The sequence below is a fragment of the Crinia signifera genome, chromosome 2 (genome assembly GCF_055691185.1).
Source record: "Crinia signifera chromosome 2, ASM5569118v1, whole genome shotgun sequence".
Classification (NCBI taxonomy): domain Eukaryota; kingdom Metazoa; phylum Chordata; class Amphibia; order Anura; family Myobatrachidae; genus Crinia; species Crinia signifera.
Window position 1 is genome coordinate 320,776,260 of NC_139218.1, and position 123,528 is coordinate 320,899,787.

The 123,528-nt window shown below is 44.6% G+C and overlaps 2 protein-coding genes across 3 annotated transcripts; one reads left to right on the forward strand and one right to left on the reverse strand.

The window, feature by feature from the left end:
- Positions 1-8,234: 8,234 nt before the first annotated feature.
- NABP2 (nucleic acid binding protein 2) lies at positions 8,235-25,056 on the reverse strand. 2 transcript variants are annotated; one of them, XM_083169157.1, is made up of 7 exons: positions 23,740-23,852; positions 20,426-20,538; positions 16,102-16,240; positions 12,367-12,438; positions 11,993-12,074; positions 11,824-11,911; positions 8,235-11,294 (listed from the first exon to the last, which is right to left on the reverse strand). In XM_083169157.1, exons 2-7 carry the CDS (start codon positions 20,502-20,504, stop codon positions 11,116-11,118), a joined length of 639 nt encoding a protein of 212 aa, XP_083025283.1. In that variant the 5' UTR covers positions 20,505-20,538; positions 23,740-23,852; the 3' UTR covers positions 8,235-11,115. The 2 variants fall into 2 exon arrangements, with proteins under 2 accessions (XP_083025283.1, XP_083025281.1); XM_083169155.1 differs by lacking the exon at positions 23,740-23,852 and adding an exon at positions 24,935-25,056 and having other exon boundaries at positions 8,238-11,294.
- Positions 25,057-39,742: 14,686 nt separating this feature from the next.
- RNF41 (ring finger protein 41) lies at positions 39,743-102,253 on the forward strand. The gene is made up of 6 exons (XM_083169158.1): positions 39,743-39,955; positions 83,147-83,257; positions 91,673-91,944; positions 93,508-93,643; positions 95,781-95,884; positions 97,412-102,253. The coding sequence occupies exons 2-6, from the start codon at positions 83,168-83,170 to the stop codon at positions 97,761-97,763; spliced, it is 954 nt and encodes a 317-aa protein (XP_083025284.1). The 5' UTR covers positions 39,743-39,955; positions 83,147-83,167; the 3' UTR covers positions 97,764-102,253.
- The last annotated feature ends 21,275 nt before the right edge of the window (positions 102,254-123,528 follow it).

Here is a 123,528-nt window from a genome sequence, read left to right on the forward strand (position 1 = left end):
AGGAGTCCTTCCATTCAATTTGGCACTTGATGTGCCATGTATCGCATTCGATTTATCACATAAAAAAGAACTCTCGGGGAGCTGCAGGGAAAGTCCAAATGAAATCAGATGCGATACATTGCTGGTGATAAAAAGCAGCCAAGATGTGCACTGACTGCTACACATCTGATTCTTCCTTTGTGCAGCATGTTCGACCTCCGACCCGATGCACATGGGACCATTCATCAGATGGCACGTCAAACACATGCGATTTTGTCCAATTTTCACCAATTTCTAAGCCCGTTCGGTCGGAATCGGATGAAAAGAGGGTAAATCGCACTAGTGTATGGGGGCCTTGTAATGCTCCACTTCTACTCAGCATTCTGACACACAGAATTCCACCAAAACATACACATATACATGGGTGTTGCCATGTTGGAATCAGTTACATAACTTTGTACAGCCAGTCAGAATGCTGCTCCCAGACCAGCTGATCACAGCTTTCAGTGAGCATATATTAAGTGCTATAAAGGGAAATTCCTGTCAAGCCCAGATCATCAGTACAATGTCACTTCTGCTCTAGTACATTCTTCAGGAGTGTTTGTGTGGGGCACAAACCTCTCCAATGGTGGCACATGCCTCTTGGTCTTGATGGTAGGGGCACATGCCTCTCAGCAGTGATGGGAGCACATGCCTCTTGGTGGTGATGGTAGGGGCACATGCCTCTCAGTCAGTGATGGGAGCACATGCCTCTTGGTGGGGACTCCTGGTTTGCACGGGGAGGTGCCTGTCTTGCTCTGGTGGTGTGGAACTGTAGCAGTCACCTAGAATAGTACTGGCTTACTGTCACATTGTGTGTAACCATAGCAGCATAACCTGCATAGCACTGGCTTACTGACACATCGGGGTCGGTCATATTAGCAGTGATTAATTTGTGGGTGCAAATCATCGCAGCAGTGACTGCACTTTACGGGGGCTGGAATTTACAGAAAAGTGCTCGCTGCCCACAGGGTAGTGAGTCATTTTTAGGGAGTACAGAGCCTGCGAATGGTGCAAGATCGGGTGCAGTTTTAAACACCACAGCAACGGCACCTCACACCCTCTGAAATTAATAGGATCGACCTATGTGTAACTATAGTAGCCTACTCACCAGTGGCGTATTTATAATGGGTGCACTGTATCCATTTCTTAATACGTACCATCCTGGAGGTCTTCACATGCGCAATAGTGTCTGAGCACTCTAGTGCGCAGATTTGATTGCGCTGGGTGGTCGGGAGAGAGGAGTGGGCCCACCGGAGGAGGCTGGACACGGGCCTCCTCCTCTCTTGAAGCGCCCCTAAATATTAACCCTAATATTTCTTCTCTGGCCCTTATACACTAACCTCTGACCCTAACCTAACTCAAACCTCTACCTAATCATAACCCCTAAGCCAAACTGATAAACCAATTATAATACCCTATTCCTAATACCCTAATCCCATCCCCCAAATGAATACCCTTACCCCTAACCCGAACTGCTAAACCCCTAATACTAGCCTCTAACCCTAGTACCTTAGCCAAACTGATAAACTAACCCCAATACCCTAACCCAGTGGTTCCCAAACTGTGTGCTGTGGCACCCTGAGGTACTTACAGGGGTGCGCTGTGTTGGTGGTTCAGGACCAATTCAAATTATTTATGGACAAAGTAACAAATACAACAAAATCAGTGCTGGTGGCTGCTACTCATAAACTATTCAGATGAATAGAAGCAAATCCTGTCCCTCCCTTCATATATGAACCTAATGAGGACATTTATTTAATTTTATATTTACTTCAGAATTTATCCAATTCTGATACTCTAGGATGCCGGGATTCAAAATAGTTTGCGAACCACTGCTCTAACCCCATCCTCCAAACCTACTGTAATACCCTCACCCAAACATACAAATCCTGTTTCTATGTAATATGGTACAGACTTGTACGGGAAGACGTGTTTATGCAATACACGCATGAAAGATTAAGTTAGACATGGTGTTGGGTTTGACTGCTAGGAAACTGCCTTAAATTATTAACTGCCACCTGGCTCAGTAGTAAGGATGCACTGTCCACCACCCTATGCTTTTACATATGTTTCTTTACAGAATGTCACATTGATTGATTGATATTGAACATAACAGATCCAAATATATATTGTTTGAAGTCATCATTTATTTTGTCACACAGTAATAAGCAATAGCTCCATATTATCACATAATCTGACCAGCTAAGATTAAGTATTTGTTGAATTCCCATTTTATTTTTTATATTCCAATACGAAGCGAACAAACATCCATTATAACCTGCAATCCATAAAAGAGTATGAACAAAAGTGAGCAGAAAAAGGGAAAATATAAAAGTAATTAAAGGTCAGCCTAAAGGTGAGATGGGTCAAATACTGTACAAAGGGCAGCACAAGCTCCCTCCAGTGCTAGATACAATCGCCCCTATGAATGACAGAACAAATTAGGGAAAGGAGACAGTACAGTAGAGGGAAGGTGTTACTTGGATCTCCCATAGGTGTGATCTTGCAGGTCGCAATTACCGGTACTTGTGTAATATCTGGGCGCCCGATTTTTTCATTGTATTGCATCGCATCGCACTACTTAAGGCATGCAATGCGCTCGCCACACTATATAAAATCAACTCCATGCGTAGTTGGATAGTGGGGGTATGAAATCACCCATGGCTGACTATACAATTAAAATTCGGGTCTTTACAATGAAAAAATCGCATTGCATGTCTTAAGTAGTGGCATGCAATGAAAAAATCGGGCGTCCAGATAATACACAAGTACCCAATTACAGTACCTATCACTTTCTTTTTTTTTTTTTTAAGAAATTTTATTGAGTTTTTCACGTCAAATATCCAGTACAGACAGAACCAATAAAACATTCAACTTGGTACATACACATTGAGTAAGTTTTGTTTTTGGAAGAAAGGTCCAGATATCAACACGAAAAAGCTATAGTGTAACTACAGCGAAATATAAATGGACTAGGACGGTACATAGTGGACAGATGGGAAGGAGTAGGAGTTAAGAGGGCCTGGGTGGGCAAAAGGTAGGAGCGAGAGGGCCTGGGGGGAAGGGATGGGGATAAAGATAGGCAAGGTGGATCTTCGAAAATGTGAAAAGGACATTTAGAAGGGGAGAGGGGAGGGAGGGGGTGGGGCGGGGCTGGGAGGGCAGGCAATTTTAAATGAGGGGTTGGGGTGAGCCAAAATCAAAAATTAGATATGTGTCAGGGGGGCTTCAGTTTGGAAATGGGAGGTCCACAGGGACCAAGTTTTTATGAAGGAGGGAGTGGACTCGTTTAGAAATGCAGTGATCTTCTCAATTTTGTAGGTGGACCAGATAGCATTAACCAAGATAGGTTTGGAAGGCGGGGGGAGGCTCTTCCAGTTTCTGGCTATTAGACATTTAGCTGTATTAAGGATATGGTTAATTAGTTTTTGTGAAGCAGGTTGGATGTACGGGACTGGTCTCATTAACAGGGAGTAAGATGGGGAGGAGGGCATCTGAATGTATAGGATCTCTTTGATTAGTTTTTGGGTTTCCAGCCAAAAGGGTTGAATAATTGGGCAGCTCCACCATATGTGGAGGTGAGTGCCTTCTTGAGCGCATGATCTCCAACACTGGGAGGAGGTAGAGGGATAAATAGAGTGAAGCTTGGTTGGTACCAAATACCAGCGGAAATAGATTTTATATGCGTTTTCTTTGATTCGTGTTGATATAGAGCTTTTTGCGATAGCTAATCTGATATTGGACCACGTTTTTACTCTGAGTTCCTCTCCCATATCGGATTCCCATGCGACTTCATGTTTCTCTTTCTGGGGATGGTTGAAAGTATTGAGGATCTGGTAGATGGTTGATATTAGTTTTTTCGTGTTTTGGGATTGTCTGCAAAGAGATTCGAGTGGCGATCTGTTAAGAGAAGGAGGGGCCTTGGGAATAGATTTGTAAAAGTGGCGGATTTGCTGATACTGATAGAAGATAGAATTTAGAAACTCATATCTAGATCTGAGAGATTTGAAGTCAGGGAAAAGAGACGTAGGGGCGATGTTAATGGGAAAAATAATGTTATGATTCGTCCAGGCTTTAAACGATTCCTTGTTAGTCCCAGGGGGGAAAGCAGGGTTATTCCATAATTGAGTGAGTGAAGGGTGGTGTGATCGCAATTTGTATAGTTTGTTAGAAAGGTCCCAGATCTTAAGTGAATGGCGGGTAGAGGGGAGAAGGGATGACATACTGGGGCGAGCTGAGGGCGGGATCCATAGAAGCGAGTAAAGGGAGTAGTGTGCGATGGAGGAGGCCTCAATGAGGGTCCAAATTCTTTGAGAAGGGGGGGCGTGCCAGAGGATTATGGGGGCAATGTGTACGGCTCGGTAATATTTAAGGAGGTCGGGGAGACCGAGGCCTCCTGTAGTGTGATGTTTTTGCAGGAGGTGAAGTTTAACTCTGGGTTTTTTGCCCACCCAGACGAAGGTGCTAATGTCTCTTTGGAGGTGTTTTAATATTGTAGTAGGGATATGAATGGGGAGAGTTTGCCAGAGGTACAGCAGGCGGGGTAGGATCATCATCTTACATCGCTGCCATCCGGCCCGTCCAGGAGATAAATTGTAGGCTCCAGGGGGCGAGGTCAGACCTAATAGCTGCCAACATTCTGGGAACGTTCGCCGCGTAAAGGTCTGAGTATGCTTTGGTTAGGTAGATTCCAAGATATTTGATTTTGTTTGATTGCCACCGGAGCTGAAATTTTGATTGGAGGGTGGCAAGGTCGGATGGAGCGATGTTGATGTCGAAGGCCTCAGATTTAGTTGTATTTATTTTATAGTTGGAGAATGTGCTGTACGATTGAATTTCCGAGAAGAGAGATGACAGTGAAAGAATTGGATTAATAAGGGTTAATATGACGTCATCGGCATACAGAGCAATTTTATGTTTCAAAGAGCCTACATTGATGCCACAAATATTCGGGTTGTTGCGTATATGAGATGCCAGGGGTTCCATGATTAGGGCAAAAAGTAAGGGGGAGAGTGGACAGCCCTGGCGTGTACCGTTTTTAATTTCAAACTGGGTTGATTTGAGGCCGTTAACCAGTATTGAGGCTGATGGATTGTTGTAAAGAGCTAAGATACCATTTAGGAAAGGGCCAGTGAATCCCATGTGCGCGAGGGTGCTACGGATAAATGGCCAAGCTACTCTGTCAAAGGCCTTTTCGGCGTCGAGGGCCACCACCAGGGCTGTCTCTGACCTCCTATTGGCCATTTGTATAAGATCAATTAGGCGTCTAGTATTATCAGAGGCTTGGCGGTTGGGGATAAAACCGACTTGATCTGGGTGGACTAGCGTAGAGAGGTGGGGAGCAAGACGATTAGCGAGAACGTTGGCGTAGAGCTTTAGGTCAGAATTGAGCAGGGATATGGGACGATAATTTCCCATCTCTGTGGGGTCTCTGTCGGGTTTGGGGATGACAATTATGTTAGCTCTGGTGGTGGCTGAATCTATGGAGTGGCCTTGCAGAAGAGAGTTGAATAGGAGAGTGAGCATTGGGACGAGGGGTTGGGCCATTTTTTTGTAGTAGAGATTTGTGAAACCATCGGGCCCAGGAGCCGCTGAGCGTCGTAGAGATTTAATGGCAGCGAGGATTTCCTCAGGGGTGATGGGGGTATTTAGAGATTCTATTTGAGACTGGGTCAATTTAGGGAGTTGACATGATGATAGGTAGTTGTCTAGTGCTTCTGAGTTGGTGGTGATAGTGGGGTCAGAGGGTGCGAGGTTATATAGATTTTCATAAAAGGCACGGAATTGAGCAGCCATGGTATTGGAATTATATGTGACAGTTCCATCAATACATTTTAGGGACAGAATCCTATTTTTGGTCCATTTGGCTCTGAGTTGGTTAGCTAATAAGGCGTCTGCTTTGTTGGATTTTTCGTAAAATTTCTGCTTTGCCCACAGTAATGATTGAGTGGCTTTGGATGATAGGTGTTGATTTAATTGGCCTTTTGTTGCTTGGATTTCCAGATATTTGTGATGAGTTGGCTGGATTTGGTGGTTTTGAGTTAGAGATGCGAGGGTGTTTTCTAGTTCTTGTATGTGTTTGCGTGTAGCTTTAATTACCTATCACTTTCTATGAATCTTTAGGGGTTATTCTGGTCGGTTTTCACACTGGGTGTATGCGGCCACGGCAAACAGACTGTTTGCCGGGTGCACGCAACCAAGGCTCCGGCCGGGGGGGCGTCGCGTGGTGGCAGATAGTTGCGCCCATGGGAACGCCCAGCGTTTCATGGGCATTCCCAATGTAAATGTGGGCGTTCCCATGGTAATCAGGCCATGACTTCAAGGATGTTTAACATAAACATCAATTTTGCAGACCATCGAATGATGTGGAACGTGCACGCTTATCTAAGTGACTTACTGTAGATATGCATGATAAAGGTGGCCATACATCAGAAAGACATTGCATCCAATCTCAATGGATCGTAAAATGGATTGTATGCAGATTGTGTGCACATCGTGTGCACACAATCATACAATGCCGGCCCCGGGAGATTGGAGGATGTTGGTAACTCTCGAGGACTGGGGTTGGCTACCCCAGCACTATATCGTTTGCTCAGGGAATCCCAGCCAGTTCAAGGGATCAATATCGGTTATGGATGATATCATCTAATGTGTACCCAGCTTTAGTAATTGGGAAGACCATACTTGCCTACCTGACCCTCTCCATGAGGGTGAACATGCTCTGTTTCTGGACTTCCCTGGTAATGTAGGATTGCCATCACCTGTGGTGAGCTAGATAATTGATAAGAAAGGTGTTTCATCACAGGTGATGGCAATCATACATTACCAGGGAAGGCCAGGAACAGAGCATTTTCTCCCCGAAGGAGAGGGTCAGGTAGGCAAGTATGGGGAAGACCTATTCAATAGCCGGTTTTGGGACATAAACTAGCAAATAAATGTACTTTTGATTTCTTATGTGTCAAATACTGACGAGTGTGTTGCCTTAATAACAGCTTGTGCTGCAGACCGCACAGCCAGACATTTCATCTGCAGGATAATTACACCAGGGGGCCGATTCTGGTTCATTCGCAATGAACTGAAAATCGGCCCCTGCCCCCGATGGTCGGGGTTTGCGCATTCGCATTTGCAAATCCCGACTGTGAACGGCCTCGACGATTTACAATGTCACCGGGACGTTCATGGCGGGAAGGGAGAGTGGCGGTACTGGGTCATGGGAACGTCCCCAGCACTTCATGGGCTTCACCAAGAAAACTCAGGGCATTTCCATGCAATGTGGATGGAGGGACGAAGTGTGGCGGGGCGGGCGGCTGACTCACATGAAGACAGATGCCCGCCCTGTCTTCGTCCCGGCACCTGCAAATATATGTCAGTCTCCACTGACATGTTTGCGAGCCCAGGAGAAATCATTCGATGTGGTCTTCATAACCCATCCCCTCGCATGGTTGCAAGGTAATATAGCGGCGGAGAGGGGGGCTTTTTGGTGGGGTGGGCACTCTGGGACTTGGCAAACTTTGAAGATAACTGAGTCAACCAGAATCAGGCCCCATATTTCGTTCTATTCTGTGGCCTAAGAAGTGAAAATAAGCTTGTCCCCTACCTCTCTCCCTCAACATACACTGTACTTCCTATTGGAAGCATATGGGATAATCTATAGATCTCTTCATTTATTTTTAATTGATATCCTAATATGACTTTCCTGCACTCCAACCGATAGAGAATAATAGGTGGTATCGTGGTGCAGGGGGCACTCAAGAGGACTTAATAACAAATGAATAAAGCGAAGACCACAACCAGCTAAGAAATAAATAATGTTTACCAGTTTAAAATGATACATCCCAAAAAATGAAACGTGCAAGGGATATGTGAAATACCACCAGAAACCAAGTGGTTAATATGCTGGAATTTTGAGGGACTAGTTGGACCTGTTTTCCTTGAGTTTCCCAGGAGGGCTTCTTCCAACTTGGTACTTAATGTGCCAATTTTTACATGAGATAAATCACATGTAAAAGAACTCCTGGGGAGCTGCCGAGCGAGTTCAAGGGGAATATTGTGGGAGATAAAAAGCACCTGCGACGTGCCGCTGATGATTCGATTCTGATAGATCATACATGCTGCACGTATGATCTACAGGATCTGATTCAATGTGTACAGGAACGCGCATTGGATCCGATCACCTCAAACACCTCAGATATGGGCCGAATTATTTTTTATTTCTTAACAGTTCTTTATTTACAGTAGCGCACACATATTCCGCATCGCTTTACAGAGAATATATGAACATTCACATCAGTCCCTGCCCCAGTGGAGCTTACAATCTATCTTCCCTATACACAGATCATTATAGGGTTCATTTTGTTGAAAGCCAATTAATCTACCAGTATATATTTTGATTGTGGGAGGAAACCGGAGTACCTGGAGTAAACCCACCCAAGCATGGGGAGAGTATACAAACTCCACACAGTTAGGGCCATGGTGGGAATCGAACCCATAACCTTGGTGCTGTGAGGCAGTAATGACACCCATTACACTGTCCGTGCAGCCATGATATTTCACCCGATATATCGGCCCAATCCGTTGGAATCAGGTGAACTCAGCCCATATCGGACCTGTGTACGGACACCTTAGGGGTGAAATTCCTGTGTGGTGATTGCATTTCTAATAACTAATAACTGAAATGCAATATAATAAAGGTGTTGTGTCGGAAGAAATAAGCTGCAAATATAAATCACATTTCACTTTACACAGCATATTAAAAACATTTTAACATTTTCAATTAGTACAGAAAGGGGAATGCTTCAATATAAAAGATTTGTACATATCATAGCTTGGTAAATAAAAAAACACAACAATATTTCAGCAAGGAAAAAATGCATTTGCCTATAGGACAAGAAATGGAGCAGTGGGTCAGACTAGGTTCATACCAGAGTAGCATTGCTTTGTATATGAATTGTCTGTGCGGGACACTCGCATTCACATCTATATAGCCGATTGATCATTGGTTTAGCAAAGGCATGATTGATCACTTCTATTACTTCCTAAAGCTTAAGAGATTTGCCGGGATAGAAGGAAAAGAGAATCTGGGTAAGGTTTGATAACATAAATTGTATTATCCTGTGTGCAACCCTCACTGACCACAGCAATCGCTGAGGACCTGCTGCTGAGTCGGACGCACTGCACAGGTGAGCCGTGTTTTTTCTCAGTCTAATGATGCCCATACACCAGCAGTGTATTGGGACAATCCCTCGGTCCCCTGACAGTCGTGCCGGGAGATGGAAGATAACAACCCTTTGAGTGCCAACATCTCTGTGAGAGACGTTCAAAATAGCCTCAAAAATGCCAGCGTCACTCACATTTGTTATATAAAATCAAATAAAAAACGTTGTGTAAAAAAAAAAGATTATACTCGACAATTTTGACAAATTCCCTTTGCACTCAAAGGGTTAAAAGTGTAAAGGTCCTTAATTTTGGTGTTGGTGGAATGGAGGATCGCCCCTGCAGGTGTATGGTCCCCTTAATTTACACTGCCTGGGCATCCATGAGCACAGAGTCAATTGAGTTGCATGATCTCAGAACTAGGAAGATATCAGATGCCCAGGAAGAGCTCATCTTATGGGTGTTATGGGAGCATCACTGAACTCAGGCTCATAATCATTCACATTGGTGGCATACTCTGATGGAGAATCAGCACTTAGCTTTGGGCTGGGACAAGTTTCGATGGTGCAGCCGACATCTGCACCTGAAGACTCACCAAGTGGTATTTGAGCACCTACAGATGATCAAAGTGGGCGCCTTAGTCCTTGCACTTTCAAGTGCATGGCTGTACATCAGGTAAATGATTGTAGTGACACTTGTGACCGGCAGGGACCCCTACATGCAAATCAGATGCAGCCCCTGCGTTACTTGGTATTTAATGAGCAGCAGCAGCACATGGTTAAAGTTGATAAAGTTGATAAAGTTAGGAGCATGTTATCTAGAAGACTGTCGGAGCCCTTACACAGCAGTACATCAATCTTATGTATACATTATCAAATCGGGCCTCAATTCAGACCCGATTGCTGTTCTGGAAATTTGCAGCCTGACCGAATTTGGAACGACTTCGCATGTACGAGGCCTCCCTGCGATAAAACCCAGCATCTTCTATATTCGCTGGCTGTTTACAAGGTGACTGACAGGCGGCCGGCGTTTGGGTGTTTCACCCAACCATTTAATGGTAGTGTCAGGAAAGACCACAGGTGTGGTCAGATGTTTTCAGGGAAGGCCTCTGATGTCTGTCCTGGCCCCAGATCTTCCTGTATTATCGCAGCCACTGAGTAGATCCGGGGCTAGTCAGACACTGCGCACATTAGGGAAATCATTCCAGGGCGAGTGTGCTGTGAATGGATATGCTTATTTTTGCTGAGCTGTGACATTATCGCAGCCCATTCTCAGGCTTGCACACGGGTGGGTTTTCACTCTTTTGGGGCGGTGACTATCTGATTGCAGGGTTCTGCTTTTTAGCAGCCTTGCACTCAGGTCTGAATCAGGCCTTTAGTGAAGATGGGAGAGAATAGCAATGCTGTGCTGCCAAGCGACCACACTGCTCGTACTCTGGAACTTACAGAAATACTCTCTTTGTTGTTAGAAGTGTATTGTACACTAGATGTTATACAAATGTCTACGGTGAACTGGCAGTTAGATCAAGCAATACACATTTCTACCCAGACTTCATGGAGTCCGAAGAACCGCCAATGAGGATCATAAAGCTCCATATAATACACTTACCTTTAACATTTGTGCTGTATTGCAGTAATAGACAAGAAACAAAAAATCATTTGCGACCGAAGATCCCAGGCATTTTTGACACTGGGGCAGACAGAATTTATAATACTAGATAAATGGAAAATAGGCTATTTTTCAAGTGCACTAGATGGAGATGCTGGCATTTGGTTCACATAAACATCTTCTATCTTTTAAATGGTGCAGAGGCCAAGATGATGTTCTGGCAAGACTTTAGTAAAATAGCCCAATCCTGCTCTTTCCAGATTCACAGTGTGTCCTGTGGTTAGCGATGGAGAGGAGAATATAGCACAGTTCTGGTCACAGAGCTTAAGGCTGCTATCTTTTCCCAGTCCGCCGTGTCTCTTTGCCATTACTGATGGAGTTGGGCGCCGCAGGAAGCGAGTGGTTGGGTTGGCTGCGTGTAATGCGTCCAGTTGATGGGTGAGAGGGTGCTGGGGGCTGGTGCACAGCGCTGCCTTGGTTGTTACTTCCATTGCCATTTGGTAGGTCAGAGGCTGAAAAGAAAATACCAAAATACATGGTTTCCTTAAATACTTTGCATTGGTCTGGCAAATGTATCGTGTGTGTGTGTGTGTGTGTGTACAGATACACATACACACACCCATATGCACATATATGTCTTGCCCATACAGCTTATATCAGGAACGAGACCCTTGTATCACATGGACTTTCAGTAACGCTTGGCAAATATAGGAGGATTGCATAGTTCTACTTACACCCACTAAAATGGCAGTATCATTGATAGAAACATAGAATTTGATGGCAGATAAAAACCACTTGGCCCATCTAGTCTGCCCCCTTTTTAAACATGTTACCTCAACCCATATTTGATACTTATTTCTTTGTAAGGATATTCATATGTCTATCCCAAGCATGTTTAATTTAATTGCTCTACTGTATTTGCCTCTACCACCTCTGATGAGAGGCTATTCCACTTGATACTGGCGCACTGCCAATTGATCAAACCTTTTTTAAATGCCAGCTTCCAAGTAAGGCATTCATGGTCATTAGTGGGGTTTTTACCTGCAGGAGGAGGAGGAGTAGTAGTAGGAGGAGTAGTGCTGCTTGAAGGGCTGTGATTGGCTGCTGCTGTCACATTCTCTGCCTGTGCCTAAAATTATAAAATAAACACATCTGTAAACTTAAGGCAACGAGTAGGCAAATTACCAGTGACAAAATAAAACGCACTGACCTGCTTGCTTTGGGATTGCTGTGCCGCATACTCAGGGTTTGGCTCACTAAAGTTTGGCGCTTCAGAATAAACCATACAAAATCTGAGGAAGTAAAAAGGTAAGAAAAAGTAAATTAAAGCAAAAGCAGATCCAGCAAACTGCTATGTACAGAAGGGGCATGGAAGGAGAGAAAAGTTGTATGCTACAGGCCCAAGCACCAATTGTAGAACATGTACAAGCTGTATCAGAACTTCCAGAGAGATAAAGCAACCAATCATCTTCTACCTATCATTTGTCTAACCGTGCAAAAAAATCGGATTGGTTGCTATGGGAAACGTCTCCACTATATCTCTCTATGACCACTTTTTAGTAATACATGAGTATTAGGTCTTACTCTCCAATCTTCTGCAGGTCACCACCCCGCCCTGTATACAGCGTCAGGCAGCCCTTGAAGACAGAAGCATACCTGCAAACATACAAAGAATGGGGTTAAGGGGTGAAAGAGCACCAGTGAGAGAGAGAGATAGAGGTAGGGGGTGAAAGTAACCTACAATTTATACCCCAAAATATTGTAACCCTATTTTAGAACAAGAATGTGGGGAAATCAGACCATGCATAAAGGTATGGTAAAGGAAGGGGGGGAAAACCAAAAGGTACAGTACTTGGCACACAGTGGAAATAAATGGGAGATGGGCTGATAATACACACAATTATATCATTGTTCAAAGGTTAGTTTAATCTGGATTAATTCACATAAACTAACAAATGAAGTACATAATAACAAATGCCATTACAACAGAGTTTATGGCTGAAATTATTGGCTGAAGAGTTAAAGCTTTTCAACCCGGTAATTTGCCGCAAAACCCGGGTTTTTTGGTGGTGTGATAGAGTCAATACGGGTCTTAAATCCCGGCACTCCAACCCTGGACAAGAACAGGGTCAGAGACCCGGGATTTAAGACCCGTGTTGACCCTTTCACACCACCAAAAAACATGGGTTTCCCGTCAAATTACCGGGTTGAAAAAGCTTTAACCCGGTAATTTGTTTTGTGGTGTGAATGGGGTATTATGCACTCCCAGAGCTGCTGGACAGCCCCTAGCTTCTCCTAAAGCCAGCAGAGTGTATGTGGATGATGGTTGCGTGTCGCTGATTCGCAATGCAGTAGTGTTGTCACCTCCCACCATTCCCTGAGGGACACAGCAGCCTGTGAGTCGGACAGCTGGACAGAACAAGAGAAAAACCCGACTGTCCCCCTGGAGTCAGGACAGTTGGGAGGTATGCTATTGGTTTAAAAACAATTTGTATTGTGCTCATTGTTTTCATGGAGCCATTACTCACTGGGCCCGATTCATAGTTGCACATTAATGCTGCTGCAGATATGATTTTCCAGGAACATACATTAATGTTGCATTATGCAGATACATTGTAAATAGGCATGCCACATATTATTTTAAGCAGCAGAAGCGGCTTGTTCCTCCTATTCGCTGTTTTGCCAATAAGATGCTGTTTAATGGTAAAAGATGCCCAGAGCTAGACACTGTGCTCACATGTTCTGTACAATTCAACTTGTATCGCATGGAGGATATATGTGGACACATCTGTACTTACTAATTACTGGTTTGACTGTCATTTAAAATTAGGGTACTCTTTACCTAGAAGGGCGCCCGTCGCGGGCATCGCGGGTACATTTATGTATGGCCGCGACGCGACCGACGCGATGCCCGCGATTTCCCATTGAAACCAATGTTAAACATGGAAATCGTGTCGGTCGCGTCGCGGCCGGCCATAAATGTACCCGCGATGCCCGCGACGCGATGCTCCCGATTTCCCATAGGAATCAATGTTAAAAGGCGCGATGGACCCGATTTTACTGTGAAATGGCTCAATCCACCCGATTTGGCCATAGGAATCAATGTTAAATGGGCCACAGAGCCCATTAACCCTTAAATGTCCCCCCAAATGTTTAACGCCACCCCACGATCCACGCCAACCCGAAGCGTGGCGAGCGCAGCGAGCCCGCGAGGGGTGGCGGTACGCGTCCTCCGACCTTTTCATGCCCTACTATCCACTAGGGCGTGGTGTGAGAATATAATAGTGTGGCGAGCGCAGCAAGCCACCGAGCCCGAAGCGTGGCGAGCGCAGCGAGCCCCGCGAGGGGACGCGGATACCTTCACAGTTATGCGCGTCCCCTCGCGGGCTTCACAGGTGTCCGTGGCGAGGCGGACACCTGTGAAGCCCGCGAGGGGACGCGTCTACCTGTGAAGGTATCCGCGTCCCCTCGCGGGGCTCGCTGCGCTCGCCACGCTTCGGGCTCGGTGGCTCGCTGCGCTCGCCACACTATTATATTCTCACACCACGCCCTAGTGGATAGTAGGGCATGAAAAGGTCGGAGGACGCGTACCGCCGCCCCTCGCGGGCTCGCTGCGCTCGCCACGCTTCGGGTTGGCGTGGATCGTGGGGTGGCGTTAAAAATTTGGGGGGACATTTAAGGGTTAATTTGGCCTATTTGGCCCCAAATCGGGTCCATTGAGGCATTTAACAGTAAAATCGCGGTCAATCTGCCGTTTTAACATTGTTCCCTATGGGAAAATCGCGGTGATCGCGGTCATCGCGGGCATCGCGGCCATCCCGATTTACCCGCGATGCCCGCGATTTTTACCCCCGACGACCGCGATTTCAATCGCTGGCGCCGTTCTAGGTAAAGAGTACCAAAATTAGCAGTCAAAGCAAATTGCTTTTAAATCTTCTATTCCGCAACAATCCCAAAAAGAAGCTGGAAAATCACCATTAATAAGTGAGGATTTCGTGCACTGCAGGCTTTGATGTTAAAAGAAATAAGGAATTATTAAAATAAATAAATAATAACCAGCCCCAAACCATGCTGGTATTTAAAATAATAGGAAAAATAAAACGGAAGCTGGGTCTCCACATTCCTGCTGGAGATTATGGCAATATGCTTCCCAGTCTGTGGCTAGTTGACATTATGGCAGAAGCAAGGGGTTTAGGTTGTGGAGATGAAAGACCAGAACAGGAGAGTTCCAGCAGGCAATGATAGTTAAGGAAAAAGAAAAAGGGGGGGGGGGGGGGGGTGTTTGGTTAAGAATGAAGAGTTTAATAGAATGAGGGAGAGCATTCCGTACGTTAGGGACAGTTCAGGAGAAGTCTCGGAGGCAGGACTGAGAAGTGATAATCAGAGGGGAGGATAGGTGATGGTCATTGACTGACCAGAGGGATAGGGTGTGAAAGTAAATATAGAGTATGTAGGAGTAAGAGAGTTAAAAAGGAGAGTAATAACCCAATGTTATGGGGATGCAGTTAGAATCCCGGCGGTCGGAATCCCCAAAATCTCGACGCCGGAATCCCGACCGCTGAAATTCCCGACACTTTCTTCCTCCAAGGGTGTCCACGACACCCATAGAGGGAGAATAAATTAGTGTGCCGAGCGTAGAGAGGCAATGGGCCCGCTGCTTGGCAAGCACAGTGAGCCCGCAAGGGGGGCGATCCACATCCCCCCTCTTGTCAGGATTTCGACCACCGGGATTTCGTACCAATCCCATGTTATGTATCCCATTGTATGTATCTTTACACAAAATACCTGTTGCCAATATTTATAAAAAAGAAAAGAATTAACATGTGTGGGAGTAACACACTTGCTGCTAGTAAAGTAAAACTGCCTGAACCTTCTAAGTACATCTTACAACTGGTCATAATAGACTTTGGGTAGATCCAGAGGTCAACGCAGGCATGATGTCTTTGCCTTAATATAAATGCCCCTATTAAGCCCTTCCCTGGTGTGCATCCATGCCTATGAATATGCAAGGACTAAGATGCCCACTTTGAGCCTCCTTAGATGCTGTAATGCCGCCGAGGTGGTCTTAATCTGCCACCATACGTCCCACCAATGAAGTCTTATGGCATGTTCTTGACACTCCCATAACATGGACCATATTCATTATTTTCTGAATAGCCACCACTCAGTCAATGCCCAGCACTTGTCTCAATCACAACTGCACCATTGTCTGTACGCAAGCCCTCCCAACTCTGTGAACTTCAGCATTGTGTTGGAATCAGGCCCCCTTATATTGATATTGAACTTGAGGTCCAATAAATAACACCAGAAACAAGTTACCCTTTTGTGAGTCTGATAATGTCCCCAGGTTGGATCAAGTTTCCTACATCATCCCAGACAGATATGTTGATGCTGCCGGTCTTGTCGGCTACTTTACAAGTTCTAACTTCATGTCCGTCCTTTGTCTTGGTAACTCTACCTAGAAGGGAAAGGTGAGGACAGTGATTATAGTGATAATATGCTATTGGAATATGTAATGTTTATTCCCTCACATTATTTATTTATGTAGAACACAAAAAAAGAGCAGTTACATGTTACGTCTGCACCACTTGCAGAGCGAGTTACATTTGGGTGAGTTATTTTGTTTCCGTGCAGGGTAAATACTGGCTGCTTTACATTTACACTGCAATATAGATATCAGTTTGAAGTACAAACCCCACCAAAATCTAACTCTCTCTGCACATGTTACATCAGCCCCACCTGCAGTGCACATGGTTTTGTCCATTAGAGAATTTGCTTTTGCAAGTGAACCAGAATCAGGCACTTAGTGTCTTGTCTCAGATAAGCAGTGGACTGTGGGCCTAATTCAGCATGGATTGCTAATTAGAGAAAAAGCGGTTGCTTGCAATCAAAAAGTTGCCACCCAGACAGATGGCAAAATTGCAATCCATTTGCATATCCATTCATAAAAACCGAAGCGTGATTATTACCAATGGGGAGAGAAATCAATCGATGGTCGGCGACTATCAATGATTTCTCTCCCCTTCAGCCGCATACGAGGGGATGTGTTCTCATACACATCCCTTTCCAGATGTGGGCAGCGCTAACCAGTTTGCTAGGCTGCAAGTGTATGCAGCCTAGCAAACTAGTCCGAATCAGGCCCTGTGTTTGAAAAATAAGAGGAGCTGGCTGTTTGGTAGTTTCTCTCTCTACACAATTTAGTACACAGGCCATTAAGTGTTATGTACAGCCATGGCCAAACGTTTTGAGAATGACACAACTACTGGTTGTCACAATGGCCCTTATTCTGATCGGTGCGGCCCGATCAGAATATGCGGCCGCAACCGTGCAGGCGAATCCCCGCCTTCCATACGGATCGCCACCTGCCGTCCGTATGCGGATATGTGGCGATCCGCATGAAATTGGACGGGGATACGCCTCCTCCATGGTGGGAGCAGCCCCTGCATTCGATGGTCGCCGAACATCGAATGCAGGGCCGCACGCTCCACCAGGTCCCGCAACACAAGACCACACGGACACTTGTCCGTGTGAAATCATGTATAGAGGCGGGCAGCTGACATCCGGCGATGTCAGATGCCCGCCCCGTACACACGCGTCACGGCCTCATTACCATGCATACGCCCCGCGTTTGCATGGGAACGCCCATGAAACGGGGGGCGTATACATAGGGTAATGAGGCTAAGTAGCCCCTCACGCCCTTCTACGCCCCCTGTGCGGCGTATAAAGAATCCGTGCGGCGAAATCGCCTGCACATGCGCAGAGTGACCTCTGCACATGCGCAGACGATCAACATCGGCGGTCCGTCCGCATGCGGGAATTTCCGCACCGATCAGAATAAGGGCCAATGTTTGCTGCTCCTGTGTTTTCAGACCTTTTTGTCAGATGTTACTATGCTATACTGAAGTAAAATGACACGCATTGCAGAAATGTCAACTGCTTTTATTGACAATTACATCAATATTTGCAGCACTGAACTTTCTTTTTCAAGACCTCTGCAATTCGCCCTGGCATGCTGTCAATCAACGTCGGGCCACATACTCACTGATGGCCGCCCATTATTGCCTAATCAATGCTTGGCATTTGTCAGACTTTGTGGGCTTTATTAACAGTGCAGCTAGTTCTGTTGCACTTTACAATTGGAAATAGTGATAAAACCAACTGGCTGGTTACAGACAGTCAAAATGGTAAGAGGGCCCTGCTCACAAGCTTACAATCTATAGGGAAATAGGCAATGATACACAAGAGTAGGTGTTATCTAGTGATAATGGTCCATCAGATGGCTTGGTGCGCTGAATCATACGGTGACCCAGCAATGTTGGCCTGGGGTCAGGAGGATGGAAAGGTGAGGGAGAAAATAAGTGAGAATGTTTGCGCAATACAGTGGGGATATGGTCTCAGGATGCTTTACTGTTGGTATGACACAGGGCAGATGGTAGCGCCCACCTTTCCTTCTCCGGACAAGTGTTTTTTTCAGATGCGCCAAACAATCTAACTAGGGGATACATCAGAGAAAATGACTTTACCCCAGTCCCCAGCAGTCCAATCCCTGAACATTTTGCAGAATATCATTCTGTCCCTGCTGCTTTTCCAGGAGAGAAGTTGCTTCTTTGCTGCCCTTCTGGAAACCAGGTCATCCTCCAAAAATCTTCGCCACACTGTGCGTGCAGATACACTCACACTTGACTGCTGCCACTCCTGAGCAAGCTCTGTACCGGTTATGCCCCAATCCCACATTAAATTTAGAAGATGGTCTTGGAGCTTGCTAGACATTCTTGGGTGCCCTGAAGTAACTATTGAACCTCTATCTTTGAAGTTATCAATGATCCAATAAATGGCTGACTAAGGTGCAATCTTACTAGCAGCAATATCCTTGCCTGTGAACCCTTTTTTGTGCAAAGCATTCATGACTGCACGTGTTTCTTTGCAAGTAACCATGGTATACAATGTTAGGGACTTGCCCGACTAATGAGGTCACCTGGACGCGGTGGGCAAGCCGTTACTTATGGCCATAACTAAGCGAAGAACCTCGCTAAAAATGCAAAATTTTATTGCAAAATTTTAAATTGGGAGTTTAATTTGTGCACCTGCACCTTTGACTTTGTATGCAGTTCTACTGAAAGGTCTCCGCAGGGTCGCACCTCTCAATTGGTGTGCACCCCAGGACCCCACCCCTGTATATACAGAGGAAGAACAATAATTTCAAGCACCACCCTTTTAAAGATTCCGGTCTGTTATTCTTACTCAATCAGCATGACAGTGATATCCAGCCTTGTCCTCATCAACACTCTCACCTGAGCATCACTGACATTATGTCAGCTGGTACTTTTATGGTAGGGCTGAAATGCAGTTGAAATGTTGTTTTGAATATTAAGGGGCCAATTCAGACCCATTCGGACACATCCAAATTTGGCCCCATTTTTGATGGTCGGGGTTCTGCGCATGCGCAGACCCCCTGTGTGAATGCCTTCATCGAGTATCACACTTGCTATGGCATTCGCACGGGCAGGGGCGGGAAGGGGCAGTCAGGCGGTGGCATCAGAGGAATGCCCAGCGTTTATGGGCGTCACCATGAAAATGCTGGGCGTTCCCCTGGGAATGCAGGCGTGGTGTTGCCTGCTCGGGCAGGTGGCTGACATCACATGACGTCAGTGTCTGCCCCATATTTAGAGATCAATGGTCGACGACCATCGAATGATTTTTCTCCCCTTCAGCAGCATGCTCATGTGTTCTCATACAAATCGCTTTGCAAGCTTGCGACGAGATGCGGGCGGCAAAGGGGGGCGGGCGTTCGGCGGGGAGGCGCTGACTTGTTAGATATGCTGCAAGTGTACACAGTCTAGCAAACAGGTCTGAATCAGGCCCTAAGTTCATTGTGCTTGCGTGGGTTTCCTCTGGGTACTCCGGTTTCCTCCCACAATCCAAAAATATACTGGTAGGTTAATTGTGTGCATGTACATGTGGTAGGGAATATAGATTGTAAGCTACAGTGGGGCAAGGACTGATGTGAATGTTCAAATATTCTCTGTACAGCGCTGCGGAATATGTGTGCGCTATATAAGAAACCGTTAATAAATAATAAATGTCATGGGACTTTGCAATGAATTGTAATTCATCTGATCTCTCTTAAAGACATTCTGAAGTATATGCAAATTTCCATCATACAAACTGAGGCAGAAGACTTTGTGAATATTAATATTAGTGCCATTCTCAAAACTTTTGCCCATGGCTGTAAACTGAAGTGTGACTGGTCATAGCTCCATGTCCGGATAATATTCTGCAACCACTACTGCACCCGGGGAATACAGGCATTTAATGGACAGATGCAGGGAAAAGAAACAAAAATTACAATTTTACATACTTTCCTATTCAATATCCAAAATAAGAGCACTCTTTTTAAAGTCACCTACTACAAAGTTAAGTAGGAATAAAAAAATGAAAGCAGAATAATCATAGAGAAATGTTACTAGAATCAGGGAGTACTTGCTTCAGCTATTTATACATGGATGATTCCAAAGATCCTGCCAGGAAACATAAGATGCCTGCATTCAGACAACAAGCTGATGATATCGCAGCACTGCTGGATTCATCTATTGCCCAACACAACAACACTCGACAAGGTTTATTTTTCTTGCAGGTCACATACCTGTTTCAAGGACAATAAAAATAACATTCAGGTTTTTGAGTCCAGGCTTCACATCTTTCACGAAGGTTTCAGTGGTCATAATGCTCTTCTATCCGGCAAATGATATGTAATCACTAAGGCAAAAGAAAGATGGTCATTGGTTTAACTATTGTAATACACAACAGAAGTGTTTATGATATATATATATATATATATATATATGGGTACACGTGGGGGTTTGACCCTGAATGCGCTTCCAATACTAGATAGCGGCCAACCTCTACAAAATCCCCCCTGTTAGTGGGAGATGAGGGACAAGACACGAGAAAAAGATGTAGAGGGCGCTGTAGGATTTCCCACCACCTTATTGTGTGCTCAAGTTTCAAGCAGATAGGTAGAGTAATAATTCAATCACATTTATTAAAAATACAAATGTATGACATTTACAAATTCATATTCTTGTAAACCGCAAGGAAACGACCCGACGCGTTTCGTCTCCGAAGAGACTTCCTCAGGGGTACACGGTAGAATGCGGTATGTTGTAAAAACAATCTTTTAAAATTCTTTGTAAGAATCAAACAGAGTTCGGAAAGGACTTTGTAAAATTCCAATGTAGACAGGCCTTCAATAAGGGCCCTTTTGGCAGAATAGGGCGCTGGAAAAAAGGGGGAGGAGTGTACCAGAATTTGGTGAGCACAACTGCACTCTCCTGCACCTTTTCCATATTATATATATGTATGTATGTATACACGTGTGAATTATTTTACCTGCATTAGTCGCATAAAGCAATTGTAAACATTACATAATGTACTAAAGGTTTTATTGTGTATTTTATGCATTCCAATGACAAAAGTAAGGATTGGTTATTCAAGTCATCACCATTATATTGTTAATGATACACTATAACTAATTTAATGCTATTCAACACTCCACAGAGACAGCACTGACTAAAGTAGTCAATGATCTGGCCACTGTTAAATCTAAAGGCCATTTCTCACTTCTTATTCTTCTAGATCTCTCAGCTGCCTTTGACACTGTCGACCACTCTCTTCTCATACAAACACTGCAATTCCTAGGTCTTCAGAACACAGCCCGGTACTTGTGTATTATCTGTGCGCCCAAGATTTCCATCGTAGAGCATTGTACAATAAAAAAAAATCGGTCGATGCGATTTTTAATTGTACAGGCACCCTGATGCCTGTTTCTTATGTTAAATGCACCCCCAGACCCAATTTTTAATTGTACACCCACCCTGATGGGTAAATTAGTATGTGAAATGCCCCCCATTGTTAACGCCACCCCAGTATCAACGCCAACCTGAAGCGTGATGAGCGCAGCAAGCCCGCGAGGGGCGGCGGTATGCGTCCTCCGACCTTTTCATACCTCCACTATCCACGTCAGCGTGGAGTTGATGTTAGATAGTGTGGCTAGCGCTGCGTGCCACCGAGCTCGAAGCGTGGCGAGAGCAGCGAGCCCTGCGAGGGGACGCTGATTACTTCACATTTATTACGCGTGCGCTTGCCACATTTCAGGCTTGGTGGCTCGCCATGCTATCTAAAATCAACTCCACGCCGACGTGGATAGTGGGGGTATGAAAAGGTCGGAGGACGCATATCGCTGCGCTCGCCACGCTTCGGGTTGCCGTTGATACTGGGTTGGCATTAACAATGGGGGGGGCATTTCACATATTCAGCACCCAGAGGGTCTGGGGGTGCATTTAACAAAGAAATCAGGCATCAGGGTGCCTGTACAATGTAAAATCGGGTATAATCGCGTCGCATCGCATGCCATTATAATGGCATGCGATGCGAGGCAATATTAAAATTGTATAGTCGGCCCTGGAAACCCTCAAAACAGGTCCCATCGCATGCCATCGCATACCTTAATTAGTGGTATGCGATGCGATGGGCGCCCGGATAATACACAAGTACCTACAGCCCTTTCTTCTTCCTACCTATCTGATCACTCTTTCAGTGTTCGCTTCTCTGATTCTACCTCCCCCTCACTACCTCTGTCTGTTGGAGTACCACAAGGCTCAGTCTTAGGTCCTCTGCTTTTCTCAATCTATACCTCCTCACTTGGGAAACTAATCAACTCTTTTGGATTTCAGTATCGTCTGTACGCTGATGATACTCAAATCTATCTTTCCTCCCCGGAATTGTCACCATCAGTATTGCTCCGTGTCTCTGAATGTCTTTCTGCCATTTCACCTTGGATGTCATCTCGCCACCTCCAATTCAACATTTCCAAAACAGAATTAATTATATTCCCACCAGCCAAGAGTAGTTACCAACTTGATATCTCTATCACTGTTGAGAACACAACAATTAATCCTACTCCACAAGCTCGCTGCCTAGGGGGTCATCCTCGACTCTGAACTGTCCTTCATTCCTCACATTCAATCTGTCTCTAAATCATGTTACATGCATCTAAATAACATATCCAAAATGTGTCCATACCTTACACAAGACACTGCAAAAACTCTAATCCATGCACTCATTATATCACGCATTGACTATTGCAATGGCCTCCTTACCGGTCTTCATGAGAAAAGACTCTCACCACTACAATCCATTTTGAATGCAGCTGCGAGGCTGATCTTCCTGGCTAGACGTTCATCTTCTGCTGATCTGCTCTGTCAGTCCCTCCACTGGTTGCCTGTATATTACCGCATTCAATATAAAATACTTCCACTTACATACAATGCCATTACTCTGGCTACACGACTTATATCTCTTTGCTTATCTCAAAATGTATCCCCGCCCGACCTCTCCGCTCTGCACAAGATCTGCGTCTTTCATCCACACTCATTACTTGCTCCCATTTACACTTGCAGAATTTTGTCGGGCAGCACCCATCCCATGGAATGCCCTTCCACGCACACTAAGACTCTCCTCTAGCCTCCAAACTTTCAAGCGTTCCCTGAAAACTCACCTCTTCAGGCAAGCTTATCATACCCACTCAACCTCCAGTAGCATTTATATCTAATTGCATCGAATTGCATGGAATTCTATCCTTATGTATCCCTCCTATTATCCCTATAGATTGTAAACTTGCGAGCAGGGCTCTACTACCTCCATTTCAGTTTGTATCTACCCAGTTTGTGTAATTACTGTTGTTATAGTGCAACGGAATATGTTGCGCTATATAAGAAACTGTAAAAAAAAATATTCACATGCAAAAACGTGACCAAAATAACCGAAATCGTGAAAAAAAGTGACAAAAGTAAGAGAGGTGACGAGAAAAAAATATAAAATAAGACCCTGCCAGAAGGCCAGGGTGGGAGTGTGAAAAATTGTTCTTCCCCAGCCAGGGCAAGGACGTGAAATGCATACTTAAAGGGAAGCGCACAGTTCAGATCAGAGTCCGACCAAGTGTTTCTCTGCTCCACCAGCAGGTCCTTTCCAGCCCCCGGCATGGGAATGGATACTCCACCGGGCTTTTCGATGAGTCTCTCCCGCAAAAGCCAAATAGACCAACTGAAGGAGAAGAAAACACCTACTCAGTCCCGAAGTTTCTCACCTCCCAGGGATTGAGTACTCGGCTGGGGTTTTTGCTGTTTCTCCATCCAGGGTCGTCCACTCCCCCGGAACAGAGAGCAATCTACTCGGCCCTAGCTTTTCCCGGATTCCTGGGATTGGATACTATACCGGGCTTTTTGAGTGACTCTATCTCAGAGACTATAGACCCCCGAACAAGAGCCCCAACTACTCAGCCTGATGTTTCTTCCCTCCCTACCATTAGGTTGGCGTTAAACCCCGGCAAGGCGAGGTACTCAACTGAACCTTTCTCTGCATCATAGAAATGCATGATCCAATTAGAAATGGTAATTTGCGATAGTCACAGGGAAGGTATGTAAATTATCAGTAAGAATGCGAACTGGGAAAAGTGCATGTAAAAGTGGGGATACATTTTTGGATGGAAAAAATCAAATAAAAAAGTTGATTTTGTGTTAATCTGAGGCCATTTATTTTATTCGAAAATGACATATTTGTATTGTCTTAACTAAGCAAATCTAAAATTTTGCCCCGTTCCGATGGTTGGGGGGACTGCGCATGGGAGTTCAAGGGAAATTACATAATTTTCATGTCGTCTAATGTGCACCCAGCTTATGGGTTCTCTATTATTTATTTGAAACTAAAACATATTTTGTGTTTGTGTGTGTGTGTTAACAAACCCCTAGAGCACAGAATGTAATTCTGCAAATTATGAAGACAAGGATACATATGCGGTGCAATGCATATTTAGTGATAACATTTTGCACAAGAGTCATTCTCATGAGAGGGCAATATATTGTTCTGTATAATGACAGAACTTTCTATGGGGTGTGTGTTGCTTGATTCAGTTACTTTGAATTAGGATAAGACTCCAGAGATACAGCCGCTTAGCGGTCATGAACGTCTCTGCATTGGACAAAAGTATCTCGCTCATTACCCTGCAGCACAGGGCTGGCATGCACAGGAGCAGTAGCAGTGGTGTCAGAACATCGCTGCATGCCAATAGGCTAAAGCCACGGATCGTATATAATACCTTTGGTTGAAGGGTCCGCTGCCCGTGTCACGACAGCTTTCCCCAATCACGATATATCGCATCCCTCTCCGCCCGATTCCACTCTCTCTTTGCTGCACTTGCAGGAAGTCACTGATTTCTCTCCACCAACCAAATCACAACAAGAATAGCTGGGAGCCAACCAGATAAGAGCGTCAATAGTATTGACCAATAGGAAAACTATGGACGCGCAGGACCCGAAGCCTTCCATTACGTCATTAATGGGGCGTGGTGATATGATGCAGGCGGGGCTCCTGTCATAGAGGTAGAAGAAGAACGCATGTGAAGTACAGTGTGATGTACTTTTCCCAGATTATAGATTGTTAGCATTTCACAGAACTAACCTAGTAGTCAGAAATGTAAGGGAGACAATTAAAACAATTATATTTTTAGTATATGCTTTTATAGATAATGGATACACTTTGCATCAAAAACATGCAAATACATACATTTGTTTATGCATTTTGAATAACTAAATCATATGTACATAAAAAAACTACATGCACTGTACACAAAAGCCCAGACCTATGCTTGGGGACTTTGCTCAGACAGGGGCTTGAGTTTTACATAGACTTATCACAGTATTGTTCTGTGCTAAATGCATTTTCTGTACTGAGCATACATTTAGGGCCTTATTCTAGTTCACTCTTTCTGACAAAATCCTTCTTAGGTGGAATTAGATTTGGGTGAGTTATTTTGTTTCTGTGCAGGGTAAATACTGGCTGCTTTATTTTTCCACTGCAATATAGATCTCACTTTGAAGAAAAACCCCACACAAATCTAATTCTCTCTGCACAAGTAACATCTGCACCACCTGCAGTGCACATGGTTTTGTCCATCTAAGAAGGATTTTGTCAGAAAGAGTGAACTAGAATAAGGCCCTTAGAGAGGTAGTAAAGTGGACAGAAGGATTAAAGGACATTGGAAAATGTAAGTTTTATTTGTGCCCACAGTCAATTGAAGCAATACAGATGTAACCCGGGGTGGGGGGTTGCGGTGGGTTGGGTTAGGCTATATATTTTGTTGCACAACTGGATACTGCGACCTCAGTAACTCCACTAGTGTGAGTATTAACCTTACCAACAGTTAATATACAATTTATAACACTAAACTAAATGGCATTCCCTTTCTTTTCTGTTAATTATTTTTTATTTTTTACTAGTTCAGTGTATGATACAATTAACACAACATACAGCTCACACATACAAAATTAAAATACATGACCAGTTACAGAATATAAACGTGTAAATTATCCAGTTTTAGTAACAATGGCTGAGGTAAGCTTCCTCACATACATCGTCAAGGCAATCCATTAAACAACAGAAAAAGAGACAGAAAAATATGGGAAAGAAAATAAACAGTAAGAAAAAGAACCCCTGATCTGGAATCTAAACCTGGGAACTAATGAAGGGACTGGCAATGCATTTCTTATGCGTCTGCTATGCTACCATTCTCTGCCAGCCACAATCCCGATTGCCTGTATCTTCAAAATATAACCTAAAATTCAGACACTTGCTTTCAGATTTGCATCCATCTCTTTCTCTCCATTATCATCACCTCTGGAATGCAATATTTTGTTCAAATATACTACTCCTTAACATTGAAGAGTGTGAGCTTAATATTAATATTTTCAGGGATACTTATAAAATGTAATCTAGAATTATATTTGATAGTTTAGAAAGTAGTGCCATCCAGGCTGCCACCAGAAATTGTGGGCCCTAGGACTGAAAAAAAAATAGTCAGCCCCCCCCCCCCCCCCTCCCACATGTGCATGATATAATGGAGACACATGACATTAAATGGAGGGGGGGGGGGGGTAGAGGAAATAAGAGTTAAAAAAAATGACTAAAAATTAAGACATATTAGCCAAGAAGATCGAAGGAAAGGAGTGGAGGTGGTGCTGATGAAGGTGGGCAGGATGGTGGCGCTGGAGAGATAAAGGGCATGATGGTGGTGCTTGGAGCAACACAGGGCAGGATGGTGGAGCTGGTGGGGGACATGGCAGGATGGTGGTGCTGGAGAGATACAGGGCAGGATGGTGGCACTGGAGTATGCAGGGTGGGGGAGACTAGAGAGTTGCAGGCAGGTATGGCATTGGAGTGATGCATGGAGATGGTGCTGGCAGGAGGTGACACAGGGTGGGGGGGAATCTCTAAAACATGATGATGATCATTTTCTACTTTTTGTCCATTGAAGAGTGTGACAGACTATAACAGTAGGCAGCTATATTTATTTATAAATTGCCTAACACTTGAGTCTCAGTTAGTGGCAGAAGTGCAGAAAATGAATCTAAACTTTATTTCACACTATCAAAATCCATAAAGTGTATGGGAGCTGCCCGACCGTCTACTTTAAAGTTACATATCAGCACTCAACTTACTAATGTCAGTAACTCAACTGCTCAAAATATAAGTTGGATGTTCATGTACTACAGCATTTGGCACAACTCTAAGGGGTTTATTTACTAAGATGGGATTTCTACTGAACATGGGATGTTGCTATGGGCAACCAATCAGATTCCATTATCTTCCAGAAAGTGCTAAATAAATAAGTAGTAGATACTGATTGGTTGATATGGGCCACATCCCATCTTCAATAGAACTACCATCTTAGAAAATGTACCCCTTTGTATTGACAGCAGATGTTTGGAGCTACACCCCCACTCCCCCACCTGGCCATACTCCACAAGCACACTCCCCCAATCACAGTGCCTCCTTGTAATTTTTTTTCCTGGAGCCACGACCTCCCCACACAGCCACGTCCCCCTTTTTAGGTTTGTGCAAAGGGGAACATAGCCTATTGGTTGCAACAGGCTACACATGGGCAGGATGGGTCCCCCTTTGTCAATGCTTCTAGTTCCAGCAGTCCTCCCTGATGATGGCCCTGGTGTGATCACCCATTTACTCTCCATAACTTATTATTTTTATAACAACAGTTAAAATAAACTCTGCTTCTCATATTATATCCTTCAGCAGTATCAGCTTTTCAGCGAGTCCTTAGCACCCACGATGTGCTGCTGATGATTATCTTATGTGCAGCAGTCCGACCCAGATGCGCACAGGGCTGCGCATCGTATCTGATCGGATGTCATACACTTGTGATTTGGAATGATGTCACCTGATTTCTCAGCCCGATCCACTGGAATCGGGTGAAACTGTCCCAAATCGTGTAGTGTATGGGGGGCCTTAAGATTTGTCAGACCCCACAGTCTTGTCCATTTCTTTTCTCAACCAACCAAATGCATCCAGCCTACTTGTCCTAGCATTTAACTAGTTACAGCAGAAGTACCCACATGGATTGGCTATCCAATCAAATTCAGTCCTGGTTATCAGCTGCATTGGAAATTGTCTCAAATGTATCCTACCTCACTGCACCACCACAGACTCTGACAGTTCCACCATTCCTTCACCTTACAGAAAGTTCTAGGGCATGTTTAATAAGCAAGAAGCAGAGGCTTTCCTTACATTTAGAGGCTAGGACTGCCCTACTGAACATATTCTAGAGAAAGCTCTTAACATAGGAAGGGGTTGTTTCTGTTTTCCAGAGACCCAGTCTATGTCAGTATACATATAGGATGGGGCTACATTCATGGTTTTACATCTGCTGCTGAAGGCAGGATTTTTCTTTTTTAAGAAAGAGATGGGGTTACAGCAATGTATTGACTATATCGGCTTAAAGGCCATCACAGTTAAGAATTGTTACACCCTGCCACTGTGTCACGGTTTTGGAATTCAGAACCCTTGGGCTTAACTAGAGGAAAAAGTAACTGATGAGAAGTTAATTAGTACTTGCTCATGGAGTACCCACAGGTAGTAAAGATACAGAACTAGAACCTACTGTATGTATGCCAACCTTGAACTATTTGTGAACTATACCTTGAACTCAGGACACTATAATACTGGAAAAGAGTTGGAACACAGAATTTAGGAAAGGGACAGGAGACTTATGTTTACAGGACTGTAACAGTTGGAACTGCACTGACCCATACCTGAAACCCATATTTGGAGCTTAGTAACTGCAAACCAGGAGCAGAGTATACCAGACTGCTGAACACCCCGTTGAACCATACTTGCCTACCTGATCCTCTCCATGAGGGAGAAAATGCTCTGCTCCTGGACTTCCCTGGTAATGTATGATTGCCATCACCTGTGGTGAGCTAGGTAATTGATAAGAAAGGTGTTTCACCACAGAGAAATCCAGGAACAGAGCATTTTCTCACTCATGGAGAGGGTCAGGTAGCCAAGTATACGTTGAACACCCCCGAACCCACACCCTGATTACTGTCCTTGAACCAGTACCACTTGCTCCAGACCAGCCCTAATCAATGATTCAATGCTTGAGAGTCTTGTTACAGGCTGGTGGTACACTCAAAAGAGTGTACCACCAGCCTGTATGAACACTTGATGAGCAGGCTGGTAGCGGAGGTCCAGGACCCAACTTAATACACTAGGCACCAGAGATCAGAGTTGCTGAGAGGTACAAGTGAAGCAGTGTCTGATGCGCTAACAGCTTCATTAGGTAATGCAGGCACCTGAGACCGGAGGTACCAGTTAGAATAGTGACTGGCAATGCTCAAAGCATCAGGTAGTAAGCAGGCTCGCAGGTGTACACAGGACACTGGAGGCAGATGAGTGTAATGGCATCTGAATACAGCAACTGGAGACCTTAAGCACAGATACAGAAATGCATGTAAGATACATACTGTAGATCCCTATGGAGACATGAGACTTTAAGGATACTGAGGCCTGCAGTCTAGAAGGTTCCCTGGAAGGCATGTGTTGTTCTAGCAATGTGCTAGCTTCAGGTACAGGTCTAAATGGAAAGTTGTTCTGGCTCATTGATGCAGATGTTCAGATGAGTGTGACTGGAATGCTCCTGTTAATCACCTATTGATGCTTTGAGAGTAGATATGTATGACTGCTGGACTTTGTAAATGAAGCCAAGACCTCGATGTGTGATATCTGCTTTGACAACTGACTAAGGACTAGCTAGGTTGAGCAGGGTTAGTTTCTTTTCTGATTTGTCGGAGTGCGCAGCATACCAGTATACAACCCTTCTGCCATCCATAGGAAAATGATTAATTAGCTAATAATTGGTAGCTTTGAACAATGGATTTAAAACAAGTCTGATTTAGCATTGATTCATGGTGCTGTTTTAATACTGTCAAAGTCAGTCAAAGCTGCCGATCAACAGTGGCTTTAACAACCCATGTGGTACATATCATCCCGACCTGTTCATACCCCCACTATCCACGTCGGCGTGGAGTTGATATTATAAAGTGTGGCGAGCGCCGCAAGCCACCAAGCCCGATGCGTGGCGATGCAGAAAACGAGCCTGAAGCGTGGCAAGAGCACGCAGAATACACATCCACGTCCGCTCGTCACACTTTTGGGCTCATTTTACGTGTCCCCACGCGGGGCTCGCTGAGCTCAACACGCTTCGGGCTCAGTGGCTCGCCACACTTTATAAAATCAACTCCGCGCCGACATGGATAGTGGGGGTATAAACAGGTTTGAAGGATGCTGACTGGGACACTGACTACACTGACTGCGGGTACACGATGCTGATGCTGGCTACGCTGGCTGCGATGCTGACAAGGAAACTATGCTGACTACATAAGTGCCGCCATGAAACTACACAAGTATAAATCTAGCTCACACAGCATACAGTTACTTCTCTTCATCTTACCACCAGGATATAGTGTCAGTTTATCACCACTCTGAGGAGATTCTCTACTGCAATATATAATTATTTGATTCATACAAACCTCCAAAAGCAATTCCTCCATCATGTAAAGATATATGCTCTGTATATATGCTGGGAACATGTAAAATATATATTTTCATGTTATTTTTAGATCCTTCAATGCAATGCTGTAACTGTTCTTGCTGTGCTCAGGGGCAAACGCAGGATTTTCAGAAGGGGGTTTCCAGAGGGGCGGAGCAAAGCACGAAGATGGACACTTAGGTGACCCAGTATATGCCTGGTCAGTTAAAGTATTATAGATAGACCAAATGTATAAATAATAATAATATTAATTATATATATATATATATATATATATATATATATATATATATCACTAGGTAGAAGTCTCCTCAAGGTATTGGTTACCTGATATCGGTTCTCTGCTAATAGTAGGAAAGACCTCTCCATCAGATTGTAGGATAATTTTCTCGGTACTCTTTACTTAGAAGGGCGCCCACGATTTTGATCGTGGGCATCGTTAGTAAAAAATCTCGGGCATTGAATGCACTAAAAAATCGGGTGCGATCAACCGACGAGATGCCCGAGATTTCCCATAGGGAACAATGTTAAATGTCTCAATTGACCCAATTTTCCTGTTCAATGCCTCAGTTGAACCGATTTTTCCATAGGAAACAATGTTAAATGGGCCACAGAGGCCAAATAGGCACCCTGAAGTGTATAATGGCCACCCGAATTGTTAACGCCACCCCACGATCAACGTCAACCCGATGCGTGGCGAGCGCAGCGAGCCCGCGAGGGGCGGCGGTACGCGTCCTACGACCTTTTCATACCCCCACTATCCACGTCGGCGTGGAGTTGAGAATAGAAAGTGTGGCGAGCGCAGCGAGCCACCGAGCCCGAAGCGTGGCGAGCGCAGCGAGCCCCGCGAGGGTACGCGGACAGCTGTGAAGCCCGCGAGGGGACGCGGATACCTGTGAAGGTATCCGCGTCCGCTCGCCACGCTTCGGGCTCGGTGGCTCGCTGCGCTCGCCACACTTTCTATTCTCAACTCCACACCGACGTGGATAGTGGGGGTATGAAAAGGTCGTAGGACGCGTACCGCCGCCCCTCGCGGGCTCGCTGCGCTCGCCACGCTTCGGGTTGACGTTGATCGTGGGGTGACGTTAACAATTTGGGTGGCCATTATTCACTTCAGGGTGCCTATTTGGCCTCTGTGGCCCATTTAACATTGTTTCCTATGGAAAAATTGGGTCAATTGAGGCATTGAACAGGAAAATCGGGTCAATTGAGACATTTAACATTGTTCCCTATGGGAAATCTCGGGCATCTCGTCTGTCGCATCGCACCTGATTTTTTAGTGCATTCAATGCCTGAGATGGCCGAGATGGGCGCCCTTCTAAGTAAAGAGTACCATTTTCTCTCTATGCTTGGCAATCAGCCTCTCCAAAGGCTGTGAAAAATCCTTACAAATAGTAGAAAAAGACCCATCTACTAGATTGTAGGATAGGTAGCTTTCCATTTGTGATAGGCTTCTCGCCATCCCAGATTTCTCTAAAAAGATTGTGAAAAACTAAAGAAATATTCCGGGCTTTTTGCCACTGGACCTCTTTTTACCACTATTGTGGGAAGTCTTACTAAAACCGACATTTCCATCAGTGATTGATTCTATACTGTTCTTTTTCGTGCACATGTATATAAAAAAAAACTGATGAAGCCTTTGTGAAAGGCGAAACGCGTTGGATTAGTTTATGGCATCTTGAAATAAATGAAAGAATGCGTCTATGGAATTTTAAAGAGAAAAACTTTTTAATAAAAGATTTTTTAATACCAAGTTGTATACATTGTTATATGCGGGGTAAAATCACACTCTAACCAGGTGGTGGAACATAACTTAGCGCTCTCTATATCTTGGTGTCTACATTTCTTTGTTTTGTCTCCCGCTAACAGGGGTGACTTATAGAGTAGCTGCTCACTTGTGGCGCACTTAGGGTCATCACCCACTTATATATATATATATATATACACACACACACATAAATATACATACATATATATACATACAGGGGCGTCAACAGCAGTGTAGACTCCTGGGCATAGCAATGTATTGGGGCCCCTACCGATCCTCCAGCAGTGGGGGTGGTTTTTGAGGTCCCGCGGGTGGTAGGGGGTATTATATCAACCGCTCAGCATGTAGGGCCTGGATTAGTAATTTCCACTAATTACCCCTTTACTGCACAGATGGTGGGAGATGGGGTGGGAGAAGGGGGCATTGGGCTGAATGAAGGGGCCCTGATACATACTGTAACTTCTAGGGTGGTAGAAGATGTTTAATACACAGAGGAGGGTTGTATAGTGGAGTGGGCTTATTATTCATAATTTTCTGGTGGGAGGACAGCTTGCTTGACTGCAGATATCTCCAGTTTCCGGATATAGATTTCTTAGATTTTAATGGAATTAAAAACTAGAGAATCCCGCCTACCAAATGGTACTGGGGACTAGGGGATCAAAGTTCACGAGGCAGAGCAATCTGCCAATGAGAATATAAAGCTACATACCAGGTGTGTGGAGCTGGAGCAGTAACCAGTAACAGCTGGAAGGCTGATATCTCTGGTTCTGGGAACATTAGAGACAAGCTACTAGTGTCCATCAAAGGGGGGGAGTCCCAGACTTTGGAATATATCCTCAGAAAAACTCTACGTCAGACAGAACCTGAAATATCTGACTGGGAAGAGCAATTAACAGGCTTGGATGGGGACCACTGCTTTGAAGTCAGATATCTCCGGTTCCCAAGGGCCGATTTTTAAAATTCTTGTACCCCTGGAAAGAGGGGACCCTCAGCTTTCAGCCTAGGACCCTTAGACTCCTGGGAGGGTTTCTGGGTACTCAGAACCCCCCCCCTGCGTGCGCTACTGGTGCTGAAACTGGTATGCTGTTCATCTGCTACAAAAATAAAGACCAACTTTATCTGATCCAGTGTATGTGCTTCCTTGTCACACTACATGCCACTTTTCAACACTTTATTAGCGTTTTTTTCAAGCCATGGCTTGACAAAAATGCTAATAAAGCATTAAAAGATAGTGGAATAGGCGGCACTCTCCCGATCTTGGAAATGTATCAAGTAGTTAACAGACAACAAGCACCAACTGATGTCAAAGTTTCAGTTTTATTTCAAAACTTTCATCAGGGCAAAGCATACAAAAAAGACAGCTACCTTTATAGAGGCTCCCTGGCACCATGCTATGAGACACCTGACAGCCATGTGGGTAGGATGACATTAGAGCCAGCGACATGCTACTCTCTGAGCTCCCCACTACCACTGCGTTACCTAGCAACACGTGAACAATAACAAAAAATATGTATATATAAATACCTATGACAGCCAACTGCAATGAATACCGTATAGTAGTAACATCTTAGTCATAGGGAATACAACACGGGGTACCTGTATATATGGTGACATCATCCTACCCAATCAGGTGGCAGGTGTCTCATATCATGGTGCCAACAAGCCTAAAGGTAACTGTCTTCTTTTGTATGCTTTGTTCTGCCGAATTTTTTTTTAAATAAAACTGAAACATCACCACTGTCTTGCATGTTGGCCAGGCAGCTGGTCTAAGAAAGGCACCAAAGCAATACTTTATGGATTGGGGATTGATACAGGTAAATATAAATCCCAATTATTTATTTGAATATTTGTATATTAAGGTGTGTTAGTTTATTATGGTGAGTCTTGAGCCCCCTGTACAGCCACGGAACTACTGGCGGTGTAGACGGTACAGTGCATCGGGGCCCAAGCCAGTACATGGGGCCCGGCCTTCTGCTGTCTGCACCGGTATCATTTATTTTTACTTAAAAGCCAGTGTCATGATGAGTACGGGCCTAAGGGGGCCCGCGGTGGGGAAGCGTGGATGGGGGTGGGAGGTCGTGACGGATCGGATCTCTGTTCTGGATCCGATCCGTGGCACTGCTCCTTCTAGTGGCAGCCGCTAGCAGTGCGGGCTGTGATGGTTGCCTTCTGAGCCATGTGTGATTGTGCACTGTGCAGCCTGCACTGGGGGGTGGGCTGCAGGAAAAAGACCAGACCAGAGCTAGCCGCCGCATCTAAACTCCTTATCCTGCCTGGCTCCCTGATGTGCTGGTGAGTCAGTGGGACCATGCCAGCATAACAAGGATAAAGGAGGTCACCACATAGGTGTGGTATGTGAGTGGGGTGTGTGGGGGGGGGAGGGGTAGGAGATAGGTGATGTGCATGTTGGGGGACAATGGAAGTAGGGTGTGTAATGGAAGGATTATGGAGCGTATCTGGGATGAACAGAGGGACTAGGGTGTATTTGGGAGTAGAGAATTATAGGGTGTATGTGGGTGGAAAATTATGTGTGTAGTGGTGATAGAGGGTTATGAAGTTTATGTGGGGGGCAGGAACTGAAGTGCAGGATGTGTTGGGGGATAGCAGTATATTGGGTGCTTGTAGGAGATTAGGAGAGATGGGTATGTTGGGTATGGACAGGGGGAGCAGGGTGTCTGGTCCGTATAGGGGTATTGAGAGATGTGTTAGAGGGTGTATGTGGGCCGTGCATCTGTGACAAGGGGGCAGAGAAGTGCAATGGTAACAGGGGTGGCGTGGATGGAGAGGTGGAAGGTGTGATAGATGAAGGGGTGATGGGGGCAGACAGGTTGAGGGAAGGAGAGATGCAGGGGTGATGGGGGCAGAGAGGTGAAGGGAGAGAGATGCAGGGGTGATGGTGACAGGAACAAGAAGGGAGGCAGAGGTTCAGTGGAGCAGAGGTGATGGGGGCGGAGAGGTAAAGGGAAGGAGGTAGTGAGAGGTGCATGGGTAACAGATGGAAGGAGATGTGCAGGGAAGGAGGGACTAATTTGACATCACATTACCTTAGGGTCCCCCTGTTTTAAGAACCTTGGCCCCTCCAGAGCCCTAATCCTGCTCTGCTGCATGTACTGTTAATAATATGACAGGGAGGGGGCCAAGGCCTAATCAGGCTGCAGCCTAGAGCGTTGGGTCCTGGGCCGGGGAAGGCAGCGCATGACCACTCCATGGCTCTGTGTACCATGCATTCAGCTCCTTGGTCACTTAGGGGCTCAAACCAGCACCAACGGACATTTGAAAGATTGCCCCGCCCACCAGCCTATCAGAACTCATGATGTATGAGCCGCTGAGTGCATACCCCACAGGGCCGTGGCGGTGAGCTCGCTCCTCCTCTCTTGTATGGCACTAATATGGGAATTCTGTAAGTTGCACTAATGTGGGCAATGATTAAGGGGCTCTACTGGGGGAATGATGTGCGAAGGACATTAGCAGGGGCCTAATATGTAATGGACATTACCTGTGTGGCATAGTGTGTAACGTGCATTACGGTGTGTGTTATAATGTGAAATGGGCAATATGGTGTGCATCAATGTGTAATGGGCATTATGGTGTGTGGCAATGTGTAATGGACATTACGGTGTGCGGTATAATGTGTAATGGGTACTGCAGTGGGTGAAAATGTGTAATGGGCATTACGGTGTGCGTAATCCTGGCGCATTGTGTCTAAGGGGCTCTTTCAGATCGCTATCCTGGTTCGGACTCAGTATTTTGATCCCAGGTCTGGCCTTTTCAAACTAAACCCATGTCGCCCATTATACACAGGGCAACCCAGGTTTAACCATATTGATCACCTAGGTTGGTTCACTGTGGGTTTTCAGTTTGGTACTTTCAAATCACACCTCGACTCTGCAATAACCCGGGTTATAAATGCGATCTAAATGGGGTACGAAGGGCTCTACCTGGTGCAATATGTACAAGTGGCACTACTATGTGGCGTAATGTGAATAACGGACACTACTGTCCACACCACTTTACCACAAAGCTATGTCCAACATTTTTGGTGCCCGCCTTCAGGGCAAACATTGTTCTTATTTTGAGTATATGGTCTCATATGGTAAAGCTGCCCATTCTTCTTGTCAAAAAGCCTCCAGTTCCTGTAAATTCTTGGGCTGTCTTGCATGAACTGCACGTTTGAGATCTCCACTGAGTGGCTCAATGATATTGAGGTCAGGAGACTGAGATGGCCACTCCAGAACCACCTTCACTTTATTCTGCTACAACCAATGACAGATCAACTTGGTCTTGTGTTTTGGATAATTGTCATGTGGGAACGTCCAAGTACGTCCCATGCTTCCAGACTGATGAGTGCAAATTTTCCTACAGTATTTTCTGATAACATGCTGCATTTATCTTGCCATCAGTTTTGACCAAATTTACAGTGCCTTTTGTAGCTCACACATCCCCAAAACATCAGCGATCCATCTCCGTGTTTCACAGTAGGAATGGGGAACCCTCAATCATAGGCCTTGTTGACTCCTATCCATATGTAACGTTTATGATTGTGGCCAAAAAGTTCAATTTTGGTTTCATCACTCCAAATGACTTTGTTCCAGAAGTTTTGAGGCTTATCTCTGTGCTGTTTGGAGTATTGTAAGTAGGATTCTTTGTGGCATTTGCTTAGTAATGTTTTTTTATCTGGTGACTCGACCATGCAGCCCATTTTTCTTCAAATGTTGTTCATCTTGGAACAACCACACCACTTTGTTGCAGATAGTCCTGCATTTCAGATGAAGTTATTTGTGGATTTTTCTTTACATCCCGAACATTTTTCCTGCCAGTTGTGGCTGAAATGTTGGTTACCTGAACGTGATTTGGTTTCCACAGAATCCCTCATTTTCCACTCAGTTTGAACACTGCTAATTGGCATTCTCAATTGCTTGGATATTATTTTATATCCCTTTCCTGTTTTATACAGTTCAATTACCTTTTCCTGCAGATCCTTTGACAAATCTTTTGCTTTCCCCGTAGGGTGGAATTTAACTGATGCAGAGGATTCACCTGGCTGAATCTGCAGTAACATAGTAATTAAGGCTGAAAAAAGACTTTAGTCCATCGAGTTCAACCTATCTAACTTGTAACTACTGACTTGAGTATAGTCTTATCCAGGGCTGGGCAACACCGGCCCTCCAGATGTTGATGAACTACACATCCCAGCATGCCTTGCATCAGTTTCAGCATGGCCACATAGAAAACTAATGCAAAGCATCCTGGGATGTGTAGTTCATTAACATCTGGAGGGCCGGTGTTGCCCAGCCCTGGTCTTATCTATAGCAGGCATGTCCAAACTACGGCCCTCCAGCTGTTGTGAAACTACAAGTCCCATCATGCCTTGCCACAGTTTTGCTATTAGGGAATGGTAAGACTCTGGCAAGGCATGCTGGGGTGTGTAGTTTCACAACATCTGGAGGGCCAAAGTTTGGACATGCCTGATCTATAGGATCCCTTAGTGGCCAAAAATGTATCCAGTTTTAATTTCAATTCATTAAAAGTAGTTGCTGTAACCACCCCCACTGGCAAGGAGTTGCAGAATGTTACTGCTCTAATGGTGAAGAATCCTCTTCTTAATTCAGTACTGAATTTATTTTCCTCGAGCCTCGGTACATGGCCGCGTGTCCTAAGTATAGGCCTGTTAGTGAACAAATCATCTCCCAGTTCCATATGATTGCCAATCCTGTATTTGAACATACTAATCATATCACTTCTCAACCTCAGTTTCTCCAGTGAAAACTTGGTGGATTCTCGCTCCAATCACTATCCCGAGCACTTTTAAGCGAATATAAGAGTGAATCGTTTGGGTGAAGGGTGCGAGTCGGGCTGCCATTTCCAGCATTTAAACACCACAACAGCAACATCTCATCAACAATGGAATTCCATCATAGTGTTTTTAAACAACTATATTGTAACATATAGCACATCGCTGCAGAGACTTGCTTCGCTCTGTCCGTGTTTTGCTTGTCCGTATGTTAAAAATAAACGTGGCATGTAATAGGGAAATAATATGTAAGGTAATAGTAGGAAACCAGTATGTTATAATAGGGTCAGGTGTAAATAATAATTTAAAAACAAAGTATGTAATAACAGTAAAGCATACGTATGAGAACTGCAATATGTTAAAAAAAAAAAAAAGGGTACTTGTTTCCTAGCACGGAGCCCACGATTTTAATCTTATGCCATAGTTTTGATTGCATGTGATCAAAACTATTTTTTTATTGTACAGGCACCCTGATGGGTGATTACTATGTTATATGCACCCCCATTGTTAACGCCACCCCCACTATGTATGCCAACCCGAAGCGTGACGAGCCCAGCGAGCCCGTCAGGGGCGGTGGTACGCATCCTCCGACCTTTTGATACCCCCACTATCCACGTCGGCGTGGAATTGATTTTATATAGTGTGGCGAGCGCAGGGGGTATAAATAGGTTGGAGGACGCGTACCGCCGCCGCTCGCCACGCTTCGGGTTGGCCTTGATAGTGGGGGTGGCGTTAACAATGGGGGTGCATTTAACATAGTAATCACCCATCGGTGCCTGTACAAATACAAATTGCATGCCATTGTAATGGCATGCGATGCGACGCAATATTAAAATTGTATAGTGCGGCTCTTAGGACCCGAAAATCGGGTCCAATCGCATACCTTAATTAGTGGTATGCGATGGCATAAGATGGGTGCCGTGCTAGGAAACAAGTACCAAGAAAAATAATAATAAATCTGAGTAATGACAGCTAATGTATGTAATGAAAATAGGGTTTTCTACTCCTGTAGTACGAGCTACCCACTCACACTCAGGGAATGTCGGCCTATAGCAGAACACTGTCATACTCTAGTTCCCTTATGTACGTCACAAGTTAAAGTGATTACTGAGTACGATGATGAGCTAATGCTTCCTCTGCATGACTGCCCGCTACACCCGGCTGAATGAATGGGAAGCGCCAAAATGGCGGCAGGATTTATAGAGCGTGCGCCTGTGCCGTAATGAGCGCTGTGTGGGAGTACCTGGGCAGTGACGTCAGGAAACAATTGACTAGCAACTACCGTCTGATTGGATGTCAGGATCTACTACGTCATAAGCTACGGAATGAGTTAAAGGTTCTCCCTATCCCCAGGACACATCAATGCCTCCGTCTCCCGCCCCTTTTCACTTTCCCCTTTATCCCTGATTCGTTAGCAGGTGACCAGGGCACGCCTCTTTCCCCACATTCCGTTTAGTGGTTGGACTGTAATTGCTGTCAGTCACAGATCGGGTGGGCGTGACTTGGCGGTGGGTTGCGTAGCAGCAGCAGCTCTGCGAGACCGGTGGTGGCGTCAGCTCCTGTCAGGGGCAAACGGAGAGACGGAGCGTCCGGGCACCGGAGACTCCCTGCCCCGGGAGAGGCGGCGTCCACTCCTCTGGGGTTGGGGCTAGTCACGGTGAGTGCTGGAGGGTGGCGGCTTCGTGGTTACTAGAGCCGAGAGGCCCCATGAAGGGAGTAAATGTGCAGCAGGCAGGTGTGAGGGGCTCTGTGTCCGAATTGTGCCAGGCGTTCCATGATGTGTTCTCCGGAACTTAGTGGCGAGTGGGCACGGTGTGCCGGAGACACAGGCGGAAGGGTGCACTGCTTGTGTGCAGTACTTTATTATCCCCTACACCGGGCAGTGCCCCTTATGCAGATGGCTGATGGGTACATTGCACAGGGGCTAAAAGTTAAAGGTTTCATGTAATACTCAGTCCCAATAACACTAATGTTACTTTGTGTATCCTCCAATCATAATAACCCGCTTTGTATATTCTGAAGGAATCCTGTTGTGTTCTATAATATGTACATTGTATATAAAGGAATTGTGACGTGACCCTCTGTGCATCCCCATCATTACTGTACTCTATTGATCTGTGAAGTATCAATATTCCATGGGTAGTGTGTGTAATAACTCATTTTTAATCATCAGTGAAGAAAACTGTGTAAATAACAACAATAATTCTCGTGCCTTCTGTCTTCTCACCCATGCAGTTAGGCTTGGGTCTCTGACATGCTTCTCATTGCATTTGTCTTAATAAATGTAATAATATTATTTATTATCTTTTGCTGTTTTGGTAAGCTGAGGCATGGCTTCACATGCTTTGAGTACAGCATTGGAATGAGGACCTGTATGAAATGCTTTTTTTAGTTGGTTGTTTTGAGATACAAGTCCAAAGTGGTGCGTACCTGGCTATTTTAAAAGCTGTGTGTGAAATGAATAAGAGTATTGCATGCGTAGGGAGTGGGACCATAGTAATTTGTATTTATAATCCCTGTATTTAGGTTTTTTGTTTGGTTTATATTTAAAAAAATAATAATCAAACCTTGTGCTTAATACTTGGATTTATTTTGGTCTGACTCGCTACAAATTTGTGTCTGAGTTGTTGTGGTTTTTTTTTTTTTTTTTTTTAATATAAAGTAATGCACCACATATTTTGAGCTATTGTATTAGCCATGGCTGAGATGCTTTTTATTATGGTGGACTTAATAAATGGTAATCATTGGCCTTTTTGTGCTGGATAGAGTTGGAAACCTAACATCATAGACTCTGTGTTCCCTGATCAAATGCTCCATTCAGGATTCATTGATCAGATTGGACTACATATTCTTCAGGGTAAATTAAATGGATGTCTGGTACAGTGAATATGCTTTGTCTGTTTATTTATTTAGCCTGATTTATTATGTCCTGAATATATGTACACCACTGACTTGGCTTTACCAATTTGCATAAAAACAGGTCTTCAACATTTTCATCACGTGTAATTGTAGTTGGTGTCCCAATGGTGGCTATGCCAACTGTCACAATCCTAGCATTGGAATCCTGATAGCACTCATAATATCTCCTATGGAATCCCAACTGTTCTACTGAAAGTAGGTACAAGGGTGAGGGTAATTGTAAAGGGGCATACACACAATCTGACTGGGCAAAGTTTTGGACAAATAGATTACTTGGACACTCCTCCCCCTTTTTTTTTTTTTTTAAATCCTTACACTATTAGGTTCTTTGGATCCATGAGGTCTTCTTGTAATCTTAAGCCCCCATACACACAGGCTGACACAGGAAAGATTGGTTCTGTCTTTTTTTTTTTTTATGTTAAATGTATAAAAGAAAAGAATGTGTGTAAACAAAGGAATTTTGCTAACTATTTAAAGTACTCCAAGGGCCTGATTATAAATTGCACACTTTTGCCGTTCATCCATGGGCAAGTTTTGTGCAAATGCTGCCATGAACTAGACCTTTATTTATTTATTTGTTTATTAACAGTTTCTTATATAACGCACACAGATTCTGCAGCGCTTTACAGAGCATAGTTATAATCAAAAACACATAACGAATTACAGCACAAGACAGTTTAGGACAAGTACATGGTAAATATGGATAGTTGCACCAGGGGACAGGACACTGAAGCAATTATCAGGGTGGCAGAGGTTTATATATTCTAAGAAAGGCACATGAGGAGAGAGGGCCCTACTCGTGAGAGCTTACATTCTAAAAGGGGAGGGTTAGACAGACAGGAGTGACACAGAAGGCGAAGAAGTGAGCTTAAACAGGTTAGGTTGAGAGATTGTCAGGTTTTATAGACCCTTCCATACATCCATGCTGCTGGATATGCAAAGACAGAAGTCCACAATTAGCGCCGGTGCACACTTTAATGCACATTTGAGGGGTCCTTCTGATTGACTCTGTAAGTGGCGAAGCTTACTGAGTCCCTGTGACGCCTCCCTGGCGATTACCTGCCACCTTATCCCATCGCATGTGCCCGCAGCAGGAGAAATCATTCAATGGTTGGCGGCTATCAAATGATTTTCCCTGCCTTCGCGAATATAAGTTAGTTGAGACTGGCTTTTATAATTGCAGCCGCCCGACCATGTACCCATGGAAACACCCAGGGTTTCCCATGGCCCAGCGCCGCCGCCCACATCCCTCCCTCCCCTCTGGGAACTGCCCAGCGAGTGAGCAACTCACCGCCGCCATTCGCAGTTGGGGTTTGTGCATGTGCAAACCTTGGCCATCGGGGCAGGAGATGGATTTGGGTCACTACATGTGAACCAAAATCAGCCCCTTGATGCGTCCTTATGCGCTACCATATGCACCAGGTACAACTTATCCATTTGAACATGGCCTCCTATGCCTTTCTGAAAACTTTCATTGCAATGTCTGCAAACCTCCCATAATATGCCTACTTAATGGCCCATTGCTGCGTGTACTAATAGTCACTGCTCAGGAATGCCCATCACTTTTCCACCCATTTGTGATACCCAAACACAGCAGCACTTTTCTGCGTGCACTGTGTAATGCATGAGGTGCAGCTGTAATTAAGCTCTTAATTACCTGAACATTGGAATTGCATGCAGATAGCGTAAGACTTGGAACTGGGGCCCTATTTTCCTTTATGGACTATAGCCATCCCTTTAGTATTGGTCTATGGCTGTCCAGATTTCCATGCAGCAGCTAGACTAACTTCCCTTCCTTTGTCAGTCTTTACATTGCTTGCCTTTTCTTAAAAACATTCAATTTGCAGTATGTCTACAAAGGCAGGAGGGACATATTTTAGGCATGACCTGCTTTCATGAGTTTATACTTATTAGTGATGGAATGAAGCAAATGATCAATATGATATGGTAGAATGTTTCCTACACATTCTTGCTAATGTAGTGGCATGGGTACATTATTAATTCCGTGTTTTTCAAATCACAGTTGGTCTCCTTCTCCACTGTTGGAAAAAGCAGACAGCAGTGCTACAAGCCTGGCAATTTAATGAAATTCACCTTTAAAAAAAAAAAAAAATAATAATAATCAGGGATTGGTAACCTTAGCTCTCCAGCCATTGAACTACACATCCCAGCATGCCTTGCAACAGTCTTAGCATGGCCAAATGGCAAACCTGTAGCAGGTCACGCTACATAAATAATAATAATCACGCTACATAAAAAATAAAATCTTGGATGTAATCACATTAACAAGCGCTATAGCTTGTTAATGTGATTACATCCAAGATTTTATTTTTCTGGGGTTTGCTGGTTTGTCTACATCCTTCAACTAGTGACCATGTACTCCTATGAATGTTTCTGTTGCTTACCATGCCAATTATCATTTTAGGTTGGTCTAATACCACTCATTTAAGGTAAGCTGTATGTTGTTCTTAAGTACTGTCTTTCCATGTTATTGTTCCTGCAGGAATTTGTACCTGTCATGCAGCGGTCTCTTGTAATATGGTAATTACTGTGAGTTGCCTATTTAAATCCACACTACTCATCTTAACAGGTGTGACAGCAGTTGAAAATAAATGTGATGTTCAACTCCTATTTCAAATACATTTTTATATTGGGGGAAAAAAGGACACCAGAGCATTACTCCAACAAGGACTGTAATTACATTGTATTCAAATACATAAACTTTAATATGGAGTTGCAAAAAAAAATTGTATTGAAGGAATAAAATTCTCGCGCGCTCCAAAAGAACACTGCCGCGGCTTTTTCCTTCAATAAAACAGTCTTAACCATAACTGTTCAAAAGTGTCATGTGCATAGAAAAATCTATAAAGGAAATCCACAGACCTGTGTTATATGCTATACTGCTTCAAGTTTCTCAAATACAATGTCTTTATCTGCAACAATGGTGACACTCGGGTATTTCAAGCTCCATGTAGAAGACAGTTGTATCTTGTCTTGCTCTCCTTAGCCCCCTTCGTCTTTAGAAAACACGTTTGATGTTGCTGTACCTCTCCTTCACGTTCCTGTTGTCCTGATGACAGGAGCTGACAGTGTTGACTGCATCCAAGGTCCTCCACCACATGACCTGCTTATGGGAAACAAGTCCTGTACATCTAGACACCCAGCAAGTATGGGTGACCCTGCACTTTGCTGGAGATGAACCCAAACCCTAAAAAAATGCTCCATACCATTATCATTCCTCCACCAAGCTTCACAGTTTGCATATTGCAGTCAGACGGTAATGTTATCCTGGCTTTGGCCAAACACTGACTCCCCTATCTGACTACCAACCATAGAAGTGTGGTTCGTCACGCCACAGAACACCTTTCCGCTGCTCCACAGTCCAGTGTCTATCTGCTTTACACCACTCCATCCGACGTTTGGCATTGCACTTAGTTACGTGAGGCTTGTATGCAGCTGCTCTGCCATGGTAATGCATTCTGTTAAGCTCCAGTTGCACGGTTTTTGTGCTTGCGTTAATGCCAATGGAATTTTGGAACTCTTCAGCTTTGGAATCAGTAGAGCACTGGCTAAATTTACGCACTATGCGCCATAGCATTGTTGACCACGCTCTGTTTTTTACATGGGTTTCCGATTTATGTGGCAAATTTGCTGTTTATCTTGAACACTTCCACTTCCTAATAACACCACTTATAGTTGGCAATGGAATATCCAGCAGGGATTAAAATTTCACAAACTGTTTTATGGCAAATCTGGCATCCTATTTTTATATCACAAATGATTGCAAATGGAGGCTGCATGGCTATGTGCTTTATTTTCATACACCTGAATTCAATAACCGGTGTAGCCAAATATCTTTGTCTTTACGTACCTTCTCATAATACCCTCCTCACGTCATATTTTTTTTAATTGTCAATTTATTTAGTTTAAGTAATTGCCCAAAATATGGGACTGCAATTAGCATTGCATGTGGGACTTCCCTTTTTATAAGGCATGTTTGGCGCACTGTTAATAAATTTGCCTATGCCTATCTTTTAAGTTACCTTCCACTATCGGCAGAATTAGGGATGCCAATCCCGGGGCATTTTTTCAATACTGGGATTGAAAAATGCTCAATCCCAGGATTGGCCTCCCTGATACCACCACCACCCCCCCCCCCCCCAAAAAAAAAAAACCTGCCCGGGCCGCACTTCACTGAAAGGCAGACCAACCGTACCATTTCTCCGTAACCCCCCCTGCCCTGCACTGCACTGTCACTTACGGGTGCCGGACGGGGTCCCGACAGTCATTAACCCGACGTCGGGATCCCGACTGTTAAAACACCGACGACCGACTTACACGGTGTTGACGGGCAGTAGCAGGACCATCATCTCCAGCGGTCGGTCGGCTTGGAGCAGCACAGCAGGCAGGCGAGCTGGGAGCTTCACTGCAGGCAGGCGAGCGGCCCACTAGGATTAAAATCCTGCCGTTTTTAGGCCAAAATCCCAGATTGGCCACTCCAGGCAGAATGGGCAATGATTAGTATGTTACCAAATGTCCAGTGATGTGGAAAACTATTATTGAGGGTTTTTGGGTGCGCATGCAGCAGGAGGTACACATATCCGCTTGCAGTCCAAGGAGGGGCGAGCTGGAATGTGCAAAAACTGTTGTTTGTCCACTCAAACAGGAGTTTGCGTGCCATAACCATGACTTTATATGGGTTGAGCAGAAATTTGCAAAAAGTCAGGTTTTTGGGCACCAAAACATAAGCCCGGTACTTTGCACAAGTTTAGCCGCTTTATGCATCTAATACTTGGTGCGTCATACATAATAGGCAATGGGCCAGTAATATCGCACCATAACTTTTAGATGGGAGCAAATCAACTAGACCCCCATTGCTATTATGTAAAGTTGTAGGTTTTTGTTTGTATTTTTTTAAATCTGGGTTTAGCAATCCCTGGTAATTACCTGTGATAATTTACAGGGTTCTTACTGATCCCTTGGTGCTAATCCATTAGCCTGAAGCCTGTACTTAACATGGACTTATTTTAGAGTCTGAGCAGACCTAAAAAACACAATTTTTGCTGGTTTTTGGTTGCCACAAACTAATAGTGCCAAGAGTTTATCCTGGATTCTATGGGTTAATTCCTGCAAACAGGTTAATTTAACTGGTGAGAAATAGTCTATAACTGTATAGCCCTGGGTGTTTAAAGCTTAAACTTTCCCCTTTTAAAAAAAAAATATACTCCAACAGGGGGGCGGCACTCAAAAACATAAGAAAAAAACACTATCAAAGATACATGAAAAATGGAAGAAATGTGTACCAGCGCTGGCTGAAAGGGGTTGAAACAAAAATTGTGGAACGGTATCCTGTACAAAATATGGTTTATTAAAAATAGAATTTAAAAAGCTGTATTATCGTATGGAAGTTATACTTCATAAAGGGGTGTTACAATAAATAACATAACAGGAGTGCTTGTACAATGAAATATCACATAGCATTGCATGCCAGCCAGCAAATGGCATGCAATGCGATTTTTAATTGTGGGTGCTTACAATGTTAAATGCACCCCCATTGTCAACGTCACCCCCACTATCAGCGCCAACCCGAAGCGTGGCGAGCGCAGCGGTACGCGTCCTCCAAACTTTTCATACCCCCTCTATCCACGTCGCCGTGGAGTTGATTTTATATAGTGTGGCGAGCGCAGCGAGCCACCGAGCCCGAAGCGTGGCGAGCGGACACGGGGAAACTTTACATGTATTCCGCGGGGCTCACCACGCTTTGGGCTCATATTCCACATCTCCTCGCGGGGCTCGCCACGGTATCTAAAGTCAACTCCACACCGACGTGGATAGTAGGGGTATGAAAAGGTTGGAGGACGCGTACGTACTGCTGCGCTCGCCACTCTTCGGGTTGGCGTTGATAGTGGGGGTGGCGTTGACAATGGGGGTGCATTTCACATTGTAAGCACCAATCAGGGTTCTTGTATAATTAAAAATCGCATTGCATGCCGCTATATTGCATGCGATGCAATTGTATAAGATGTACATGAACAAAATCGTGGGCGCCGTGCTAGGAAACAAGTACCCGTTATTCTTATTGGTTAGGCATGGGGTCCTCAAACTATTTTCTCTGGGACCCCATCAGACAATAAAAATAATTACGGGACCCCAGCAAGTGAATGCAGAAGGCCATCATGTCACATGTGTAGTCAGCAGACAGCACATACATGGCAGCATTGTGAAGGCACAAAATGATGGGAGGAGTCTAGACCATTCAACAGATTTTTCAGACTCCTTGAATCACTGACTGAGATTAGAAAAGTCGGCAACATGGAGTCGCGACCCCATGCTGAGAAGGTCAGGACCCACAGTTTCAGAACCGCTGTGTTAGACTAATCATTATTAATTTTACTATTGATTATTAATACTTAACGTATACTGTATGTGGTTTATGTATATTACTGGCATTGAGGCTGATTGAATTGTTTATTAATTCCTGATGATAAATTGTCCACTTTTTGCTTTAATCGAGGTAAGCTGCATAAAACGGATAATATTTAAGACCTTGATGTATCGCTGTAGCAAGTCTAGAATTTTAAATATGCCATCCTCACTGCCTTCTGCAAGGTTCTACAATAAACACTACTTGGTGTATATTGTACTCTGCTGTGGTGCTTTTCAAATCATACCGAATTAGGACTATTATATGTGTATATACTTTAAGTAACTAATTCGAATTTTTTTTTTTACATGTATAGAATAATTGTCAGTATTAAAAACAAAACAAAAACTCCTAATGACTCTTAATTGTTATAGAATAAATGTTAAAACCATGTACTCTCTTTATGTGTATTGCCACTTTCTGTTTGGTAACAGGTGCAGAGAAGTCAAATCTGATAGGCTGTTATTAGGGATTGTTATGGCAAATTGGCATGGACTTGCATAAATATTTTTGAGTGAGATATTTTTAGACCGCTTATTCATCCTACCCAAGTACCTTGGATAGGACATAGCTTAACTTGCACTATGCATAAAGTGACCTTTGAAAAGTTGCTCTTCAGAATGTTGTGTGTGTGTGTGTGTGTGTGTGTGTGTGTGTGTGTGTGTGTATGTATGATAGAGATAGATAGATATATATATATATATATATATATATATATATATATATATATATATATATATATATATATATATAATTATTATTATTATTTTATTTATTTTTCCCCTGCATGTGAGCAAATAGTGTCTGCAGTTATTAATACACGGTGGAAGTTTTTTTTTGGGGGGGGCTTTTGTTCAACATGTTTAGGTCTTCATAAAATAACTGTCCGCTTCTGAAACGTCGACACTACTAAGGACAAAGTATTTTGCATACAGGGTGCATACTTGAGATTCTGACATCCATATCCTTTTTGATGTCTTGTTTCCAGCACTGGTCTTGTGGCCGCAAGTCAAGTTCCCAATGTCTGTATTCTGACTGCTGGTATCCCATCCAACTCAATGTTAACCGTATCACATACATACTGGTTACCAGCTGGTCCAAATGACAGAATAACATTACAGTAAGGTCAGCGCAGATGCCTCTGGAGCAACACTTGAATTGCTCTGTCAGGCATCATCTATTGGCTGTAGACACACAACACTTTAATTCTTCCATAGAGGTGTAATGGTTAGCATTACTGCCTCACAGCGATGAGGTCATGGGTTCGATTTCCACCATGGCCCTAATTGTGCAGAGTTTTGTATATTCTCCCGGGGTTTACTCCGGGAACTCCGGTTTGCTCCCACAATCCAAAAATATACTGGTAGGTTAATTGGCTCCCCAAAAGATGAACCCTACAGTGTAAATGTGGTGTGTGTGTGGTAAGGTGCCCATACACGGTACAATTGTTATGTGCGATGAGATGCGCGCTTACGTCCCTCATCTCATTGCACAGCTCAGAAAGTATGTGCTGCACATCCATTTTGTACTAGATTTCATCTCTTCTCATTGCATTGCAAAACCTATGAGATATTGTATACAATAATTGTACCGTGTATGGGCAGCTTTAGGGAATATAGACTGATGTGAATGTTTAAATATGCTCTGTAAAGTTCTTGAAAATGTGCGTGCTATATAAAAAAAAAAAGTTAAATCCTAATCACAGTTAATTTTGGTTAAGTGTATGGAATGGGACACTTTTATGTAGAAAGGGGTTTTATTGAGAGGGAAGGAGGATCTGGACATTTCTTTCTTGGATGAGTCTTTATACTATATACATGTACATTTCAGAGTGAAAACCATAAATGCCCTCTGACAAATCGCGCGTGAAAATGGGAGTGACAGGTGAGATGTCTGACACGTCACTAGCAATAATGTGGTGCTGGCAAGTTTGTTGGTTTTCTACAAAGAAAACTGTGTTCCTCAGTAAGTAGTCGTTTAAAGGTTATTAGTCCGCAGTCAATTTATTGGCCAAAGTTTTATTATTATTAAACAGTGAAAAGTGAGGTCACCTGGTTTTAGCAATGAGAATAGTGTTTAAAGGTTTGTTTTAGCATGATTAACCTCCTGTTCTGTATTAGTGGCTCTATATGTCTGACCTAGACAAATTGATGTCTGTTATTACTTGTGCGTGATACAGGGATCATTGTACCATGTACACAGGCTGCCTCCATGATCTTTCCATTCACTGCTCTGAAAGGTTTGCCTACTGACAATATGGGCAAATCCGTGTACTTGTTTTGAGGCCTCAACTTGTTTGTAGCAAGTAAGTACATGCACAATTTCACCGTGACTTTATTCCTCTCCTGCTTTTTTTGTAATTTAAACATATTGTTCCCAGATTTAGATGTTTAAGACGCACATGCGCGCGCACACACACACACACACACACACACACACACACACACACACACACACACACACACACACACGCATTCAAGTTCTATTTCTGTGCTTTGCTTCATAGGTTACCTCTACTTGTTTACTGCCTTCATGTGTCTTTGTACACAGTTGCAAATTATTACATAAAAAAAAAAAAAAGATGGCTCACCACCTGTGGGATATCCAGAGACTTGCTGTTCTACTTGTTATGTCATGTTAATCTTTTATTAACCTTGATAAAGGGGTATGTTGGGCCCCCAAAACGTTGGTATGATTTGAACACAATAATAATAAAAACATGATTCATTAGACCGGCCCACCTTCTTCCATTGCTCCATGGTCCAGTTCTGATTCGCACTTGCCCTTTGTAGGCATTTTGGCAGTGACAGGTCAGCATGGACACTCTTGACCTGCCCATGGCTATGCAGCCCAATACACAGCAATCTGCAATGCTCTGTGTGCTGACCCTTTTTACATTAGCAGACATTCACTATTATCAGCAATTTATGCTACAGTAACTCCTCTGTGGACAGCACCAGTGAGCTGTGGGCAGCCATGACTGGCTTGCTGGCTGTCCACTTTTTTGTAGGTACTTATTGTATCACTACATAGCAAGAATACCCTGCTTATGGATAATCTCTGGGGCTGATTTCAAATGTTTTTATGGAGCCTTTCTAAAGTGATGGGAGAGTGCAGGGCGATATTCAAATGCCCTTTTTTATCAAGCATATCGCACCCGTTAAGGTCCGATTGGAGTGCCTAGTGCTGAAAATGACGGCGCCAGCAGCCATATGCGCACGAACAGAGCTACATTTGAATAGCTTTGTTGGGCACGCTGTCGGAGCGAAAAGATTTGTAACTGATAGTGCTATAGCCATCACAGTTTGGCTTTGGATGATGTTCACTTCCTGTCTTTCTGTCCTCGACCATGAGGTTTTTTTTTATTTTTTGTTGTCCATGTCGACCTATGCTGACATGGACCCTCAGTGTAGCGTGTACCCTCGCATGGCTTGCTTTGCCAGGGGCATATCCTATCATATTGTGATTTTTGTAGCCATTACAATCGGTGGCAGTATGTGCTCTGTATGGTTCTAGCAGTTCCGCTTTATCAACTTGCTTATTTTGTAAATGACTGCATGGCTTCTTATTAGGGGGAAAGGGGAGAGTAGAGGCGTCTTTTATATAATTCTTTACAAAGAAAGATAACTGTTATTATTTTTATCTTTATTGCCTATGTATCAAGGCCATGCATAGTTCCTTGCCGTCCAGTACACATTCATTGGGAACTTGGTGTACCGTTCAGCTATATCCATTCTATCTTTTGGGAAGAGACAGACTGGTTACTGTTCTACATATAACAATGTAGAGTTAGTGCTATATTTTGTTATACTGTAAAACAATGCACTCTTTTTGGTTCTGCTACTTTATTGGAAACAAAAGCACCTAAAATATATTAGTATATTGCCTATTACTGGGTATAAACTACAGAAGCGTCCACATACACAATCCTAAAATTGTGCCAAATGGCACCATTTGGCATGCCACGAACTGTGTGACTTAGATAAGCCATGTGACGTGAAATATGCATCTTATTGTGCTACTTTATACCACTTCCAAATTAAAATCTAATCCTAAATGATAAGTACACTGTTAGTACATTGTTAATGCAAATTCTGTAAAAGTAAGTGATCTGGGTAAAAAGGCAAGACAGAGGCTTTATACGCGTGTCTCATCCTCTTGCTTAATAAACTACTTTTCCCCAATTATTAGCAAAAAAAAAAAAACCCCCGAACTACACCAGTTGGTACACTATAGGTTTAAGATCCAAAAATCAGGAAAAAGTACACAAGCATGGAAGCATGGGTATCTATTAATATATATACCGATGGCGGAGCTTATAAGTCACACAATTTGAGTTAAAAAGCTCTATGAGGACACATCTGTATTTCTGACTGTTCGCTCAAGCTGTTTAAGACCTGTTATTACCTACATTTATGCACAACTGAGGGGGCATACACAGGGGCGATTTTAGCTCCTATTTCTAAGTGATCTGTTTAGATTGCTTATAAATTAAGCACAAATCACTCCGTGTGTATGCCCCTGTGCGACTGCGATGTACGTCGTCATCGCCTGACTAGATCTTGCCTACATGTCGTCAAGATCTAGTAAGATCCACCAGAGTGAGCACAGATGGCTCGGCACACATCGCTGTATAGCATGTGTGCTGAGCTATCTGTGCTAAACTACATCACTCAGTACGGGGTGGAAGTCATCCCATGTTTATCAGCCTTTAGGGTCTTATTTTGTGTTCTCTGTATAAAATAACAAGGATTAGCCTTCTACGTGTATCTTTTATCTATTCTGAATATACCTAACAAAAATATGTATGTTTGTTAATTTCCCACCAGTTACATTGTTAAAAATTCCACAAAATAACTTACAGCATGTGCTCCCTCTAGCTCACATTTATTCAAAATAATAATTATTTTTTAATTGCGCCAGTCAGGCAAGGTTTAGCATCATAAAAAGCCTAGAAATTATAAAAATGTATGTGCATATATCTATTTATACCTTCAGGTTTTTTTTTCTTGTGTAAGCAACACTATACAATGATATTACTTCACCTGAGTGTTGTGTTAACACTGTTCACCAGGCATGTGTAGCACATTTTTCATTGCAGAGGTATCAACAGTGGGTCTTCTACATCATACCAAGCTCACATATTTTTGAACGCAGTCACCTTTTGTTCAAATACAGGTTGAGTATCCCATATACGTCCAAAAATCGAAATATTCCAAAAACTGTGGTTTTGGTTGTTCCCCGCCCCTTTTTCATAATTCCCACTTTCCTCGGCAGAGTTTCAGGATCCTCTTCAGCAGCATCTCTGGTGCCTGCAAACTTGTGCAATGCACCAATGGGACTGCTGAAGTTCCTGAAGGCCGCCCATTGTACCAGGTAAGTATGTTCAAAAAAAAAATATTCAAAAACCCCGAAAAAAAATCCCTTTTCCGAAATGCTCATGGTCCCGAGCATTTCAGATAGGGGATACTCAACCTGTACTACTTTGATTGCAGTCATCTGTATGGAAACAAGAAAAAAGTTGTATTTGGTGGAAGGGGGTCATGTTACATACAGGCATATTGTACTCTATGATTGTGGCCTAATTGCTTGTATATCTGATGTAACTAAATTATGTTGCTGGGTCATAGATACTAATTTCTTTTTATAATTTTGTTCATCTGGAGCCAGCAAGTTTTGCTTCCCTTCAGAATAATTACAGAAGCATGAGCTGCTTATAAACAGACTAGATCTTAAGTAGCCTGCCCCCAGTAGAGCTTACAATGTAAATTAAATGTTTAGTTTCGCAAATGCAGAGAAGGTTAAGTGTTGATGGCTTTTGGCAATGAAATTCAATTTTTATTGACTTTTTTTTTTTTTTTTTTTTAGAATCTTCTACAATATATACTTTTACACAACTACATATGTTTTAGCAGTGGGAATCTATTTGCAGTGCAGTTAAGTGGAAACTATTCTGTTCCTGCAGAAGGCTGGCTGAAATAGGTGGTTTGTCATCCAATAGTCTAGCTATTATGTATAAAGGCCCATACACACTATAAGATTATCTTTTAAATCTGACTGGTTGCAATGAAAATCTGAATGGTTAGTGCCAAGGGAGGCAGAGAGAGAAAACAATGAAAATCTGGAAATTTCTGGGAACAAATTATAATCAACACTTTTCTCCCAAAAGCTGGAAAATGGACAAAAGCAGTCATCTGCGTAAATTGATTTAACCAATTTGTCTAAATGACCATTTGTGTCTGTTTCCATGTTTAGGAGCAAATGGACAATTGTCATTTGCTCCCAAATATCCAGATTTTCATTCTAACCAGCCAGGTTGGAAAGATAATCTTATAGTGTGTATGGGCCTTTAGCCTTTTATATGGCACCACAAGGGTTCCACCACGCCATTAAATTAAAACCACATAAACATTTACTTACAGGTCAAGACAATATAGGACAAGTGCTAGGTATATAAACTTATCTGTTTCAGCAAACAACATTGAAATATCAGGACAGCAGAAACTCATGGTATTTGATGCTGTCAAAGAGAGTTAGTTTAAATAAAAGTATAAAGCATGCATGAGGGAGGAGGGCCTGTCTGTGAGAGTTCACATTCTAAAGGGGAGGGGCTGACAGGTAACACAGATTGGGTAGGTTATGAGTGGATAAGGGTCTTTGTAACATCCTTTGTGAAAGAGGGTCTGATCCTGGAAATATTTTTTATATTAATATGTTTGTGTGAGGTACTTAATGAATGCGTGGTTTGAAGGAGAGGGAAAATTACTCCCAAGACCACCACTTGGGAGCTAGAGGAGATATGGTAGTTGTGCCATCAATTGATGATGAAATTGAAGTGAAGTTATGCAGAGGGTGGGAAGATGATCAGCTCAGTCTTGGACCTATTGAGTTTAGAAAATACTGGGACATCCAAGAAACAATAGAGGGACATTTGGAGATTGGAGTGAAGAGAGCATGCGAAAGGTTAGGGGAGGAAAGGTCTATTTGAGTTACATCATGATATAGATGATATTGCAATTCAGAAGAGCTAATCGGCTCACATATAGAGGATGTATAGAGACAAAAGATGAGGCGACCCAAAAAAAGAAACAGAAACTTGGGGGTTACCTCCTAGTTAGTGGAAGTGTGTGTGTGTGTGTGTGTGTGTGTGTGTGTGTGGGGGGAGGGGGGGTTGAGACACACAGAAGGGACAGTCAGAGGGGTAGATAACTGCCAGGAGAGGGCAGTATCATGTAGACAAAGGGAGTAAAGGATTTGCAGAAGGAGAGTGAGCCAGTGTAAAAAGCAGCAGAAAGGTCATTAAGCAAAGAGTAGTGGCCCTTTTAGATTAGCAGCAAGAAGGTCATTGCAGAATTTTAGAGGGCAAATTCAGTGGCATGGGAGAAAAAAGTAGTGAGGTGGTTGTAGACAATACACTCAAGGAGCATGGAGAGGAGGGAGGAGAGAGATAGGTTGGTACTTAAGTGTTTAGACCAAGGGTTTTTCTTTAAGAAAAAGGGAGATTTAGAGCATGCTTGAAGGCATAGGGGACAATGCCTGATGAGAGACAAAGATTGAGGAGGCGGGCAAAATGAGAATAGGCAGAAGAAGAGAGGTAGCGAAGGAGGTGGAAGGGCATAGGATCAAATTTGCGAAAAAGGAACGGATGGGCTCCATTACTACTTTACCAGATACATGGGAGAAAGATGTCCAAATTATTAAAAGGGATTGGGAAGGTTGGAAAGGGAAATTAAGTGGATGGCTGCTGAAGTCTGGATGTAATATCCTGATGTATGAGTAAATTTTAGATGTAAAGTAAGTGACAAAATCAAGAACAAATATGCGCTGCTGGGTTTGGGGGAAGGGAAGGAAGATTCTTGAAGTATGTCTGTTTAGTGTGAGTGAAGAAAGTCGAACAGGGAGGATAGGAAAATGGTGCCTCCAATGTTACGGTTAGTGATGGTAGCCTTTGGAGGTAGACATGGAGAAGAAGAAAGAGATAAGTTAACCCCTTCCTGACAGAGCCAGTTTTTGCGTTCCTGACAGAGCCCTTTTTTTCAAATCTGACAGGTATCACTTAAGTAGGGATAACTTTTTTTTGCTTTTACTTATCCCAGTGATTTTGAGAGTGTTTTTTCGTGACACATTGTACTTCAAATTAGTGGTAAATTTGGGTCGATACAGTCTGTGTTTTTTTGTGAAAAATACCAAAATGTCGTAAAAAATGGAAAATTTAGCAATTTGCTAAATGTTAAATTTTCTGCTTGTGAGACAAATAATCATACCACTCAAAATAGTTAATAACTAACATAGACCATATGTCTACTTTATGTTTCCATCATTATTTCAACTTCCTTTTCATTTTTTTGGACACTAGGAGGCTTACAATATGAATAGCAAATTCTCAAATTTTCAAGAAAATTTCAAACACTGATTTTTTTAGGGACCAGTTCAGTTCTGATGTGACTTTGAGGGACTTGTATGTGAGACACCCCCATAAATGATACCATTTCAAAAACTGCACCCCTCACAGTATTCAAAACAGCATTTTGGAAGTTTGTTAACCCTTTAGGTGTTTCACAGGAATTAAAACAAAGTGTAGGTGAAAATTCAAAATTTCATTTTTTTTGCAGATTTGCAATTTTAATACATTTTTCTAAGGAACACAGTACATTTTACTAGAGAAATGTGACTAAAAATTGATTCCCCCAATTCTTTTGTTTTCATAAATATCCTATATGTGGCCCTAGTGTGCACGTTGACCAAACCACAGGCTTCATAATAGAAGGAGCACCTACTTGATTTTGGAGCCTCCTTTTTATGAGATTATTTTTTAGGCACCATGTAGGTTTCTAGGCACCATAAGATGCTAAAATTTAGGAACCCCCCCCACAAGTGACCCCATTTTGCAAACTACACCCCTCAGGGAATTCATCTAGGGGTATAGTGTACATTTCAAACCCCCAGGGGTTTCACCAATTTTGATACAACTGGGCAGTGAAAATGAAAAATTACATTTTTTTACACAAAAATGCAGTTCTGGCTCAAAATTTTTCATTTTTAGAAGGTATGAAGGAGAAAAAGCACCCCAAAATCTGTGCCCCAATTTCTCCCGAGTATGGCAATGCCTCATATGTGACCAAAAAATACCAGTTGGGTGCATGGCAGGACTCAGAAGGGAAGGAGTGATATTTGGATTTTGCAGCACACATTCTGGTGGAATGAATGGTGGGTGCTATGTCGCATTAGCAAGACCCCCCCAAGCACCAATACAGTGGAACCCCCCCACAAGTGACCCCATTTTGCAAACTACACCCCTCAGGGAATTCATCTAGGGGTATAGTGTACATTTCAAACCCCCAGGGGTTTCACCAATTTTGATACAAGTGGGCAGTGAAAATGAAAAATTACATTTTTTACACAAAAATGCAGTTCTGGCTCAAAATTTTTCATTTTCAGAAGGTATGAAGGAGAAAAAGCACCCCAAAATCTGTGCCCCAATTTCTCCCGAGTACGGCAATGCCTCACATGTGACCAAAAAATACCAGTTGGGTGCATGGCAGGACTCAGAAGGGAAGGAGTGATTTTTGGATTTTGCAGCTCAGATTTTGGTGGAATGAATGGTGGGTGCTATGTTGCACCAATACAGTGGAACCCCCCCACAAGTCACCCCATTTTGCAAAGTACACCCCTCAGGGAATTCATCTAGGGGTATAGTGTACATTTCAAACCCCCAGGGGTTTCACCAATTTTGATACAAGTGGGCAGTGAAAATGAAAAATTACATTTTTTTACACAAAAATGCAGTTCTGGCTCAAAATTTTTCATTTTCAGAAGGTATGAAGGAGACAAAGCACCCCAAAATCTGTGCCCCAATTTCTCCCGAGTACGGCAATGCCTCATGTGTGACCAAAAAGTGTCAGGACTCAGAAGGGAAGGAGTGATATTTGGATTTTGCAGCACAAATTCTGGTGGAATGATGGTGGGTGCTATGTCGCATTAGCAAGACCCCCGAAGCACGGTGAAATTATGAACCTAATAATCCATAGATGTGTGGTATATTTTAAAACACTCCTTTATACATAGGCCGGGTTTGTCGGGGCAAGTGTCACACTGGAAAATAGTTTGCTTTCTTATTCCCTTTTTATAGCAAACTTTGCACCTTTTTTGTGTCCTGCCCTTTTTTCCAGTGGAGGGGATTTCATCAGGAAAATGCTGCCCTGGTACAATACGGGGGCCAGTACTAGAAGTACTGGGGCCCTCTGCCTGCTGGTTCCCAAATATTAGGCCCTTTATGACTTCCTCTTGAAAGTGCATAAATGTCCCCCTCTGGCCTGTAGAACGGAATAGCACGTAAGCGTTATACAGTGCCATCTGGATGATATACACGGCCAGCTTCTTGTACCAGATTTTTGTTTTCCGCAGGGCACTGTACGGCTTCAGTACCTGATCTGAAAGATCCACTCCGCCCATGTACCTATTGTAATCCAGGATACAATTAGGTTTTGAGGTGTGGGTACTGGTACCTCGTACAGGGACGGAGGTGGTACTGTCTCCGTGAATTGTTGTCAGTATAAGGACATCCCTCTTGTCCTTATATTTGACCAACAACATATTTTCGGTGCATATTCCCCTGCTTTCACCCCTTCTCATTACTTGGGCAATGTGCGTTTTTGGGAGGCCTCTTTGGTTCTTGAGCACAGTACCGCAAGCTGCTGTACCTCTTGAACCAAGGGCCTTAAACAGGGGGATGCTAGTGTAAAAGTTTTCCACATAGAGGTGATAACCTTTATCCAGGAAGGGGTGCACTAAATCCCAGACAATTTTTCCACTAACACCTACGAGGGAGGGGGGGCATTCTGGCGGTTCAATTCTTGAATCCTTCCCTTCATATACCCTAAACCTGTGAGTGTACCCTGAGGTGCTTTCACACAGCTTATACATTTTTATGCCATACCTTGCCCTCTTACTGGGAAGGTACTGGTGGAATTTAACCCTTCCTTTAAAATGTATAAGGGACTCGTCTATGCAAATGAATTTATCTGGGATGTACATGTCTTCAAATTTGGCACTGAAATGATCAATGACCGGCCTGACTTTGAATAGCCGGTCAAAGGTGGGATCATCTCTGGGTGGGCACTGTGCATTATCGTTGTAATGCAAAAATTTAAGGATCGTCTCAAATCGAGCCCGGGGCATGGCCATACGGTAAAATGGGGTGCTGTACAGAACATCTGTACTCCAATATTGCCTAATTTCTGGCTTTTTTACTATGCCCATATGAAACACCAGACCCCAAAACGTCATCATCTCTACTGCATCTACAGGGGTCCACCTAGCAAATGATGACGTGGGGTTTTGAGCAATAAACTGCTGGGCATATAAATTAGTTTGGTCCACCATTTAAATTTATAAAATCATCAGAGAAAAATAATTTGAAAAAGTCAATTTCTCTGAGACCTGTGGCATCAAATTGGATTCCTGGCATGGCCAAAAACTCAGGAACCTGGGGCTCAAAATTGTCTGGTGGTGGGGTCCATACGAGATCAATTATTGGGGGGGGTCTCAGCTGCTCTACGGGGGCGTCTTTGAGGGGGTCCCTCATCACCAGAGTAGGAAGAGGAGCTTAAGACGAATCCTTCAAATTCCCCGCTTGCCTCACTGGCTGTGTCAGAGTCAGAGGCAAGCATGGCATATGCCTCCTCCACTGAATACATTCTTCTGGATGACTGGGATGACATTTGGGATGCCATTTTTATTTTTGTGTTACTGGTAGTGAAATGTTTCAACACGTGTATAGTGTAGGGGGGGGTACAAACTTTATTTCAACCCGGGGGGTATGTAGTGTGTATGTAGTGCAGAAAAAAAAAATACTTTATATGCCGAAAAAGCTGATCAGTGATGTACGTCACTGATCAGCGCACAGTGGCCACAGGACACCCACAAAATCAGTGTGTGTAAAAAAAAAATTAAAAAAAGACCCCACAGCACCCACAAAAAAAAAAAGGTGATCAGTGATGCGACACTGATTACCAGTGAGGGGCAGCAGGTGCACAACCTTTGGTGCAACTGACAGTGCAACTGACAGGTATATATATATATATAAAAAAAAAACCTCTGCACCCCCAAAAAGTTGCTGATCACCTCAGATATAGTGATCAGCACAAAAGGCGGGGGCAGCAGACACAAAATTTAGCACTCACTATCACTATCTCTCTCTATCTCTCTATCTCTCACTATCTATCACTCTATGACACTGCAGCAGCAGCAGTGACAGGTATATATATATATATATATATATATATATATATATATATATATATATATATATATATATATATATATATATATATATATATATATATATATATATATATAAAAAACCTGCGCCCCCAAAAAGTTGCTGATCAGTTAATTTATACTGATCAGCACAAAAGGGGGGGCAGCAGTCAGTTATATAAAAAATATATAGCACAATCTGTCACTATCTCTATCTCTCTCTCTCTCTATCTCTCTCTATCTCTCTATCTATAACTATCACACTGCAGCAGCACAAAATATAGCACTCTCTGTCACTAGGCCTCTCTATCTCTCTCTCTCTCTCTCTCTATCTCTCTCTATCTAACGCTATTACACTGCAGCAGCACAAGTTCACAACACAGGAAGTCACAAGTAACAGGATCCAGGAAGCATTCAGCGCACTACAAGTGATGAAGCAGTGATCAGGCAAGGTATTTGCAAGGATCAGGTAAGTATTTGGCAAAGTTCTGGTCAGTAAATGGCGACAGCTGGGCACGGTGACCACACTGCACGCTATTCCAGACCGGAATGGCGTCTGCAGTGCAGTCACCGTTAGTTTAAATCCCCCTCCTTGGCTGTGATTGGTCCGTCGGCCCGACGAACCAATCACGGCCTTTGGGGGCGGGCGGGGTGAGGTGGGGTGACACCAGTGTCACCCTTACACCCTGCGGTGATTGGTGCTGTACTTTACAGCACCAATCACCTCCGATCCCGTGTCACCGGCGAACGTTATTCGCCGGTGACACAGGAAAACGCTGTGAATGGCTGTTCACACTGAACAGCCAATCACAGCGATCGCCGACGGGGGGGCGGCATCGCAGCCCCCCCTGGGCATGCACGGACATGTCTGCTGTCAGGGACAGCAGACATGTTGAAACTGTCACCGCGTCTATAGACGCGGTGACAGTTACAAGCCATGACGTACATTTACGCCATGTGTCGGGAAGTACTTCCCGACCATGACGTAAATGTACGTCAATTGTCGGGAAGGGGTTAAAAGAGCAGGTGGTGGTCAGAGAGGGCAAATGTGGATTTAGAGAAATCTAAAATATCACAACCAGTGGGTGTAGATCAAGTGAACTCCCATTCACATGGGATGGTGAGGAGGTCCGCTGGAAGAGACCAAGGAAAGATGTGAGGTTAAGGAGTTCAGAGGTAGGGCATTTTGTGCAGATATCGACTGGGATGTTGAAATCGCCTAAGATAATTATGGAATGTCAGAAGTGCAGAAAAGCCATGAAACAGTTGTTGAGTTTGGATGGAATGCTAGGGGGACTGTAAATGACAGCTACTAGAAGATGAACAGTTAGAAGAGGCTTATATCAAATGTTAATGTGAGGGGCGGTTCTGGGATTATGAATTGGTAGGAGCAGCTACAGGGTAAAAGGATCCAAACGCCATCCCCATGGCAACCCCCAGATTGGGATGTATGTAAGAACAAAGAAAGCAGTAGTAGATGTTGTGTCTAAAGAGATAACCAAATTGTCATTATTGGCTAGGAGTTGCTTGGAGTTGGAGATGAAAAGGTCATAGTTGGGAACCAGTTTGTTTCAAACAGATCTGGCATTCCAGAGGGCACATGATAGTGGGAATAATGGTGGCCATACACACACAGATTTATCTTCAGATCTGTCTGGTTGGAACAAAAACATGGTTATGGATGAAAGCAAATGACAGTTGACCATTTGCTTGGAAATGCTGGAAAACTGACAAACTGTCACTCATCCATAACCATGTTTTTGTTCTAACCAGCCAGATGTTAAGATAAATCTTTTAATATTTCTTTTTATTGTTTTTTAAAAAGGGAAATGACATTTGCAGCACATTTACATAATATCCATTACAGATCCAATTGCAATACATTTTATCAACAAACATCACTAGCGGATATTCTATTTCACGCGGGACTACACACTTAGCCCCACTATGCCACTGACATCGCTACATAATGCATATTACCCGGTGAACTGCTGCCCACGACATATCCCTTCATACAAATCGGCAACGAACAACATAAAAAAATAGCAAAGACAACAAAAAAAAATAAGACATTATCAAATCATAATAATAGAGCCACTACATGTTTAGCGGACAATGATGCACCCAATCAATAAACATTATCGTAACAATTCATATACCAGATTTATGATCCCTCCGGGGGCATGGACTTTCTGTTACCCTATGGGCAGATTAAACTGTCTGAGCATACATACAGTAGTCGCCAAATGCTCTCTTTTATACATTACCATCTGCAGATTATACCCACTACCTTTAATCCCTACCGCCCCAAGGCTTATCTTACTCATTACTGGATAGTAAGTAACATAGAACATCCTGATGGTTAATTAAACAGCATTTGACACGTATTTATCCACTCTGTAATCATATTTTATGTTAATATTAGTGAACAGTGCTAATAAACAAATTATTTGAAAATTCTTAAGTGGTGTATAATTTTTTTTATTTCTCTACCATCCAATGGGATACTGGGCTTCACTACTATGGGGATTGAGACCTCCGCAGGAGAGACAGGCACATAAAAGAACTTTCAGTGTGGGTGCACTGGCTCCTCCCCTCAATCTCCCTCCACTAGTCAGTTTTGAAAAATGTGCCTCAGGAGAGGCAGTGCTTCTGGATGCTCCAGAGTTTTTTCCACATTTATTTTCAAGTTTGTTATTTTGGGGCGCTGTAGTGACCACACAGCTGTCCTGCTTCGTGGGTGTCAGGGGAAGGGTCAGTCCCCGACCTCTTCAGGTGCAGAGCTGACGCTGCTACAGGACAATCCAGTCCTGCGTGGGACTTGTCACCGCACAGCATTGCGCTGTAGCGAGCAAGTCCCCTAGCCGCCGCACACCCCTGACAGGTCTGAAGACCTCGGTGGTGAGTACAGGCTGGGGGTCCCACAAGGGGTCCCCGCAGCCATTTCTGGTGCGGCAAGACGACGGCTAGTAATGGCGGCTCTCCAGCAGGGACCGCGTGAACACCGCGTCTGATAACAGGCATAGGGGTGCTGCCGCTGGACCACCAGGGACACCCCTCAGGGTATAATGTATGATATATATTTTACACCTTTAATAATGTCAGTATAATTATATGTAAGCGCCAGCTCCGTGTAAGGGGGCGGGGCTTCACTCAGAGCGGGACCAAGCTCTGCTGGGCGCGCGCTGTCACTTCCTGCTTCTTCACACGCTGCCAGACTCCATTACAGGGCTCCTCACTGGCGTGGTGGATCCGGGTACTTGCAGCACGGCAGAGACAGCAGGTTTTATAGCGATTTAGCGCTGCTGCGCTATCTAGCTTAGTCAGACACTGTGTTGTTTATATCACTGTGTTTAGCGTTACCAGCTCACCCAGATCTGTGAGTTCAGGTTAAGGGTGCACTTGGCTCCCCAATTGCTCTGTTTTTTCCCCACTGTTTAGTTACAGACACAGCATAAAGCAAGCACATAGTCTGTTTTCACTCAGAAGAAACACATCCAGCAGTGTGTGCACGTGTGTGACTGCGTGGGGGTTGTGTTTGTTACTACAGACATTGTAGTACTATCTCATCATGGTGAAAAAGTTCACTTGTATGGTGTGTAGCACCAAGTTTGTGCCCAAGTCACAGTCCCAGGTTACTTGTGAGGCTTGTATGTCACCACAGCCCAGTAGTGCTGACACCCAGATCAGTGGGGTTCCCCCACAGCTTGCGGGGCAATCGCAGGCAGATGAGCAGGAGCCTGCGTGGGCCTCCAACATAAAGACCTTGTTGGATTCTGTGGCTTCACAGCTTTCCACTAACACTCAGCAAACGCAGAGGGTTCAGAGGGAATTGTCCATGTTATCTGCCAGGGTGGATATTCTTCATACCCAAAATGTACCTCCCCCGCCCGCACAGCCTCAAAAGAGGCAGGCTACTGCTATGGATCCTGACACAGATGAGGACGATGAGGACATATTGGAGGAGGGTGAGGAGCAGGGTCTGCAGGAACCAGCTCCTGAGACGGCAGTACATGGTCCCGAGCCCCTTATCAGGGCCATTAGGGATGTTTTAGATCTCCCTGTAGAGGCATCCACAGAAGGAGATCCTTTCTTCATGACTCAGAAGAAACAGCCAGTGTACTTCCCTGAGCAGGCAGAGTTAGAAACTGCTTTCAGGGCTGCATGGCAAAACCCTGATAAGAGGTTTGCTCTTTCAAAAAGGTTCACTAATGCATATCCCTTTGAACCTTTGGGCAGAAAGAAATGGGAGGAGCCACCGGTAGTGGACTCCTCTGTTTCCCGCCTCTCTAAGAAGGTGTTGTTACCAGTCCCAGGGGTATCCACCCTTAAGGACGGGGCGGACAGAAGGCTGGAAGCTACCCTCAAGTCCATATATACGGCTAGTGGGGCATCCCAGCGTCCAGTTTTAGCCAGCTGCTGGATGGCCAAGGCTATTCATACCTGGTCAACCCAGATTCAGGAAGGCTTGTTGGGTGACATGACTGTGGCCCAGATAGGGGACAGCCTGCGTCACATTCAGGATACCGCAAAAATCCTGTGCGAGGCACAAAAGGAATTGGGCGCAATTAACGCGCGCAATTCAGCCATGGCGGTGTCAGCCAGACGGGCCTTGTGGCTGCGGCAGTGGTCTGCAGATGTAGACTCAAAGAAGAGTGTGGAGGGTATTCCCTTTACAGGAGAATGGCTGTTTGGCAGTGAATTAGACGGTTGGATTTCCAAAGCCACGGCAGGAAAATCTACCTTCCTTCCATCAGCCCCCACGGTTGCAAAGCGTACCTTCACAGGTGCTTCCCAGCAGTCCTTTCGTGGGAACAGGTTTCGCCCCAAGGCTAGGGGCGCCTCCAATGCCAGCAGGGGCACGAGAGGCAAGTTTAGGAAGCCTAACACCTCCAACACCCAGGACCGTCCAAATGCCGCGACTTCCTCTAAGCCTGCAGCATGACGGGGTTTTCCCGCCACGAGACTCTCTCGCGGTGGGAGCGCGATTGTTGCATTTCAGCCATGTGTGGGACGCCTCGGGTCTGGATACCTGGGCCAGAGGTCTCATTTCTCTAGGTTACAAGCTGGAATTCGACAAACCCCCTCCCAGACGATACTTCAGGTCGGCACTTCCAGCATCCCAGGAAGATCAGGTGCTCCTTCAGGGGGCCATTACCAGGCTGCTTCAGTCTCAGGTAATTGTACCGGTGCCAGTCACGGAGCAGGGCCAGGGATATTATTCCAACTTATTCCTGGTACCGAAGCCAGACGGCTCAGTAAGACCCATCCTGAATCTAAAGTCACTGAACCCCTTCCTGCGCGTGTTCAAGTTCAGGATGGAGTCCTTGCGCTCTGTGATCGCCAGCCTAGAAAGAGGGGAGTTCCTGGCCTCTATAGACGTCAAAGACGCCTATCTACACATTCCTATCTGGCCCCCACACCAAATCTATCTCAGGTTTGCCTTGGGGAACGACCATTACCAATTCCGGGCGTTACCTTTCGGCCTGTCGACAGCCCCGCGGGTTTTCACAAAGGTAATGGCGGAAATGATGTCACTACTCAGGCTCCGAAGGGTGAATGTAGTGCCATACCTGGACGACCTGCTAATAAAAGCAGGGTCGGCGGAGGCTTTAAGCAGTGCTCTCAATCTGTCCATACAGGTTCTAAGAGACCACGGGAGGATCCTAAACATGCCCAAATCATCGCTGGTTCCAACCCAGAGGATGGTTTTCTTGGGCATGATCCTGGATACATCAGAACAAAAAGTTTTTCTGCCGATGGAAAAGGTCACTGCAATACAACAGCTGGTCAGGGAGGTCCTACAGTCACCTCTGGTACAGATCCATCTTTGCCTCCGGCTTCTAGGCAAGATGGTGGTTTCATTCGAAGCAATACAATTTGGCCGCTTCCATTCCAGGACCTTTCAATTGGATATTCTGACAAAATGGTCCGGCTCCCCCCTGCAGATGCGCAGAAGGATTGGCCTTGCAACAAGAACCAGGATCTCGCTACAGTGGTGGCTAGATTCATCCAATTTGTTGGCAGGCAGACGGTTCCAGATCCAGGACTGGATTCTGGTAACCACGGACGCCAGCCTGAGGGGCTGGGGAGCTGTGACACAGGGAGTCCGCCTACAGGGTCAATGGTCTCCACTGGAGTCAGGCCTTCATATCAACAAGCTGGAGTTGAGGGCGGTCTACTATGCCCTGTTACAGGCAGCTCCATTGTTACAGGGAAAGGCGATCCAGGTCCAGTCGGACAATGCCACCACTGTGGCCTATATAAATCGGCAGGGTGGTACCAAGAGCATGCCTTGCATGAGAGAAGCGTCAAAAATTCTGTCCTGGGCGGAACAGAATGTCCAGGCCCTGTCTGCCATTTTTATCCTGGGGGTCGACAATTGGGAGGCGGACTTCCTAAGTCGTCACGATCTTCACCCGGGAGAGTGGGGCCTTCACACTCAAGTGTTCAATGCCATAGTGGATCTGTGGGGGCTCCCTCAGATCGACCTGATGGCTTCACGATTGAACCACAAGGTAGCAATGTACTGTGCACGGACCAGAGACCCAGGGGCGATAGCGGTGGACGCTCTCACCTGGACCTAGGATTTCCAATTGGTGTACCTCTTCCCACCTCTCCCATTATTGGCTCGGGTGCTAAAGCGGCTCCGGCATCAGGGGACGGAGGCCATACTGGTGGCACCAGACTGGCCAAGAAGGGCCTGGTACGGGGACATTCAGGCCATGCTAGTGGAAGACCCGTGGCGTCTGCCCCTAAGAAAAGACCTGCTCCTCCAGGGCCCGTTCGTCTTCCAGGACTTACAGCGGCTACGTTTAACGGCCTGGAGGTTGAGCGGCAGATCTTAGTCCACAAGGGTCTCCATCCCTCTGTCGTCACTACAATGATAAAAGCCAGGAAGCCGGTGACGGCTGCTCATTATCATGTAATATGGCGCAGATATATTGCCTGGTGTGAGAAGAATGACTTGCCTCCGGCCAGTTTTCGATTAAACAGTCTGCTACGTTTCCTTCAGGCTGGCCTGGATAAGGGACTCAGATTGGGTTCCTTAAAGGTCCAAATCTCTGCACTATCTGTGTTTTTTTCAGAAAAAGATTGCGGCCTTGCCGGAAGTGCAAACCTTCTTACAGGGGGTGCTGAGGATTCAGCCCCCCTTTGTGCCTCCCACTGCACCATGGGATTTGGAAGTAGTTCTTACTTTCTTGAAATCAGCCCGGTTTGTTCCGTTGGAAGAGTCTGAGCTGCGACACCTCACTTGGAAGACTGTTGTTTTGCTGGCTCTAGCTTCGGCCAGGAGGGTGTCCGAGCTCGGGGCCTTATCTTGTCGGAGCCCTTACCTTGTGTTCCACAACGATAGGGCGGAACTCAGGACTAGACCACAATTCCTTTCAAAGGTGGTGTCAGGGTTCCACCTAAACCAACCTATTGTGGTTCCTTCTAGCGCGACACACCCAGATATACCAGATACCTTGGATGTGGTCCTCACCCTTAAGGGGTATGTCAAGCGCACAGCTAGGATCCGTAAGACGGACAGCCTGTTTGTGCTTTATGATGCGCAGAAGAAGGGTTTACCTGCTTCAACGCGTACCATTGCCAGGTGGATAAGATGTACTATCCAGCAGGCTTATGCATCAGCTGGTTTGTCGCTTCCTTTTTCAGTAAAGGCTCATTCAACCAGGTCTGTAGGTACCTCTTGGGCGGCTGCTCGAGGGGTGTCGGCAATGCAGCTATGCAGGGCCGCAACTTGGTCAGGGCAACACACATTTGTGAAGTTCTACAAGTTTGACACCCTGGCCAGGGAGGATTCCCAGTTCGGGAATGCGGTTCTACAGCAGAATCCGCACGTTCCCACCCGTTCTGATAGCTTTGGGACCTCCCCATAGTAGTGAAGCCCAGTATCCCATTGGACGGTAGAGAAAATAGGATTTTGGGTACCTACCGTTAAATCCTTTTCTCGTAGTCCATATGGGATACTGGGAGCCCGCCTCAGTGCGGCTTTTTCTGCTGTCAGACCTACTTTATGGTTAGGCTTATTGCCTTGTTTTCTATAGGATAAATAGGACTATAGATTTGTTCTAGTTACAGGTGTCCTCTTAAGTTGTTAGGATTCACCTCTTTTTTATGTTTTTTGTTCGTTTGGGTGTGCTGGATGAATCTCACCACAATACATTATCACATACTCCTCACATGCTCTCCTTCGGCACAGTTTTTGCATTAACTGACTAGTGGAGGGAGATTGAGGGGAGGAGCCAGTGCACCCACACTGAAAGTTCTTTTATGTGCCTGTCTCTCCTGCGGAGGTCTCAATCCCCATAGTAGTGAAGCCCAGTATCCCATATGGACTACGAGAAAAGGATTTACCGGTAGGTACCCAAAATCCTATTTTTTTTCCCCTCGTATTATTTTTAATACATGTTATTTTTAATACTTTATTATTTATAATACAAACAGTGTTAACGTTGCTATATATTTTTATCATTTAAACCTGTTAACCTGGGTTAACATCTATATTTGTGTGACTAGACGTTAGCCATCTGTGCCAAATTTTAGTGTATTTACTTAATCGTTTCCTACATACATATATGTGTCTTTCGTGAGTTGCTGTGAAATTCACCAGTGATATCCAAGCTGCGATATCAGGCCCATCCTTAGATAGCCATGTCCTTGCTATCATTAGCTTTGCCAGTGCACACAGATTAAATACGTACATTTTATCGTGTATATTAATTCTATTACCTATGTGAATATTTAACACACAGCTTTTACAATCCAGTACGGATCCTGGAATACCCGTGCTTATCAAGATTTGTTGTACCTTTTCCCAAAATGCTCCAAGAACTCTACATCCCCATGCCAGATGCCAAAAGGAACCAGGTTCGCATTTGCATTTAGGACATATCGATGAGGTACGGGCACCCATTTTAACCAGCCTTGTGGTGGACATATATGACCTATGGAGAAAGTACAACTGCACTTGATGCACCCTTATTGAATTTGTCGTTAAATGGACAGAGGTCATGGCCATGCTCCATTCCTCATCATTCAAAGGCCCCACATCTGTCGACCATTTTTCTTTAAGCTCTACCAACCCATCATCACACTTCGCTGTTACCAGCAGATTATATAGCCTCGACACCCCTTTACTCTTACTACTCACTTGCAAAGCTTTTTTTATAGGCGATACTGAGAAGCATAACACATTATTCTTAAATTGAGATTCAAGCGCACTTCTAATTTGCAAAAACCTAAAAAAAATGTCTAGGAAGATTAAATTCTGACTCTAATTGCATGTATGATTTTAAAATGCCCTGTTCATACAACTGACTAATGGAATTTACCCCGTACTGCCCCCAATTCTTATCCGGTTGGAGTACCTTCAGCTCTTTTAGAAATGTATAGTCTGATAGGGGATGTTCTACCTCTATGTCGGTAAATTTAACTATTTTATTTGCTTCCCTCCAGATTTTTACTGCCTGCCTTACCAACGGTGGATCATTTTGGGTTATACTACCCGACAGTAGTCGTTGTAGAGGAGTAGAGCTTAAGTTTCCTTGTGCTACCAATAGCTTAACTAAACCACTGTCCCCTTCCACCGCTACCCAGTCGCACAACTGCATTAGCTGTCCGGCCAGATAGTAGTACCGGAAGTTGGGGAGAGCGGTGCCCCCCTGCTCCTTTTTTCTCATCAGTGTACTGATCTGGATCTTCGCCCGCTTGTTGCTCCATATAAAAGTGGTTATTAAACTATTAATCTTTGAAAAAAGAGAGATTGACAAAAATACTGGTGACTGTTGTAGGACATACAAAAATTTGGGCAATATAATCATCTTTATTAAATTATCACGCCCTATGACAGTAAGGGGCAACCCTTATGGCACATGCCAATGGTTCAATAGCCAAAGAGAATAGGCTTGGTGACAGCGGGCAACCTTGCCTTGTACCCCTAAAAAGGGGGAAGGCCTCAGATGTCCAGCCATTTACGGACATACGTGCCGTTGGATTTGCGTATAGCAGCTGAATCCATCTGATATACCTGGGACCAAATCCAAATGCACGCAGCACTGCCCACAAATATGCCCACTCTACTGCATCAAAGGCTTTATTAGCGTCTAACGACATTATTGCTGAGTTACTAGTCTTGTTTTCTTTTATCTGAAGGTGGCTAAAAACTTTTCTAATGTTGATGGAGGTTGATTTACCCGGGAGGAACCCCGTTTGATTAGGGTGAACAATTTTTTCTAAATAACCATTTAACCTTGTCGCCAGTATTTTTGCCAATATTTTGGCCTCTGCTGGCAATAATGAAATTGGCCTATAAGCCCCCAGATCCGCCGGGTCCTTTTCTGGTTTCAACAATAGAATAATCTTAGCCTCCATCATAGAGGGTGGGCACACGCCGGCCTCGAAGCATGACCGGAACAATTCGAGCAACAAGGGGGCAAAGTGATCTACATACTGCTTATTAAGATCAATAGGAATACCATCTAATCCTGGAGCCCTGCCACTTGGTAGGACTTTTATAGCTTTCTGAATCTCTTCTAATGTTATAGGGGCTTCTAACACACCGCAGTCTTCTATCGTAAGTGAGGGGAGTTTTATCCCGCTTATAAACTCCTGAATCTGTTGTTGATTACACTTTAATCTGGACACATAGAGTTCAGAAAAATACTCTCTAAACGCTAACCCTATATCTACAACATCAGTTACCAACTTCCCATTTTTATTGATAATCTTAGATATTGTATTTATAGGCTTTTCCGCTTGAGCCAAATAGGCCAAGCACCTACCGGGTCTATCTGAATTGGCATATATGTATTTTTAACTCTGCTTCATACCTTTTAATATTTATTGTTTTAATATATTCTAACCATTCCCCCTTGGCCTTGTCCCATGCTTCCTTTGCCTCAGTTGTTTTTACCTCCAGATAGGTGGCTTCACATATATTGGCTTTATTTTCCAACTCTACTATTATCTGCCTGCTGGCTCTTTTAATCTCTCCAACCCTTTTCTTGAGAGTACCTCGTACAAATGCTTTATACGCGTCCCAAGTGACTGCCCCTGATGCTGAACCCCTATTGATATCCCAAAATTCGGCCCATTGTTCTATCAGAGCTACCCCCGTCCCAATACTAGCTAGCCATGAGGCATTAAATTTCCAAAACATACATCCTTTCGCCACCAACTCATTAAGTTCTAGTACCAACGGGGAGTGATCCGAAATCCCCCTGGTTTTTTATAAGACACATCAGATACTTGAGACAATAACCCATTGGAAACTAGAGCCAGATCTATTCTGGAAAATGCCACATGAGATGCCGAAAAGCAAGAATATTGAATGAGGTCTGGGTTTCTATCCCTCCATGGGTCTATCAAACCCATATCTTTTATGAACTGACCAAACCCCTGATTACTCCTGCTTCTTCTATCTTCACAGACCGGGCTTTTATGCCATCTATCTAGTCGATGGTTAATTACATTATTAAAATCACCTATAATCACTACAGGGATATCTGGGGACTGTGAAATAAAGTCAGCAGCCCTAACCAAGGTGTCGAAGGAAAAAGGTGGGGGTATATACATGGCCAGTAGACATAAATGTAACATGTTCATAGTACACTCTAAAAAAACGAAACAACCTCCAGGATCTATCTTTATCCTTTTGCATTCAAAAGTGACTGTTTTGTTAATAAGAACTGACACGCCCCGAGCCGATGACGTGAAGGGAGCATGGTATGCTTGGCCTACCCAGGCCTTTTTAATTGCCTGGAGCCCACTGAGATGGGTTTCCATCAGGCATACTACATCCCCTCTATAATGCCTAATCTGCCGCATGACAAGTGAACGCTTTACCTTGTCATTCATGCCCCTAACATTCCAGGCTATAATGCGAACCATTCAAGGTACAAGTACAACAATGGAAAATGAGGAGAAAAAACAAAAACAAAAGGCATTTAGCCACATACCATGCTCCCGACAATGCCCACATCTGGCTCCAATTAGTTCTGGGTGCATCACTGTCCAACATACATAGTTACCGCAAAACACACATACAAAAAAAATACAATAATCACATGTGATACAAAAAAAAAATACATACACCCCCCACCCTGTATACCAAACCTCCCTAGGCATACCTATGAATCCCAAAAAAAAAATTTCAAGAGAAAAAAACCTCTCAGGAAAAAGACACAAAAACACTGAAGGCTTTACCCCAAGACCACGCTTTCTTGAAGTGGCAGTTTACCAGCCCCCCCCCCCCCCCCCCCGACATACTCCATTTTCTATCTTTATACTTAATGCTTCTAAGGAGCTAACTGGTTTTTATCTGGAGCCCTTTTATCCAACCATTCCCCGACTTCTCTGGGAGAATGAAAAAATACTGATACATCATCAACAATAATCTCCAGTTTTGCCGGAAACATCATATAATATTTTATATCAAGATCTCTCGGCCGCTTTTTTACTTCTGAGAATTTAACCCTACTTTTTTGAACGTCCAGAGAGAAATCCAGAAAGACCGACAGTTTGGACCCTTTATATTCCAAGGGACCTTTTGTACGAGATAGTCTCAGAATTATATCGCGGTCCTGGAAGTTGAGCATCTTAAATATCAGGGTTCGGGGTGGACCCCCGGGTGGATACGGTTTTGCTGGGACTCTATGGGCCCTTTCGACAGCAAATTGCCCTGAGAAGGGTGCAGAGGTGTAATTAGCAAGCAACAATTGCTCAATGAAGTTTGAAACTTCGTTCCCCTCCAATCTCTCTGGTAGCCCCACCATTCTCACATTATTCCGGCGTAATCTACCTTCCACCTCAGATAATTTGGACTTAATCTCCCGGACCTGTCCCGCCATATCCTCCATTGACCGTAACATTTTATTATTAGAGTCCTTAAGATTTGAGACACGACTTTCTGCCTCCTTCATCCTGTCTTTTACTGCTTTTACGTCTTGTTTACTCTGGCCAACATCCGCCTGAAGGTCATTGATTTTATCTGAAAGCCGTGTTTCACTATTGCTAATTGCATCCAGTATTTGCTGGAGGGTAGAGTCTGGAATAGCAGCGGGGTTTGTCCCTTTTGCTGGGGTGTTTTGGGGGGTTGTAAGGACAGTTTGAAACGTATTACCCGCTTGGGAACGAGCATACTTTTCCAGGCGTGTTGCTGCTGCCGACTTAGGCATGGTGCACTCTGGCTGTATGCCTCTTTGCAGATTATGACAATTTATAATTTTCAAAAATATATCACAAAGGGTATATGAGCTGTAGTCCCGATGTACACTGTCACCGCACCTGCCTGCTTACTCATCCACCTGACCCAGTGGGGAGAGCAGGACCTGTACTGCTGTACGATATTTTGTTTATTATTCCCTCCTGGGCACTGGTTTGCACTATATGTGCCTGCCCCTTTGTACACTCAAAGTTTTAGTAGGAGGAAAACAGTACATACCCCTGCTGCATATTCAGTACGGATCTGCTGGGTATACAATTGCGTCCTGCACCGCCTCTGTTCCACCAGCCGCAAGGTCCACACTTATATTTTTACAATTATAGCCCAGCACTCTGGTACTTTGGGCCTTCTAGGTGCTGTCGGTGCACTCACGCTGTCCTGGAACCACTGCCGACCTGCAGTCGCCACAAACTGCAGCCTTGGGTGCCTCACACTGCTGTCTTGCTGTCAGGACACAGCACGCTGCCGGGTTCTTGCTGCCGCTGCTGTTGAGTGACGTACGCGGCAGTATGATACGGTCCCTGACCGCCGCTGCCTCTATCCTCCGTCGGGACCCAGCCTCCACACCGCCAGGTACACACCACTGCTGCTGCCGGGTGACGCACACGCTGCCGCCGGGACACAGCACACCTCCAAATTCCCGCTACCTCTGTTGCACGCGGCGGGCTTGCAATGGCGCCTGGCCGCTGCTGTTACTGTCCTGCTATCGGGACTCCGCGCCGCCGGATAATTGCTGCAATTTGCGGGGGAATTTTCGCAGGTCAGTCGGCTCCTACATGGGAGATAGGAGATGCCGGGGGGGGAGCTGCTACCACACGCACCTTACGTCCTCCTAGCCGTGGCCCCGCCTCCTCAAGATAAATCTTACTAGTGAAGCAAATCGTTCGAAAGCTAGTCTAACTTTTGATTGCCTCTGTGTTTGTGCATGTGTGTGAGAGAAAGAGATGTAGTTTCACTCGCTGCCAACAGATGGCAGGGTTTCGGAGACACACAAACGGACTATTTAGATATAGAGATATACAGTATAGATAGAAAGATATATATTAGTACCATGTCCCTTCAAACTATAAGTTTAGATCAGGGGTGGCCAAACCTGTCCTCAAGATCTACTAACAGTTCATGTTTTTCAGACAACCTGTGGATCTTAAGTATGAATGAATGCAGCATGTTTTAAATGTGATAGCAATGACTGCAGTTGTTCCCCGGGTAGGTGATTTGGAAAATGTGGACCGTTGGTAGATCTTAAGGACTGGTTTGTCCAGCACTGGTTTGGATGGAAGCAGAAATTGTATTTCTCTTTCATCCAGCATAGTGGGAGCTGGGCACTTCTAAATTTAAGTGTGGGGCCACTCCCCCTCTACTACCCATCAGCCCCAGTTCAAAAAATGTTCCCTATGGAGCTGGTCATGCTGGACCTGGCTCCAGCTTTCCAGTAGCTTTTTTATTTGTACTCTCTTGATGGTGGTGAGGACTTACACCTAAAAGTCCTTGCCCTGACTCTTACGGTACCTGCGGAGAGGCCCCCAAGGGGGCTGTTTTACCGTCCTACTCGCATACACTTGACACTGCAAGTTTCTCTATGGTTGCCTCCTGCACTCCAATACAGAAGCCTCCTATCTGTGAGTACACCTACTTCTGCAGGGATTGATGCTGCGGCTTGTCACCCGCTTTCCCTCCCTCTCTCCCATTTCAATCTCCTCAGCGGCTGGTGGAGCTGCCACCAGCCACTGGCAGCTCCACACTCCCAGCGGCTGGTGCTCCCTGCCGGGCCATGCTATTCCACATCCTTCTTAACAGCTGGAAAGGCGGCAGCACTCTTCTGGTGGCCAGAGACGCAGAAACTCTCCCTGCCGGGTGCATCCCCTCCTGCCCTTCTCACTGTGCTGCGGCCTCAAGCTCAGAGAAACAGAGATCTTTCTGCAGCTTTCTTGTTCAATTTACTGTAAAGGGGGTGCCTGAGGGGTTATCCGTGGATGGAAGGGGGGAGGTGGAGGGTACAGAGGTTGAACTTCATAAGCCTGGGCTCTGGCTCATCTTTTTAAAGCCAGAATAGTCTAGTTTCTTACAGCAGCTTCATGGTTTCTCTTCTACACAGGCTGAGAACAGGCTGCAGTTTGGGACAGACCAGAGCTGCACTGCAGACACAGTGCTACCAGTGCCTGCTCCTAACCTGCATCCCATATTCCTGCTACAAGAACAGTGAGTGCTTAGGGATGTGAGTTGGTTGGTAGTAGGTTCCTTTACTGTTATCAGGGGCTTGTTGGCTTTTCTCCTCTGCTATTATAACACCCTCTGGTCTCTCTCTGTCACCTGTTTAAGTCTTTCCAATGTACTGTGTGTGTGGAACAATAACCGGCAAGTCCACTATGAAGTCTTCTCAGAAGCAGTTTACTTGTTTAGGCTGCGGTACTAAATGTACTCAACACCCTGACGGCAAGACCCACTTGGGACACTTGATCCAACCCTGATCTCACAGGGTCTGGGGAGCCATCCGCTACCCCACCTTTGGCTTCACTTTTGGTTGGGGCAATGTCAACTTTATTCTCAGAATTAGCCAGGGCCCACAGATCTGAACCTGCATGGGCATAGGGCCTGCCTAGGTCCGTAGAGAATTTGATTGTGTCTATGGGACTTCCTCCTAAGTCTACCTTAGAATCCTCGTAAAGAACCAACAGACTTTTGATGATGCTTTTACATTCTGTTGAATCAGATGTGGAAGACCTGCCTCCTTAGGACAAGAAGGAAGGAGGTTCCAGGAAGAAAATCCTCTAGACTCCGAACCAGGTTTCTTAGGGGTTAAAGACCTTATCCTTGCCGTTAGGCAGGTTTTGAATTTACCAGAGGACAAAGTTTCGGAACCGCAGGAATTTGATTTGTTTGAAAAGCAACCTAAACCAGCTGTGGTATTCCCTTTTCCAAATCCGGACCAGTTTGCGTCTGCTTGGAAGCATCAAGATAACCATTTTGTGGTTCATCGTCTGTTTGGGTCACAGTATTCATTTGACCTATCCATGGCATCTAAATGGGTAATGAAACTACCTGTGGACACTTCCATTTCATGTTTGTCTAAGAAAATGATGTAGCCAGTAGCAGGTGCTGACACAGAATCGAAAAGGTCTGTGGAAACGCTTCCATTTACCGGTGAAATCTTCGGCCCTGAGCTGGATAAATGGATAACTCCAACAATCTGCTTTCTTACTATTGACGGCCTCCTTAGCTAGAAGGCAGTATACTGGACCTTCTTTTCAATAATTTCAGCCTCAGCAGTCCTTTCAAGGCAGAAGAGGTTTCGTACACTCTAGAGGTGGCAGAGGCCGCGTCCACAGGCTGCAGCGCATTGCCAAGAGGCCAAGCCCCCTCAAAAACCTGTGGCATGACGGTCTCCTTTCACACACCTGGGAGCACAACAAATAAGTGCCCACTTGCTGGATTTTTCCTTTTAACAATACGCCATCTTTGGCATAGATCCATGGCATCTCCAGGTAGTGATATTGGGATACTGACTAGTATTTATGCAACGGTTACCAAATCAGTTTTTCACAACAGGATTTCCGATTTCACAACAAAAATCATTTTACGGCAGGCAATGCACTCTCTGCTGACTTCTCCAGTGGTGGTAGCGGTATTCCAAAGGGGAAGAAAGGGGGTTGTTCAACTATTTTTTTTTCGTGGTCTCAAAGCAGGATGCTTCTGCCAGACCTATACTGAACTTCGTTACTAAATATGTCCAATACCACCAGTTTAAGATGGAGTCAAATAATTCAGTCAAGCTTTTCTAGAGCCAGATGAATACATGGTGTCCTTGTATATCAAAGACTTGTATCTTCATGTTCCCATATGGGAACATCACCATATTTACCTACACTTTGCAAGGTAACCTTTTTCCAATTCAGAGCCCTGCCTTTTGGATTGTCCTCGACACCTGGAGCCTTCACCAAGGTACTATCGGTGGTGATTGGACTACCGAGATTGAGGGGGATCTCCACAGTACCTTACCTGGATGACCTTATAAAGGCTTCTTTCAGTACACTCCTCCTGGATCATTCCTTCGTATCGTACCATACGCTTATCATAAAATGCTGGATTGTGAACATTTACTCTGATCCCAACCTGAAGTATCCAGTTCCTGGGTCTCATTGTGGACACAGAATTGATGAGAGCCTTCCTTCCACAGGACCAGGTTGACTATATTCGACAGCTGGTCAAACAGGTTCTCATACCAACAAGGGTGTCCATCCATCTGTGCATCTATTTTGTTATGGAAGGTGGTATCGGCTATTCCGGCTCTAAAACTGGCAAAGTTTCACTCCAGACCATTTCAACTGGACCTATTTTCCCAATGGTCAGGTTCCCATCTCTTCCTCCATTGCTCTTTATGCATCTGTCCTCCTGGACCAGAGTTTCTCTCTTATGGTGGACCCAATCCAGATCTACTCCAGGTCAGACGGTTTGCGTTGTGGGATTGGATTCTCCTGACCACGGATGAGAGTCTGAGCTTGGGGCGCTGTAGTTGAGTACCTTCGACTTCAAAGCAGATGGAACTGGGGGCTATCCTAAACACTCTCCTAGCTGTACAGAACAGCCTGGGAGATCATCCAGTCAGGGTCCAATCTGACAATGTGACAGTGGTTGTGTATATACAGTACACCGGCCAGGAGGCACATGCAGCCGTCAAGACATGTCAGAGGTCTCGCGGTTTCTTCGGTGGACCTAACATCGCAATGTCATTCTGTACGCAGTGTTAATTCTCGGGGTGGACCGTTGAGAGGCCAACTTCCTAAGTCACCAGGATCTTCATACTGGAAGGTTTTCAAACCCTAAAAATTCACTTCTAAAGGTTCCTATACAGGGTACAATTATTGTATGCATTTTGGACTAGATCACATTGCATATGAGATGCAATCTAGTACAAAAAGTATATGCAACACATACTTTTTGAGCTGTTGATGTGCACGGGCGCGCGCATCATCACACCTGGCAAATGTACCATGTATGGGCACCTTAAGACAAACCCAATGATGGCACACTTGATACACTCATTCTCCATCTAAAAGAGCAACACCTTTTTTAACATAAAAAATTATTACAAATGCACCATTTTTGTGTCATTTGTATTCTCTAGTCCTCTCTGTACCATGGGGCTCTGAGTCCTAATATTGAACTAAATGTCTCCATAGTGCTGTTTTTTGCATATTATATTTACTAAGTCTATGTAAACTTCATCACAGCCCATTGTGTTGTTTCTGTAGATATACACTATATGCATTCATACACATACTGTACATTGCTGTTTGTAAATGTTCTTTTTTTGTATATTTAAGGCTAGTACAATTTGTATTTGCTGTCAGTTTGCACTACATGAATTATTAATTATATTAATATACTCTACTGAAAATTGTAGCAGGGCTTTTATTCGAAAACTCGACTTATTGTGTTGTTCTTTTAATAGAGCATCTTAAATTTTTCCCCCTAAATGTTGATTATGCCTTGACTGCATCAGCAACTCTGCTACGGCAAATAGAATTTTACATATGGCTTAGTCTGGATGTGTTTTTTAATGTAGAGACTGCTTCGGGGTTACATCCAGACTTTCCTGCATTCAATTTGCATGTTATTAACCTAGTTATACTGTAAATTAGAATGGCAGCTGAGAACCTACTGCTCAGTTACTAATTATACAATGTAAAACTCCTGTCTGTGGTGCTTATTTATTTTTCTATAGAGCTATCCGCTTGTTACACTTTACTACAAAATCAAATCCCCCTTTTACAACACACAAATAACCCAGGTCCTACATGGGTTGTCACTGCGCAGTGTGAAAGGGCCTTTTGAAAATCCCAGGTCCAGCAACCCGGAAATCCGACCTTGGTTAAAAGAAGGGTTTTACCCAGGTGCTGGGCAGTGTGAACGGATAAACTGGGCCCAGCGACCCGGATCCTGCTCACACTATAGGGAGGAGACAGTATCTGCTCCAAGCACATCAGTGACACGGCTTATTGCCAGATCACTATGGGGAGCTTCACATCGCAAATGTCGGGTCGCTCTCGGTACAGACCAGTGTCCAAATCCTGGGTGCGACCTAGTATTTGCAATTTGAATGGGGTATTTATGTTGTTCTGTTTCTTTAATATTTGTGGCTGTATGCGGATGTATAAGGTATGCAGTACCTTGATGGCTGTGCAACACTGAATGGGTATGCTCCAAATATATGCAAAGTGTTCATAACTAAACTGCAGAGAACCGCTGTATGTGACCACACACAAGTCATAGCAATCATTCTAAAGGTGCCATATGTGCTAGCTGCATTTTGTAACTAGATCCCATCACAACTAGTTCAAATCGCATACTATACACTACAATAGCGTGTGAACTGAACTAGATGCGATCTAGTACGAAAAGTGCTGTCTGCATAACTTTTTTTTGGCTTGCTATATGAACTATGCGGGAGCGTCACAAACCAAAATATACAACTTTAAAAACATTTTGAAATAAAAGGTTACAAAAAGCATCCGAGAATCGCAGAGTGTGTGGGCATCATTAATGATTTGTAATGCTGAATCTGGGATCTTTCCAACACACATCACCTCTAGAATGTGATTCATGTGTTGTCATTTGTTAGTAGATTTCTACTTCTGTTGCTATTGCAAACAAAAAATTCTTCAAAGAGCAATTAAAAAAATGTATAAAGACTTTCGGGGGGAATTAATTTAGAAGCAAAGTGACCGTAGCTCCCCAGATAAATGCCAGGAGCAATTCAATTGCTTGCAACTACCAGACTTCTGCTTGCACCCTGTTGAGGTGAGTGAAGAAATCTGCTTGAACTACTGTACTGCCAAGGGGCTAGTTGCAGTTAAGTTTAAGTAAGTGGTCCACACGCAAAGCTGTGAATTTCGCATTGCGTGCGGATGAAATGCCGCCTGCAGGAACGGCCGCCCCCCCCCCAAGCTCGCTCACATAAACATCCATTCGCAGCCTTGGGTGCCAATGGATGTCCTTTGCTGACCATCGAATGATTTGGAAAGTGAATGCAAATTTAAATGCTCTCTAGTGTCTTAGATATGCGTTCTCCCTGCATGGGAAGAGGGAGGGCAGCTGAAGTCAGGTGCCCGCCACCCGCGTCAAGGCTGCATTAGCATGGGACAGTGTTTTTATGGTTACACCCATGAAATGTTGGGCCTTTCCCCACAACCCCCGCCAGACTGCTAGGTGCGAACAGGATGGCAAACATGCAGTTCACGTGCCCGCTCGCAACAAGCGTATGCACATGCGCAGAGGCTAAACTTTGCTAACTTGTGTGAACACGCGGGGGAGCGATGTTATCAGAATCAGGCCCTTTGTGGCAGTTTTATTGCAGTCAGTTGAAGAGCTCCATGCACTTATTCTGGGAGCTGCATCACCTCACTTCTACTTGAGTTTTCCCCCATTGAAAAGCCAAGTGTCCTTATATACTATGGATGACTGTTGTCCATTTTAGGGCTTTTTCTGTGTAAATTGTTTCTGGTTTTAAATTAGTGCCACTGTGAATTATGTTCAACTTTTTTGCTGGTAGTTTCTTCCTGTTGCATTCTTGACCATGGAAAGCTGTAATCCTTGATTTGGCATAGAACCTGGTTTTTCTTGTTTTAATAACATCATGGAAAAGTAAATATAAGGTAGAGCAGCTGCAGACAGCGGATTTTTCTTTTGGCCTGAAAGGTGAGACTAGATAGGTCTGTTTTGTGCAAAGCAACTTGCGTGTCTCAAGGTAAAAATGTAGAACATATTTTGGTAAAATAGTAATGGGCCTACACACGGGGAGATTTTTCTGAGTGATGCTAGATCACTCAGCGCTGCACAGCGTTGTGTGCTGAGCAATCTGTCGGGGCCAATGGTCTCCAGCATTCTGGATCTTAATACCCAGGTGACATCGGCATGGATTCGGTATAGAATCCCGGCGGTCAAAATACAGACGCCGGAATCCCGACAAGAGGGGGACGTGGATCGCCCCCCCCCCCCACCCCTTGTGGGCTCGCCATGCAGCGGACCCGGTGGCTCGTATGCTCGGCGCGCTAATTTGTTCTCCCTCTATGGATGTCGTGGACACCCACGGAGGGAGAAAGTTTCGGGATTATGACCGACGGGAAATTGACCGCATCCCATCGGCACATGGGGCCCCCATTGCTATTGCACCTACACACAGCGCAATGTAGGGGCGTTTTCTAATTGATCTAGTCAATTAAATCAGATCTGTTAGAAAATGCCATGCTATCGCCTGTGTGTAGGCCCCATAACACCTCTTATATCGGTGTCTCGTGACACTCTTTGATCACCTATTTTTCTGGATCACTCATGGAGGACAATTAAATTTTTGTTTTGGGCATCTATATGAATGGGCACCCCACAGAGCAATTCAATTGATTTCTCCATTTGGGTATCCACTGGTGTTTACTGTGCTTAACACCTGTATAAATTAATTTTTGTTTGGGCTCCCAAACTGAACTTTTTTTATTTTTTATTTTTCTCCCCTCTGGAGGCTGCAGGAAAACAGGACTATCGTGGCTATTAGGGAACAAGAAAACAGACAAATGGTGGAGCGCTAACACAAAATTACATATAACCAATTGGGTATCACAAATATTTTATTTACTAATAATAGCTAAAAAGGTTGGTATGTTTTTTAAAAAAATAGCAATTGCAATTTACAAATAAAAAAGTGTACAGCCTATTGAGGGACAAAAATGTATAACAATTGTACAGTAGGGGGTATCTCACTTGTTCCTAGATATGCTCTCCAGAAATAAAGTAGGGCAATCTCCCACAAATGAATGGAAAACTGGGATGGCGGGTGTCCATAAACCTGCTGGAGTTTTCTTGGGACTTGATCCTGATTTTTGTTGGACCAAAACCTCAGAGTCCAAAGTCCACAATCATAACGTAGCAGTATGAACAGTGTATGGGGCAGATGTATTAAGCCTGGAGAAGGGGATAAAGCATACCTGTGGGAGATTGCCCTTCTTTATTTCTGGAGAGCATATCTAGGAACAAGTGAGATACCCCCTACTGTACAATTGTTATACATATTTGTCCCTCAATAGGCTGTACATTTTTTTATTTGTAAATTGCAATTGCTATTTAAAAAAAAAACGTACCAACCTTTTTAGCTAATATTAGTAAATAAAATATTTGTAATACCCAATTGGTTATATGTAATTTTGTGTTAGCGCTCCACCATTTGTCTGTTATCTTGTTCCCTATTTTTTTTTTGGGGGGGGGGGGGCTGACCTCCCCACGGTGTGAGCAGCTTGCCAAACAACTCACCTCAAAGCGCCTGTATATACCGTTCCACCCAGGTGGTACGGTGTATATATACTATCGTGGCTATTAGGCATGTGATCCAAGTAACAGTTGAATAGCTCCGATAGATGCCCATTTGTTTAGCCTCCCAGCAACATTTTAATTGCACCCATGGTTCTCTAGACAAGATGCTCACCTCCAATCATGAGGTATCACAAACCAGTTATAGCTTCAATATTTCTGTCTGGGGGGAAATTACTGATCCAGCTAAATAAATTACCTCATGCATATAGCTCTCCATTCTCTGCCTAAACGTAATAAAAGCTGTAACCATCATGTATGCTACATTATAGATAAAATGTCAGCAGCCAATAGCACATCAATGAGTGACCACAAATGGAAATTTGGCAGTTTCAAATATCTCCCTTCTGCCTGCCCTCTACTTTCCCTTAGTGAGTGTGTGTGTGTGTGTGTGTGTGTGTGTGTGTGTGTGTGTGTGTGTGTGTGTGTGTGTGTGTGTGGTAGTTTTGTTACCACTGGTATAAGTTAAGAATTATAGTATACAGAGCAGCTTAAAATAGCAATAACATTGCATCCTAATATTTTCAATACAAAATATAATTAAAATGACATGATATACAATTGTTTTGAGAGAGAAAAAAAAAGATACATTGGGATTATGTGTATTTATTTTACTAAGGTGAGATGTTTCATTCAATATATATATACTTTTCTTCTATTTGCAGTGTTTAGTGTTGTGATGAGCGATGGGGTATGATGTAACACGTTTCCAGGGTGATGTCGACGAAGATCTTATCTGCCCCATTTGTAGTGGGGTTTTGGAGGAGCCAGTTCAAGTATGTGATTTATTTGTTTATTTTTTTTCCTTGCTGTATTATTGGCTAAGTACTATGCATTTCCTTCCTCAGAGGTTATTCTTGTGGATACATGGCCAACATGAGCAGGGGTCTGGGAGAATATTGTCATTGCATGACCACTGCCTGTATTTCAGCTCTCTGTTGTCTGTCTAGAAATGGTTTAATATTTCATGTTATGATAATGCCAAGAATAAATGCAGTTATTTTAGCTTACGTTTTTATATTACACTATCTGTCAAATTTTTACGATTTTGTCGACCTAGGCTAAAAGTGTTCCTAATTACCATTTATGTTAATTGTGTTGATTTTAGTTGTTAAAACAATGTATCCTGGAAAAAAATCAGGAAAATATGAAAAGAAAGGGCCAATTAATTAAATGTCTGTATATATTGGGTGGATAATGACTTCTGGGTTTTATTTATGTATTCTTATACAGTGCATCCAGAAAGTATTCACAGCATTTCACTTTTTCCACATTGTGTTATGTTACAGCCTTATTCCAAAATGGAATAAATTTAATTTTTTCAATCAAAAGTCTACACGCAAAACCCCATAATGACAATGTGGAAAAAAAAGGGTTTGGGGATATTTTTGAAAATTTATTAAAAATAAAAAAGGAAAATCACATGGACATACTGAATACTTTGATGCACATTCGGCAGCAATTACAGCCTCAAGTCTTTTTGAATATGTTGCCACAAGCTTGGCACACCTGTCTTCGGCCAATTTCCCCAGTCCTCTCAAGCTCCATCAAGTTGGATGGGAAGCTACGGTGCACAACTATTTGCAGATCTCTCCAGAGATGTTCAATCGTATTCAAGTCTGGGCTCTTGCTGGGCCACTCAAGGACATTATTATAATAATAATAATAATAATGATATATTTTTATTGTCATCAAAAGTCCACATACAACTGAATACTTAATGAAATTCAGATGTGAACAGTACAGCATAGACCAGAACAAATAGAAGGGAGCGACAGCACAATACAGAACCATGCTTCATTACAACCAATATACCCACTAATTATTTAAAGTTTGAATCTCCTCTATAAAGAAACTCTCTCTAAACCATCTGGTTCTACACAAGATTGAACGATATCTCTTATTTGATGGTTACATCTATGGCAAGAGTTATATCTATGGCCAGTATTCCATGAAAATTTTCACTATTTGCAGCGAATCCTGTTTAGGATTCGCTGCACATTCGCCGGCATCCGGAACACTGGAGCATTTGCTGCCAGCCCTCCCTCTCTCCCTATTCAATGCGTCAGGGGCTCGTTGCCCCTGATGGCAAATTTTAACACAACAACCCCCGCCCCCTCCCGGTGAATGCCGCAGGGAGCCAGGGAGATAGAAGCCTTCCTGCCTGCGACGGATGCTGTGTGGGGTAGAAGGAGGGCTGGCGGGGCAACAGGCAGCAGAAGCTGCCGCCCCGGGAGACTGCGCAGGCGGGGAGCTGCAGGGAGCGTTGAGCTGGTCCCGCTCATGCATATGTAATGAGCGGGACCCAGTGCAGTGAGTATCTAATGAGCGGTTACCCCCCCTGTGACGTCATCTGTTTACATTTTTTTTATTTTTATTAAAGGTACTTGTGTAATATCTGGGCGCCCCATTTTTTTTTTTTTCTCATTGTATTGCATCGCATCACATCGCATGCAATATAGTGGCATACAATTCATGCAATGCGATTTTTCATTGTAAAGACCCAATTTTTAATTGTATAGTCACCCATGGGTGATTTCATACCCCCACTATCCAACTACACATGGAGTTGAATTTATATAGTGTGGCGAGCGCAGAATACATGTAAAGTAATCAGCGGCCGCTCGCCACACTATATAAATTCAACTCCATGCGTAGTTGGATAGTGGGGGTATGAAATCACCCATGGGTGACTATACAATTAAAAATTGGGTCTTTACAATGAAAAATCGCATCGCATGCCTTAAGTAGTGGCATGCGATGAAAAAATCGGGCGCCCAGATAATACACAAGTACCTTACTTTACACCCCAAAAAAAAACCCTTTACTTTAAAAGAACACATTCCAATTCACCTTTAAAAAGATGGCGAATGCAAAACGGTGAATCACGGCAAAAATCATGGTGAAAGCAGTTCTCCATTCTAGCATTGAATACGCTCTTGGCGAATCAGTGAAAACCCCATTGAAATACACCAGCGAATTGCAGCGAGCATGAAACGGAGAACTGGCCAGCATTCACTGTTCGCTTTCGGCAAACAGTGAACATTGAATAGGGTGAATCAGATTTTCAGTGAAAAGATTCACCGCAGAGAGTGAAAACAGCCAGATTAGCAGAAAAAAATGGTCAATCCAGAGCATTGAATACTGCCCTTTGTCTCATCAGACCACAGAATTTTGTTTCTCATGGTCTGAAAGTCCTTCAGGTGCATTTTGCCAAACTCCAGGTGGGCTGCCATGTGCTTTTTATTTATTTATTTTTTAAACGTAAGGTCCATACACATTGGGTGATTTTGCTCAGCGTGTATGGACAGCGATGATCGTTTTCATCGCTGGGGGGAAAAGCCATTCGGTGCATACACACTGAGCCGCTTTCCCCCTGCCTGGCGCCAACAGTGGTGGGCGGACGTCTTTGCATAGCGCAGAGCTATGCAAAGCTGCTCATCTGCTGGTATTACCAGCAGATGAATGGCTTTCTCTGTGATGATGCGGGAGCGCACAGCAGCGCTCATTGCTGGGGCATACACACTGGGCGAGTTTGAGCTGAAAGCCGCTCAAACATGCTGTTTTGAGCGACTTTCAGCTCCAAAGTCGCTCAGTGTGTATGGGCCTTAAGGGTTGGCTCCACTCTACATACAGGCTTGAGAGATGGTTGTCCTTCTAGAAGGTCTTTCTCTCCCAACAGAGCAATGCTGTAGCTCTGACAGAGTGTCCAAGAGGTTCTTGATCACCTCCCTGACTAGGGCCCTTCTCCTCAGTGCTCAGTTTAGATGGCCGGAAAGCTCTAGGAAGAGTCCTTCCAAGCCTCTTGATGATGGAGGCCGCAGATATTTTTCTTTACCCTTCCTCATATTTGTGCCTCGAGACAACCCTGTCTTGGAGGTCTACAGGCAATTCCTTTGGCTTCATGCTTTGTGCTGTCAAATGTGGGACCTTTTTTTTTTATATACATATGCACCGCCTGTCATTCAGGCAGGGGCTGGCGGTGGATTCGCCAGCCCCCGCCATCTGCTGGAAGGGGACGCGCGTACATCCCCTTACAACGGAGCGCCTCGCCGGTCAGGTGGAGCGCCGGAGCTGAGCGACAGATGCTCCATCTGTAGGCAGATGTGTACCTTTGCAAATCGTGTCAAATCAACTGAATTTACCGCAGGTGGACTCAAAGCTGTGGGAACATCTCCTCATAGATGATCAGTGGAAACTCAATTTTGAGCTTCATGGTAAAGACTGTGAATACTTGTTTCCATGTCATTTCTTAGGTTTTTTTTTTATCATCATCAATCGTTTTTATTGAACAATCAATTTTATTAGTTTTGTATTTTTAATAAATTAGCAAAAATTTGTTAACGTGAAAAAAAGTCATTATGGGGTATTTTGTGTGTAAAATTTTTTAGTGAATAAATGGATTTATTCCATTTTGGAATAAGGCTGTAACAACATAACAAAATGTGGAAACAGTGAAGCCCTGTGAATATTTTCCGGGTGCACTGTAACAAACCTTTCTGTTCTGCAGCCTAGTTGAAACACATTCCTTGTGTGATTTGGGATTTTCTGGGAACATGTTGGCTGTCTTTTGCTGTATATGCCAATTCCCCTTGGCTATTCCCTCTTCATATTGGCAGCTTGTAGTATAATAGAATATGGGAGTAATTAAGGGGAGAGGGACTGCAAATGTAGTACAAAATTATGAATAGATAGGTTGTACAGTGTTTTCTTAGTATACTTCTAGGCAAAAGTCTTGTGTGAGGTGCATTTTATATTAGTCTTATTAGTCTCTAGCTCAGGGCTGGGCAATTGCGGCCCTCCAGATGTTGATGAACTACACATCCCAGCATGCCTTGCATCAGTTTCAGCATGGCCACATAGCAAAACTATTGCAAGCATCCTGGGATATATAGTTCATACACATCTGGAGGGCAGCAATTGCCCAGCCCTGCTCTAGCTGGTAGGGTTGGAAATTCTTCTTTTTACAAAAAAGTAGTAGTATTCCCAATTCGGGGCACGCACTGGACTAATATATTGTTTTTTTTATCCTATAGAGCAGGCTTTCCCAACCACGGTCCTCAAGGCACACCAACAGTGCAGGTTTTGTAGATATCCAGGCTTGAGCACAGGTGACTTAATTAGTACCTGAGTGATTCTGATTAAACCATCTGTGCTGAAGCCTGAATATCACTAAAACCTGCACTGTTGGTGTGCCTTGAGGACCGTGGTTGGGAAAGCCTGCTATAGAGAGTATCCACCGTCAAATAATTTTCACTTAAAACGTAACTTTTATTGTCAATTTTTTTAAGATTGCTGAAAGCCAGCGAAATATGAGGCCCAAGATGAAGCTGACGCGAAATGCGCATTGGCAGACAGCACACTCCGCTATATAGGGAGTAATGCTGTCCCTTTTTCTTTCTTTGATTTTAACAATTAATGCACTGTATTGTATATGAGAACGTTTTGATAACATGAAATTTTGATATCACTTTGCCTCAGAACGTTACCAGTCAACACGACGCCCGAAGACAATTGATAGGGTACATTATTAACCCGTCTGAATGCCGCTTATACTGTGTCAAGCCGCAAAATTGTCAAATAATTACAGTAAAATGTAAGCGTCCTCTGTTATAAAACACATATATTTTGCTAAGGTACATAGGATCCTTTATAAAACACACGATATCCACAGAATATTTGACTGATTGGTGCAGTCGGAATTAATTCCATACTAAAAGCTGCTGTGAATAAAGTTACATCCATTTGATAGCGACTTTAACCTATGTAGTAAGAGACACATAACATAACCTGGCTGGATTCAGTATTGAATCCCGGCGGTCGGGATCCCGGCGTTCAGAATCCCGACGCCGGAATCCCGACAGCCGAAATGCCGACAAGGGGGGGACGTGGATCGGCCCCCCCCTTGCGGGCTCGCTGCGCTCGCCACGCAGCGGGCCCGGTGCCTCGATACGCTCGGCACACTAATTTTCTCCCTCCAGGGGTGTCGTGGACACCCCAGGAGGGAGAATGTGTCGGCATTTCGGCGGTCGGGATTCCGGCGTCGGGATTCTGAACGCCGGGATCCCGACCGCCGGGATTTTAACTGCATCCCAACCTGGCTGACACCTTATCAGCAATAGCATCAGCAATAATTATTTGTAACATATAGCCCAACTTGCAAGGGTGACTTGTAAGTGCAGCTGGTACCTGTAGCGCGTGTCACAGCACGCACTAAGGTACACTCTGTGCAATTGGATATCGTACTATTGGCTAATTGTGTATATAATATAAATGTGTTGTAGCACATACTAAAAGCCGCTGTGAATAAAGCAGCATTCAATAGCGTCCGTATGTGTGGCTGGTACCTGTAACACGTGTTACAGCGCGCACTAAGGTACACACTGTGCAATTTAGATAACGCACTAACGTTCAACAACAGCACCACAGTATACAACTACTTATTTGAAAGAGCCGGGCACAAGGGGTAACACCTAACCCACTTATTATATAACTATTACCAGCTATATACATTAATATCGGATATTGTGATATTCACAGGAGACAATACAATTGCTACTAATATTACAGATACTTATAATTGACAATTGTTTAAGGGCAAATATTTGCCTGTGTCTCCAGATATGTTAAAATAGTGGAAGGAGGATTAAATGTATCTATGTACCCAGATAGCAACAATGTATAGGAATATTTCAAGAAAGTATCAACTCTAAAAAAGATACCTATGCATTGACCAATCTATGCAACAGGACTGGTAATTAATATAAGGGGACCATAATAGAATTTATTAGTAATCCATGGTAACCTTTATTTAAATATATATTTTCCTTGATTAAATTTGATCTGAACTGAGGATAATAAAATAATAGAATATACATACAGTGCATCTCATTTTTAATCACCTTTATTTTTCTATTTTTGCACCACATTTGTTAACTCAAATTTCGCTGGCTTTCAGCAATCACATTTTTTTTTTACAATAAAAGTTACGTTTTAAATGCAAATTATTTGCCGGTGGATACTCTCTCTATAGGATAAAAAAACAATATATTAGTCCAGTGAGTGCCCCAAATTGGGAATACTACTTTTTGTACCAGTAACCATTATTCCTGGGAGCACCTCCAAAAATTAAAAAATAATTCATAAATTTTAATTGGAATGGATTAATAGGATATTCAAAAGCTAACAAATGTCTGTGCGGACATGTCCAACTTTTTTCACTTATTATTTTTTTTTTTTTTTTTTTTTAAAGACAAAGCAAAAAAAACAAATTTTCCCTAATTAAATATTTAAATTAAAGGAAAAAATGTAATCCCATAGTACTGTAAAATATTGCTATGTATTACAAAACTTGATCAACCATGGTTTAATGCTTTCTAACATTCAAATGGGAGTTCTATTGACAATGGGATGTTACCCAGAGCAACCACTCCGATTCAGCTGTATCTGATTAAAATATTGTTGGGTTTCTTTTGTTACCTGTATCCCACACACTCTGCTTCCTTCAGAGCAGTTTAAAGTGTGCTTTATATAACTTCAGCTTCATATAAATGCTAAGCTATTCTGCCAAGCGGGCACTTTAATAATGCTCCCATGAGATATGTAAGTACCCGGTCACATGAGCTAGGCCTTCGTTGATACATCCGTCCTTTATGCACTGTCCCAGGTGATGCACTCAAGTTCAATTCTTCAACATTTGGCCGTTTTTCCTGCTTCTTTCTACGGTAATACAGTAAATGCAATGCAGAATTATCTTACATTGTTCTTTTCATCTTTTTCTTTATGCAGTTTGAGAGATAATCACTTGTGTAGTTGCTAGTTGACCTACAGTATAGGTCATCTCTGCAGAACTGAATGCTGTTACTATTCTATTTGGTGCATTTGGCCCAAAAGGGATGTTAGGGACAGGAAGATGCATAGAAGCCTATCTCTGTCTTTGTGAGGGTATAGCAGATTTGCTTATTGCAGAAGCACTTTTTCTATGAAGAATGGTGTTGGCTTTATCATTATGGTAGTTTTTAATCTGTCTGCTAATGACAATGGTTTTTATTAAGCAAATGGGCCTGAGTGGGTGTTTGATGAAAATTTTCAAAACTCCAGTTTATTTAACAGCAATGCACCAAATGAAGGAATGAAACATAAGTTTTTAAATGTACAGGCACGGGTTAACGGATTTTTAAATCTGCATCTAAAGGGTTTTAGTGGTGTATATAACTTTGACTGTGTCCTAGTCACGGAGCTCTCAGATGCCAGGCAGTAATGTTACCTGTGTGCATTCTAAAATAAATACTGTATAGCAATTAGATCCTCATTAAGTTGCCAAATCTGGAAAGTAAGGGCTTTTCTGAGTCAGTTTATTTATAGAGAATCTCCTGTTATGTCCTGCAAGGAAAATTTTGGTTTTAAGTGTTTGCACTTCCAGACTGAGCTGGAAGTAGCTTCTATTTATTGAGGTGCTTTTCTCCCTCCCTTCTTGCTCGCTGAATTTGAAAGTGGTCTGTGGTGCGGTGTCAGATGCAAGAATTTCAGCATGGAGTTGTGACTGGCACACACACATACATCAAACAAGGGTATGTTTACAGGAGTGATACATATCTAGAGTAACAGTTCTGCCAAATTGTACAGTTTATATGCATCCACAGGAGCAGTCTAGTTACATCCCAGAACCTCAGATTACTGCTTCCTCCGCTGTTTTTTACATGTTAAATTCTATTTTGCCACTATCGAAAAGATATATCGGATGGTTTTCAGCTCTCTGCACTGGAGTGGGGAGGTAATACTTCTCTTACAACAGAGCTGCAGTGAATGACCTAACTTTTATTAACCATGTATGTTTTCTTCAAGTTATTTATCTGAAAAGGTTTAGTGATTTAGCAGTGACCATATCATTGAAAACCCCTAATAAGTAGAAGAACCTTTCTCTAAAGCCTTTCCTTGGACTGTTCTATATTGACCATACTTTGTTAACTTCTGCCAGTATAGCAAAAAAAAAATTCTTTGCTGTTAACCTCATTCTCCAGCTTAATGATGCGTTACGTTAGTATTTCAGTCTGTTTCTATGCCAGTGTAAGGCGCACTCACTATGGTCCCAATGTTATGTGTATGATATTATTGGCGTTCTAGGATATGCATTTGAAGGCAGAAATCCTGTTTGTTTTAATGTGATGTATTTCTTTTCTCTGACTTCACAGGCTCCTCATTGTGAACACGCCTTTTGCAATGCTTGCATAACACAGTGGTTCTCCCAGCAGCAGACCTGTCCAGTGGACCGCAGTGTTGTAACTGTAGCCCACCTACGCCCTGTACCCCGCATCATGCGGAATATGCTCTCCAAGCTGCAAATTACATGTGATAACGCAGTTTTTGGCTGTACCACCATTGTCCGACTTGACAACCTCATGTCTCACCTTAACGACTGTGAACACAATCCAAAGCGACCAGTGACATGTGAGCAGGGATGCGGGTAAGTCATTATTTTGTATGTGCATTTAAACAGGGTATATGGCTTTTGATGGCATGATTTTAATTTTTTTTTTTACATCATTGACTTAAATAACCCTTATTGGACCCACGTGACACTGGTAGATGTTTAACTGCAGAATAAAAGTTAGAAGCTCTTAAGTTTATCAAAGAAAAATATGCACCTTCAAATACCCTTCTACCAACATTCAAGTCCAGTTCCAAGCAAAAGCAACTCTGTGTAATGACCTCTTGTTTGACAACGATGTGTCAACAGTGGCGCCAATAGATTGGTGGAAAATGCACATTGGTTCTGAAACTGTAGCTGGGAATGACCATCTTGATAGCAGTAGACAACCAAGGAGAAACGATAACCATATACACCCGTTAGTGATGGTAAACAGATCGAATATCCTAAAACATTGTATGTTCATCTGTAATGTAGGATCGGTTCCTGGACTTCCCTTTTAATTTATGATTGCCATCACCTGTTTTAAATCGGGTAATGGATAAGAAAGGTGTTTCAGCACAGGTAATGGTAATTATAGATTAGAGGAAAGTCCAGAAATAGAGCTTTCTGGAGAGGGTCATGTTGGGAAGTATGGTGCAATACCTCTGGTCAGAAAAAGGAATTTTAATATCAATTGAACTTACAATTTTATGACTAAAACACAAGCATAAAACAGAGCAATGAGGCAACAGAGCGTCCACTGGATACCAACAACTAAACCACACTTAACACGTTTCGAACCTAAGTCCTTTTTCAGAAGACCCTCCTGAAGAAGGACTTAAGTCCGAAATGCATTGGGGGTGAGATTCATGTTGGTTTGCAAAAGTTACATTTGGGTAAGTTATTTTGTTTCTCTGCAGGGTAAATATTGGCTGCTTTGTGTTTACACTGCAATTTAGATTTCAGTTTAAATACACCCCACCCAAATCTAACTCTCTCTGCACATGTTACTTCTGCCCCACCTGCAGTGCACATGGTTTTGTCCATTAAAAAAGGAGTTTGCTTTTGCATCACCCCTTAAGTGGGTTTTACTTTCTGGTATTCAAAAATAATATTGAGAGAGAACTAGGAACCTAAGGAGCCATGAGGTCCCCCTTAGATTGGTGGTTGCTGGAAGATTATCCTAAATCAGGAGCCCAGTGGGCGTTTCTGACTGGTTGTATCAGATGTGACTATCCCCGGCCACCAATCAAACTGAAAAAATAACTAAGGTTCTTAAATATCTTCCTAAGTGAGTGTCTTCTTTTTAAATAGGTGAATAAAATAACTCTGAGATCAAAGATTTGTGATGGAGGAGTCCTAGCACCCCCCCCCCCCCCTGCTCCTCCCCCACCTTCATATGATAATGGTCTGTTTGAGTGTTCTGACTAGTGGTATTTAGCCTTTTAACGTGTGTACCCCACTAGGCCATACAGAGCTGTCTCAGGTCTTTTCTGTATATTGGAGATTTATGTATTGATTTCTAATTTCATACTGTTGTAAATGAGCAATTATTTGTTGATGTTCCTTAAAAAGTCGTCTGTTTACAAATTTTACATCTCTTGTCTCAACCCCCAGCCTGGAAATGCCCAAAGATGAACTGCCAAACCATAACTGCATAAAGCATCTTCGCTCCGTTGTGCAGCAGCAGCAAACTCGCATAGGGGAGCTAGAAAAAGCAGCAGCGGAAAACAAGCATCAGCTATCTGAGCAGGTAATATCTTCACTTTAATGCCTAACTTACTAACCGAATACAAAGCCTTACGTTCTTCAGGATTCAGTATTAAATCCTGGCGGTCGGGATCCCGGCGTTCAGAATCCCGACGCTGGAATCCCGACCGCCAAAATCCCGACAAGGGGGGGACGTGGATTGCCCCCCCCCCCCCTGCGGGCTCGCTGCGCTCGCCACGCAGCGGGCTCGGCACACTAATTTATTCTCCCTCCGGGGGTGTCGTGGACACCCCCGGATGGAGAAAGTGTCGGGATTTCAGCGGTCGGGATTCTGAACGCCGGGATTTACACTGCATCCCGTTCTTCATATGTTCCAGTCTTATTGTGGAGGGTATTTTGTGTATGTTTCTCTTTACCAGCTATGTTGATCTGCTGCGGAATGTGTGTGCTATATAAATAACTGATAATAAATTGGTGTTTGATGACTTTAACTCCATCTGAAGACCAGGGTAGGGTACCACTAACAGTTCATGTTTTCCAACCTACACCAACTGTCACATTTTAAAAATCCACAGGTGACTTTGAAAACGTGAACTGTTAAGGTTCAGCACTACTGTATATAAAACAATAAATGTAGCTGATGTCATAGTCACAATTCTAATATTAGGGGCACTGACAGAAATGATGTGTTCCACTAAATTCAATACCTTTATATTGGAAACACCAGTAATCGGGTAACTGTATTTTCAAGTCTCTTATCATGATCCCACTTTGGTACGTTTGGAGTGATCACCAGGACACCTCCCATTTATCTAATATTGAGCTGCATGCTCTGTACTATCCTTTCCACCATTCCAGATATGTCTGACATCCACTTAAATAGTTAACTAAACTAAATGCTCCACGCCCTCTATTCCCTTCCATGTTAGAGTATCCTTGGATGTTACAGCAAGCATGCCAGGTTAAGAACCGCTGGCTAAGCCACTGGAAAACCTCTAGACTCCGTTAATTAGGTTGACTGTAAATCCGGCCTGTTGTGTGCGAAAAGTGAAATTCCCTAATCCAGGGGTGGCCAAACCGGTCCTCGAGATCTACCAACGGTCCACGTTTTCCAAACCACCTAGCTGGTGCACAGCTATAGTCATTACTAACTGTCACATTTTAAAACATGCTGCATTCATTCCTACTATAGATCCACAGGTTGCCTGGAAAACATGCACCGTTGGTAGATCTTGAGGACAGGTTTGGCCACCCTTGCCCTAATCCATGCAACTCTTTCTATCGGCCTTTGTCAGTTTCCAAAAGCCATCATCTTGGCTTCCAACACCACGTACACATGCATGAAACTGGCTGCATTTGCACAAATGTAGGCTCATGAAGTTACAATTTGTGCTGCCGTTTCATATGTTTCCGGTTCATAGGTGACCATTACAGTTTCAAACGTATAGACCTTGCAGGGTAATCATATCCTACACATTCCAGCAAGCCCAGCTTTTAGTGGTAGCGAGTAAAATAAAGAGGTTCTTCGAAGGTTTTATAACCCGGACAATGACTAGGACAGCCCCAGAATTTTCCACTTTGTGCTGCTGGAGTAGAGCTTTCTATACTTCATAACGGCTGAACAAAGCAGCAACTGCACTCTGTAGGTCTTTGCATTGTTTTCGCCATTAGAACTCTAGTTTTGAGAAGTAAAAAGGAAAGCTTGCTTAAAAGGGAAATTGGACAGTGTGCTTATTGTGTAGTATCTGGCTAAACTATATAATGAAAGTGTGCAATAACCTTTTTCTTTCTTTAGGCCAGGGGTTCCCAATCTTTTTTTGATTCACAGCACCCTAGAGTATCAGAATTTTTTCATGGCACCCCTAGGCCAAAAAAAAAAGAGAGATTGGGTTTATATGCGATTCTTAGGGTCAGTTATGTGGTAAAGGACAGGATTTGCTTCTGTTTGTACACGTTTTGTGATTGGCAGCCACCAGCACTGGTTTTGCTCATAAATAATTAACCATTAATAATGAGTTGGTCCTAAACCACCAAGCCCGGGCACCCCTGCATGTGTTCCAAAGCACCCCAGGGAGCCACGACACACAGTTTGGGAACCACTGCTTTACGCTACTGTCTATATGGTTGTGTGTGTGTGTGTGTGTGTGTGTATATTTATTTTCGTCTTTCCAACTTTACAGAAACGGGACATCCAGCTGCTAAAGGCATACATGCGGGCTATCCGAAGTGCCAACCCAAATCTACAGAATTTAGAAGAGACAATAGAGTATAATGAAATTCTGGAGTAAGTAGCATTATGGATTGAGGTTGCTTACATTTACATGTTTAGAAGTAAACACACCTGTACAACAATACTTGGTCTAAAAGATGGCTGTGTACACGGAGTAGGACTGCTCTTCTATACCATAGAATGTGATGGCAGATAAAACCCATATGGCCCATCATATCTGCTATAATTGGGAATCATTATAATGCAAGATTTAAACAAAAATAAAAAAAAGTCATGAAGTGCAGATAAGTGGCAACAGAGCATAAATGAAAGGTTTGAGGCCAAAATAGCATGAACATTACAATTATGTGTCTTATGACATGAATGTTAATTTCTGGCTGTATAGAACATGAAATAAAATCTAAATACCGTATATACTCGAATATAAGCTGAGTTTTTCAGCACATTTTTTTGTGCTGAAAAAGCCCTCCTCGGCTTATATTCGAGTGAGGGTCACACTGTGGGGGAGACGGGAGGACGAAGCTGCCAGAGGTGGGACCCGGCATGTGCGCAGGCTGCCACTCAGCCTGACCAGTCCTTTGGCGCAGCCCAGCAGCCGCGTCCAGGAGCGCACGGTCCACCTCCGGGTCACACAGCAGCACAAGGAGGAAGTCGCGGTCCTGACCACCTGCAGCCGCCGGGAGAGAAGGAGAGCAGACCAGGGCGATTGCGGGAGGGACGGCGTCTTGCATGGCGCTGCAGCACCACAGGCCCCAGCACACTTCAGGTACTCCGCAGCAGCGCAGGTCCCACAGAATGGGGGATAAGGGGAGCCACAGATGCCAGCAATGTTCCATCAGCAGGGGAGGGTGAGGTGGGCAGACTGAGTGGCCTGGAAGCACACACATTGTAGTGTGCAGACATCAGATTGCAGCTGCTGGCTGCTCTCAGTCAGTGGGCTGTGTCGTGATGTCTCTTGTGGTAGGTTCTGCTGTGCTGCTAGACCTCCTGCTCCAACGCGGCCAGCCTCCGACCGTTACCTGTGCTGCTATCTATTTTGCTGTTGGTGTGTACTACTATTGGCTCTGGCATCTTTACCACTTTCCTTTGCTCCACCTAATCCTCTCCCCATCAATCCTCTCCCCCTCTCCTTTGGCTCCTAGGCTTATACTCGAGTCAATAAGTTCTCCCAGTTTTTTGGGGTTAAATTGGGTGCCTCGGCTTATACTCGGGTCGACTTATACTCGAGTATATACGGTAAGTATTCCAGTGGTTTGTGGAATATGGGTTCTAAGAGACTCACAAATGACGGAGAATAAAAACTAACTGCCTTACAAGAACACAATGAATGTGTTGCTGACTAAATAACCTGGTCTGTCATCAAAATGAATTCTTGACATACGCATGGAGAGTGCAAACTCATTGTGACCCAACAAATACAAGGCACAAGTTCATAAATCTAATTTGTCCCAGTTATCTCAGGTTAAACCTCCCTGTTTTTTGGAATTTGGAAAAATTAGATCGATTTTTTTGTAGCTTTAGACAGAGTTGATATTTTGAGGAATCTTGTATTCATATTTCTTCCTTTTTCCTATTATACAGATGGGTAAACTCCTTACAACCAGCACGTGTGACCCGCTGGGGTGGAATGATCTCAACACCAGATGCTGTGTTACAAGCGGTCATCAAGCGATCACTAGTGGAAAGCGGCTGCCCAGCATCCATAGTGAACGAGCTGATAGAGAATGCCCATGAACGCAACTGGCCACAGGGCCTGGCTACACTTGAGACAAGACAGATGAACAGACGATATTATGAGAACTATGTGGCGAAGCGGATTCCGGGAAAGCAGGCTGTAGTTGTAATGGCCTGTGAGAACCAACACATGGGAGAGGACATGGTACTGGAGCCAGGCCTGGTGATGATTTTTGCTCATGGGGTAGAAGAAATTTAAACTCAAATGGAAGAATATATCATTATTTGCTTCTCCATATGCTCCATCCTGTTTAGGCATGGTGTCCTCCTACCCTAGGCTTACAATCTAATGTCTCCAGGTCCCATTGCTGGCGCTGGTACCCACTAGTTGAGTACTGGGGTTTGAGTTGCCATTGTTGATTTTTGTAATGAAGACACTGCACTGCCCAGGCCAAGCTGTCTTTTTAATTGCTGGTGTCTTTCACAGTGCACTATGGCCAAGCCACCAACCAGAACCAATCACATCCAGGTCCATGTGCATTTCCTTCCCTCCGCTTATTGTTGGCTTAATGTGATTGTATTAGCCTATCAGGAGCAACACAAACTTCAACAACATGGCAAAATGCAGATTGGAGACAAAGCTACGCACTATGAAGAAGGGGCATTGTGAGAGAACTATGGGCATTTTTGGTGGGAGGTGCCGAGGCACTCTCTTACATCACTGGTATATGCTGCAGGTTATATGCTGAACGTGTGCAGACCACCTGGGACTTTGATGGTGCAGGAGACTTTTGGGCAAATAGGCTAGAAGAAAAAGTAGATATTTTTTTAATCCCTCTATCACTTTACAGTAGTGTTACAGTAGATCAGTTTGTTTTGTCTGATGTCACAAGATAATATTGGCAATATGCAGCAGATAATGCAGCCATTAGGCAACAAGCCAGACATTCATTCTGTTACATAGAAAATAAGAGTACCAAGCTGCAATTCTTCATTGCTGATACTCAAAACATACATTGAATGAATGTAGGAGCTGTGGCTACTTGTGGATGTGTATGAGAGCACATGCTATGTTGTAAATTCTGTGAAGATGTTTTATTTTTTTCCTTTTACACAATGCATGTACTATGTGCTGCACATATAGAAATGTCATTTGTTATCAGCCTTATGTATGAAGAAGGAAACCAGTTTTTTTTGTATATTACTGTCTGGCATTGGGCTTGTGTACAGCACTTCTCTGAATTGCAAAGCATTTTTTTTGTATTGTTTTCTTGATCCTTTTTTTTTTCTTTTTTTTTTTCTTGCAGGATTCTTGTGTATATTTTGGGGATTACCTTTTATCCCCTCTGTTAATTGTTAGTTTTTAAGTGAGGATGTGAAATGTGTGGGTTAATTCTGAGTTCTTTCACAAGTAAAGGGAAAGTGTGTATCTGTACTTTTCTTCTACTACATCATTTGCTCCACCACCTAATTCCTCAAAAAAAAAAAAAAATACTGACTGATGAAACCCATAAATCCATTTTGTGGAGACCATTTACATGTAAAACATGTTCCCCTATACGCGTTTGGGAAATAACAGTTACTTTAATAGGCACCCAGACATTTACAGAAAGTTTTTTTTTTTTTTTTTTACAATTACATAGACTAAAACTTGAAGTTAACACAGATGTACATCTGTGTCTCCTCCATGATCCAAAACCATTTGTCTGTCTGTTTGTTTATTTTGCACATTGATTTGTGCGAAAGCTTTATATGTTTTTGTTTCAATGTCATGTTTAGGATTTGTGCTACAGTATCTTTGTATATTTCTTTTTGATCTGTTTGTATGGTTTCTTTGTTTTTAATATGCATTAACTGTTTTTTTTTTTTTGTTTGTTTTTTTATATTTCTTTTTCTTGTGTTACCTCAGCTCACCTTTTTATATTTCACTTCCAAGTTAAAGCAATGCCTAGTGCACAATTAAAATGTATCAAAATGTCTCCTGTGATCTTTTCTATGTTTGCGGTGTGCTCTGTGACTTCTCTGTATGTAAGGCTTGCCTAGTATGTGTATTTCGTGCCAAAACCGCACACAGTGGCTACATGCTGGTATGTGTGATTTTTCTTTAGATTCACTAGTTGTAATTTCCATACATACATTAGGAATGGGATCATTCGTCAGACTACATTTAGGTCGACAGGGTCATTAGGTCGACATGTTTTTTTTTTTTTTTTCAAGCGTTGACAGTCAACATAGCAACACGTCCCCTCGCATGGCTCGCTGCGCTCGCCATGCTTCGGGGCATGGTGCCTCGCTATGCTTGGCACACTATTTTATTCTCCCACCACGCCCTAGTGGATGGTAGGGCATGAAATACCGCCTGTCGGCACATGTCGACTCATAAAACAGTCAAATGACCCCATGTCGACCTTTTGCCTAGCGACCTTCCCCATGTCGACCTAATGACCCTCTCAAACTTATAAAAGTCGACCTAATGACCCTGACGACCTTCAGTCATGTCGACCTAAATGCATGTCGACCTAAATGCAGGTCGACCTAATGCTTGTAGACCTAAATGCTGTAGACAATATGACCGTTTCCAATACATTAAAGGTCTTTTGGGCATTCTTGCTCTTTCAGTCCCCCTGGATATATTTTGTTTTGAAGTCCTGCTGAGCAATGGGGATTAGCAACAGTTATTTATTCAGCTATTGGGAAGCTTGTACGTTTTAACATTTAGTTAAAAGTAAAGTTTTTAGTTTTATGTAAAAATGAATTTGCACTTTTGTTCTGCTCCCACTTTTCTGATCATACAGTATGTTCAATTGTTTTGTGTATATTTCATTATATTAGTGTTAAATACATGGGGTTAGACCTTTTTGACCGTTTCAGGAACTTCAAAATCACATACTGTACTCCTTTTTATTTGTTGGGCAAAGAAGGAGGGGAGATAAAAGCCCTAAGAAAAAGCATTGCTGGCTGGCAAGCTCTCGTAGCGAGTCACAGCTCCTTTATAATAATATACATATAATATTATACATTAAATGCTTATTGGCTAGTGGGCTTGAAGATGTTGGGGGCCATTTCCTGCCTTTTTTTTTTCTTTGCTGAAACCCCCTATACTGTATAACCAACACCTACTACATCCTGGCTTTAGGCACAGTCTGTGCAAATGGAATCCTCTTGGCAAGCAAATGCAATATGAGTGTATTATATAAATCCATAAATAATAATGGCAAGAGACCTGGCTATGTGTATGTTATACACATGTACATCTGGAAATTTGCTGTATGACCGGGACTACAAAATGTATACTTTTTATTGTGATTACTTCTATTTATATATTTTAATTTTTCAGTGTTCGGTTTCACCTGCATGGGCAGCTTATGATGCATGGTGTAGGGTTCGGTATACATCTTGACAGTGGCACTCAATGGCCAATATACTTGCATTTGTAGTGTAAACAGAGCATTACAATTCTATGGACAAGATCCATCAACATTATTCCAGGAATGTTTCTGTCCAGCGTTCTTAACCAAAGTGGTTTATTGTTTTCATGTGATAAATTATACTTCAAATAATGCTGTGAATGGCCTATTGTAGAAGATGGTGATAAATGCAGTATATTCACGCTCAACGTGTATGTAAATGCTATGTTGCTTACAACTATTTGGACTATTGCCAATTCAGTCAATTAAATGTCTGCCCGGAAGTTATTCAATTGTTTTGTCAGGCCTGCCGGAAGCTTTTCAATTGTTTTGTGAGGCAATATCGTTTAGTTTGACAGAATGCAGGGGTTAGCTGCATTGTGCAGCACTTCCAGTGTTACTAACCAGGAGCACTACAGTTACTGGGTGCCTGGCACCAGCAACCAGTGCCTGACCCCTTTCAAAAAGTGAACCCTTGGGCTAGTTGTGTGAGCGACTGAATAGCTTCTTTGCAAATTAGATGGGAGCTACACACAACTGACTCAGAGTGATTATGGTTGAGCTCAGTGTGTATGCACAGGTGTTTGATACCCACTTGTATTTCAAACTGTCCTTATTCCTTTAGCACTTGCATTCATTACAAGGTTATTATGAGACTTGCTTTATGAAGCCTATTTCTTCATAATAAAAAATAGTATGAGGTAAAGTTTGCAATAAAGAATATAGAGAATTATTTTTTATTGTGTTTGAGCCTTAGTACAAAATTTAGTTTTATGAAAGCTGCATTTTGCACAGGACTCATTGTTTTCGGCTGCTACAGACGTGTTTTAATGCTTTTATTAGTAAATGGGGTTAACTTGGTCTTTCAGTGTGTGGTTGGTTGTTTTTCGTTTTGTTTTTTATGCATGCCTTCTCAGGATGTAAACCAAACGTATTTTTTTTTTTTTTTTTTTAAGTGGTAACATTTGTAAGGTGGTGTTTTTTTTTTTTTTTTTAAATCCCCACATATGCAAGTCTCCACTGTTCCTTATTTTATTTTTTATTCTTTTTATTTGGAATTTATCTGCATCTCCTTTTTAACCTTTTTTGGGATGCAGGACTTGTACACTACACAACTCTTCTACTGGAATTCACTATTAAGGAGCTGTGTAAATTGTGCCATAATGTATTGCAGTGTGGCAGTTTTAAATATGATTAATTTAAAAGATCTCAAAAGCTTTAGAAATGTTTGTTTAGGCAATTTGTTTCCAGTTCTCATACATATGACATATTGTTAGAGTTCACTTTAAAAAATAAAATGTGCATATTTTTCCAGGCAAACGGATGAAAAACAATAAACTTTGTAAGAAAAATTGCAGTGGTTTGAATACTGAGATTGTTTGTGAATAGACATTTCCAATTTAGCTTTTTTTTTTTTTTTTTTTTAAATACAGAAAACCATAGTGTCCCCCACTCTGTCTTGTACTACCTACTACAATGCATGTGGCATTATCTACAGTATGTAAGCTGCAGCATTATCTACTGTATGTTGTTGGGGCTTTGATGTGAGCTAAGAGCTTGATCATTCTAGCCGCAGTTCGCCTTTCCCGTTACCTGACACACATGGATAAAAGTAAGTAATAAGCTCTGCTGAAAGTTAATCTAGGTTTTGAGAGATTTCCTCAACTTCTGCTGATTGGGTGACTGGACAAAATGGCCAAATTTCTGTCCAATGCAGCCATTTCTCTTTCAACAGAATTTAGTGAAGATTGACGACTTGTAGTGTTAATTCTAGCACCCTGCATCTTTTAAAACCTGTGCAATTCCTTTTCCCTGCCCGGGGTGTCGTTCTCTGCTGTGGTGCTTCTGTTACAGTGTGGTCTGTATTTCAGTACCATAGCAGAGAGTGACACACCAGGCAGAGAAGAGGAGCTACACAGGTTTTTAAAGATCTAGACCAGGGGTCCTCAAACTATTTTGCTCTGGGACCCCATCAGACAATAAAAATATTTACGGGACCTCAGCAAGTTGATGCAGAAGGTTATCACATCACATGTGTAGGCAGCAGACAGCACATACATGGCAGCATTGTGGAGGCACAACATGATGGGAGGAGTCTAACATAACAGACAATTCAAAAGACTGTTCTCCTAGAATCACTGACTGAGATTAGAAAAATCAGCAGTCTGATGGTCACCAACATGGAGTCGCGACCCCATGCTAAGCAGCCGCAAAACTCCCTGAAAAAAAGTCTGGAAAGACGAAAGGCCCTTGGCTGAGAAGATCTTCCTGCAGGGGCCAGGGTTTGTCTATCAGCAGAGACGTGAGACTGGTGTACCATGACCTGCGTGGCCAATTCGGAGCTATCAGGAGGACAGTAACCTCCTCCCTCCGAATTCTCTGCAGCACCTAAGGTATTAGTGGAATCGGAGGGAAAATGTACACAATGTGGAATGGCCAAGGGGCCACCAGTGCATCCACTCCCACCGCCTGAGGATCCCTCGTGCGAGTGAAGAACCGGGGTAGCTGATAGCCATGAGATCTGCCTGGGGACATCCCCACCTGTGGACCAGGTGTTGACTTCAGCCACCACAGGAAAGAGTGCCGTGCCTGCACTGACAACCATATCCTGTGGTGAAGGTGTAGGTGAGAGCCTGACCATTGACGTAGAAGGCAACTCTGGAAGGGTCTCCATCGGAATCGACCATATTGGAGAGCCTCGAAGGAGGCAACCATCCTCCCCAGGAGCCTGGTGCATGTGAGGACCGTCAACTGTCTGGTCAGCAGAACCATGTGGATTAAGGCCTGGAGAGAGTGTATCTTGTCCTCTGGAAGAAACACCCTCAGAAGAGTGGTATCCAGGATCATTCCCAGGAATTGTAACTGTTTTGACGGCTGGAGCTGGGACTTCTGGAAATTAAGTATCCATCCGTGACTAATGAGAGTACTCTGTCAGGGCTATGTTGCCCAACAGGGCCTCCCTGGATGGGGCCTTCAGCAGAAGGTCGTCCAGGTACGGTATTACAGTCACCCCCTGGTTCTGCAGAATCTCCATCATCACCGCCATGACCTTGGTGAAGACCCGGGGGGGCGGAGGAGAGGCCAGATGGAAGGGCCTGAAATTGCCAATGTTGGCTGCGGAATGCGAACCGAAGGAAGAATTGATGTAAGGCCAAATCGGTATATGGAGGTAGGCGTCCTTGATGTCGAGTGACACCAAGAACTCGCCCTCCTCCAACCCAGTGATCACAGATTGCGGAGCCAGAGTGATCGGCGTGCTGATATGGAAAGAGCGGATATGCGAGCATCTATGATGCAAACATCATTAGAGGCCTCCACCATATAGGACGATGCCTCCCAACTATGTTCTGGTAATTGCATCAACCTCATCTCCCTGCTTTAGTTGCTGAACCAACTGGGAGGCCCAAACCCCGATAGCCTTATTGACCCAGCATCCGACCTGAGCCGGATGCTAAACTACCCCTGCCGCAGTGTAAATAGACTTAAGCGTAAGCTCAAGCTTACAATCTGAGGCGTCTCTAAGAGTGGTGGCCCCCGGTACCGGGAGAACCGTCTTCTTGGAAAGACGCGTGACCGAAGGGTCAACTACAGGAGGAGTTTCTACCAGCTTTCTGCCTGCAGCAGACAAAGGGTATGAAGACAGCAGTCTCCGGGAAATTTGAAATTTCCTGTCAGGGTTTTTTCAGGCCTGTAGTACGTGGTCATCTAGTTCCTCTGCAGGAGGAAAAGAAGCTGCTTGCTTTGGTGTTTTACCAAAAAGGGAGGGGCGACTGGGGGCTGACGCCCCGTCTTCCACGTCCAGTGCCAGCTTGACCATATCAATGAGGTCATCTTAACCTTGCGCAACCGTCTCTGGTTGCTGTGGTGGCAAATCTTGTTGCACGTCCACCTCGGGGGCAGCATATTCCCCTTCCTCAAGGTCAGGCATATCCTCATCTGTAGAAGGAGTTGGGTGGGCGGAGCCTGCACTAAAAATGGGACTAAACTATAACTAAACATATCCTCATCTGTGTCAGTGTCTAGGACCTGTGTGAGTAGCCTTTTTAGTACTGGGGGTTGTGAGTCACGTGCCGAGGGCCGTATGGGCTCTGGGGCCAAGGCCTTTGTCTAACCCTCCGCAGCTAAAGGTAATTCACGCTGCTGTGATCTAGAGGATTCTCTGTCCCTTTGCATCTGAAATTTCAGAGGACAGGTGTGACATCACCTCCATGAGCTGTAAAGCCCATGCAGGGGAGGGCTGCTGGGAGGTAGAAGGAGGGGGGTCAGTAGTGCATTTTTCGCACACCGGTGTACCTTCAGCAGATTGTGTAAGTTTAGAATTACACTTCCTGCAAGACCTCTTAGAGCTGCCTCCTGCCATTATAACAGTGATTGATCTATACAAAATATATAAATATATCTGCAACAATCAACAGGTTAATATAACTGTACACACACACCAGGGGATAGTACAGTAAGAAGCCAGGTAGAAAGACTGGACAGGAGAGACAGTATTAGAGGAAAAAGCTGCCAGAGGCCTCAACAACGCTCTGGTATGTACCAGGGAGCGCTATAGCCCAATTTACATACAGCCCAGAACTATCTCACCCAGCTCTAACCCCACTGTCTGCGAGCAGGGCTTGGGAAAGCTGCTTTGCAGGTCTGGACACCAGGAGGAAGGCTGTACTTGAGTCTGCAGACTGTCTCAGCAAAACGGAATCCCTCAGCGTGCCAGCAGCGGTGCGCACTTAGAAGATGGCCGCCGCTGTGCTGGGGAGAAGCCGGGGCTGCTGGGAGCGTACCACGCGGTAGCTCCGCCCCTTCTGCTGCTCCATGCTCTCCAAAATGGTGGCCGTTTTAAATAACCTATTAAACCTGCTCTACCGCCATATTTACTGACCCCCGCGCTGAGTGGGGGGCCAGGCATACATTACCGCTACCTTTGCTGGTCGGCGGCGGTGGTGGCTGTCCTCCGGAGACAGTGGTCTCTGCAGCCGGGGACCGGGTGCGAGCCGCACGCAGCTGCGACCGGATCCCCTCCGACATCAATTGTTTATCATCATATCCCAGGCAAGTAGGGAATCAAGGATACTTTTCGAAGTGGTATGCAATGCAACAGTGGCTTATGTCCAGGATCCAAACATAGGAAGTATACTAAAGATAGAAAATGAGACATTGCTGACACACATGCTATACACCTGCGATGTGTGCTGAGCGATCTGTGTGAACCAGTGTTCTTTGGTGAGAACAATGGCGATTTAACTAGAATGTTGACTGCACGCAGTCAAGATCTAGTCCCATACCTCCCAACATGACCCTTTCCAGGGGCGGGATGTATTAATATACATCGGCGCCCTTCGTCTGACAGCCGCTGCGATGCTGCCGCATATGTACTAACATATGTGGCTAGCATCGGGTTGCGGTGACTGAGACCCCCGCGATACCTGTGATGTGGTCTGCGGGGGTCTCCGTCACATCCCGGCGGCTGGCAGTGTCCCCCTGCGTCTCCTCCTCCCCCCTGCAGCCGGATGTCTTCCCGGCTGTGACACCTGCTGGGGGAGGAGGAGATCAAAGGAGGACGGGAGGTGGTGATAGAAGCCCATAGGCCTCTATAGGGTATACCCTGCCAGGCGAAGATGGGGCGGAGGGGTATTTGTACATAGGAAAATGCGGTAAAACCCCCTTTTTACCGCATTTTCCCTTTAGTACATCCCGCTCCAGGAGAGACAGAATTCTCTACTTCTGGACTGCCCTCATAATCTAGGATCACCATCACCTGTGCTGAAATACCTTTCTTATCAATGAACCTGTTTAAAACAGGTGATGTAAATTCTAAATTAAGAGGGATGTCTGGGAACAGTGCATTGTGTCCCTCCTGGAGAGCGTCATGTTGGGAGGTATGTAGTCTGGCGATACCATACCTCGCAACCTGAAGCTCTCCAGGAGGGACACAATGCACTGTTCCCGGACTTCCTTCTAAATTTATGATTGCCATCACCTGTTTTAAAAAGGTTAATTTATAACAAAGGTGTTTCCCCACAGGTGATGACAATCTTAAATTAGAGAGGGAAGTCCAGGAATAGAGCATTCTGTCCCTCCTGGAGAGGGTCATGTTGGGAGGTATGCGATACCATTGTGCAGGGCCGCGCATTGCTGTCGCTGGGGGGGCATATACATAAGGCTTAGAATTAACCCTGAAATCATCCCGTGTGTGAGGACCTTAAGCATGGGTAGCCTTTAAAACATGGACTGTTGGAATGCTTTGAGAACGGCATTTGGGAACCTACCAATGTTGACTAATTTTTATGTGGTATATTCCAACCACCAAATTTTGAGCAGGCCACTAAATGCTGAATTATTTTCTAAATTAAACAGGCCTCTCCACAAGACAGTATCACCTCTGGGTTTATCATGTATGTTTTACAGAACCATTGTCAGAGATCATTATTTATGCGTTTGCCAATATTAATTCAGCTTATCTATGGTTGGTTTACAGTTTTGCAATCAGATTTAAAAATAGCACTATCATACCTCCCAACATGACCCTCTCCAGGAGGGACACAATGCTCTATATCTGGACTTAACTCTTCATTTAGTATCACCATCATCTGTGATGAAACGCCTTTCTTATCAATTAACCTGTTTAAAACGGGATGCAGTTAAAATCCCGGCGGTCGGGATCCCGGCGTTCAGAATCCCGACGCCGGAATCCCGACACATTCTCCCTCCTGGGGTGTCCACAACACCCCTGGAGGGAGAATAAATTAGTGTGCCGAGCGTAGCGAGGCACCGGGCCCGCTGCGTGGCGAGCGCAGCGAGCCCGCAAGGGGGGGCGATCCACGTCCCCCCCTTGTCGGCATTTCGGCTGTCGGGATTCTGAACGCCGGGATCCCAACCGCCGGGATTCAATACTGAATCCGTTTAAAACAGGTGATGGCAATTATAAATTAAGAGGGAAGTCCAGGGACAGAGCAATGTGTCCCTCCTGGAGAGGGTGATGTTGGGAGGTATGCACTATGGGACCAATATACAGTATATGCATGATCTGCAATGAACCCAGAGGTTTTATATAGCTTCAAGCACCAAGACCTCACTGCACAGGGAAATTGCTCAAGGTTGTTGTCAGCTGTGGTTCCCTGCTCTTTTGCCATGTATTAATTAACTAGGGATATGAGGGGTGTGGTATAGGGTTCCGACAGTCGGGATCCCGAAGTCACTAGCCCGACGTTGGGATCCCGACTGCCCGGACTCAGATAGCATGGTGAGCGCAACAAAGCCCCTTGCGGGCTCGGTACGGTCACCACCTATTCTATTCTCCCTCTATGGGAGTCGTGGACCTGGATAGGAGCAGGCTAATTATTTAAGCAAGTATAAAGATATAGGATGTGACCACTATTTTGGCATACTGCTGCCTTTAGTCTCTACTATCCCACAGTTATCACCGAATAACCATTTGAGAATTCCAGACTTCTAAGGCACAAAAACCAGGATGGTATCTAGAACGTCAACGCTTCAATGAATCTTTCCATGCTTTAGTATTTCGAGTGTCCTCTCCGAGAACGCATACTTGCCGACTTTGGCATACTCCTTTCCGGGAGAAGCCCGGAGAGGAGTGAAAGGGGGCGGGTAGAGGCTTCGTTTTGGGGGCGGGGCACAGGTGATGTCATCAAGCCCCGCCCCCATGACGGGCTGAAGCCTCAATTTGCGGGTCCGTGGGTGGGGGGAGGGGCTAAAAATGACGCGAAATGCCACGAATTGCGTCATTTAGCCCCTTCCCTCCCCGCGGATCCGCGAAAGTCATAGTTTTTAGACCGCGGGGAGAGGGGGAGCCGGGGCTGTAGGGAAATGCGGGAGACTTGCCCCCCTTCCCGGGGGACCCGATTTGCGGGACCCTCCCGGCCATTCCGGGAGGGTAAGCAAGTATGCCAGAACGTTTCCAGCGGTATAGAAGGAAAATCAAGAGGAAACCAATAGTTAAATACCGTTAAGTGTATTTATAGATAGTAGCTACCAATAGAGTGAGGAGGGAATATATAGATGGGCGCAGTGGCGTAACTATAGAGGGTGCAGGGGGTGCAGCTGCTACAGGGCCCGGCGGGTTGGAGGGGCCCAGCAAGCTCCCTGCACCCCCCTCTTGAATTTGTACTGAGTCTGATGGTCAGACTCAGTACACCCAGGCCGGACAGCGCAGCGGCGGTGACAGGTTGCACAATGAAGGGGGAGGAGGGCCAGTTGATCCAGGCTCTCCCCTCCCCTTTCCTACTCCCTCTCTGGTGGCACTGGTGCCGGGGCTCCACGTTACAACCTAGTGACCAGCCCCGGCGTGTAAACGAAACTTAACTGCTGTGAGCGCAGCAGCGCGCTGTGATGCTGAGGCACGCCACAGGGAAGCTAGCCGCTGGAGCCGGGGCACGGCGGGCAGGAGGCACAGCACCTGTAGACCTGGTGGGAGGGCATCCACAGAGATCCGGTGGAAGGGGAGGCCTGGCTGGCCCTGGATACCTGGCGGGAGACCTGGCCCTGGAGACCCGGCGCTGCTGGAGGTAACCAAACTTAACTAAAGGGAAAGTGGTAAGGGGGAGGGGAGGGAGCAGAGCAAGGTATAAGCGACACCCCTCTTCCCCTCTCTCCCCCTCCTTTCATTTACTGGAACATGGGGTATGGGATTATTGCCACTGTCACAATCTTTTCAAAGCCCTGGCTGACTTCACTCACTCTCTGTCTTCCCTTCTCTCTCTTTCCCTCTCTCCGTCTCCTCTCTCTCTCTAGCTCTCTCTCCATCTCCTCCCTCTCTCTCTCCGTCTCCTCCCTCTCTCTCTCTCCCCCCTCTCTCTCTCCGTCTCCTCCCTCTCTCTCTCTCTCCGTCTCCTCCCTCTCTCTCTCTCCGTCTCCTCCCTCTCTCTCCATCTCCTCCCTCTCTCTCTCCCCGTCTCCTCCCTCTCTCTCCATCTCCTCCCTCTCTCTCTCTCTCCATCTCCTCCCTCTCTCTCCGTCTCCTCTCTCTCTCTCTGTCTCCTCCCCTCTCTCTCTCTCTTTCTCCTCGTCTCCTCCCTCTCTCTCTCCGTCTCCTCCCTCTCTCTCTCTCCGTCTCCTCCCTCTCTCTCTCTCCGTCTCCTCTCTCTCTCCCTCCCTCCCTCTCTCTGTCTCCTCCCTCTCTCTCTCCATCTCCTCCCTCTCTCTCTGTCTCCTCTCTCTCCGTCTCCTCCCTCTCTCTCTCCATCTCCTCCCTCTCTCTCCGTCTCCTCCCTCTCTCTCTCTCCGTATCCTCCCTCTCTCTCTCCCCGTCTCCTCCCTCCCTCTCTCTCTCTCTCTCTCCGTCTCCTCCCTCTATCTCTCTCCGTCTCCTCCCTCTCTCTATCTCGCTCTGTCTTCTCCCCCTCTCTCTCTCTCAGTCTCTCTCCGTCTCCTCCCTCTCTCTCTCTCCGTCTCCTCCCTCTCTCTCTCTCCGTCTCCTCCCTCTCTCTATCTCCGTCTCCTCCCTCTCTCTCCGTCTCCCCCTCTCTCTCTCCGTCTCCTCCCTCTCTCTCTGTCTCCTCCATCTCTCTTCGTTTCCTCTCTCTCTCCCCCTCCGTCTACTCTCTCTCTCCCCGTTTCCTCCCTCTCTCTCTACGCTCCCTCTGTCGGTCTCTCTTTCTCTGTCGGTCTCTCTCTCTCTCTCTCTCCCCCCTGTCTGTCTGTCTCTCTCTGTCTCCCCTTCTCTCACACTCCCCTGTGTCTTTACCCTCCCCCCTCTCTTCTTTCTTTTTCTCAGTCCCATGCACTCTTTAAAAAGGCCGGCATCCCGCACAGTCACTGAACTTTCTCTCTCTCTCAAGCCTCTCTTTCTCTATCTTGCTACTCACTACAATTCCCCAACCCTAAAAGGGTGTACATGCTGGGTGATTCTTCCAAGCGATTTTTGACTACATTGTCAAAATCGCTTGGAAGGTTTACCTGAATCGCCCCATATGTACACAGCAGGCGATAGTGATGTGTTGCTCTGCAGCATCACTATCGCCTGGCCAAATAGACAGTGTAGGCAAGAATATTTTTTCCTTACTGTGTATTTGGCTGTGGCTCTCGTGGCTAGCAGGATGTAGTTAGCCGTCTCTCTGATGGCTTAACATCTAGAACTCTGAGGGCCCCATAGCAAAATCTGTGTGCACACAGGACTGTAATGACATTTTAATGACAACAGTAGGAGGGGGGGGGGGCCCATTCAAGATTTTGCTATGGGGCCCACAGAGTTCTAGTTACGCCTCTGGATGGGCGTACCCCACTCACAGTATATATAGCGGTGTATATGCACGTAGCATTTTCTTTTCCTGCAGATCCGTCTCCTACACTATCCTCTTCGATTCCAAGTGTGTGTGTGTGTATATATATATATATATATATATATATATATAAAATAAAAATAAGCATAAATGTGTAGATTCGTTTTTTTATCTCTTAGTGTTATTACTTTCGACACCCAGTGAGGAAAATGAGAAGAATCTTTTTGTGAGCGTACCTCACTCACCCAATCAAGAGAGGAGGTACACATATAAAGGTTCCTTTAAAGTGTCCAAAGGGACAGGCCGGAGTGAGCACAGTGTATAATAATTTCTTTTAAAGCTTCAATAGATGGGCGTACCCCACTCACGGTAAGTCAGGCTCATAGCGTGTTCTTTTTCTTGTAGTAGGAGAGTAGGTGGAAGTGACCTTTGGCGCACTGGGTATAGAGATGTCTTCTAATTAATAGTGGAGTGAGTTAATCCAAAATTTATTAAAAATTTATTTTTTATTAGGACACAAAGTTGATAAAAGGCACGAAAAAATACAATAACATCAGAAATCCTTCCTCACCCAGCTAGAGAGGTGGAGCCAAGGATGGTGTTGACAGAGTGCTCCAAAGGGTACACCCTGTAGGCTCCACAAACTTTAGACTGGGTAGTACTGGGTACAGATTAAAACATCAAATGTAGAGGGGGCGTGGCTTGGCGAGCGACCTGAGCAGTCACGCTTTAGAAGAGCTCCCGATACTCTAGCCCTTTAAAGCATCCCCAACAGCTTTTCACCCCATCCCAAACCTTCTCACACCCCAGGACCAGTCCCCCCTGTGCCCGGTCGACCTCCGATCCTTGCCGCGGAGCCGGGGAGTGCTTTTAAGCGCTCCCGCGGGTTGCGGCCTGGTCGGAAGGCCGGAGCCGGGACCTCAATTACCTGCGGGAGGCGAAGCTCCGTCCGGAGGGGAGCCCGAACTCACTACGCCCGCCGAAAAGAAGCAGTGGATCGAGGACAGCGCGGCAGAGACGATCTACCACAAGCCTGCTGCCTCTTCAAGGCTCCCGTCAGACGCCCGCCGCCGACTGTGTTCACGAGCGGCTGCCGGGACCGGAGCAGCGGACGGAGAGCGAAGGAGGCGGTGAGTGACAGCTTGCACAGCCGGGAGAGGAGGCCAGACAGACATCAGCCCGCTGGTACCCCCACACACAGAGCCAGGCTGAAAGCTCCGTCCAGGACCCTGCTTGAAGGCCTCACCTGCCCCCTCTGTCCAGCCGGCGCCATCTTGGAAGCTGCTACGCAGCTTATAATACACACAAATAGCCCTGTCCCTAACAGATACTCCCCACAGCATCCATATCTGTGGCATCTTCCTCCAGCTATTCCCCTGCCTCGGCTCACCAGGGGTGGGGGCAGCTACAACCCAGCTACACGGTTATAGCACCTAGCACTCTCTGCGGCCCAACACCTGTGCCCACTGTGCTGCGGCAGCTCCCTCACTGTACCAAGCACCATTGATTACCATTCTCAGAGGTAACAACTCCTTGACAGTCACAGATCAAGATCTGCACAAAAAGGGACCCTGTATTTAAAGAAACACACTGTATAATCTCCCAGGAGCTTTAGAATAAGTACATTTATGTGAAAACTGCACCTCCATAGCTGCCACTCACTACAGATGTAAATAGGGCTGCATAAATGCTATAACAACCCTATACTCCTTCCCCGGTACCTGAGTCAGAGCGCCCTCAATCTCTCTATCAATCTCTCTAACAGAGGATCCCATACATAATTATGCCGGCTAAGAAACCCAAGGATGCAGTGCCATCCAAAATCTCCCTCCCCTCCAGGAAATCCTCACAACCCCCTCCAGCCACCACGAGCCCCCTGAGACAGCTTCCCCCTGCCCTTGGAAACCAGACAGAATATAACCCCCCCATCGAGTTGGCTGGGGTGGACACTGAGTCAGAAGCGCCAGTAACGGTGAAATCCTTGTGCCAAGTCTTCACGGCATTTCAAGCCAAGATGTCTCAAGACCTAAAATCGGCTATCCGCGAAGTCAAGACAGAGTTAGTGGCTATAGGGGACAGAACCGATCACCTAGAACGCAAAATGGAGGAAATAGTTGCCTCACACAATGATCTGATATCCTCCTATGACCGCCAACAACAAGACATAGCCCAGGTCCAAGCTAAGCTAGCGGATCTCGAGGACAGGTCCAGACGCAACAATATCAAAATTAGAGGTATACCCGATTCGGTGGCTAACTCAGAGCTGGAAGACTACGCTATCAACCTGTTCAGTAAACTGCTGCCCACAACAGACCCCAAAGAGTTCCTGATTGACCGCATACACCGCCTCCCTAGACCAAGAACGGTCTCCGCAGACCTACCAAAGGATACCCTTCTGCGTGTCCATTTCTTCACGGTCAAGGAACGCATACTTAGAGCTGCCCGGGAATCCAAAAACTCGGGCACGCTAGGCGGCCTGCAAATCTTTCAGGACTTCTCTCCGGCAACCATCGCCAATAGAAGGGCTTTCGCACCTGTCACATCTGCTCTCAGATCCCACGACATCAGGTACCGATGGGGATTCCCGGTTAAACTAATTATCTACTACGAAGACACCTCATACTCCGTATCGACATTGGACGCAGGAGTGAAACTTCTAATGGACTGGGATATTTCGGTCACAAAACCTCCAGAATCGAGACGCCCACAGGCCCTACATCAAGAATGGTCAGTTACCTGATTACTACTGTCACGCCTCGTGTCAAAACCAACTAGACCTCAGCTCTTCGAGGCCCAAGTTCCTGCTCTCCCTTCAACTGGGATGGGACTCAAATGTTAAGTATTATTTATGTTTATATTTCTCACTATGCAGGACTCTTGGCACTCGACTTACCCAGTTAGCAAGTGTTGTTTGTTATAAATCCTGCGTTCCTCTCCGGTTCATATTTTCTGAGCCCAGAGGTGTTATAGGTTTAGAATGTTATATATTCAAGTTACTAGAATTGCCCTATAATAGGATAGTTTTTGTGAGTTAATAGTGAGTGGCGGCTTACGTTCCACGAGCCTCGCCAACCCCCCCAACCTCTCTTGCACTACTGCATGACCTTTTCTCCCCTGCAGTAGTCATGCGGGTCCAATATACCGGACCCTTTTGTTTTACCTCTCCCTATGCTTACCCTTCTCCCCCTACACCTCTCTATCCTACATGTCCCCCCTCCCCAGCCGACCTCCCCACTAGGGTGACGGCAAAAGTAACAGCAGCAAAGCTATGGCACAATGTCTATCCGGGGTTAAGACCTAAAACCTCACAGCATCCCCTTCTAACCTCACAATGCCTAAATTTCTATCCTTAAATGTTAAGGGGTTAAACTCCCCTAATAAAAGAAGACTAGCTCTCTCCTATTTTCATAAGCAGAGAGCAGATGTGGTTGCTGTTCAGGAGACCCATTTCAACTCCACTAACCCCCCGTTGTTCAAAGATGTGAACTACCCGTCCGGTTACTATGCAAGCGGCCCGTTCAAACGTAACGGAGTTGCCATTTTGTTCAACAAGCACACCTCCCTTGTCCTACAATCCCAAAACTCTGATAAAAACGGTAGATACTTGATACTGACAGGCCTACTAGAGGACAAACCCACTACCATAGTATGCCTGTATGCACCAAACACCAACCAAATCCCATTCCTACGTAAACTATTTCTCCTTATCCGGAAATCATACAGAGGCTCCCTGATACTTTTAGGAGATTTCAATTTAGTTTTAGATCCCAGGGTAGACAAATCCCAACAACCCACATCACGCCCTTCCCAGATGGCTGGCCCATCCCTAGCTTTTCGCAACCTTTTGTTAGAGTTTGATTTGTATGATATTTGGAGAACTAAAAACCCAACTGGCCGCGACTACACATTTCACTCCTCGGTACATAATTCCTATTCTAGAATAGACTATATCCTTTGCGATAAGTGGTCCCTACAGCAAACCACAGATGTTGATATTCTCCCGATCACTTGGTCTGATCATGCTCCCGTCACATGGAAATGGTGCCCCAACCCATCAACTTCCCCCCCGAGGCCTTGGCGTCTCTTCCCCCACTTGTTAAAAGACCCTACGGCCAAAACAACAATTTTAAACGCTATTAATTCTTACCTCGCTAACAATTCCCCACAAGAAACGTCCATCACCAACCATTGGTGTGCCCTTAAGGCAGTTACGAGAGGTGCAGCTATACAGGCTGGCTCATATCTCAAACGCAGTTCCACTAAGGCCCAACAAGATCTAGAGTCCAAACTATCGAAGCTAGAATCCCAAAATAAAACAGCCCCATCTAGAACCTTGAAATCGGAAATATCAAACATCCGTAATCAACTCCAAAAAATTCTCTTGGCTCGTACACAACTAGCCCTGAACAGAATGCGCCATAAATATTACCTATCCAGTAATAGATCGGGCAGAATGCTTGCCCGCAAACTGCGAGCTCAACAAGCCAAAAACAGAATCAGACATATCATAACCCCTTCCAAAGAGAAACTCTTAAACCCCAAGGACATCGCCAATCAGTTTGCTAAGTACTACTCTCAGCTTTATAATCTCTCCTCCGATACATCCGCACCACAACCCACCAACATTACAATATCTTCCTTCCTAGACAATATACAGCTCCCATCCTTAAAACCAGAACAACTAGAAGCCCTCAACGCCCCATGGTCAGAATCGGAGATCCAGTCCGCCATAAAATCCCTCCCCCGCAACAAAGCGCCAGGCCCAGACGGCTTCATAACCGACTTCTATATCACATTCAAAGACCAGTTAACTCCACTTTTAACAAACCTCTTTAATGAACTATCCTCCCTAGGCTCTTCTCCAAAGGAACTACTAGAGGCCCGCATAGTGACCATCCCCAAGCCAGGGAAGGACCCGGCACTCTGCCAAAATTATCGTCCTATAGCTCTGCTAAATTGTGATATTAAATTATTTGCCAAACTAATGGCCCTTCGTATTAATCAGTATTTACCGTTGCTGGTGCACCCGGACCAGACGGGCTTTGTCCCAGGAAGACAGGCCTCTGACAACACAAGGAGAGTATTCAACCTGATCGACTCTCTCACTGGTAAGCAAGATCTCCTCCTCCTATCTCTCGATGCTGAAAAAGCTTTCGACAGGTTGAATTGGAAATATATGCAAGAAGTGCTCACACGCTTTGGCTTCAGAGACCGAATTCTTAATTCGATCCTGACGCTCTATAGGTATCCCACGGCCCGGGTGCTCAGCAACGGATTCTTGTCGGATCCCTTTGATATCACGAATGGCACTAGACAGGGCTGCCCCCTCTCTCCCCTGATTTTTGCCCTCTCAATAGAACCCCTAGCTATCACTATACGCAATGATCACAATTTCCCCGGTTTGCAGATAGGCCCACATTGCCATAAATTAAGCCTATTCGCCGACGATGTCCTGCTCTTCGTGACCAACCCTGTTAGAACCCTCCCATACCTCCACACGATCTTAGATTCCTATAGCGCAGCATCATATTATAAGCTAAACACTACTAAGACAGACGCCCTCCCGATTAACCTCTCAAGACATCTTCCCCAACTAAAATCACTCTACAAATACAATTGGCAAACTGAAGCGATAAAGTACCTAGGCATCCACATCCCTCCGAACACTTCCAATGTCTTTAACGTCAACCTCACCCCCCTTCTTGAAACGCTGTCCACCTTAACAAAATCCTGGGTATCCTACGATATTTCCTGGATGGGACGTATGGCTGCCTTTAAAATGACACTACTTCCTAAATTAATGTACTTGTTTCGCACTATACCATACACAATTCCTAAAAAATTTTTACGACTTGGCACGTCCATCCTATTAAAGTATGTGTGGTCGACAAAACCCCCAACAATAGCCCGCTCTAAAATGTCTTTACCTAGGGCATTTGGCGGCCTGGACCTCCCCGACCTAGCTAGTTACCATACAGCGTGCCTCCTAGCCCCCCTCAAATGTTACACGGACACTGTCTCCACCACAGGGTGGGTGTCCATTGAACAAGCCAAGACTCCTCAAATACCTCTTGCAGATCTAATCAGAATCCCAAAACAAGCCAGACCTGTCCATCTACCACTACTACCATCCACCAAGGCCTCTCTGCGAGCATGGGATGGACTACTAGCTAATCTACCCGGCTCGACGAACGTCTTACCCTCCATCTCTATTACAACAGTAGCAAAACTAATCCCAAACCTCAATTTAAATTCATGGAAAACTCTGGGTATTAACTCCCTGGGAGACCTGTTAGATTCCCAATCTTTGTTACCATTCTCCACCCTACAACGTCTATACCCCATTCCCCCTTCTGAACACCATCACTACCTACAAGTGGCACATTGGTGGAAGGCCCTTTCATCTTCCTACACCCCCCCAGATGCTACATCTCAGACACTCCTGTCCAGACCCTTCATGACAGGAACTAAAGGCGACATCTCCTTTTGGTATAGAACTTTGGTAACCCCCTCTGACTTTTCCAAAACCCACTCCCACGAGAAATGGGAATCAGACCTAGGCGTGACCTTCTCTACCCTGCAATGGCGCCAAATCTTCCACACGTCTTTTGCAATGTCCCGATGTTTAAATCACACGGAAATGCACATTAAACTAATTAATAGATTATACCTAACCCCAGACCGTCTGCACACCTTTTGGCCATCCTGCTCTAATCAGTGTTGGAGGTTATGCGGATGCATAGGCAACATTCACCACATTTTCTGGACCTGTCCAGTAATCCATCAGTATTGGTCTGAGGTCTTTGGCTTGATCTCTATAGTATTGAAGATGACATTAACCCCGGACCCATCCCTCGCTCTATTTCACGTCTACCCACAGACTGTCCCCCTTAGGGATAGATATGTCCTAGGTCACATCCTCATAGCTGCCCGAGCCAACCTTGCCCAAAACTGGAAACAACCCACCCCTCCACTCCTCCTCCAGGTAGTTATGAAGACGAATCATCATTTCCTAATGGAAACCAACTTCGCCCCTTTTGTCTCCTCACCCACCTCCCCCCATATGCGTTGGCTCCCATGGCACACATACATAACGGAAGGCGAAGGTGCTGCATATTTCCCCCCCTTCCACCCGGCGGATCTAAGTCAGCTCAACCTAAATGAAACCCCAGAGTGCTCAGAATAACTAGACATGCCTGGCTAAGGAACCTTACCAGTTCATATCTCCCCTACAGGAAATGATAAGACCAGAGATTAGAGACGGGTTAGCTAAATGTACTGTTTTTTTATTTGATAATGTTACTAGAAGAAATCTGTGCCTGCTTTCCTCTCTTCTGTTGATGTAATATGAAGTTTTATATATACTATTCGCTCTGCGTAGCGAAATGCATTGTATAACGAATTTGCTTGTTACCCGATTCCCCCCCCCCCCCAAAATGTCCCCTTTCTCTTTTCTGTTCCCCATATTAAAAATCTGTCACAATAAAAATTTATTGATGGAAAAAAAAAAAACATCAAATGTAATGGATACAATATTAAAGTCCTTCTCACCCAGCTGAGGAAATGGAGCCAGGATGGTAGGTTGACAGGGGGTCCAAACAATGAGGGCTCACCCTGTCGGCTCCACAAACTTAAGCTGGGCAAATGGTCCTCCGTGGTAGGCTGCAATCCTGTTGGGCCAACGCGTTTCAAGTCTAGAAGACTCTTTTTCTTGTGTCTTCCAATTTTTTAGAGCGGCCAAAAATTCTCCATCAAATGTAAATATATAAAGAAAAGGGGAAACAAATAATGTGTAGACTTGCTTCAACCAGTATGCATATAGGTGTTTCCCATTTACCAGAGAAAGTTTAAGAATAGTGTATGGAATTCATACCAGGACTCACACTTTGCAGTGTTTCTTAATGTGTATAAAGGTATCTTTATGAAGATTTTAGTAATCAGAATATCCTTCACCTTGTGCAGAAATATGTATACGATAAATAACATATACCCAGTAGTGATGGTGTCTAAAGAGGATTGCAGAATTTGCGTACCAGACTTAGGGTTAAGTAAGTCTTTATATTCATGTAGCGTTTTCTTGGCCCTATATTCCCAGTAAATACTGGTGATTCCTTTTCCAATAGGAAAATAATGCTCACCACTCATCGCCAGGCCATACACACTGGGCGTGTGTTGAAAGCCGCTCAAACGAGAAAACTGAGCAGCTTTCACGTGATGGAGAAGTGGTTGCACTGAGTAATCGCCACCCCCCAAATTCTGCCACCCCTAGGACACTAACCATGCCATCCCACAGCATAACTATATTAACAGCATTCCACTCTGAGCATGTCTACATGTTGCCAGTCAAAGTTTTAGCAATGTTGACATTCTGAATGTCAAAAACGTTAATGACAATCTGCTATTTCTACAGCCAGATGAGCATGGGGCGCCACTGCCACTGTCTCTTTCATTAAATAATGAAAAGACACTTCTGAAGGATGCTAGTGGCCACTTTGGGAGGGACATTTACAAGACAGAGCCAGAGGGACAGCGGCAGTAGCGTAAACAACCTTGTCAACAAGCAGGTACTGGCAATGGAAAGGGGCATTATGTAAGGCATAATTTGGTGCAAGGATTATTACTCTGTGGAGCGTAATGTGCAAGGGGCATTACCGTGTGGGGTATGATATGGTAAAATGGGCATTACTGTTGGCCATAATTTGGTATAATGGGCACTATTGTGTTGGTGCAAGGCCATGCACGTTTTTTTTTTTTACAGTGTGGGGGCATTTTCATTGTGTTCGCACTGGGAGCCAAAAGGGGTTAATTTACTAAAGGTTCTTAAAATCATAACTCCCAACATGACTCATTATTTTTTATATATATTTCTTACTTCATTAGGTCTCTGCCACCCTAATAATTACTTCAGTATCCTGTCCCCTGATGCAACTATCTTTATTTACCTGCCTAAATGGCCTTGTCCTGTAAGTCATATGTTAGGCACTGTGGCACCCTTGTGACGCCATATAAACTATAATAATAAAAATGAATAGTTAAAAAATAATTGCATACCCCTTATTCCCTTCTGGTTATCACTCTACTTTTCATGTGATCACAGAGCTGCAATTCCCTCAGTGGGTGCCAAAGTTGTGCCCCCTCTGGAGCTAGGAATGGCCCTGTGTCTTACAACACTTTGGAAAGCATGCGGTACTTATGTATTAGCAGGGCGCCCATTACGTAGTTTGCGTAGTGGTGTATTGAGAATACCAATACAGCACTATGCTGGCTACGTAAACTACATAACTTACGCAAATTACGTAACTTACGTAAACTACGTAATATACGTAACTGGAGCTGTTCTAACACATAATGGATCATATACCCACTATCCACGTCATACCCACATTATCCACGTGGGCGTGGAGTTGCGTCCGCTTGCCACTCTTCGGGCTCGGTGGCTTGCTGCGCTCGCCACACTTTATAAAATTGACTCCGTGCCCACATTGATAATGGGGGTATGACGTGGATAGTGGGTATATGATTGTGTTAGTGGGTGTTGTGTGTGTGTGTGTAGTGCATCATACTTACCCGTCAATGATGTCCCCGGCGCCTCTGGCACTCGGCTCCCCGCACTCCCGGTCGCCATGACAGTCCTCCTCAGCGGGCGCAATGTTCGCAATTTGCATAGTGCCGCTGGGGGAGCCGGGAAAACATGTGATGCTCCCCCAGCGGCTGTCTTACCTCACCTCACCTCCGGCTTTATCCCCCCTCCGCCCGCCACTCCAGCACGCCTGCCCCAGCACGCCCGGCCACCGCTCCAGCACTGGCCGCCCCACCAAGCCCGCTGCCCGGACACAAAGTAAGTGTCCGGGTACGAAGTAAGTGTAAGGGGGCACCGCAACATATTAGCCGGGCGCACAACTAGGTTACGCTGACCCTAAGCTACTTTGTCAGCGTAGCGTAGCCGGGCGCCTGGCTAATACATAAGTACCAAGCATGCACATAAGAGATGCATGGTCAGTGTTGTAGGACATAAGCACAGTCACTGGAAGGAGTCGAGTGCCCAAAATATGTAAAACCAGCGGTTCCCAAACTGTGTGCCTAGGCTCCCTGGGGTTCTTGCATGGGTTGATGGTCCATGACCGAATCAAATTATTTATAGTAAAAAAAAAAGCTGTCAATTCCCTGCAGAAGCCTATGGGCTTCTTACCGCAGTGCTGTGTGCATCGCAAGGGACAGCTTTTATCGCAAGAGCTGTTCCTTGTGTTAATAATCACATATGTTAGAGCATATGTGATTATTAAGAATGCGGTACCCAGCGAAGGGGAGCGAAAACGGGTGGCAGATGTTAGAACATCCCAATCCATTATCATATTTCTAGATTAGCCAGTGGTTTTTGCAACCGAGTTACACAGCAGCCAGCGCCAGTACTCACTTGGAAAATGGTGGCCATTTTCCCAGTGATTTGCACATGCGCACCCTGGGAACAAGGCGTGGTTTACTGCCCTGAAACAGAGGAGGAAGCCTGCACATGGACCCTCTTCTCTCTTTAAACTCCCCCTGATAATAAGGATGCTCTGGGTGGCTTACTATCCTGCAGGGTGCTGTTGTTGAACACTGTTCAAAAAGATGTGTACAGCTGCAAATCTATTCCCCCCCTCCCCTCCCCCAGACACCTACTTCCTGTTAATCACCTTGCGTACGGCCAGCAATCAAAAAAGTAGAAGGCTTGGTACTTGTTTCGGGCTCCCAAGATTTTGATCGAAGTTCATCTTATGCAATCGCATCGCTTCGCATGCAATATAGCTGCATGCGATGCGATTTTTAATTGTACAAGCACCCTAATGGGTGCTTACAATGTTAAATACACCCCCATTGTCAACGCCACCCCCACTATCAATGCCAACCCGAAGCATGGTGAGCGCAGTGAGCACCAATTAGGGTGCTTGTACAATTAAAAATCGCATTGCATCGCATCGCATGCCATTTGCTTGCATGCGATGCTATGCGATATTTCATTGTACAAGCACTCCTGTTAATTTAACGGAAATATCGCATTGCACACATCGCACACCACTAAATACGGTATGCGATGGGCACCGTGCTAGGAAACAAATACCGAAGACTTTTATCGCAACAGGCTGTGCGCATGCAGTTTATCAATAAATGGCCAACATGTGAATTTGCAGCTATGCAATCAGGTCTGAATTACCCCCTTTATTTCAGCTGTGGGGCAAAATCCCTGAATATAGCCTTATTTTGAGTGAAAAAAAGAGGCTGCAGAAGGTGAAAACGCACATTTTACTGACCCTGGGTGTTATGGGCGGGATTCTCTACAGTGGCGTAACTTCAAATCTTGAGCCCCCCCGCCAAAAGTTTCTTTGCGCCCCCCCCCCCCCCCGGCCGCCCGCCCACCAGCCATACTTACATACATAGGAGTCCGGCTGTCAGCGATGCGGGCAGCGGGTGGGAGCCGGGCTGTCATCGGTGCGGGTGGGAGCTGGGATGCCTGTCAGCGCTGCGGTGGTCCCGGCTCCCGTCCTGGCTTCATTCTGATATGAAGAACAGACCATCACAAAATGTCTGCCCCCATACAGCAGACAGTTTCAGAGAACTGTCGCTATATGGGGGCGGACATTTTATAATGGTCCGTCTCCATAGGCTCAAAATGAAGCCAGGACGGGAGCCGGGACAACCGCAGCGCTGACAGGTAAAGCTGCGGTGCATATGGGGGAGGCGGGGGAGCAGGCCAGGCAGGCTTTACAATAGCACCGCAGCCACCCGGCGCCCGCACTTACACTGCGCCTCCCCGCGACCGCGGGGGCTGCGGTGCTATTGTTACGCCACTGATTCTCTAATAACCCCCGCCGGCATTCGCATTGTTAATAATCACATATGCGATTATTAACTCAAAGGCGATCGCCGGCGATGTGCAGCGGGTTCGCCCCTCCCTCAGCGATGTGCAGCGGGTTCGCCCCTCCCTCCCTGCACCCTTACCTGGCTGTAAGGCTCCGTTTCCTCCTCCTCCCTGCACTCGGAAGCGGTGCAGGCAGGAGGAGGTCACTGGTCCGGGCAGCACAGCAGGAGGTTGCCCGGACACAGGTGAGGGGGGTGCGGTGCGGATCGGCGGGGCGCACGCAGGGCGCATGCGAAGGGAAGCCCATTTTTAGTTTAGTGAATCTCGCCCAATATGAGAAAATGTGTCTTTCATCAGATGCTGAAATTGGATAGCTCGATAAAAAAACATCAGCAAAAATAGCGGTAAAACTGACGTTTTATCTGGGGTAATTGGATGCCCCCTACAGCTATGATGATTTGTAACCACCACCCATCATTGATGCTCCTTTATGTGCAATGCACGTTCATTTGCGGTCTCATAACCTATAGGACAGATGTTGAGAAA

Bases quoted from the DNA above. Each gene is read 5' to 3' on its own strand.
- NABP2 (XM_083169157.1), bottom strand. From the start codon at position 20,504: ATGACCACTGAAACCTTCGTGAAAGATGTGAAGCCTGGACTCAAAAAC. The intron at 12,439-16,101 runs GTAACTTGTTTC...GTATGTTTGCAG, and splicing joins ATTATCAGACTCACAAAAGG to GTATGCTTCTGTCTTCAAGG. The intron at 11,912-11,992 runs GTCAGTGCGTTT...TTATAATTTTAG, and splicing joins AGCAATCCCAAAGCAAGCAG to GCACAGGCAGAGAATGTGAC.
- RNF41 (XM_083169158.1), top strand. From the start codon at position 83,168: ATGGGGTATGATGTAACACGTTTCCAGGGTGATGTCGACGAAGATCTT. The intron at 93,644-95,780 runs GTAATATCTTCA...CCAACTTTACAG, and splicing joins AGCATCAGCTATCTGAGCAG to AAACGGGACATCCAGCTGCT. The intron at 95,885-97,411 runs GTAAGTAGCATT...CCTATTATACAG, and splicing joins GAGTATAATGAAATTCTGGA to ATGGGTAAACTCCTTACAAC.